The 133,930-nt window shown below is 48.3% G+C and overlaps 48 protein-coding genes and 2 non-coding genes across 50 annotated transcripts in view; 29 read left to right on the top strand and 21 right to left on the bottom strand.

Annotated features, from left to right (window-relative positions):
- The window catches only part of FPOAC1_003303 (uncharacterized protein), a gene marked incomplete at both ends in the record, with an annotated part of 535 nt that extends 96 nt beyond the window's left edge, over positions 1 to 439 (top strand). The window contains 2 exons of the mRNA XM_044847871.1: positions 35 to 99; positions 152 to 439. Of these exons, the coding sequence (XP_044713787.1) occupies positions 35 to 99; positions 152 to 439 (353 nt within the window). The remainder of the gene's footprint in view (positions 1 to 34; positions 100 to 151) is intronic.
- A 730-nt stretch (positions 440 to 1,169) lies between these two features.
- On the top strand, positions 1,170 to 3,224 carry FPOAC1_003302 (uncharacterized protein; the record flags this gene model as incomplete). Its single annotated transcript, XM_044847870.1, has 4 exons — positions 1,170 to 1,266; positions 1,320 to 1,536; positions 1,586 to 3,165; positions 3,217 to 3,224. The coding sequence occupies 4 exons, from the start codon at positions 1,170 to 1,172 to the stop codon at positions 3,222 to 3,224; spliced, it is 1,902 nt and encodes a 633-aa protein (XP_044713786.1).
- A 188-nt stretch (positions 3,225 to 3,412) lies between these two features.
- On the bottom strand, positions 3,413 to 3,901 carry FPOAC1_003301 (uncharacterized protein; the record flags this gene model as incomplete). The annotated part of the gene is made up of 1 exon (XM_044847869.1): positions 3,413 to 3,901. The coding sequence occupies one exon, from the start codon at positions 3,899 to 3,901 to the stop codon at positions 3,413 to 3,415; it is 489 nt and encodes a 162-aa protein (XP_044713785.1).
- A 1,272-nt stretch (positions 3,902 to 5,173) lies between these two features.
- FPOAC1_003300 (uncharacterized protein) lies at positions 5,174 to 6,974 on the top strand (the record flags this gene model as incomplete). The annotated part of the gene is made up of 2 exons (XM_044847868.1): positions 5,174 to 6,003; positions 6,050 to 6,974. The coding sequence occupies 2 exons, from the start codon at positions 5,174 to 5,176 to the stop codon at positions 6,972 to 6,974; spliced, it is 1,755 nt and encodes a 584-aa protein (XP_044713784.1).
- A 670-nt stretch (positions 6,975 to 7,644) lies between these two features.
- On the bottom strand, positions 7,645 to 8,678 carry FPOAC1_003299 (uncharacterized protein; the record flags this gene model as incomplete). Its single annotated transcript, XM_044847867.1, has 3 exons — positions 7,645 to 7,871; positions 7,919 to 8,531; positions 8,574 to 8,678. The coding sequence occupies 3 exons, from the start codon at positions 8,676 to 8,678 to the stop codon at positions 7,645 to 7,647; spliced, it is 945 nt and encodes a 314-aa protein (XP_044713783.1).
- Positions 8,679 to 11,082: 2,404 nt separating this feature from the next.
- Positions 11,083 to 15,263, bottom strand: FPOAC1_003298 (uncharacterized protein; the record flags this gene model as incomplete). Its single annotated transcript, XM_044847866.1, has 3 exons — positions 11,083 to 12,871; positions 12,920 to 14,178; positions 14,229 to 15,263. 3 exons carry the CDS (start codon positions 15,261 to 15,263, stop codon positions 11,083 to 11,085), a joined length of 4,083 nt encoding a protein of 1,360 aa, XP_044713782.1.
- Positions 15,264 to 15,796: 533 nt separating this feature from the next.
- FPOAC1_003297 lies at positions 15,797 to 15,879 on the bottom strand. The gene has a single exon. It is a non-coding gene; the product is annotated as a tRNA-His (tRNA).
- Positions 15,880 to 19,018: 3,139 nt separating this feature from the next.
- On the top strand, positions 19,019 to 19,429 carry FPOAC1_003296 (uncharacterized protein; the record flags this gene model as incomplete). Its single annotated transcript, XM_044847865.1, has 1 exon — positions 19,019 to 19,429. The coding sequence occupies one exon, from the start codon at positions 19,019 to 19,021 to the stop codon at positions 19,427 to 19,429; it is 411 nt and encodes a 136-aa protein (XP_044713781.1).
- A 725-nt stretch (positions 19,430 to 20,154) lies between these two features.
- FPOAC1_003295 (uncharacterized protein) lies at positions 20,155 to 21,404 on the bottom strand (the record flags this gene model as incomplete). The annotated part of the gene is made up of 2 exons (XM_044847864.1): positions 20,155 to 20,653; positions 20,713 to 21,404. 2 exons carry the CDS (start codon positions 21,402 to 21,404, stop codon positions 20,155 to 20,157), a joined length of 1,191 nt encoding a protein of 396 aa, XP_044713780.1.
- Positions 21,405 to 22,313: 909 nt separating this feature from the next.
- Positions 22,314 to 23,770, bottom strand: FDH1 (formate dehydrogenase (NAD+); the record flags this gene model as incomplete). Its single annotated transcript, XM_044847863.1, has 5 exons — positions 22,314 to 22,546; positions 22,603 to 23,240; positions 23,297 to 23,432; positions 23,514 to 23,643; positions 23,753 to 23,770. The coding sequence occupies 5 exons, from the start codon at positions 23,768 to 23,770 to the stop codon at positions 22,314 to 22,316; spliced, it is 1,155 nt and encodes a 384-aa protein (XP_044713779.1).
- Positions 23,771 to 25,150: 1,380 nt separating this feature from the next.
- On the top strand, positions 25,151 to 28,413 carry FPOAC1_003293 (uncharacterized protein; the record flags this gene model as incomplete). The annotated part of the gene is made up of 2 exons (XM_044847862.1): positions 25,151 to 27,472; positions 27,520 to 28,413. The coding sequence occupies 2 exons, from the start codon at positions 25,151 to 25,153 to the stop codon at positions 28,411 to 28,413; spliced, it is 3,216 nt and encodes a 1,071-aa protein (XP_044713778.1).
- Positions 28,414 to 28,831: 418 nt separating this feature from the next.
- On the top strand, positions 28,832 to 31,416 carry FPOAC1_003292 (uncharacterized protein; the record flags this gene model as incomplete). The annotated part of the gene is made up of 3 exons (XM_044847861.1): positions 28,832 to 28,876; positions 28,970 to 29,832; positions 29,889 to 31,416. 3 exons carry the CDS (start codon positions 28,832 to 28,834, stop codon positions 31,414 to 31,416), a joined length of 2,436 nt encoding a protein of 811 aa, XP_044713777.1.
- A 549-nt stretch (positions 31,417 to 31,965) lies between these two features.
- On the bottom strand, positions 31,966 to 33,648 carry FPOAC1_003291 (uncharacterized protein; the record flags this gene model as incomplete). The annotated part of the gene is made up of 1 exon (XM_044847860.1): positions 31,966 to 33,648. One exon carries the CDS (start codon positions 33,646 to 33,648, stop codon positions 31,966 to 31,968), a length of 1,683 nt encoding a protein of 560 aa, XP_044713776.1.
- A 1,557-nt stretch (positions 33,649 to 35,205) lies between these two features.
- Positions 35,206 to 37,815, top strand: FPOAC1_003290 (uncharacterized protein; the record flags this gene model as incomplete). The annotated part of the gene is made up of 7 exons (XM_044847859.1): positions 35,206 to 35,328; positions 35,387 to 35,524; positions 35,579 to 35,689; positions 35,740 to 35,886; positions 35,938 to 36,311; positions 36,362 to 36,656; positions 36,703 to 37,815. 7 exons carry the CDS (start codon positions 35,206 to 35,208, stop codon positions 37,813 to 37,815), a joined length of 2,301 nt encoding a protein of 766 aa, XP_044713775.1.
- A 559-nt stretch (positions 37,816 to 38,374) lies between these two features.
- FPOAC1_003289 (uncharacterized protein) lies at positions 38,375 to 38,653 on the top strand (the record flags this gene model as incomplete). Its single annotated transcript, XM_044847858.1, has 1 exon — positions 38,375 to 38,653. The coding sequence occupies one exon, from the start codon at positions 38,375 to 38,377 to the stop codon at positions 38,651 to 38,653; it is 279 nt and encodes a 92-aa protein (XP_044713774.1).
- A 1,524-nt stretch (positions 38,654 to 40,177) lies between these two features.
- Positions 40,178 to 41,779, bottom strand: FPOAC1_003288 (uncharacterized protein; the record flags this gene model as incomplete). Its single annotated transcript, XM_044847857.1, has 3 exons — positions 40,178 to 40,714; positions 40,768 to 40,889; positions 40,939 to 41,779. 3 exons carry the CDS (start codon positions 41,777 to 41,779, stop codon positions 40,178 to 40,180), a joined length of 1,500 nt encoding a protein of 499 aa, XP_044713773.1.
- Positions 41,780 to 42,320: 541 nt separating this feature from the next.
- Positions 42,321 to 42,625, bottom strand: FPOAC1_003287 (uncharacterized protein; the record flags this gene model as incomplete). The annotated part of the gene is made up of 2 exons (XM_044847856.1): positions 42,321 to 42,478; positions 42,529 to 42,625. The coding sequence occupies 2 exons, from the start codon at positions 42,623 to 42,625 to the stop codon at positions 42,321 to 42,323; spliced, it is 255 nt and encodes an 84-aa protein (XP_044713772.1).
- A 566-nt stretch (positions 42,626 to 43,191) lies between these two features.
- FPOAC1_003286 (uncharacterized protein) lies at positions 43,192 to 44,399 on the bottom strand (the record flags this gene model as incomplete). Its single annotated transcript, XM_044847855.1, has 3 exons — positions 43,192 to 43,335; positions 43,388 to 43,830; positions 43,889 to 44,399. 3 exons carry the CDS (start codon positions 44,397 to 44,399, stop codon positions 43,192 to 43,194), a joined length of 1,098 nt encoding a protein of 365 aa, XP_044713771.1.
- A 1,102-nt stretch (positions 44,400 to 45,501) lies between these two features.
- On the top strand, positions 45,502 to 46,173 carry FPOAC1_003285 (uncharacterized protein; the record flags this gene model as incomplete). The annotated part of the gene is made up of 1 exon (XM_044847854.1): positions 45,502 to 46,173. The coding sequence occupies one exon, from the start codon at positions 45,502 to 45,504 to the stop codon at positions 46,171 to 46,173; it is 672 nt and encodes a 223-aa protein (XP_044713770.1).
- A 449-nt stretch (positions 46,174 to 46,622) lies between these two features.
- Positions 46,623 to 47,962, bottom strand: FPOAC1_003284 (uncharacterized protein; the record flags this gene model as incomplete). Its single annotated transcript, XM_044847853.1, has 6 exons — positions 46,623 to 46,751; positions 46,809 to 47,271; positions 47,333 to 47,600; positions 47,651 to 47,730; positions 47,792 to 47,808; positions 47,867 to 47,962. The coding sequence occupies 6 exons, from the start codon at positions 47,960 to 47,962 to the stop codon at positions 46,623 to 46,625; spliced, it is 1,053 nt and encodes a 350-aa protein (XP_044713769.1).
- Positions 47,963 to 52,497: 4,535 nt separating this feature from the next.
- FPOAC1_003283 (uncharacterized protein) lies at positions 52,498 to 57,747 on the bottom strand (the record flags this gene model as incomplete). Its single annotated transcript, XM_044847852.1, has 1 exon — positions 52,498 to 57,747. One exon carries the CDS (start codon positions 57,745 to 57,747, stop codon positions 52,498 to 52,500), a length of 5,250 nt encoding a protein of 1,749 aa, XP_044713768.1.
- A 2,620-nt stretch (positions 57,748 to 60,367) lies between these two features.
- Positions 60,368 to 60,813, top strand: FPOAC1_003282 (uncharacterized protein; the record flags this gene model as incomplete). The annotated part of the gene is made up of 3 exons (XM_044847851.1): positions 60,368 to 60,487; positions 60,545 to 60,592; positions 60,649 to 60,813. 3 exons carry the CDS (start codon positions 60,368 to 60,370, stop codon positions 60,811 to 60,813), a joined length of 333 nt encoding a protein of 110 aa, XP_044713767.1.
- A 1,980-nt stretch (positions 60,814 to 62,793) lies between these two features.
- On the top strand, positions 62,794 to 63,207 carry FPOAC1_003281 (uncharacterized protein; the record flags this gene model as incomplete). The annotated part of the gene is made up of 2 exons (XM_044847850.1): positions 62,794 to 62,928; positions 62,989 to 63,207. The coding sequence occupies 2 exons, from the start codon at positions 62,794 to 62,796 to the stop codon at positions 63,205 to 63,207; spliced, it is 354 nt and encodes a 117-aa protein (XP_044713766.1).
- A 79-nt stretch (positions 63,208 to 63,286) lies between these two features.
- Positions 63,287 to 65,305, bottom strand: FPOAC1_003280 (uncharacterized protein; the record flags this gene model as incomplete). Its single annotated transcript, XM_044847849.1, has 5 exons — positions 63,287 to 63,664; positions 63,715 to 64,109; positions 64,158 to 64,264; positions 64,316 to 64,451; positions 64,504 to 65,305. 5 exons carry the CDS (start codon positions 65,303 to 65,305, stop codon positions 63,287 to 63,289), a joined length of 1,818 nt encoding a protein of 605 aa, XP_044713765.1.
- Positions 65,306 to 67,925: 2,620 nt separating this feature from the next.
- FPOAC1_003279 (uncharacterized protein) lies at positions 67,926 to 68,237 on the bottom strand (the record flags this gene model as incomplete). The annotated part of the gene is made up of 2 exons (XM_044847848.1): positions 67,926 to 68,084; positions 68,139 to 68,237. 2 exons carry the CDS (start codon positions 68,235 to 68,237, stop codon positions 67,926 to 67,928), a joined length of 258 nt encoding a protein of 85 aa, XP_044713764.1.
- Positions 68,238 to 71,713: 3,476 nt separating this feature from the next.
- FPOAC1_003278 (uncharacterized protein) lies at positions 71,714 to 73,909 on the top strand (the record flags this gene model as incomplete). The annotated part of the gene is made up of 3 exons (XM_044847847.1): positions 71,714 to 71,794; positions 71,861 to 72,167; positions 72,219 to 73,909. The coding sequence occupies 3 exons, from the start codon at positions 71,714 to 71,716 to the stop codon at positions 73,907 to 73,909; spliced, it is 2,079 nt and encodes a 692-aa protein (XP_044713763.1).
- A 1,778-nt stretch (positions 73,910 to 75,687) lies between these two features.
- Positions 75,688 to 78,918, bottom strand: FPOAC1_003277 (uncharacterized protein; the record flags this gene model as incomplete). The annotated part of the gene is made up of 1 exon (XM_044847846.1): positions 75,688 to 78,918. One exon carries the CDS (start codon positions 78,916 to 78,918, stop codon positions 75,688 to 75,690), a length of 3,231 nt encoding a protein of 1,076 aa, XP_044713762.1.
- A 1,067-nt stretch (positions 78,919 to 79,985) lies between these two features.
- On the top strand, positions 79,986 to 80,537 carry FPOAC1_003276 (uncharacterized protein; the record flags this gene model as incomplete). The annotated part of the gene is made up of 3 exons (XM_044847845.1): positions 79,986 to 80,120; positions 80,181 to 80,285; positions 80,337 to 80,537. 3 exons carry the CDS (start codon positions 79,986 to 79,988, stop codon positions 80,535 to 80,537), a joined length of 441 nt encoding a protein of 146 aa, XP_044713761.1.
- Positions 80,538 to 82,514: 1,977 nt separating this feature from the next.
- FPOAC1_003275 (uncharacterized protein) lies at positions 82,515 to 84,315 on the top strand (the record flags this gene model as incomplete). The annotated part of the gene is made up of 2 exons (XM_044847844.1): positions 82,515 to 82,791; positions 82,844 to 84,315. The coding sequence occupies 2 exons, from the start codon at positions 82,515 to 82,517 to the stop codon at positions 84,313 to 84,315; spliced, it is 1,749 nt and encodes a 582-aa protein (XP_044713760.1).
- A 247-nt stretch (positions 84,316 to 84,562) lies between these two features.
- Positions 84,563 to 85,693, bottom strand: FPOAC1_003274 (uncharacterized protein; the record flags this gene model as incomplete). The annotated part of the gene is made up of 2 exons (XM_044847843.1): positions 84,563 to 85,597; positions 85,649 to 85,693. 2 exons carry the CDS (start codon positions 85,691 to 85,693, stop codon positions 84,563 to 84,565), a joined length of 1,080 nt encoding a protein of 359 aa, XP_044713759.1.
- An 893-nt stretch (positions 85,694 to 86,586) lies between these two features.
- On the top strand, positions 86,587 to 87,550 carry FPOAC1_003273 (uncharacterized protein; the record flags this gene model as incomplete). Its single annotated transcript, XM_044847842.1, has 3 exons — positions 86,587 to 87,097; positions 87,146 to 87,438; positions 87,491 to 87,550. The coding sequence occupies 3 exons, from the start codon at positions 86,587 to 86,589 to the stop codon at positions 87,548 to 87,550; spliced, it is 864 nt and encodes a 287-aa protein (XP_044713758.1).
- Positions 87,551 to 87,845: 295 nt separating this feature from the next.
- On the top strand, positions 87,846 to 87,927 carry FPOAC1_003272. The gene has a single exon. It is a non-coding gene; the product is annotated as a tRNA-Gly (tRNA).
- A 934-nt stretch (positions 87,928 to 88,861) lies between these two features.
- Positions 88,862 to 90,444, top strand: FPOAC1_003271 (uncharacterized protein; the record flags this gene model as incomplete). Its single annotated transcript, XM_044847841.1, has 4 exons — positions 88,862 to 88,904; positions 88,988 to 89,799; positions 89,853 to 90,040; positions 90,090 to 90,444. The coding sequence occupies 4 exons, from the start codon at positions 88,862 to 88,864 to the stop codon at positions 90,442 to 90,444; spliced, it is 1,398 nt and encodes a 465-aa protein (XP_044713757.1).
- Positions 90,445 to 90,894: 450 nt separating this feature from the next.
- On the top strand, positions 90,895 to 91,638 carry FPOAC1_003270 (uncharacterized protein; the record flags this gene model as incomplete). Its single annotated transcript, XM_044847840.1, has 1 exon — positions 90,895 to 91,638. The coding sequence occupies one exon, from the start codon at positions 90,895 to 90,897 to the stop codon at positions 91,636 to 91,638; it is 744 nt and encodes a 247-aa protein (XP_044713756.1).
- Positions 91,639 to 92,033: 395 nt separating this feature from the next.
- FPOAC1_003269 (uncharacterized protein) lies at positions 92,034 to 93,102 on the top strand (the record flags this gene model as incomplete). The annotated part of the gene is made up of 3 exons (XM_044847839.1): positions 92,034 to 92,153; positions 92,202 to 92,445; positions 92,495 to 93,102. The coding sequence occupies 3 exons, from the start codon at positions 92,034 to 92,036 to the stop codon at positions 93,100 to 93,102; spliced, it is 972 nt and encodes a 323-aa protein (XP_044713755.1).
- A 230-nt stretch (positions 93,103 to 93,332) lies between these two features.
- FPOAC1_003268 (uncharacterized protein) lies at positions 93,333 to 93,857 on the bottom strand (the record flags this gene model as incomplete). The annotated part of the gene is made up of 1 exon (XM_044847838.1): positions 93,333 to 93,857. One exon carries the CDS (start codon positions 93,855 to 93,857, stop codon positions 93,333 to 93,335), a length of 525 nt encoding a protein of 174 aa, XP_044713754.1.
- Positions 93,858 to 94,571: 714 nt separating this feature from the next.
- FPOAC1_003267 (uncharacterized protein) lies at positions 94,572 to 95,607 on the top strand (the record flags this gene model as incomplete). Its single annotated transcript, XM_044847837.1, has 4 exons — positions 94,572 to 94,965; positions 95,022 to 95,164; positions 95,213 to 95,451; positions 95,499 to 95,607. The coding sequence occupies 4 exons, from the start codon at positions 94,572 to 94,574 to the stop codon at positions 95,605 to 95,607; spliced, it is 885 nt and encodes a 294-aa protein (XP_044713753.1).
- A 701-nt stretch (positions 95,608 to 96,308) lies between these two features.
- MBF1 (multiprotein-bridging factor 1) lies at positions 96,309 to 96,820 on the bottom strand (the record flags this gene model as incomplete). The annotated part of the gene is made up of 2 exons (XM_044847836.1): positions 96,309 to 96,611; positions 96,665 to 96,820. The coding sequence occupies 2 exons, from the start codon at positions 96,818 to 96,820 to the stop codon at positions 96,309 to 96,311; spliced, it is 459 nt and encodes a 152-aa protein (XP_044713752.1).
- Positions 96,821 to 98,073: 1,253 nt separating this feature from the next.
- Positions 98,074 to 99,675, top strand: FPOAC1_003265 (uncharacterized protein; the record flags this gene model as incomplete). Its single annotated transcript, XM_044847835.1, has 2 exons — positions 98,074 to 98,340; positions 98,389 to 99,675. 2 exons carry the CDS (start codon positions 98,074 to 98,076, stop codon positions 99,673 to 99,675), a joined length of 1,554 nt encoding a protein of 517 aa, XP_044713751.1.
- Positions 99,676 to 100,802: 1,127 nt separating this feature from the next.
- Positions 100,803 to 101,324, top strand: FPOAC1_003264 (uncharacterized protein; the record flags this gene model as incomplete). Its single annotated transcript, XM_044847834.1, has 3 exons — positions 100,803 to 100,920; positions 100,981 to 101,192; positions 101,244 to 101,324. The coding sequence occupies 3 exons, from the start codon at positions 100,803 to 100,805 to the stop codon at positions 101,322 to 101,324; spliced, it is 411 nt and encodes a 136-aa protein (XP_044713750.1).
- A 390-nt stretch (positions 101,325 to 101,714) lies between these two features.
- FPOAC1_003263 (uncharacterized protein) lies at positions 101,715 to 103,007 on the bottom strand (the record flags this gene model as incomplete). Its single annotated transcript, XM_044847833.1, has 2 exons — positions 101,715 to 102,379; positions 102,434 to 103,007. The coding sequence occupies 2 exons, from the start codon at positions 103,005 to 103,007 to the stop codon at positions 101,715 to 101,717; spliced, it is 1,239 nt and encodes a 412-aa protein (XP_044713749.1).
- A 766-nt stretch (positions 103,008 to 103,773) lies between these two features.
- Positions 103,774 to 105,399, bottom strand: FPOAC1_003262 (uncharacterized protein; the record flags this gene model as incomplete). The annotated part of the gene is made up of 1 exon (XM_044847832.1): positions 103,774 to 105,399. One exon carries the CDS (start codon positions 105,397 to 105,399, stop codon positions 103,774 to 103,776), a length of 1,626 nt encoding a protein of 541 aa, XP_044713748.1.
- A 907-nt stretch (positions 105,400 to 106,306) lies between these two features.
- Positions 106,307 to 111,638, top strand: FPOAC1_003261 (uncharacterized protein; the record flags this gene model as incomplete). The annotated part of the gene is made up of 5 exons (XM_044847831.1): positions 106,307 to 106,759; positions 107,081 to 109,129; positions 109,185 to 110,798; positions 110,851 to 110,986; positions 111,088 to 111,638. 5 exons carry the CDS (start codon positions 106,307 to 106,309, stop codon positions 111,636 to 111,638), a joined length of 4,803 nt encoding a protein of 1,600 aa, XP_044713747.1.
- Positions 111,639 to 112,553: 915 nt separating this feature from the next.
- FPOAC1_003260 (uncharacterized protein) lies at positions 112,554 to 113,784 on the top strand (the record flags this gene model as incomplete). The annotated part of the gene is made up of 2 exons (XM_044847830.1): positions 112,554 to 113,105; positions 113,257 to 113,784. The coding sequence occupies 2 exons, from the start codon at positions 112,554 to 112,556 to the stop codon at positions 113,782 to 113,784; spliced, it is 1,080 nt and encodes a 359-aa protein (XP_044713746.1).
- Positions 113,785 to 114,765: 981 nt separating this feature from the next.
- Positions 114,766 to 116,348, top strand: FPOAC1_003259 (uncharacterized protein; the record flags this gene model as incomplete). Its single annotated transcript, XM_044847829.1, has 3 exons — positions 114,766 to 114,930; positions 114,981 to 115,190; positions 115,251 to 116,348. 3 exons carry the CDS (start codon positions 114,766 to 114,768, stop codon positions 116,346 to 116,348), a joined length of 1,473 nt encoding a protein of 490 aa, XP_044713745.1.
- Positions 116,349 to 116,912: 564 nt separating this feature from the next.
- On the top strand, positions 116,913 to 117,494 carry FPOAC1_003258 (uncharacterized protein; the record flags this gene model as incomplete). Its single annotated transcript, XM_044847828.1, has 1 exon — positions 116,913 to 117,494. One exon carries the CDS (start codon positions 116,913 to 116,915, stop codon positions 117,492 to 117,494), a length of 582 nt encoding a protein of 193 aa, XP_044713744.1.
- A 687-nt stretch (positions 117,495 to 118,181) lies between these two features.
- On the bottom strand, positions 118,182 to 119,070 carry FPOAC1_003257 (uncharacterized protein; the record flags this gene model as incomplete). The annotated part of the gene is made up of 2 exons (XM_044847827.1): positions 118,182 to 118,752; positions 118,805 to 119,070. The coding sequence occupies 2 exons, from the start codon at positions 119,068 to 119,070 to the stop codon at positions 118,182 to 118,184; spliced, it is 837 nt and encodes a 278-aa protein (XP_044713743.1).
- A 2,179-nt stretch (positions 119,071 to 121,249) lies between these two features.
- FPOAC1_003256 (uncharacterized protein) lies at positions 121,250 to 122,584 on the top strand (the record flags this gene model as incomplete). Its single annotated transcript, XM_044847826.1, has 1 exon — positions 121,250 to 122,584. One exon carries the CDS (start codon positions 121,250 to 121,252, stop codon positions 122,582 to 122,584), a length of 1,335 nt encoding a protein of 444 aa, XP_044713742.1.
- Positions 122,585 to 124,831: 2,247 nt separating this feature from the next.
- On the top strand, positions 124,832 to 127,474 carry FPOAC1_003255 (uncharacterized protein; the record flags this gene model as incomplete). The annotated part of the gene is made up of 1 exon (XM_044847825.1): positions 124,832 to 127,474. One exon carries the CDS (start codon positions 124,832 to 124,834, stop codon positions 127,472 to 127,474), a length of 2,643 nt encoding a protein of 880 aa, XP_044713741.1.
- Positions 127,475 to 131,225: 3,751 nt separating this feature from the next.
- FPOAC1_003254 (uncharacterized protein) lies at positions 131,226 to 133,529 on the top strand (the record flags this gene model as incomplete). The annotated part of the gene is made up of 2 exons (XM_044847824.1): positions 131,226 to 133,441; positions 133,496 to 133,529. 2 exons carry the CDS (start codon positions 131,226 to 131,228, stop codon positions 133,527 to 133,529), a joined length of 2,250 nt encoding a protein of 749 aa, XP_044713740.1.
- Positions 133,530 to 133,930: the final 401 nt, after the last annotated feature.

The following is a 133,930-nucleotide window of genomic DNA, read 5'->3' as shown; positions in this document are numbered from 1 at the left end:
TCCAACAATACAGCTCAAACATAGCTAATAATAGAAGAAGCCGTAAAGAACATTCTCAAAGACTTTGATGAGTGCCAAAAGATGGCGAAAAACATCGAGGTATACTTTCCTGTCCACCATCTGTCAGAATGCCCCTTGGCCCTTCACGCAGGATCTCGTGTCAAGCGTTGGCAACAGCTTGAGAAATTCTATTAGTGCCATCACTTATGGAGTAGACGAAATTCGCAAGCTCAGAGATGAAATGGAATCTTTGAACAACAAGGACGAAGCTTTTCAGAAGCTCCAGAAGCAGGTAGAGATGCTTGAGCGTGCGATTGCCATGAGGGAGGAGATGGAAAAGACGTACCGGAGGCTTTCCGATGCCAGTGGTAGTTTGTCTGTCCTGCAAACTCTAGTGCAGGGAACGTCCTTCGTCTCAAAGAAGACTCTGGCCAGCTGATTCAGCTTACACGGCTCAGATGTCAAGTCTTTATCTCAACCGGGGCTCTTTCGTCATATGTTGATATGATACAGATTCAACAAAGCAATCGAAATGATAGTCCTGCAGGATAACCAAGAACTTAAGACCTAAGGCAACCACAAGGGAGACTCAAAGGCTGAATAATTTAGAGGCAAAGAATAAAACACATCATAACCACCCGAAATAAGAGATAAGCCTCGAGCAGCCAACTTGTTGATATCCTGAGGACTGATCACAACACAAGCGTGAAGTGCCTTGCTAATGTCACCAAATATCGGCAACGGGAGACCATACCTAGCAGTTGATCTGTGGAGTAAAATGATAAAAAGCCTCGGGCCAAGTCGAGATCCTTGTTGAATAACATGCGGAGAGAACATGGCTGGTCGTTTAAAAGAAATGTCACCAACTTTGCATGGCAAATATGGTCCAACATTCCGTCTAAACCACTTTATTTCCGCGATCCATCGGAATTACTTCCGGTTTACCTACCAAAATGGGCGGAACATGGGTCAAGTTGGAGGTGTGACCCCACAAGAGACTGCCCATGGGCATGTAGTTGATGGCTTGTGATTGATGCTTCCTTTAAGCCCGGCCAAAGGAATACCCTAGTATACATAGCACAGTCCATATACCTAACAATGATGTCCCGGCCATTCCAAAGGTCAACATGCCCAGCACTTCCCCTTCTCTCCTCCTCTGATACCCTACCATGGAAGCTTCAGGTGCAGACAAGGGCTTCTTTCAGAAACCGCCCGTTCTGAATAATCAGTTCTACGATGATGTGGCGTTCCAAAGATGTTTCAAGCGTAGGTTCACGCTAATACCAATCTTGTCAACTATCATGTGCTGACTTGATCAGTATTCCTTCCGGAACACATCATCCGCCAAGTTGAAGCTGAAGTGGCTGCTCTTGGAGACGATGTCCTCTCCGACGCCGTCTTTGCTTGGATAACAGATGCAGAGCGAAACAAACCGTATCTAAAAGGTTCAGGTCGTGATGTATTCGGCCAGTGGAAGGGCGATCTAGTTACTGGTGAAGGATGGCGTGGTCTTCAAAACTTTGGTCTGTCTCGAGGGTAAGATCCGAAGTCTTCACACTAAGTTATTGCTACTAACTCATGTCAGCTTCGTCGCAGCCGGATATGATACCGAATACGGTCCATTCGCACGAGCGTACCAGTTCTTGCGTATACAGCTTTGGACACCGTCATGCGCCAATGTCGGCTGTCCTTCTGCTATGCAGGACGGCGCTGCTCGACTACTGCAGACACACCTTAAGAGCCCAGAGCTATCGAAACACTTGACAGATACACAGAGAAGAGTGTTTGAAAATGCATTCCAACATTTGATTTCGAGAGACTCTTCATATGCCTGGACTAGTGGGCAGTGGATGACAGAAAGAACAGGAGGTAGTGATGTTTCACTGACCGAAACTACAGCAGTGCAGTACCCTATATCCCAGATTGAACTGGCTTCTAAGGTCGAAAATATACCTCTAGGACCCTGGAGTATCAGTGGTTTTAAGTGGTTCTCTTCAGCAACCGACTCGAGAATGACTGTCCTTCTCGCCCGCACATCTAAAGGTGGACTCTCAACTTTCATCGCGCCAATGTACAAACACGATCCCCATGCCACTACAACTACCGGACTATGGAAAGGAAACGGAGAGAAACTAAATGGCGTACGCATCCAACGACTAAAGAACAAGTCAGGCACGCAGTCCCTTCCTACCGCTGAACTCGTTCTTGAGGACATGCGGGGCTGGCTTGTAGGCCAGGAAGGTCGCGGCATTCAAGAGATTGCCAACGTCTTGACACTAACTCGAGTTCATTCTTCAATTGCCGCCGTTGGTTATCTAGGAAGAGGACTGGCCATCGCAAGGGCTTATGCTCAGGTGCGAGAAGTGGGTGCAGGAAGGGGTGCTCGGATGAAGCTTACAGAAAGCTCGTTGCATATGAGAACTCTGGCCAAGATATCGTGCGAGTACAGAGGACTCATGCTTCTTTCCATTTTCACATCCTATGTTCTTGGTGTCTCTGAACATGGTGTTTCCTCAACCTCAAGTCTTTCGCCAGCACTTGAGATGCTTACCCCGTCGAAACAGCATGCTGCACCCCTAGTACGAGTTCTCACACAGCTCACGAAAGCCTACGCCTGCAAAGCATCGGTCCAATTGCTCTTCTCATGCATGGAATCGCTCGGTGGTGTCGGGTACCTCGCCAACGAAGAACAAGAATATCTCAACATCGCTCGCCTGCACCGCGACTGTGCCGTGCTGCCCATCTGGGAGGGCACGACAGATGTTCTAAGCACCGATTTTATACGTTCATTAAAGCACACCAAGGGTGGCCAAGAGGCTCTCGATGCTCTCGAAGAATTTGTGAAAAGAGGTATCGTTTTCCAAGGAAAGATATCTCAACCTCAAGGCTGGGACCCATTGGATGCTTGGAAGACATTAAGGCAGCATCTTGAAAGTGATTCCTTGGCGGATTTGATGGGCGACGCCAGAGAAATTCTCTGGGGTGTTGCAGACATATTGGTATCCATCCTGCTTTTTGCCGATGCGGGTAGTGATGGTGACCAAGTCGCACTGGATGTATTTTTACGCTTCCTAGAGGCAAAGAATGTTATTAAGAAGGGAGAAAAGGTATCGGCCAAGGAGCAGCTTATGAGGGATATTGGGGTTGTGTATGGGAGTGCTGAGAGTGACATGTCACCCAAGCTTTGACATCCTCACCATGGCTGATCCCAGTAAGACCCATGAGCGTACATACAGGCATGCATGCGCACAAGTAGTTCACAGCGATCGCAAACACGGGCATTGCAGCAGTCCGAGCTTCTGTACTTGAATTTGTCTATTATGAATACACTGCTAAAGTAGGACTTGGTAGTCAAGAATTGAAATACCGCAACACAAAAAATCCCAGTCAATTAGTCCGTCCTTTCACCAACTCAGAGATTCTTGCATGCCCCCTTCAAGTTCTTCACCTTGAGCGTGGTCTTCTTACACGTCGAAGCACCATCATGCTTATCGCCAAAGAGCACTGTTCCCTTTGAACTTGTTGAAGTCTTGGAGCATGAGTTGAAAGCGGTTGCACCGTCGCGATGGAGAAGAGTGTTGCTGCCACTCTTCTTCAGCGTCCAAGACTCGAAGCCGGGTGTTGGATCGACACATTTGACCTCGCCACTGGGGTTTAGGAAGCAGGCATTGAAAGCGCGGTCCCGTAGGATGTTTTGCGAGTCGGACAGATCAATGCAGAAGAAGCCGTTGGTGGCGCCAGCGTTGAGAAGCAAGTTTCCATTGCTGTTTTCTTGCACTGCTGCACCATTGGCTACGTCATGTAGTGTGAAGCAACAGTGGCCATCAAAGACAGTATCTCGAGGGATAACTGCAGCAGTGGCCAAGGTGCAAAAGAGTGTGATCAGAGAGAAGGACTTCATCTTGAAGTATTTGAATATTGCAGTATGGTGTATACTGTGGGTATTGGGTATCTTGGGTGATTAAATAGAGTAAAGGGCTTGAAGTGATGCGATTGAGGCCAGCTCAAAGTGTTCGAGGGTAGTCGTGGAGGATCTGATTGATATCAATGACTGCGACGAAGGATATAACCTACCTTTTATAATGGCCCAGGACATCAATTCACTCGCTGATCAAGGTGAGACTACTCACGATCAGCACAAATAAGCCCATTCACAGGCATCCAACCGAAGTGTGTGAATGCATGTTGGGCCCGAAGGATTGAGTCACGATATCAAGCCCCAAAGTAAGCGGGGGGAGTAACATTTCTCATGAGTGAAAAAGTGAAGAGTCGGTCTCGAGTTTTCTCAAAGCTGTGATGGGTCGTGCAGTGTGATTCCCAGTGATGGACACGACGATTGCCATTGGGAGTCGTGAGGTTTCGCGCTATAGGGCGAGGAGAGCTAGGGCCCCTTCTAGGGGGATTTGCGGGAGCGAATAGCCTCCCAGGAACAGCCGCGAACGAGTTAGCAGAGTGACATCCAGTGATGCAGTTGGTTGTGATTGCGGTTCATGCTATGGGCTTGATGCTGCAAGGCACAGTCACATGTAGGTGACAGACCAGGGTATCCTTTCTCTGTGTCGTACACCGCAGAATTGGGAGTAGAAAAGGGCGAGGATATAGCTTCATTGAATAAAGCCACTGGCTAAAATGACAGCATGTGCATGATTCTCGAGTACCCAATGAGGGGTTGAGAAAGGGTTCGTCACTACTAATTTGGTGCAGCACCCAACTGATCACGTGAAACGGAGTACGTCGGTTATCGGCGAAGACCTCTAGCTCGAGTCACCGTTTGTTACGCTTACCTCGAAGCGTAACCGTTTTGTTTACTCTCACACTCACCCTCTCTACCGCTACATTCCGTCTATCCAGATATGATGTATTCTTTTTGATCCTTCTTTTTCTTGATGATATTACTACATGTCAATTATTCTGACGTGTGATACTTGGATTGGCCTAAAATCCACGTTAGTACTTTTCATGCTGTCATAAGCAGTCTTATCTGACTTGAACAATTCTCTAGGTCCTTACTCTAGCTCCCCTACGTTTTTCCCCGACCTGCCTATTCAGACTACTGTATATCCACCGTTTTTTACACATCCTACCTAGGTACTCACAAGACCAACACTTTACTATCAACTTTGACTTGACTTTACCATCTTTTGTTCTCTTCAAAAAGCCCAGCAAAGCAAACATGGCTGATGAACAACATACCATGTCTAACGAGGAGTGGGAGGAGGTGTCTCAGGACATCCCATCACTCTCCGACCCTTTCCTGCAGCAATATCTCAAAGGTCGGGCAGGCCTCATAGCCCAGGAGCAAAAGTCTCGCTCCGATGCTTCTTTCAAGGCTTCACTTTCACCTATTGCCAAGCGCGCCAGTGACATTGTTGACCGCATCCGTGATCAAGAGAATGACACTGTCTGGACCCCTCAAGTCGAGGAGGACCTCGCCCAGGCTGGAAATGAATGCATCTTTCCAGGAATGATGTTCATGCTCGCAAAGGACCGAATGGAAAAGACCAATCTGTGGAACATCGTTCGCCGTATGCCAAAAGGTGCTCTGCTGCACGCCCACATGGATGCCATGGTCAACTTTGACTTCCTCTTTGATCAGCTTCTCAAAATGCCAGGCATGCACATAAGCAGTGACCTGCCCCTTAACACTGATGAGTCCAGAGAGGAGGCAACTCCCAGCTTTCGATACAGAAAGCAGGCCGACGCCGAGGTCTCCATTTGGGATGAGAGCTACAAGGCCGGTACCTTTGTGCCATTGACAAAGGCAGCTGATGAGTACCCCCATGGCGGAAGAACAGGTTTCTTCAAGTGGCTTAAGGGAAGATGCACTCTCTCCGTCACCGACAGCCATGAGCAACACCACGGCGTTGATGCCATCTGGGTCAAGTTCGCAAAGTGTTTCATGGTTTGCGCCACCATCATTCACTACGAACCCATGCTCCGAGTCTTCCTTCGCGAACTCATGAAGAACCTCAAAGATGACGGTGTGAACTGGGCCGAGCTTCGGTAAGTTATGAACCAAATGATTCCAAACATCTTCTGACAAGTGTAGCATGACGTGGTCACTTAACTACTGCCGCGACCAGCAAGAGGAGCCTGAGAAGGACTACAACCACCTGTTTGAGGTCATACGCGAGGAAATCGACAACTTCAAGAAGTCGCCTGAAGGAGAGGGCTTTTGGGGTCTCACTACCATCTGGACCTCTCTACGCAGCTGGCCAACTCGCATGATTGTCGAGAACATGGACTTTTGCATCGCTACCAAGATGAGCTTCCCTGATCTCATTGCGGGTTACGATCTCGTGGGCCCCGAAGACTTGGGTCGGCCCCTATCCGATCTTCTACCCGAGCTGTTTTGGTTCCGCAAGCAGTGCTCTGAAGAGGGCGTCAACCTTCCCTTCTTTTTCCACGCCGGAGAGACTCTTGGTGACGGCACAGACACCGATTCCAACATATTTGATGCCATCCTGCTAGGAACTCGACGTATCGGCCACGGATTCAGTCTCTTCAAGCACCCTCTTCTGATCGATATGGTCAAGGAGAAGCGCATCCTCATCGAGTCATGCCCCATCTCCAACGAAGTTCTCCGTCTCTGTGGCTCTGTAACAGCCCATCCCTTGCCAGCCCTCCTGGCCCGTGGTGTTGCTTGCAGTCTGTGTAACGATGACCCCGCTATGCTCGGGCAAGACACAGCCGGCATGTCACACGACTTCTTCCAGGCCGTTCAAGGATGGAAAAACCTTGGCCTCGCAGGCCTCGGCAGTCTCGCCGAGAACAGTGTCAGATGGGCTGCTTTTGAGGATCAGAGCCAGGCCGACTGGATCGAGGGCATTAAGCAAGCCAGTCTAGGCAGCACCCTCAAGTCCGAGCGGATGCAGCAGTGGCAGATTGAGTGGGAGAAGTTCTGTCTCTGGATTGTCGAGGAGTTTGGAGACGAGTTTGGCGACGAGGCAAAGGAAGATGCCAAAGATGCCTAAAGACATGCTTTTTACGACAAGATGATAGACTGAGATTTCGGAAAAGGGGAAAGGGTGCATAAAGGCGTTGCATACTGAGATTTGAGGCATGTTCAACACGGACGGGTTAAAAGGATTCAACCACTCACTGTCTTTGCGATTTCAGAAAAGTGCCTACCTATTTTATAAGGCTACTAGGTTAGAGGTCACTTTGTACTTAATTTTTCCTCAAGGATAAAAACTTTGGTACCAAGGAACATAAATCTAGAAAGGATTTGATGACCCATAATTCTTCTTATTGGAAGATGGCTGATTTATTCTACAGCAACACCTCCAGTGTTTGTATGTGTAACCGCCAGCCATGGCCGTTGATCAGTGAAGCCACAAAGCCAAACACAAAGTCATTATATGATATAACCAAACAGTTGAAAAGAATGGAGTGGATTTTATTTCTATGAATACATATGAACGAAAAAGAAATATCGCGACATGACCCGCATCTGTTGCCTTGTTGTTACCAGCACCAACTCGCGTGAACCCAGCACAGCCGCATAAATACAAACGAACGTACACAGCCCATCTAAATTACAACGAGCGTCCCAGGAAAAGAAGACCAACACTTATTCTGGAGACCTAAGTAAATGACAGGAAAGTCTATCTAAGCCCTGCTTACTCTCAAAAAGTCTTGCTTTCAAAAGTTGGCACTCAACCACTGACGGAAATTTTGGGGCTGAACATTGACTCGCGAACTTGCATTGACGAGATCGTTCAGAGATGTCTGACTAAAATCATATCTTCCTTCGACAGTTGCTTGGAGCTGCCGATAGAATATGTATTTTGCATATTCGCCCTGTTGGTAGGACGAAGTCGCAAGTCGGTCAGGATCTGCAGCCTGCCATTGGGAAAGCTGAAAAGGGGCTGACAAGTTAGCTTAGGATACATAATGAATAATATTCTGGGATTACCATTCAAAGCCCTCGAACATTGTCCAACAACGTCGCGAACCGACAATCGGTCTCCTCGCATGGTCAATTCTCGAGGCCAGCTTGCCGGTCCTAGAACAATAGCTGCTACCACGAATTGAGCCACGTCGTAGACAGATGTCATGCATACCCGAACCGTATGTCCTCGAGCGTTTTTCTCCACACACTCGGCAGTATACAAGCTCGTGTCAAGTAGGTAAGATCCAGCCATGGCCAGCTCGGAACGGTATCCAATAAACAAACTTCCAAGTCCGCCTGGAAGAAATCTCTCCATGAAGATACCGCAGGAGAATACAGTCCACTTCATCTGAGACGATCTTGCCCAGCGTCTCAAAAGTTGTCTCGCTTCGGTCGAATAGGAATAGGGGTAAAGTTGGTCGTTGTCGGGACGTTTTTCAATCGACCCTTCGAATTCGGAAGGGACAAAGAACTGTACACCATTCTGGGCGGCTGCGTTGATGAGGTTGAGTTGTTCATTCCCCGAGAATGTACATATAACAAGATTCACTCCTTGGAGTGCGAATGAGAGGTCATCTTCATTTTCGTAGTCGACAGCTGTGACCTGAATATCAAGTCCTGCATACTCAGGGTGTTGCTATTCTGTTAGAATGATTTGGTCTTCGAGGATGATACTCACAGAACGTGATAGAACGACAACTTGATAAGCGTACGCTGCTTGGGAAAGTTGACTCGCCAGGAGATACCCAAGTCCAGTGCCTCCGGCAATAGCTATACGCATCATACTGTTGGAGTTGCTTGGAATAATAGAATTTGACGAGGGGATACTTTTGGGACACGAGATACTTGTGCGGAAGATGTTTTGAAATAGCGAATATCAAGTGATGGTTGAGTTCCAGGTTGAAGAACTTGACGGCTCCTAAATATCTCTTCAGCAACTGGAACGTATTATCCCTAGAACTTGAACAGAGCCGCAAAGCTTGGACAAACAATCCGTGTTTGGTATGCTTGAAGTCTACGGATAAGTCTAGCCAACCTCAAACTTGGCTCATCGGTGAGGCCTCAGTCACAGGCAGGAAACTCCGGTGAGAATCTCAGGCTAAGAGCCGTAAGTGGCTGTTGATAAGTTGCCGCAAAGTTGTTGTTTAACGAATACATGCACGTAGTCTCACACATGATACCTACGGGCCGACCCTGTTGTTGTGTCGAATCTCCTATTCATCGCAAAGGTGGAATGTAGTGGAGTTTCTGCTTCAGGTAACAGACCCGCCTTAGTGTTCAAGCGCCATGTGAAGCCAAGGATTCTTCGAAGAAGGATGCCTAACAAGGTCAGGGGATAAGGGGTGTGATCAGTGACTAGACATGACATGAACTCCCGCGTCTCAGATTGGCTGGCTGGAGCTGTAGCAACTGGATATCTAGAGCTTCTCGTAGTATGTTTGGTCAAAGCTCAAGATGCACAAAGGCAGTGCAATCTGAATCGCGAACTGGTTTTGATCACATGCAACTAGGTCGAGACGCCTTAATATGTCCTCTAAGGGAACAAATCCGTATGGCAGTTGCAGTAAGGCTGTGCTTTTCATTCTGGTGAATATGAACGACTAGTTCACGAGGAAACTCGATGCATAACCATGGAATTCAACAATACCAAAGTGATATGTCGTTCAAGAGCCAACCACCTGACTTTGGTTCCGACTGTTATCCTTGTTCTCGAACTTTGCGCCACAATTGTGATGCATAACTGGTCGTCAGGCATCCGTCATGATATCGATATGTTGAACCAGTTCTTGAGCTGCCTCTTGACAGATAAAGGTGCTCAAGTATGAGACATTTATTGCGGGACTACTAAGCATGCACCAACACACATAATGCATCGTGAACTCAAAGAAGACGAAGATTCATAGGTGTACAGATGCAAACAGGAAGCCCAGGAGCTCAACCTTGAACTACATTGCATCGGACAAGCCGTCATTGGCCTTTCAAGATGCACAATACTAGGCTCCCCTGTTCCCGACAAGGCAGAAGAGACTGTAGCCTGAATTTGGAAAGGCATTCGAACGAGGCTCTCAATCATTGGGAGGCGATTGTAGAACTGTAGATCATCAACACAAAGGGTCCAGCATGGTGGTTGGGGGCCAAAAGACCTGACCCATCAGTGGTCGAGCTAATGCAGCAACCCATGCTTGAGCTCCGTAGGGCTGACTGGGATTTACATGAGTGGCGAGCAATTGGGCATATTCATTGGTTAGTTTCTTGAGTGTCGATTCGGGAGGTAAATGGTTCTTGTTCCAACGTCTTTTTGACATCGATGTGGCGTATTGACTTGCATATATGGCACAGCACAGCCATTTTCGAGAAGACTGACACATGACTTCTTTTGCAGTGAAAGAACAGCGGCGATCAGGGGAAAATTTGATCGGAATTGACCGCCAATGATTCAGATTGCCGGGATCATTCAAGGCAGTGATCAGCAGTTGATATCAATCAGTCTTGGTGTTGGTGTTGAAGATCAAGTTGTAAGTTGATAAGTAACGTTTGATCAGATTTTTCAAGCACCTCCCTATAGAGGGAGCCAACTCCTTTCTCTTTGCACCCTCAAGGATAGATTTGGGTGCCCCTTCTGAGGGGTTTTCTTCTTTCCTTCCCAACATGGGCATTGTCTCTCATCTAAATGTTCTAGAGGGTAGAGACGGGTCGAACCCTTCCTTTCCTCCCTTGCTTGTTTCAATCATCGAGCAGGGGGGGAACCCCAAGACGGGCTGACTTCCTCAAACGTACCTATACTACAGCGATTTTCTGTAGCTTGTTCTGGATAAGCTCAAACTAAATCATGACAGGCATCAATGAGTATGTGCCTAAACAACAAGACTTCATGTTAGGATCAATAGAAATGTCTTTAGCCTATAGTCATTGTTTCAGGATGACACATTGATAGTGAAACTCACGCTCATGTCTTAACAATGTCTAGACCTGAGTCTATAGGGTTGGTGTTAAGTAAGACACATTTAGGCTTCCATGTCCCATAAGATTATACCAATGCTAGCCAGGCCTTTGAAAGCGGTTTTGTTTAGTATTCATAAGTCTCAAGTCATTGTAAGGGGTTTGAAGAAGAGTCATAGAAACTAAGTTAATCTTAGATAAAATCATTATGTAGTCTTGTAAACAATCTCATCACACTCTGGCCTTGTCTAAGCCTGAAGCGCTGTTTCATCCCTCGCACTACCACTTCCCTTCCTCCACCCTTCAGTGTGGTCAACCTTCTTCTTAGCTACACTCTCAGCTCCCTCAGCCCCCCACGCACCTCCTCCAGGCGTGCAGATGATGATGCGATCTCCAGCCTTCATCGCAGCCGTGTTCTTGGCTCCCATATTGACATGTCTCTCCTCGTACTCTACCTCACCCGCTCCATCCTTTGTGTGAAACTGCTTCAGGGATGCCTCCCAGTTAGCCTTTTCAACCTTTCGAACCCAGAGGTTAAGACCACATTCTCCATCACCTCCGCCGTTCAAACCATAAGGACGATAGACGCGGCGCTCGCTGAGGATGGAGACTTGAAGAGGAATGCGAAACTCGATATCACGGATGACGCCATCACCGCCGCGGTGCTGACCTTGCCCTCCTGATCCAGAGCGGATGGAAAATTCGCGGAGGAGAACAGGGTATCGTCTTTCAAATATCTCTGAATCTGTGATACGAGTGTTGGTCATGTGGCAGTGAACACCGCTTGTACCCTCCCAGTTGGAACCCGCACCGCTTCCACCAGCGATGGTCTCGTAATAGCCAAATCCCTTGACCGCTTCAGCTCCATCTTGGTTGCCACCAAATCCAAAGGTCAAGTTGTTGCAGCAGCCTTGACTGGCAGCGCAAGCCTGGAATGCTTTGAAAATAACGTCCGTGATGCGCTGACTTGTGAGGACGTTTCCTCCAACGACAGCTGCGCCAGGTGACGGTGACAGGATAGACTTAGGGGGGATCTTGACGTGAATCGGCTTCAAACATCCCTGATTTAGAGGAATGTCTTCTGAGATAAGACATCGCAGGCAGTAGATGATAGCACTAAACGTAATAGCTTGTGGCGCGTTAATGTTACCGTAAACCTCTGGGCCGGTGCCAGAGAAATCGAATTCGGCCTCTCCCTTTTCAGCGTCAATTCGAATCTTCAAGCGAATAGGGGATCCATCATCCATGAAGTCGACAGCTGAAAGATCTTTGCCTTCGAATCGCTTGTAAACATCCTTGAGTAGTCGACGCACGCACTGCTCGGCATTATTTTGGATATGGACCATGTAAAACTGCACCGTCTCTTCGCCGTACTCGGCAATCAGGGTCTCGATCAACGAGATTCCCTTTTGGTTGGCCGAAACTTGGGCTCTCAAGTCATTGATGTTGTCAGCTAAACAGCGTGTTCCGCTGCAACCAGGGTATTTGGCAGGTTCTTCATAGAACAGCTCCACCACTCGCTTTTCGTTGAACTTGCCACCGCTTACAAGCTTCTCGCTTCTGATAGAAGCACCTTCTTGGTAAAGCTCTCGCGAGTGAGGAGGCATACTACCTGCGCTGATGCCACCGATATCAGCATGATGGGCTCGCGACGCAGCGTAAAAGAGAATATTCTCCCCCTTCTCGTCAAAAGCTGGCATCAAAAGGGTCACATCAGGAAGATGGGTTCCACCGTAGGAAGGATGGTTAGAGATAATGACATCGCCTTTTTCCAGCTTTCCTTTCCAGATCTCGGCCTGACGGCGCACGCATGTGGACATAGACCCAAGATGCACGGGAAGGTGAGGAGCATTGGCTACGAGACCACCTGTTGCATCAAAGATAGCACAGGAGAAGTCGAGTCTCTCTTTGACGTTTGTGCTAACACTAGTCTTTTGTAGGGCACGACCCATCTGCTCAGCGATGGCCATGAAACGATGACCGAAGATGCTAAGCATGATGGGGTCGACCTCCCGATCCCCGGATGTCTTAGCAGACCTGGGTGCGTGTTAGCTTCAACTTCATCTCAACGACAACAGGACTTACTCGGTCTTTACTCCCTGCTTCTCTAGATTGATAACTACATGAGTCTTGAGGATAATCGCTGTTGCTTTGGGCGTCACGACAATTGTCTGCGTACCGTCTGCAAGCATGGCAGGTCCAGGAATAGAGTCACCTACTTCAAGATCCTCGAGCTTGAAGACGGGAGTTTCCTTCCTACCTCCTTCAAAGTAAACTTGTTGGCTGTTGAGCTTCTTCTTGTCAGAAACTCCTTGTTGCTTCAAGTCTTTCAGCTGCTTGTCCACCGTATCGTCCTGGTGTCGGAAACTCTTGCCGATACCACGAACACGAACATCGTCAATAATAATGTCTCGTTCGTCGAGTGTGAAGCCGAACTCGTATCTGTGCTGCTTTACGAAAGCTTGGCCAAAATCCCATTCTTTGCCGTCGAAATGTTCTTTGGCCTCCTCTGCTGTCGGTCTGACAATCATGAGGGCTGATTCAGTGCCACGATATCTCATGTTGAGATATTCCTCAAAGGCGATTTCGTCCTCTTGGAATCCTTGGTCGTTGAGAGATTTTCGTGACTGATCTTTGAGCTTCTCCATTTTCTTCTTCAATTCGTTAACTGTCTTGTCATCGTCCTTCCATACCAATGAATCGGGCTCCTGTCGCTCGTCGACGACATCTGCAAGAGCCATACCATATGCTGAAAGAACAGACGAATATCGATGGACCAGAATTTGCTGAATGCCTAAAGACTCTGCAATTGCAACGGCGTGCTGACCACCCGCACCTCCGAAGGTAGCGAGGCGATGTTTCGAAGAATCATGGCCCTTGGCTTCGGTAATAGATCGGATAGGCCGAGTCATTGTCTCATTTGCAACAGTCAAAAATCCATACGCTACTTCATCAGCTGTTAGATTCTTGTCGCTTTCCCGGTTGACTTGGTCGGCCAGTTCTTGGAGAACCTTTCTGCTAGCTTCAACATCCAAGCCCTCATCTTCATTTTCTCCAAAGATCTTGGGGAAGAACTCGGGGAGCAGGCGGCCAAGGACCAGGTTAGCATCAGTAACCGTGGCCGGCCCTCCTTTTCGATAACACGCAGGACCTGGGTGAGCGCCTGCAGACTCGGGTCCGACGACGAATAGTCCGTTCCTGAAGAAGAGACGGGATCCACCTCCTGCTGCGACAGTGTTGATGTCCAGTTGGGGGGACTGAATGGTGACACCAGCAGTTGTCGTTTCGAAAACATGCTCGTATCGTCCCTCGCCGTATCTCGAAACATCAGTGCTAGTGCCGCCCTGAAGAAGTCAGTTTCTGGTGTGTTTCTCAGTGTTCTCGTCAAACTTACCATATCGAAGCCAATGACGGGAGTTTTGGTTTCCTCGTCATATGAAGTTATCGCATACCCGACCACACCTCCAGCGGGGCCAGACAAGATTGCCTTTAATCCAGTGAACTTTTCCACATCGACGAGACCACCGTCACTCTGCATAAACTCGCATCTCGCTCCCTTTGCGCCCGTTTCCTCCTTTACGCTGCGAGTTCCAAGTCCACCTTCAAACCCAGCCTGAAAGCCGTCGATGTATTTGCGAATAGCCGGAGTGAGATATGCATCGGCACATACAGATGTAGCTCGAGATACCAACTTGATCATGGGCATAAGTTCGTGGCTAAGAGAGATATGTTGAAAACCGATATCCTTAGCTACACGGCCAATCAAGGCCTCGTGGTCGGGGTAAGTATAGCCATGCATAAGACACACGGCGATACTGCGAATACCTTGATCGTAAACGTCCTTGAGTTTTGATCGAATATCGTCTTTTTCGGCTCTTTTGAGGATTCTCACTGTCTCGCCTGACAAGCCCCGGACCAAAGTCTTGCCTTCTGCTTCTTTAGTACCGACTTGAGCCTCCGCCTCAGTTTGCGCCCTTTCGGGATCCTCGGCGTAGTCTTCGAGAGTGACTCGCTCGTCAATCTCAACCACCTTTTCGTACAACACATCAGGCTTTCGAATGGCAAGATCAAAGATCTTTGGTCTTGACTGGTTCCCGATGGTTAGACAGTCCTTGAAGCCCTTGGTCACAACCATGGCGATTTTCTCGCCTTTTCGTTCAAGTAAAGCATTTGTAGCGACAGTTGTTCCCATCCTGATGGAGTCGATCTTGGAGGTATCCAGAGCTTCACCTCGGGGGATATCTCGGCCAAGGAAGTGGCTCATGATGCGGCGAATGCCTTCAAGCGGGGCATCCTTGTAGTTGGCTGGGTCTTCAGACAAAAGCTTGATAATGATTTCTTTTCCATTATGCTCTCCAACGCAGTCGGTGAAAGTGCCTCCTCTATCAATGGCAATTCTGATGCCTCGTGATTGAGATGTTGCTGCCATGGCGGGGATCTTTCGGGATGTTGGTGATGTGATGAGGGGTTACTATGATAAGAGTCGAGGCGATCACCAAGTTTGATACCTGGTATGAGTGAAAGTGTGGTTTTATTCAGGCAGTACAATGAATGAAAATGAAGTGTTCCGGTATTCAAGAGACTCTAACCCGGAACAATCACACAAAGTGTATGCAAGTTGAGGTCGCTACAGGGTGAGAGAAGCGGCTTTAATGTCGTCACGGCCAACCCCACGTTCCATGATTGGTAATTGATGGCTTCTATCGCTTGAAAGGGAAATTGAGGGGCATTCATATCTTTCATGAGATATCGAGAGATTAGATAATATTCAAAGGAATTATTCAAGTAAGAGAAAGAAAGCTAGGACTTGAGTTATGTGATACCACAATAGTAAAGCCGAATGCCAATGGATGTCAATGTCAATCAGTCACTTACAAGAAAGAAATCATGACATAAACAAGTCCGCATGATAGACTACTTGCCAAATAGAAAATAGCAAAAAATGCAAAAGAATAATTAGTTTGCCGTCAGCAAGACTCGAACTTGCGTTTTCAGTGCTTCGAATGAGCCACAAACTGATGTACTGACCCCTATACGATGACGGCTTTTTAACTTGTTAATAATCTTGGTCACAATTTTGGTCTATAACCTATGTCGCCAACCCACATCGATTTTTCAGAAATCGAACCTCCATCTTTCAATCAATATGCCAAGAAATTGACAACATAAAAAACCCAGGAAAATCAGCATAGACCAAGAAATTGGCCAAAAGATAAACCATATCCGGGTAATAAAAACTTAAAAGAGTCAAGAAATACACTAAAACCCCAGTTATCGGGAGTGGCGGATATCTAGCAGAGATACACTAACAAGATCCAAGATTTCCAAGCTGTCGGGAAGCTCCAGAGACTGGCGGCACAGTATGGCAAATTGCGAGTCTAATAGACAGTTGAGAATGTCTTTTACTAGACTCTGATCGGTATGCAAGAGCGATTCTAGTCGGAGATCCGGGCCCGGCGTTCCCGGAAGATGCACGGGGGCTGTTTTACCTTTTTAATCAACGTTACCGGAGACAAGGGATGCGGACGACGCCGGATGGGCTCGAACATGTCACGGAATGGGAGGAATGTCTGAGACTGAGCATGTAGTGGTGAGTGTCATGATGTCGATCGTTTTATCTGCCGATGAATCGGATAGTTGGCCAACGTTGGCCGAGCTCAACTTGACCGAGACTTTAATTTTATGGTCGTCGTAATAATCAATCTAAGTGCTGCACCTCAAAATCTCTGCATCTAAGTAGTGAACAGTATTGACGTATAGATCCATGACTTTGGCGTCATTCCTTTCAACTCTACATACATACCTAGACATAGGTTAGTAGTCCCCACAATGCGAGATCAGCATAAAGACTTGAAATCTTATTAATTAGTGAGGCTTACTACTGGTCTCATATCATCCCCCAATGTCGCGAGATTAGAATTGCTAGGATGGAAAGTCATGTGTTGTCGTCGTTGTTGGTTCTGGTCGATTAACAAGCAATAGCCTGATGAACACAACTCCTCCTCCCACCGCCTATTCTTGTATCCGCCTGAACCGACTTTATCAGTATGCGCTGTACTGCTGTATCCAGCCGATTCATGGTGCCAGATGCGCCTAGGCTAGACCTGACTCGTCCGTCCCGCCCCCCCAGTTCCAGCTGGGAAGAGGGAAGAGCGTTTTGGCTGCCAATGATGCTGTGGCTAGTGGCTCATGGCTGTAGGTTCAGTTCAGTTCAGTTCGGCTCAGCGCAAACCTCCATGCTCGCTCGGCTCGTGCTTTTGCTTTGCTTCTGCTTGTTGGGGGTGGTCGATCCCCATGCATGAGAGCCATGTTTTTCTGATTCCTCCGCCTCTAAACGATTGGCGATTGAGACACCTGCTGAATGCAGGGTAGCACCCTTATCCCAGTCTCGGTCCATCGCTAAAAAAGAAAAATGTCCTACGACATGGAACCCAGGAATTTCTCGGGTCCCTTTTTACAAGATTCGTCAAAGCAGTGAAGCTCGTAGTTGGGCGGTACTGTAGACGGGCTGTAGGTTGACAGTACGTTACGTAGGCCCGTTGTAGGCCTGGACCTCGTGGATACGAAATTCAGGTTGAGAAAGGCAGGGGACCAGTCATGTTGTAGTTCGTCCCATTAGCCGCTGTGATAAGTGTTTGGACAAGGCTAGGTCGATGGGACGAGCTGAAGTCATGAGCACAGGTAATGTTGGTGTTGATGTTGTTGGCGATAAAGAAGCCATTGACGCTTTGTTAGCATGTCTCAGCTATGTAACAGACCAGCCTGGGCAACAACAATGAATAGCAACAAGAAAGCCCATTGATGAATAATGCACTGAATAACAAGGATGCACAGACTGAAAGAGGTTGATTGATCAACATCCTGCAAGACCATGAGTCTGAATTGTGGACAGCAAGAGACGGACCCTCCATCTGCCGTCATCGTCGGCCTCAATTGTAAATGTAACCATGGACTTCTCTCTGCCTCGGGTTCAGTGGGAAAAAATGCAAGTTTATTCGCCCGTCTGATCTACGTCACGCCCCCGAGACCCTTCTTCCAGTACCCACTACCGTAGTACCTGTAACAGCACTGTACAGCAGCACTTACAGTTGAAGTTACAGGGCCCGCCCCGCCTGTTCAATTCGTAGATTCATTCAGTCACCGCTTTCGGAGCCTCGCGGTGAATGGACCCTTCTTCAAGTTCGCCTCCGCCTCTTTTGTTGATTCCCGGCCTTGAAGCACCATCCATTCCAACTCCCTCTACGGGTAAAAGTGGCCCGTTGGAACCGCCAGGCTCCAGCCATGCCCAAGCCAAAAAGACGGGACAGAGACAGAGACACATGGAAGGGGAGGGGTGTAGACTCCGGTCTTGATTCCACGAGCTTCTGCCATGTTGTTGTTGTCTTTGTCATTCATCATGGATTAGTAGGTAGTCTCTCATGTTGTTCGCCTTGTTGGGAATACGAATTGTGTAAAACATGTCTCTGATGAGACACCATTTATCTGAATACCTCTGAACTGTTCTTGACATGTCAATACGATGATATATCGTACCTTCTTATGCATATGCAGTGCATGTGCATGTGTAAACGGGTGGCTGCTCAACGTTGTTGTAAGCTTGCTCGTGCCTGTATCCGAGCATTGCATTTCTCCCATAATTAAATACACTGTGTGACAATCGCCCCAAACCACGGATACAATGCAATGCAATGCAAGGTAAACATTTTCGCTACACGCCTCCCCCCCTGTCCCATGGCCATGGACCATGGACCATGGTCATGGCTGTGAATGTGGTGAGAGTGAGAACAAGCTGGAGGCGAACCGACCAGGCTCCACCAAGGCATGATTCATTCATCAGCCGCCTTGCTTCGTCTCCTGTATAAAGACCTGTCTCGGTCCCCTTTCCCAACAGCAGTTGCTCTCTTGTTTTGCTTTGAGCAGTTAATCCAATTTCTTGGTTCAGGTCGTTGCGTGAATCCTTTGGTTCCATCTCCTAGATTTCCGCGATTTTCGAAAGACACTGTCACTTGCATTGTTTTACTAAACCAACTCATCATCCACTACTACAACTCGCTTGGTTCAGCCAACTTCTTACCGCTCTCTCGCCTCTCACCGTCATCTCATATTTCGCCGTTCCCTGCGAGCATATAAACCCTTGAGTTTCCATCAACTCTTACTACTTTTACACAACAAACAATCGACATCATGCCTCCTAAGCGAATCCGTTGCACCGCCGCTACTTGCCGCGAGCCTGCACAGCGTATCGTTGGCGACTGTACCTTCTGTCAAGGTCACTTCTGCGGCAAGCACCGTCTACTAGAAGACCACAAGTGCACCGGCCTCGAGGATGTAAGTTGGATGCTTGAGATCTTGTCAACCCTTTCTAACAAAGCTCCCAGTGTAAGAAGCAGTCCCACGAGCGCAACGCTGCACAACTCGAGTCGGAGCGAACCCAGGTTATCCGGGGCGTGTAAACCGACCAACGAGAATCGCACATACTCTCATAACAGATATGTCTCGGAATGGAGATTGGCGTCACTCCTCACGTACACGATGCGCGACTCTGACGGCCACGACATAATGATGGGATTGGGTTTCGACACAGCATCTGCATGAGAAGAGATGCAGGGCGTTATTCGCCATTGTATATTTCTATTTCAACAGTTGAGGGTGCGACGGCGTACTGGATATGTTTTTGAGGGGGGGCATAGTTCCCTATTCTAGCGGGGTCTGCATTAAACCAATTCATCACAAATTATTACTTACCATTCCATCAAATGTGTTCATCATTGATTGAGTCGTGCAATACGAAATCGTCGAATGAATTCGATACAGCGACAGATGCGGAAGCGGTCACATTGCTTGACTCAGAATGGACTGACGATCAGTTGTCTTGGCTCGATTACGTGTTACTCGCGCCTGGCCTTGGATGCGACTTTACATTTGGCGAGTAGCCTTTATTAGACCCTGCTATTATTTTGCCGGCTTATCTCCGATATCGTATCGAGCCCGCATATTTGATCTCGTGAGCACCCGTCTGGACCGCACCTTTGATAGCGCCATCTGGGCTAGACCACGGGAGTGATTCTTGAAAAGACTCATCACTTTAACAATGGGGAATAGGGTATCGATGGGGTATCAACGCACCCCAAAGACGCTCTTTTCAGTTGTCATCTTTCTGCACTAACTTTCACAAGGCCTCATACACGTGGTCAAATCGTCTCCTGCCAGCAACTTATGTAGCCAACTCGATCCTGGGGATTTATTATGGGGTGGCTGGTTCCGGGGGCGGGGCCGAGAATGGGGGTCAATCGTGTCAGTGTCGATGAAAGAACCTCTCATCAGACAATGGCACCCTCTTCCTCTTTCACAATGTCTTGTGAAACGTCCGTCTTGACTACTGCGCCATTTTGAGCCTCCAGCTTTATTTCCTCCGTTTTGAGCTTTCGCCCTGCGGATACCTTGGCTCGATCGGCAGCCTTGCATAGACCTTGGAGACCAAGATCGCACTCGCCGCACTTGCGTCCAACAGGCAGGCATACCGACTGACCCAATCCTACAAGAAGATGATTGATTTCGTGCCATCGGTCCTGTGGCAGCCATGATTGAAGTGTCGTACGAGTCTCTTCTGGGTTCTTGGTTTTGTGCCAACCCCAGAGGTTCGTGATACGGTGTACATGTACATCAACACCAATTCCTTCATGTTTTCCCCATGCCACTGATAAGCATAGGTAACCCATCTTGGGTCCGACGCCTGGTAGTGATACGAGGCCCTCGATCGTGTCGGGAATGTCGCCGTTCCATTGATCGCGGAGTATCTCGGCCGTCTGCTTAATATACCTGAATAAAAGTCAGCCAACTTGGATGTACCCGAGCATACCGATGGCGGTGGCACAAACTTTGTCTTGTTATTGTGAAAGCCAACCGCCCAGATAAACTCATTGAGAATCTTGGGATCGATCGCCAGGACGTTGTTTAGGTTTAGCCCCGGAGGCGCCCCTGGCTCAAACGGTGGCAGCTCAGTTTGGAGTTTTCTCATGACAACGGCGTTCACCGTATCCTTGGTCTGACTCGAAAGCATGAGCGCCACCAATGTATGAAACCTTTGGTCTTTTGGCGATGCCTTTTCATCTGCCAAACGTTCGCACCCCATTGTGTCAACGGCCGCTCCGTGCGCTCGACCGCCTGGCGCCCTCATTTTTCTCACAGTGTCGTAGATGGCCTCCCAATCTGATGGTGGTTCTATCTTTGTTACGCCGGTCGTTGCATCGATAGCTTTGCGAGCGGGCTTGCGAACGCGCCGCGCCTTTGGAGGTGGTGATGGAATCTCATCGAGGGCTTCGTCAAGTATTTCGGTCTTTACGGCTAGGGGTGATGTTGAAGTTTCTGTCTTTATCGTCGCTACCCTTTTTCGCTTTTGTGCTGGCTCCCCAATATCTTCGATGTCGTCCAATGTAGGTTTGGTTTCTTCTGTCGCGGTAAAAGCGAATTTGGCCAAGGCAGATCTTGTTACTCGTCTCGGTGGTGAAGTAGGTTTTTTCACGCGATCGAATAGTTTCGAAGCGTCTTTTGATATCCTCGATGAGCGCATCTTGTCGAAATTCGGGTATTGTGCTGTTAAATTGGGTTATTGCAAATTGAATTCCAGTCGCGACTCGTCATGGAACCCCTTGGGCAAATGACATTGAGTGGATTGCCAAGGCCCCACTCTGTTGAATCGGACACAGGTAGTGGAGATACCCCGGATTTCAAGTAGACTGTGCAGCTGTGCAAGCTATTATGCAAGACTAAGATGCTAGTTAAGTTGATTGGTTAATTATAACATTCTTTGTGTTTGTTATAAGACAGCAGTCAAATACAATAGTTCACTTAACCTCGTGAAGGTTTTCCAAAAAAATACTTGAGAAATCTTTCTGAGTTGTTGAGATAATCATTAGATTGAATAGATCTCAGGTTCCATAGAGAATCATTGGCCAGGTACCGTAGCCATCAAGGTGCAGCACAAAATATTGACACGACCATACACGTATATCTAAGCTACTGTCATATAAACTGGTCATGCCTCGACAGAATTTGAAACATGGTTCTGCGTTCCCTTATCCTTCACATGGTTTGCTCTTACTGGTTCGTTTCCACTTGTATTGTACAGTTCTTTGCAAAGACGACCTGTACAGCCTCAACATTGTAACCTCACAAACGAATAAGGTTGCCTTAAGAGCCCTATCTTTCGTGACGAGGCTGCATCTTTCGATCATTAAACTTTGAGGAACACCCACATCAAGTAACCTCACAAACTCCAATGAAGGCAAGTGGAGTCATACTACGAATTATGTCCATTACTATATCAAGGGTCTAGGGCATTGTGAAAACATGTCTATCAAGGTACTCAGTCATGGCATACATATATTAAGAGCAGCAACCCATCCCAACATCGGGAAATCAGTTTTGTCATTCAACATAAAATTTTGATTATCATTTGTTTATACTACATTTTAGGTCATTAAATCTTGGGCTCGAGCTTTTGCATGTCGACGACAGCACGGATGCAGTCGCCCTGCTTCATTGTGTCGAAAGCGTTGTTGATCTCGCCGAGAGTCTTGCGGTGGGTGATGAATTCGTCAACCTTGAGGTCACCCTTCTTGTAGTCGGCAACGAGGTCGTTCAGCTGAGAACGGCCCTTGACACCACCGAAAGCGCATCCTCGCCACACTCGGCCAGTAACAAGCTGGAATGCTATACGAATAGTCAGTATCTCTGAGTGGTTTGTGAGTTGTTGGGTTTTAACTTACGTCGTGTGGAAATCTCTTGGCCAGCGGCGGCAACACCGATGACGATGGACTCACCCCAACCCTTGTGGCAGGCCTCGAGGGCAGCGCGCATGACACCAACATTGCCAGTGCAGTCAAAGGTGTAGTCGCAACCACCGTCGGTCATCTCGATAAGCTTGTCTTGGATGGACTGGTCTCCGAGTTCGGTGGGGTTCACGAAGTCAGTAGCACCGAACTTCTCACCCCACTCCTTCTTGGACGGGTTGACGTCAACAACGATAATCTTGCCAGCCTTGCGAGCAGCGGCACCCTGGACAACAGAAAGACCGACACAGCCAGCACCGAAGATGGCAACATTGTCGCCGGCCTGGACGTTGGCGGTGATGGTAGCAGCACCGTAACCGGTGGTGATACCGCAGCCGAGCAGACAGGTTCGGTCCATGGGAGCGTCGTGCTCAATGGCAACGACGGAGATATCGGCGACGACGGTGTACTGGGAGAAGGTGGAAGTGCCCATGAAGTGAAGCAGATCCTTGCCCTTGCACTTGAATCGAGAGGTGCCATCGGGCATCAGACCCTTACCCTGGGTGGCTCGGATCTTACCGCAAAGGTTGGTCTTTCCGGACTTGCAGAACTTGCACTCCTTACATTCGGGGGTGCTATTGGGGAAACGATTAGACTGTGTGATAATGAACAGGGTAAGACAAAGACATACTAGAGAGCGACGACGTGGTCACCGGGCTTGACGTTGGTGACGCCCTCGCCAATGGACTCGACGATACCGGCACCCTCGTGTCCAAGGACAATGGGGAAAGCACCCTCGGGATCCTTGCCGGAGAGTGTGTAGGCATCTGGTAAACATCAGCTGTCTGTTGTCTTTCTCGCGTCTGTGGAGCTCTGAGAGCACGATGACGCGAGCAGAAAAAACATACCTGTGTGGCAAACACCAGTGTAGTAGATCTGAATTCGGACCTCGTTGGCCTTGGGAGGAGCAACCTCGATGTCCTCAATGGTGAGAGGCTTGCCGGCCTCCCAGGCGACGGCGGCCTTACAGGTAATGGGCTGGCAATGGCATCAGCATTGCGTTCTCATGAGCTTCCCATCATCAACAGCGGGGCGTCTGTGATGATGAGGGGTAGGTAGAAAGAGGGAGTTTGCCAATGGAACATACCTTGCCAACAGTAGACATTATGTTGGTTTTATGTGATGAGATGGAATGTCGAGGAAGAGAGGAAGTAGTGTGGAAAACAGAAAGACAATCAATTTAAAGGGGATGATGGGGCCTAGATGATTAAATGGCCGTTTCAAGGAAACTGTTTATGTAGGCATAGAATCGGTAGGAAACCGCCCGCATCAAGATCCCGATCACCGAGCAACTCCGGTGCGTACCTACGTTGCGTACCCCGCAATTGGAGCTCAAATCCACACCACACATTGAGATAGGAAATCTAAGGCGGCTTCGGGCATATCATTATCGCTCATTGGACATGACACTCCGTTTGCTTTGTTTACGTGAGGATGTGGTGCGGGGAGCCTGTCTGGGCGTGCCAAGATTATACGCCATTGGTGTCTAGGTCGAGATAATTGGTAAAGATAGCCCAAATAACCTCACTGTCAAGACACTGATCAGAGACAAAAGCGGGGTCTGCCTACACTTCTTTCGGCAGATGAGACCGACTCGGCCGTCGGTGGTACATACGACGCCGGTCAGTGAGTCAAGATGAGAGGCCTTCGTTTCTTCACGGGGTCGGAAGACCTTCCGTATAATGCCGTGCCCACTGCCTCATGTTGTTCGAAATTACTTTAATTATCATCGAGCTGTGGTTAAAGCGGAACTAGAGCCGAATCTTCGAGAGAAGAAGATAAGAGATTCTCGCAAGGCGTTTCCAGAATGTCACAAGAACAACCTAAAGACACAGATCGTCCAACTCCACTGTCTATACAAGTTCCCGCAATACATTCCGACTCAGCTGCTCTCGACTTATACTCAAGCAAGATGACGCCGTTAACTGCGCCAATGGACGAAGAATCAACCCGACTGTTACTCAGTGAATTGTGAAAGCTCACCATCAACAGCTCTTCCTATTAGTTACATGACGATCAAACACAAGCCAAGTCGGCTTCACGTATGCCAACCTTAAATTGCAAAAGTTGGCAGAATTTAGTGAACAAAAAAAGAGAAATGAATTTCAACAACGTCAAGTTAGAAAATGAGAGCAACAATGATTTAAATCGAATGAAAACCCCTGTTTGGAAGACCTCAAATTGTTTGGAGGGAGAAAGAGAGACAAATGTCATAAGACAGGGGTTGCGACGCCGGATAAACCACGGCGCGTGTTACCCATCGCGATAGCTCCAAAAAATATCCCAAGCGCGTTCAGCTGCAGCAAACAGGAGCTGTAACTCAGCATCGCATCCAAATACTATCCATTGCATCGCCAAACACCATCACCGTATGCGAGAATAGCGCAAACCCGTCGTCGATAGTGAAAGACTAGCTGCCTCCAACGCGCCGAGTTGGCCGACCTAAACTGAAGCTTGAAGAGCTCTCGTAACCTAGCTTTGCATCATGGCTTCTAGATTTATCGTGGCAGATAGCAGTCCTCCCAACAGTCCTGGGCCGGCGACACCAAACCATGGGCGCAGCACAGACTTTTCATTCCTCCCCGATCATCATACGACAACCCCTGCTGTACCACCGCCGTCTTCAGTTGCTTCTACCACACCCGCCGGCGCACCGTCTTTTTTGTCCATGGGAAGCTCTATCAACTTTGGGGCTTCAAACAACACTGGATCCGGAAAAAATCTTTTCGGGCGCAACGGCGCATCAGGCAGCCAACTTGGAAGGTCCATAAGAGGACGACAACCTTCAGGATTGAGCCGCCAATTCAGCGTCACCGAAGAGGAAGATGAGGATCAAAACCAAGATGTCGAAGAAGAGATGGAACTCCCACCGCACCGAGGCAGTCTTTTTCGCATGTCTGCTGCACCAGAAGAGCGCCCGCGTCAGGTCGATGCCGAAATCGAACGATTGATCGACCAAGATATTGCTGGTGACGATGGGGAAGATGTAGAATACGAGGAGGAAGAGCGTGTTTTTGAACGAGAAAGCTCTGAAGAAGCCGATATGTTCCTGAATATGAGACATGACGACCGAGCTTACGGCCAACCAATGATTGGAGACGAGTCCGACCTTATGGTGCTCAATACGCCGGCAGCGACAACCCGAGTGCGCAGAGAAGCAGAAAGCATTTTCAGGCAAACCTCAACTCATCTTGGAATGTCCGGTCGTCCGGAGGGCTTCCAATTTGCATCCATCGCCAAGAACTTGTACAATCAGTATGAACCCGCACACATTTCCGAGCCTCCAGACATGATTCTCGATACCGAAGAACTCGTATGCCGACTGTATGAGGAAGGAGTTGGAACGGAAGAAGACTTCGAAAAGATGGACAATTCTCTATCGAACATCACATTCCGTCTCACTCAACTATGGAACAAATGTGTGGACGGTCTTCCCCAACCGGAGGGAGAAGATTTTGCTTCAGTCGGCCCTGGAATGAACGCCGAGATATTCGAGAAGGCCGCCTACATTGCTGAACTAATACTTCGTATGCACCACACTCGATTCGATAACGATACCGACGAAGAGAAGACCCCACCCCTGCCCGAGATCATGTTCGATTGGATGCAAAAGAGCCATAACCTCTATCCCGATCAAGTCCGTGACATCAGCCGCCATAACCCTAGCCCTGCATGCCATAGCCTGTTCTGGCAGACTGTACGATGCTCACTGCTCCGTGGGGATGTTAGAAGTGCGTCGCATTTGTTGAGGGAGGCTGGCTGGGAACATGTTCGACGAGGCCCTCGGGGTGATTATGCATACATCGGCAAATCACTTGAAAATGTCAGACGATTCGCTGCCGCCACTGCCGATGTTCTGGACCAGAGCCCGGCTGCGAGATCAGAATGGGATATCTGGAACAGCAACTGGACCCTTTTCCGAATTCAGGCCCGTGGTGCCCTGAATCGAATGACATTGTTTGCGGAAGGAAAGGAGCCGGATGTGCAAGATCTGATGGATGACCCTCAGCCCCAATCTTTATCTACAATGGCTCGCAAAGCATCAAGCCAGATCCCCTGGGATATATACGAGAACCTGCAGACCGTGTATGGTATCATCTTGGGTAACCATGAAGATATCATGGAAGTGGCCCAGGACTGGTGTGAGGCGACGATAGGCCTTTTTGGATGGTGGGACGACGGAAACCAACGCCACAAAGCGCTTAGATTCTCGCAATTGCGAGTGTCGTCACGCTTCGCTGGCTCCGAAGACTACTTCGACCGACTGGCAACCGCCTTCCATATGGTGACCGCATCAGACCTCAACCCTAATGTCATGAACCCTGTTGAGGTTGCGGTGGCCTCTGCCTTTGAAGGCAACGTTAATGCCGTGCTGGGTTTCTTGAGAATATGGTCGTTGCCTCTGGCATGCACTGTAGCAGAGGTTGCATCTCTTGGTGAATGGCTACCAGCTCCTGAAGTCCCCAGCCTATTCCCCACCGATAGCCTCGATATGGATGACCTCGCGCTGTTAGGAGTAACACAACCAGGACCTGATGAGCTCGAAGGTATCAAAGACACGACTCTTGTCCTGTACGCTAGGGAACTGGCAGGAATAGATCAACTGTCACCAGAGCGCGACGGATGGGAAATGGCCATTCAAGTTTTGGGCCGAATGGACTCGCCCGATAAATCAGAGGAAACCGTCGGCGAACTTCTTCGAGACCTTCTCGATACGCTTGATGAGAACTCCGGTCCTACTGTGGACAAGATTTGGGCGATACTGAACGATCTCGGCATGATCAACTACGCCGAGGAAACAGCAGAGGTAAGAATAATACAATTGCAGCACTGATCCTAGCTAACTTCAAATAGACCTTTGCAGAGATTCTTTCCAAGCAGTCTCATCGATATGGAGAAGCTCTCTGGTACTATGCCCTGTCTCATCGATCAGACAAGGTTCGTGAGGTACTGAACCTTCTCATGTCTTACTCTCTTGTTCAATCTACGGTCTATCCCTCAGAGAAGGAACTCGATCAGGAATTGAAGGACTTGCTACGAAAGCGAACCGAGACTTTGGAGAAGCGAGCCAAGCAAGATTTGGAAGCTGCTCAACTTCTTGGTCGAATGCTTAGTGGTTACGCCACACTACGCAAGTTTTACGAACTGCGAGATGCCGAAGACTTGGATAATATTTCACCCACCAAAGCCCTAAAGTTGAAGAAGCAAGCGGCATCTGCATTGGTAGCTGTCATCTCCAGCTCCGACGACAATATCCGTGGTGGACTTTACGACGACACCAGAGACTCAGTAGTAAGCGAAGACTTTCTACTGGCTCTCCTGGGCGAGGCCACAGTCTTTATCAACCAGTCGCCGGCTGTTATTACACTCGCGCAAATCGACATCCTACTGAAGGCTATTGAAGATATTCAGACAGTCGGTGACAGAGTTTACTCGGCTTGTGATGACTTTTTCAACCTTGTGCTGGAATCTGCACAAGGTTTAAAGGGCTCCACGCCTCAAGACCTGATGGTCAAATCGACGGGCGGCCTTGGCGGAAGTTTTATGATGACCGGAAGTTCTGTGTTGGTAAACCACCTGCACAAGTCCATCTCTGCTGGTGCAAAAGTGAACAGGGGATGGGATTGGAGGAAGGCCTGGCTTGCAACAAGCAAGGGCGAGGACGTCCTACGAAAATTGCGATTAGGATTGGCAAAGGACCTGGGAGCGCTTTGGCTAGAAGATGCAGATGGAGTTGTCTCGTACTAGAAGACATGTATTTGAACAAGAATGATGATCGGTTGTTTTTGGCCGACAACTCTGGTAAGGCGAATGGACGGCGCCTTTTGGTAATGGAAGAATGAGCAAGCTGTACTTAATGTTCTAAAGATGAACACTATATGTGTATGATAGATAATTCATGTTTTTCCTCGGCCTTTCATTGCATTTCATATCCTATCCATTCACTATTGAAGCGGATAACTTAGACGCTTCCCCGCCGGTGTTCGGACCATGATGCCCCACATCCCCCGGATCTAAAATCAATCTCCAATCCGGTCCCGGGAATTTACAATTGTTAAAATTTCCGCCCCGATTTCGCCCCCACTACTTCCAAGGGAACCACAATCTCGACATTGGAAGGAGAACCCGAACAGTTATTCTTCATAGTCACCGTGTATCGCCCATCATGGTTTCAACGGAGGTCGTCAGCCGCTCAGGCGGTGCCATGACGGTAAGTTGTGATCTCAATCCCAGTTCCTACCTCGATTGGACGCTTCTATGTAATAGCCGACGAGGAACCATTATGACTGACTCGACTTTACAGCAACTCTTGCGACGGTCTGGTCCCAACGCTATTCGATCGACTCCTGCTCTCGCTTCCAACAAGAACTCAAGGAGAAACTTCTCTACCGCCAAATCTCTTCCTCCTACCTACGAGAAACTCTACACCAAGTACACTGATGTTCGTCGTGTGCTCGGCAAGCAGCGTCTTACACTTGCTGAGAAGATCCTTTACAGCCATCTCGACAACCCCGAGGAGTCGCTGCTCAGTAACACCAGAAATGGACAAGACATTCGTGGCAAGGCTAACTTGCGTCTCAACCCTGACCGTGTGAACATGCAGGACGCCTCTGCCCAGATGGCTATCCTCCAGTTCATGTCTTGCAACCTCGCCAAGCCTGCTATTCCCGCAAGCATTCACTGTGACCACTTGATTGTCGGATCTAAGGGTGCTGAGGACGATTTATCTGCCGGTATTCAGACTAATAAGGAGGTCTTTGACTTCCTTGAGTCTGCCGCTCGTAAGTACGGAATGGACTTCTGGCCTCCTGGCGCTGGTATTATTCATCAGACTGTCCTCGAGAACTATGCTCTCCCTGGATTGATGATGCTCGGAACCGACTCTCACAGCCCCAACGCCGGTGGTCTTTCTACAATCACTATCGGTGTCGGCGGTGCTGATGCTGTTGAGGCTCTTGTTGGCGCTCCTTGGGAACTCAAGGCCCCCAAGGTTCTCGGTGTGCACCTTATTGGCAAGCTGAGCAACTGGGCTTCTCCTAAGGATGTCATTCTCCGTCTCGCTGGCCACCTTACTGTCCGTGGCGGTACAGGTTCCATCATTGAGTACTTTGGTGAGGGTGTTGAAAGCCTCAGCGCCACTGGTATGGCTACCATCTGTAATATGGGGTAAGTTATACGTTGAAAGTTTTGGGCCGTGTTTCTTATGTTAACTTGTTATTTAGAGCCGAAGTCGGTGCCACTACTTCAATCTTCCCTTACACCAAGGCCTCAGCAAGATACCTTGATTCGACTCGACGATCGCAGGCCAATAAGAACATCGAGGCTCTCGAGAGCTTTGCCGGCAACAGCCTTGACCCTGATGCTCGATGGCAATTCAAGGCCGATGAGGGTGCCGAGTACGACGACCACATCGTCATTGACCTCTCCACTCTCGAGCCTCATATCAACGGACCTTTCACTCCTGATCTGGCCACACCCCTGTCCAAGTTTAAGGAGGTTGTCAAGGAGCAGGAGTGGCCCGAAGTCCTCTCTGCCGGTCTCATTGGTAGCTGCACTAACAGTTCCTATGAGGATATGACCCGAGTCGAGAGTCTGCTGAAGGATGCTCAGAAGGCTGGCCTTAAGCCCGCTGCCGACTTCTACATCACCCCTGGAAGTGAACAGATCCGCGCTACCCTCGAGCGTGACGGCACCCTTGAGACTTTCCAGCAGGCGGGTGGTATTGTTCTTTCCAACGCCTGCGGCCCCTGTATCGGCCAGTGGAAGCGACAGGACGGCGTTGAGAAGGGCACCAGCAACGCTATCTTGACCTCGTACAACCGAAACTTCCGTGGTCGTAACGATGGTAACCCCGATACCATGAACTTCCTCGCCTCCCCCGAGATCGTTACTGCTATGGCCTTCGCTGGATCTACCACCTTCAACCCTGTGACCGACAGCATCAAGACCCCCGATGGAAAGGACTTCAAGTTCTCCCCTCCCCACGGTCTGGAGGGCCCTCAGACCCCCTTTGAGTCTGGCAATGCTGAGTTGGGCGTCCTATCTCAAGAGCCTGACCCTAACACCAAGATTGCCATCTCTCCCACCTCTGAGCGTCTGGCCTTCCTCGACCCTTTCCCCCCTTTCCCCTCATCTGACCTTTCAGGCCTCCGCGTCCTCGTCAAGGTCACTGGCAAGTGTACCACTGACACAATCTCCGCTGCCGGCCCCTGGCTCAAGTACAAGGGTCATCTGCCCAACATTAGCACTAATACTCTTAACACCGCCATCAACAAGGAGACTGGCGAAGTCAACGCCGCTTACGATCTTGATGGCTCCAAGCACACCATCCCCGAGCTTGGCCAGCTGTGGAAGGATCGCGGCCAGGAGTGGCTGGTTGTCGCCGAGCACAACTACGGCGAGGGTTCTGCCCGTGAGCACGCTGCTCTGCAGCCTCGCTACCTCGGCGCCCGTGTTGTCCTGACCAAGTCCTTTGCCCGTATTCACGAGACCAACCTCAAGAAGCAGGGTGTTGTCCCTCTGACTTTCGCGAACGAGGCTGACTACGACAAGATCGCTGCTGGTGACGAGGTCGCCACTGTTGGTCTCTACGAGATGCTTCAGAACGGCGGCAAGGGCGATGTTAAACTCCGTGTCACTAAGTCTTCTGGCGAGGAGGTCCTCATCCCCACCAAGCACGCCGTCACCAAGGACCAGGCTGGTTTCATTCTCGCTGGCAGTGCCCTTAACTTGCTGTCCAAGGGCATCTAAGTTGACCATCGATCATTAAGCTCGGATATGTACACATGCTGTCACTGTACAAAATTCGTTCATATTCTGATTTGACACGTGAAGTATTTAATGGCCTTTAGTTAGGCCAGGGCAAAGAGAAAATAGGGGCGTTTATTGGATGGGTGAAAAATGTCCAAGCGATAGATTGTATATACCAACAAGCAATACCAGTAGTCATTCTTGTCTTCAGCTATTTCGCATATTCAAATGAACTATACGCTTATCCGGCTGTATACGATGTCCGCGGATATTGAGTATTCAAAAAAAAATATTTCATTAATGTTCCTCCCACAAGAAAAGTAGAGGCCCGAAGCTAAAGGCTCGGTATGAATGCGGTCAAATGACCTTCAAATTCATTGCCTCCTCTTGTGAGATTCACGCACAATGTTATCAACTATGGTATCAACAAAGGATGTATATATGCAGTATGGTCATTTCGCGTCTGTTGTACGCCCGAGAAACCCTTCCAGGCTTGGAGGTTTCCGTCGGAATCGACCTTTTATCGTATAAGCTCATCAAGCATTATCATTAACCTGCGTTGCAATTGTTCATAAAGAAGAGCTCGGCTTCCTCTTTAGATTTATCAATTTGACGCTGGTATTGAGCCACTTGTTCCTCGCACATTCGGAACCAAGCGCAGGTCTTTAACCATGCGGGGTTACTGCGAACATGCTCGGGTAGCTCGTCTTCGGGCACATCTCCAAAGTCCAAGATCTGCCTGACAGATCTTGGCTTTGGCGGTTCGAAAGGAGGCATGGTTCCGTCATGCTGAGCTTGTTGGCGGCTTCTTTCCAACTTTTCTTCCTCAGCACGTAACCAACGTTGCCTTGCCTCAACTTTACCGAACCAGGCCTTTCGACTGGGACGTCTTTTGATCTCTTCGGATTTCTCCTTATACCAACGTTGAGACCTCTTATGCATATTGTGGATTGCTGGGTTCACGGGGAGATAGACGTGGTCACCATTACGTGACGTTGAACCGCCCTTGACAATGCGAGTAGACAGGATGACGCCAGGAGGTGGACGCAAGCGAGATTGTCGGTAGATGATCGAGTCAAATGCGACTGAGTCAAAAGTGGCCGACGACTTCTTCCTATCCGTATCTCGTTTGGCTTTTAATGACGACAGTGCTGATTGTATCGACTGAGCCACTGCTCCATCTAAAACATCACTTGTACCACCCATGTTTACTTCATTGTCAAGTTTGGCGTGCATTTTAGGCAGTACTATGTCTGGCGGAGGGTGTTCCTTTTCTGGCGTGGCCTTTCTAGACGATGCCTTTTTTGACGGTGCCTTCTCCAGATGCTTTGATCCTGAAGTGACTTCTCGTGGCCTGCTTGTCCTCGTGGAGACTTTGAACAATTTTCTTGTTGGCGAGCTGAGTTCCTGCGAACGCTTGAGCCCACTGGCGATTGCAGGTTTCAACTCTTTTAGCAGATGCTCCGGTGATTCTTTTTGTGCCGAAATTGAATTTTTAGAAGAGAGTGACAAAGGGACATGTCCACTACTCTTCGTATCCGGCTTTGGTTTCCGTGGAGAGTGCATATGCGGTTCCATATTTGCGGCCGGCGGCCCTGCCTCTTCAGCGACAGCATGTTCGCGTGGTGTGCTGGCTGTTTTTTCTATTGTAGGGCTGGGGGGTGCTGGTGAACTCGAGGCATCTGACAGAATTATTATAGTAGGGGAGGCTTTCTTCGCAGTCCTTGCCGAACTTTCGATTATCCCTGGCTGTAACGCAGCGTTTGTATGTTCTTTCGGGTTACTTTTTTCACTTAATCGGTTACTGTCTGCGTTGCCCACCTTCCGCCCTTGGATGGAATCATCCTTTTCCCGTTTGTCATCCGAGCGTCTTGGCGACAACAACTGCATAGAGGACTTGACGCCATCGGATTGCGTAACGTTTGGCTGTTTAGCTTGGGAGTCGCCTCTGGTACTAGGGGAGTTACGAGAAGTTTCGCGGGAAGGTTCTTGACGTCTGACTGGATTCCGCGAGACATGGCCCCGGAACGGTTGGCGGCCCCTTCTCGCGGTCAAAACCCTGCCCGATGGTCGAGATGTGTCCCATTGACTTGTTTCATTGTGCCCTTTATCAGTCGAAAGCGCCTGTGCAGCCGGTTGATGTTGTGTGCAGAATGTCGTTGAGCTGAATAAGACAGTGTTGTAACAGTCGGGAGCTGCGCAGGTGCCGCCTATAAGGGGAGTAGGATTCATCGAGTATCACTTCGATGGATCAAGGTGTTTTAATGTTTCACCATGCGCAGAGTTTTGCGACTCGGTTGAGTCATGAGATTCATATACTGGTATTTTCCTGTGAGTTGTGCAAGTTAGATTTGTGTATTGTGATGCGCAGGCAAAGCAAGTATTGGATTCAGAGTCGAGTCAGATCTTTTCAGTTTTGAATGGCCGTCAAGCTAGGCCCCCAGCGGCTGCTACTAACTCTTCTCTGAGCCGTTTCATTGCAGGATATCTGCTGTCAGTCGCGGCCTTTGGTCAAGATCCGTGGCAGAGACGAGGAAGAGGACTCCATGTTGCGACTGAAGAAGCTGTGATGTGACCGGCCCCAGCACTCTACGAACAAGGGTGAAATGTAAGAGAGCTTTTGAGCTTGAGGCGCGATATATAATGACAAGGTTGATTGAGACAACAATGTCATGAACGAGTTCAGAGAAGAGGGAGTGCGACCAGAAGGGTTCCGTTCAGTCAGACCTTTTACCATGGGCATCATTCGACATGTGGAAGGGGGAGATGAGAGCATTGGGGAGTGGCTATGACATACCTAAGTCCGTGAGCATCTACTCGGTGCGATCAAGGAAGTTTGTTGCACCCGTGTTAAGAGCTATGCTGTGCGCGCCAACAAGATATACGCGTGTCGTCGCACAGCATGTAGGTAGGTAGCCGATATTAAAGGAGGAGAAACAGTAGAGGTAATCAAAGGCCAAGTTAGTTTGCGAAAAAGTTAGAGTCGAATGTCGAATGAACGCTAGAAAACGCGCTCAGACTACTGATAGGCTCTTGTCCTTTCAGGTCCGCGTCGAACAATGTCCGATTGTCTTTCTGCCTCTATCACCGACTAAGTTGAAAGAGGCATTTCGAAGCTCGACAATGGACAACAGAGGTAGTAATAAAGGTAGGTAGTCTTCAAACGACGGTGATTCAAGGGGACCAACCGCGTTGACATCCATTGAAAGCGGCTGGTCCAAGCGCTCGTGAATGGTGGAATGAGTCCATGTGGGCAGTAACATGAATCCCCCCACGGTCACTGTAACTTATCTTCAGCAACTCGCCTGGAACACTAATTATTCCGCCCCGGAGCCATGGACCACTGTAGCAGATTAACGTGGGTCTCTAGGTAGTATTGTTGATATAGGATATGAGTATGAAACCTTTCTACAAAAGACTAGCCATAGCATGCTAGTTCTTTCCTAGAAGTGTACTGACTACTGCTAAATTGACTACTATTTTAACTTCCATACAAGACGTGAGTGGCTGGATACTATCTTCAATGTCTTAAATGTAATATTAGGTAACGTTGAATGCCCCTCCATTCGGGCTGTTCCACCTGTAGCCAACCCGATACAGCTCCTGAACTTATTAGGCGCTAGCGCGGGGGACGTTAACTCCCTGACGTACAACGCCAATAACCACGTTGCGACTCAAACCCAAGATAATTGTCTACACCTAGCGCTTTTGTTTGTATATAAGCCAATCTGTAACAGGGTTGACCAACTACTCCCCTATATTTCTCTACCTGATACTCGCGATCCTGGGATGAACTTTCTCAAGTCTGCTGTGGCATCAGCCATCGCACAAGGTCCTCCATTCCCCTACAATTTTGGCGACAAGGTCGATATCGACGAGTCCATCTGGACATTGTACAACGGTACCAAGAGAGTAAGCTTGATAGCGCATCCCATTACATGGCATACTCTTACTGACACCCGGTGAACAGGAAGACGGATCAAATTGCAGCATCTTTTCTTTCGATATCACTACCAATCGATCCCAACTCCCCCTAGCCAAGAATGCTCTAAAGAAGCTCCGAACATTGCGACACCCAGGCGTAATCAAAGTCCTAGACGCCGTTGAAGTATACTCATCAACATAATCATACTTGACGCATCGCGCTGATAATTCTTGCTAGACGGAAACATACATCTACATCGCGACCGAACGAGTGGTGCCCCTGCGATGGGACGTTCGAAGAAAGAGTCTTAGCCCTGAGACGATAAAATGGGGTCTTCATAGCGTTGCAGTATGACTGCCCATATGCCGAATCACCAAACGACTGCTAATTATACGCAGCGGACATTGAAATTCATCAACGACGACGCTTCTTCTATTCATGGGAGCATCAAGGTCGGATCGATCTATACGTCAGAAAGTGGCGAGTGGAAATTAGGCGGATTCGACGTTCTCAGCAGCCTCAAGGATGACGAATCCATTATATACGTAATAATGTCACGACACGCAATGCGATACTGGAGCTAATCGATATATTAGACATACGGAAGCTTGGTCCCTGATGCTGCAAGATACACCCCCCCTGAGTTGGCCAAGGGTGGGTGGGACGTTATCAAGAAGAACCCCCATACAGCAGTCGACGCATTCAATCTCGGAACCTTGATATTCGAGGTTTTCAATGGCGAGTTTATCGCAGCCGACCAGGCTGGCCAGACCAAGAATGTCCCTCCTTCGATGCAATCTAGTTATAAGCGCCTTTGCAACGCCAACCCAAAGGCTCGAATCAGCGTGGGCGCTTTCCTTGACCAAGGAAACAGAAGTGGATCTTTCTTTGATAGCTCTCTCATCAAGTTGACAGAAGGTATCGATAACCTGGATATCAAGACACCCGATGAACGAGAAGAGTTTCTGGCGTACGTCCTCGACATATGATTTTCAGTCCAATTACTAACGTGCTCAATAGAGGCCTGGATGAAATCAGCGATGATTTCCCAGAAGAATTCTTCAAACTAAAGGTGATGCCCGAGTTGATGAAGTCGGCCGAGTTTGGCGGCGGCGGACCCAGAGCTGTCTCTGTAGTTCTAAAGATTGCATCCAAGCTTTCTAAGGAAGACTTTGACTCCAAAATAACGCCTTTCATCATCCGCCTATTTGGAAACCCTGATCGAGCTATCCGGGTGTGTTTGCTAGACAGTCTTCCTTTGATGATCGAACAGCTTTCGCAAAAGATTGTCAACGACAAGATCTTCCCACAATTAGTAGGTCCTTCGTCATTGATTTAAGAAGCAAAGCTGACAACTGAAGATTACCGGTTTCACCGACGTAACACCTGTAGTAAGGGAGCAGACTCTCAAGTCGGTGCTTGTTATTATCACAAAACTCTCTGACCGCACAATCAATGGTGACCTCCTCAAACAGCTTGCGAGAACGGCGAATGATGAGCAGCCTGGTATTCGTACCAACACAACTATTTGCTTGGGAAAGATCGCCAAGCACCTCGGTACTTCATCGCGGTCCAAGGTCCTTATAGCTGCTTTCACAAGGTCACTAAGAGATCCCTTTGTACATGCCAGGAATGCTTCCTTGATGGCTTTGGGAGCCACTGCAGAGTACTTTACGGATGAGGATGCGGCTTGCAGAATTTTACCTGTCATCTCTCCTGTATTGATTGACAAGGAGAAAATTATCCGTGATTCGGCAGTCCGTACTATGGAGGTGTATCTTCAGAAGATCAAGAAAGCGGCTTCATCCATGCCTGACACGGTCCTGCCTCCTCCACAGGCTGCCGATGGTGCGGCCCCAAGAATGGGCACGCCCCAACCAAACGAAAACAGCGCGGGTGGCTGGGCAGGGTGGGCGATTTCATCTTTTACAAACAAGATCTCTGCGGCTGCAGGTGAAATTGCAGAGCCAGAATCCCGTACTGCGTCACCAGGACCAGCTCCTTCATCTAGCTCCGAGCCCAAGAAACCAACGACTGGTACTGCCTCGTCACTGCATCGCCAAGCTGTGAAGTCGCCCCCAGCACCTCTATCGCGTAACTCGTCACATACAGCAAGTGTGGTGGCCGATTCTTTCCTACCTGCAGATGACGGCGATGATGCCGGGGATTCTTGGGGCGACATGAACGACGACTTTGACAGTTTCGGTACTCCTGAGCAGTCTTCAAAGCAACCCGCACCCACAACTGCATCTGCCACTCCATTTGAAGACGGAGAACCTGATTTTGCTGGCTGGTTAGCTGCGCAATCGCAAAAGAAGTCAGGTAATGCTAAACCCTTACCAAAGGGCTTGTCAAAGTCTTCGGCGGCTAAAAAGCCTATAACCAAGCCTGCTGCCAAGCCAGTCGTAGCAAAGAAGATTGATATGAAGCCAAAGGAGGCGGATGACGATGATGGTTGGGGCGATGGCTGGTAAGGTGTGGCCCGGGTTGTCAAGCTTTGGAGCTTATAATAATACATATTTTTCCCATGATTCTTCACAAGATGAATTTGAGGAAGATCCAGGATACCACACAAAGGCTTTAATAGCATGTTGATAGAAACTTATATAATTTACTGTCTGTTGGATTCACGAGACGATACGTTTGGTTTCATTTGTAGGTAATCAAGAGATATGAGCGGTTCTGTTAAAAAAAAAAAACACAGCTTAACAATCTAGTTTGCCATACAAGAGAAATGAGAAGATCAACTCAGATACTTGAGTAATGATAAACTAAGCTGTTTCGCATCTTGTCACCAACTATTCTACACTACTTACCACCTACCTATAGAAGGGCCAATCATACATCCACTTAAGGATCTCAGGGTCCTTACCGTGGTCAGGTTCGGTGAACAAAATCTCCGCTAAACTCACCTTGATTTTTATTTTTCCCCACCAACCCTTCCCATCCTAAACTTCACTCCTCCAACCTTTCCTCACCACCCACTACATCCACATCCACATCCACATCCACAATCGACAACTCGTCGCCAAAATGGCCCAAGGCACAGTCAAGAACCTTGGTCGGGCGACCCCCGCCAAAGTCGTACACTCTAAGCGCCAAGCATCCAAGGTGCACAAGCCCAAGCAAACAAAGAAGAATGTCGACAAGGTCCACAGAAAGTTCACAAGCGGCATGACAGCGCAAACCGAAAAGCTCCTCAGTGAGCGCGCGGGACATCTCGAGTTGCTCGGACAGAAGAAGAAGAAGGAAGAAAACAAGAAGAAGGATAAGAGGACGACAACAAAGGGTGGTTCAAAGAAGTTTGGTTAAGAAGACATTGGGGGGATAATGGGGAGCGGACGACGACGATCGATTTTTCCCGGGAGCGCTGGATTTTTTTGTCACTTCACTTGTTCTTCGCCACGAATACACGTCGACCATGGCCCTCGAAGCTAGGGCCTAAATACCGAATTTATTATATTTCCTTTCGATAAGGAGTGGTCGAGTGGGATACGCACCTAACATCCTACAAACCTCTCTAAAATCCGAACCTAAAAAACCCTAAAAAAAACCTCTCCCCGTTCGATCACTCCTTATCTTTTGCAATTTTCGAGTTCGGAACCAGACAACACCGTCCGTCTTTTTTTGCCGCAGCGATCAACTCCGGGCAACGCATTATCATCTGGCAGTGCACGCCCTCTTTGAAAGACAAAGCTGCAGCCATGGCAGTATATTCTCAGCAGTATAAGAGTAATCAGGCAACTTATATCCATGTCAAAGAATTGCTTTTGCACTGCTGGGGATATATCGCCATGGTTGCTGCGTTATCTCTGTTCGAAGTGTTGACAATGCACCACCCGACCTGGCATATATATATCAGAATTACTGTCATATCCTTTAACGAAGAGTGGTCGAGTGGTATCTACCTACAAACCTACAAACCACCTAAAAAAAACCTAAAACCACTCTCCCTCGGCCACTCTTCGTTTTGCCAGTTCGAACCCAGACTTTTGCCTTTTTCTCTTTTTTTCGGCATCAGAACACCTCCCAGCAAAGTATATATATAAGAATTGCTGTCATACCCTTTAACGAAGAGTGGCCGAGTGGTATCTACCTACAAACCTACAAACCTACAAACCACCTAAAAAAAACCTAAAACCACTCTCCCTCGGCCACTCTTCGTTTTGCCAGTTCGAACCCAGACTTTGTCTTTTTCTTTTTTTTTGCATCAGACCACCCCCAGCAAGTATATATACCAAAATTGTTGTATATCCTTTAACGAAGAGTGGTCGAGTGGTATCTACCTACAAACCTACAAACCACTATACAATCTACTCCTAAAAAAAACCTAAAACCACTCTCCCTCGGCCACTCTTCGTTTTTGCAATTTGCAGGTTCGAAAACCAGTGTTGTGACAATCAGGAAGTCGCAGTTTATAGATACCAGTTTTATTCCATCTCTCTCTCTCGATCCGCAGCTTTCAAGTTGGGTTTCGTTCCAACGATCTGTCCTAAATTTTTGACAATCCGATTCTGCCAATTTTCCAAATTGATAATACCTCCTTTTCGTATTTGTCAGGGCTCCCTAGATGTGTTGGCGGGATGAAGGTATTTGCAGAGGATATCAAGTCAAAGATCATATCAGTTGGGCGAATATGCCTCAGGAAGATATTGTGAATTTGACCCGGATATGTATGCTGGACTCAACAAGTAAGGGCCCCTACGAGCTTCACAAGGAGGAAATTTATCTTTTATAACACTGAAACTTGTTGATTTAATTCCGACATGTAGTGTCAGCCCCAACGGGACACTCCGGCTATGCAGTGTAAAATGGCAGTACTTCGCTTACCCCTATCTAACAATCTTCGATGTTGAACTCCTTACCCTCCGCCACGTGAGTCAAGATAGAAGTCACCACCTTAAAGTCATTGTCCACATCAACCATCCAGTTAGATATAGCCACACGCACTGCCTTCTCGCCCTTCCAGCTCGTGCCGCTCACATACATCTGTCTCGTCTCATTGATCTTCTGCACCAAGATTTCGTTTAGTTTATGATCCTTGGCACGGAACAGAACAATCATGAAAACCTCATCCAAGCCGGCTCCATCATTAGGGAGCAGTTCGTAATGTTCTGAATCTCGTAGGAAAGCGGCAACTTGACGCGACAGAGCGATCATGTTGCCAATCAGTTTAGTCATTCCTGGACGGCCTTCGCTGAGGAGAACAGCGTAGGCTGGAAGAGCGCGGAATCGGCGTGAGTTTTCGAGACCGATATTGAGAGGCGAGGGGATGGTGGATGCGCCGCCTGAGAGGTATGCTGCATTGGAGTTCGTGAAAACGGACTGAAGAATGGCGGGTGATCGAGTGAAGAACATGCCACAGTCATAGGGCTACATATCAAGTTAGACTAACAGCGGATACTTCAGGGGTGCAAAGTACTTACAACATTGAGAAGCTTGTGGCCATCAACAGTGATACTGTCAGCCAGCTCAATACCCTCTACACGCTTGTGAAGAGTCTTGTAATCGTCATGCTCGGGAAGAACACGAGCAAAGATGCCAAAAGCTAAGCATATCAGTAGTGACCACATACGAAGCGATTGAAAGAGTCTTACCTCCATCAACATGTATCCAAGCTCCATACTCATCCGCCAATTCTCTCACTCTGCGCATCTCTTCAATACCTGTCAAGGCATAACGCCCCGTGTTGACTTCACCGGCGCTCAGGGCAATTACACTGGCCACGTCGCTCTTCTGAAGCTCCTTCTCCAAAGCATCAAGATCCAGCCTCCATGGCTCTCTCTCGCTAAGTCTCAGCTCCCTTACGGAACTCCGACCGAAACCGACTATACTAGCAGCCTTGGACAAGGAGCTGTGGCCTGCGCTTGTGAGGATCTGGAGCTCCTTAACACCAGCTGAAAGACATGCTGCTAGCAAGCCAACTTCGCCGACGCTTTGCCCTCTCTTTTCCAAGATGGCTTCCCTGCCGCATGCGAGCCCTAGGACATTACTACCGGTAGCTCCGGTTGTGAAAGTCCGGCCCTTCCAATCGCCGAGCTTGAGGAGGGAAACAAGCATCTCAAGCGCCGAATCCTCCAGCGTTGTAGCAATAGTCTGCGCTGGCAGATGGACCTGTACGTTCTGATCCATTCGAGAGACTACGTTGTCTGCCCATTCGGCGATGGGCAGAGTGCCTCCTGTGACGAAGCCATAGTATCGAGATGAGTTGCCTTGGCCATTGCAAGCGGGAACAATATCCTCGGTAATATGGCGCACAACGTCTTCCTGTGAGATGCCTTCAAGATAACCTTCCGAGTCTGGACGCGGGAGCTTGGCTTCAGCTGTTTGAATGGCAGAAGCCTTTGGTAGAGTGGGAGCTGGAGCGGAACCAGGCTCGGGACCCTGGCGACGGGACAGACGGGCCTTTTGAATTTCGAGATTGAATAAGTCACTCATTTTTGCTTGGACGATAGTTGCAATGTAGTTGAGACTATCCTTTTTATATATGTTCCTGGCAATACTGACTCCCATCTAATCTCAGAATCCCCTTATAACTCCCCGCTTGAAATTGCCGCTTAAGCCGCAAATCGCGGCGTCCTAACGTTAGTCGATGTAGTTGGGAGCGAAGGATTTAATAGTGCTGATTTGTCACAATCGTATCCATCTCCAAAGGTACTGTTTTGGAAGGTGTCCACGGAGCGATAAGAACCTTGAGATAAATGTATATTTTATATATATATTTGTAATCTGTGATTTCAATATTTCTTTGTCAAGATTCGGTCTATAGAAATTGTATCGAGTCACCCAACACTACGGATAGCTCCAGGTCAAGATGCTCTTCAAATCCATTGCAAATCCGCCTATCGAGTTCCCCATCCAATATATGGTATACGCCATGCCGGTCAAACAAATGAGAATAAATACAGTCAGAAGTAGAAAAGCATCGCAGTCGATTCGGGTCTCAAATGAAACCTAAGAGGTTGGCAGAAAACAGCGTTTATAGCTTGGCGCTCTCGCCAACAGCACCAATCTTGAGGTCCTTGCCATACTTCTTCAGCACGCCCTCGTTGTGATACTTCCAGAAAGCCTTTGTGGCATTCTTTCCAGACCAACGCTTCAGAATCTTGGCGCCACCGGGGTGCTCATCGATGAAGCCTACAGATGAAGGTCAGTATGATATAACTCTCAGCTAAAGAGCATCCTACTTGTAACGTCGTAAACGTCATTCTCAACAATGAGCCAGAAGCCGTTGGCCTCGTCCTTGTGCTTTTGGACCTCAGCGGTAGTGTATGTCTCGCCCATAGTGATAATTAGATGAGATCAGGTTTAAGGCTGTAGCTTCAAAGTTGAGAAAAAAGATAAAGATATCGTGTCGTGAATGAGTTTGATGAATCTGAAAAGATAAAGACAAGGAAAGCTGGGAAAGAAAACAAGGAGTTCTTCCCGGGGACGCTCCCCGGCAGGTGGGGGGGAACTTTCCATGCCTCGGTTCACGGTCACGAGCAGCACTTTTCCCTATTACAGAAGGCTTGGGGCTGGGGGAGAGCCTGGGGAAATCCACTAGAGAGCCGCTAGGCGGGGGGAACTCAAGCCTATCAAATCAAGGTAATTGTAAGAACCTCGGCGTCATGAGGAACACATTAATGTACGAGTATCTGTTACTGGGTAACTATAAGTTATAGTATAAACCAGGAAATCATATATACTCATAAAAAATAATGAGATGCTTGCTTATACCAAAACAAACTCTTTCGAATGACGCCATCTTCATCCTCTACCCAAATCGTGCAGTTCTTATGATGCCGAGCTAGGTTCTATATGCTTTCACTGGAAGTTTAGTTTACTTTATACGTGACCACGATATTTCATTACACCACGACCGTAGTAGATCTTCTTCGAATCGCATCACGGAAACGATCCGCAAATGCTGCTGTTCCTCGGCAATCGCTTTCTTCCCGCTTCTCAAGGGCCTGTGGCAACCACTCGCTAATCTTTGTGATGCGGTTCTCATTCTATCTTCCGTCAGTTTGATTGATCTTCCCGTCATCATGAGGGGATGCTTACAGAAGGGTGAGTGCTCAACATCTCCGGCGCCTCTTGTCCACTAGCGTGCTGAAGAGCATCCATACGTTGCCAGAAGCCCAGAGCGGCCCTGGGATCATAGCATGCTTCAGCCATCATCATCAGTCCGATGTAGTCAGCCTCGCTCTCCTGCTTGCGTCCCATGGGGAGGTAGAAGAGAAGGTCTTGCAAGTAGTACCCTCCTACAACATTCCATAATCCAAATAGTGCAAGACCGGGAAGTGCTCCGGCAAGAAAGAATAGACTCCCTGCTGTCAAGTTTCCAACCCATGCAGCTGAAAGGCGTTCTGAAGCGTGGGATGCTGTGTTGTGTGCTATCTCATGACCGAGCACCGCAGCAAGGGCATCCTCACTTCGGCAGACGTTAATGATGCCACTATGCACAAAGACCTTACCTCCCGGAAGGACAAAAGCATTAGCTGTCCCTAATCCCAAAACTGTCAGCATTTTGTCTTTGGTCAGTCATGGTGAAGGACAGCATACGACTATCGGCTATCACGAAAATCTCCCAATTGAGATCCGTCATGCCGCTCACAGGAATCAGCCTCTTCATAACCCTCTTGACCAAAATCGTCCTCGGATCCCAATCTGACAAGAAATGCCCACCTTGCGCCCTAACCTGCTCAATGATCTGCGCAGCTGCCTTTGAATGCGCACGAGCAACCATAGCATCGGAAAGAAAATTGAACCGTCGTCGCCCCGTCACAGGCACCGTCTGAGAATTGTAAAAGTAAAAGCCAATGGCTGCGACGACTGTGGCGATGACTGTGATACGTGAATTGCGACTACTGCCTGCTTGTGTAAACCTGCGCGCAGCATTGTGAGAGACGAGCGGTCGCGCAGCTTGTAGACGCTCTTCTATATCCCCTCGTCCAGAATTCTGCTGAAGACGAGATCGGCATTGCGACAAGAGCCTTTGACGAGGGATAGAGAGTGTAGCAGTGCATGGTTGGAGGAGAATGGCGGGACGTCGGAACAGGCGAGGGGCAGACATTATCTGTGTCGGCGATCAGAACGATTTCAGTCGGTTTTCCTGGAAACCTGGTTGCTTCGCAGGCCTTCTGAAAAGCAAACAGGGCCAAAAGATCGGCGATTGAGCAGTTGCTTATGTCTGGTGATACTTTTTGGTGTTTTGGTTAGAATGGAACTAAAGCTCCATCGTTTGCGTCATGCTCGGGGCTTCTCCCCCGCTACCGGAAACTGTCAGGGACCGCGCTGAGACGGGTTTGCCCACTAAGGTTTAGGGCAACAGCAGTGGACAGATACGTACCTGTACGTAGTACAGACTCTACGAATTCAACCTCGATTACTTCTTATTCAGTCAACAATGAGAACTGTTTCAGGCCTGTTTACTCATGATCGAAATGGCTGGCTGTTGGATTCTCAGTTGCCTTTAGAATATCGCATGATTTATCGCCGAGATGTGTCACTGGTTCTTTCGGTTGATTCCGTGATAGTATCACCAACTTGACTTCTTCACGTGCTGTTTTCCCATTACGAGATCCAACAGTTGGCTATGGATGAACTGCTTGCTCATCACGCGATATCATCTTTTCACTGTTATTATATTCTGTATGACTCGGAATCTACAGACCTGGCCTGACCACCAAGCGATGGATCGATCACCTTCGACATCGGCAGCTCGCCCTAGAGCAAATCTTACATCATCTAATGGTCGTTGTCGTAATCAGAATCGGATAATATCATCATATTTAATTCTTCATCCTCTTTTCATTCGACTATCGCCAAGCTGGAGGTCAGACTCTAGCTTACACTATCCTTGCTTGTCAAACACAATACTAGCTTCTTTGAGCACCCTAAGACCCTTCATCACCAAAAGGGTATCGTTTCATGAGAATTCTTATCAAACACTTCACTTAATCACTCTTCCCGCAAGAGAATTGTATCATTCACTGTACGTCCTCAAATGTGTAAGCTCATGTTAGTGCTGCGCTTATCAATCACTCCTAGTCACATCCATCCAGGGGTATATAAGCATCTCGCACCATCTTCATCCGTCTCAAGCTTGGATAACCCTCTCCTCTCGCTGGCATCTCAAAGGCTTCTCATCCGGTAGCAAGACGATCAAAGTCAATATGGGTGACTTTATCGACAGCACGCTCGATTTGAGCACTATAAAACCCTCATTCTCACCATCATCCGAGCCCGAGAATCCTCGTTCCAGATCTCTTATCGAAGCACTTTCACTAGAGCTTCACATTGAAGGCGGCTACTTTCGCCAGACGGATGCAAACCCAGCAACCATCCCCTCAACCTACTCATCCGAGCCTCTTTCAGATCAGACAGTTGCTCTTACTGGCGGTACTCGTGAGGGATATAGTACCAATACACGACGTCTCTCAACCACAATCTTCTACCTTCTCACACCACGTCAGTCAAAGGGAAACTTCCATCGCAACCGTAGCCGAGTCATTCACACTCTGCATCGTGGAAGGGGCCGCTATGTTCTCGTTCATCCCGACGGCCGTATCGAGTCGTTTATTGTTGGAAACGCAGTTGAGCGAGGTGAGCGCCTGCAATGGATTGTCGAGGGTGACGTCTGGAAGGCAAGCTATCTGCTGCCCAATGAATCGAGCCCAAGCCATGAAACAAATGGACAAGAGACCGATGGTCTTCTAATATCAGAGACGGTGGTCCCTGGCTTCGAGTACGAAGACCACGCGTTTCTGACCCATCAAGGTATCAAGGAGTTACTGAAAGAGGAACAAGTCCGGGAACTAGAGTGGCTCGTGAGAAAATCCGAGTGAAATCAGCTATGGACTAGCCATCATGTCCACGGCATCTCCCTGACGAAATACTGATAGATTGCACGACATCTGAACACTCTGTGAAACGGCGAACACTTGCTGGTTGTGGTTACTAGTCCAAGCAGAGACCTGAGGTTCATTGTAACATGACCAACAGAATTCACAACAGCGAGAGTCATCGGTTAGCTTCCAGCTGGGTTCATGTAAATAAATGCGAACACAATATATTATTCTAGTCATATGCATCGTTTCCACATTATATTTGGGTATCATGGGTATGTAATCGCCAAGCCAAACTCCAATACCCGTTGGGACACTCTTCGCATCCCATTGTTTCGGCCGGGTTGATGATGAGCTTGATATGCCCCAATTGTCGATTGGTCCCGCTTCCTTGACATTATAGTTTTATCCAAGCGAGAAGCATGTATGATTCCGAACTCCTTTTTCCTTCATGTGAACGGCACTGTTGGGGCGTATATTTCCCCGGGGAAAGGCTTTCGTCCGATTACAACGTGTATTGGTATATAGGCGTGGATTCGGGTGTCAATGATTTCTCGCCTGACATCAACCAGCGAAACCTGAGAGACAGCTTGTAAGTTGTGGGTATGGACCGGGATGCACCGTTAAGAACTTACCTCGATCTGCGCTGGTGTCCTCTCATAGACACGATTGAACAGAGCAAAAGAGAAACCACTGAGTCCCATTAGGAAATTTCTTTCCCACATTCGACCGAGCTCTTTCAGACGCTCATCCTTGGGCCAGCCGTTCATGGGCATTTTGAAAATGCGCACTTGGACATCAACAAAACCCGCCTTGACATATGCATCACGAAGATTCGCAGCTACATTTGTCGGTCTACCCATCAATCCCGCAGCTTCGTTGAGTTCTCGAAACCATGTTGCAAAGTGGCCGTCTGGGTTGAGAGTTCCGTCATCACACATGACACCAGCATCATACTCTTGTGACTCGAACCAACCACCTGGTCTCAGAGTTTCAAAAGCCTGGTCCGCAATCTGCTCCTTAAAGTTAGACCAGCAACCAGAGGTAACTCGTGTATGGATGTAATCGAAAGGCTGCGAGTAGTCCCAGGGCTCAGAGCTGGAAGGTAAATAGTCAGTTATGATACCGGGAGTGGTAGTTTAGAGTGTAAAGCACATACGAGTCTTCAACGAAAAAGTTGACATTTGGTGGTACGTTTCGAGGCTGTATTGGCGAAAGGTCGGTGGCAATAACTTCTGAATGCGGAAATAAGTCTCCCATCTTGATGGCCCAGTCGCCGGTTCCAGTCGCTATATCCAGTATATTCATGGGCGGGGTTCTTTCTGACAGCGGCGCAAAGAAGAGACGTCCACCGAACAGCTTCACCAGGGCCTCATTTTGTAATTCTAGACGTTCGCGTTCAAGTTCATCATTGGGAAATGCGTATGCTGTAAAGTATCAGTGCACTGATACTGAAGTATGGGTTGCTCGAGCTTACAACCAGCCCGGTAGGCATGATAGGTGCGACCGAATTCTTCGGGAAAATTCTGCACGCTGTCTGTCAGAGACTCTGAGTCTCTTATTATTCTTATTAGCTGGATTTGATGCGATAATCGCCAAGCAGAAGTCTATAACCTACATGTTCTGTGCATCAGGCTACGAGAACTGTTAGCAAGTCTTCCTTAAAAAAAACAGTGAAAACAGCGTAACATACATCTGGTTCAATGAAACTATTTCCTCCGGAATTGGAAGCCGAACAGTTGAAAGTGAACTGGAAGTGGTTGAGGCTGGGAGGTGATGAGGCCGGCATGCTCTCTTTGTTATGTGACTGGGTAGGTTGTCTACTCATAATGGCATGAGCCATGAGACGGTTGTTGTTATAAGCGTAGACGGAAACGATGTGATAAAAAGGACTGAAGCATCCGACAACCGCAGGAAGCAGTTCTGCGCCGGAATTATTTGAAGAAGTAACACAATCTCACACTGGAGCGAGTAATGGTACCTGTCGAACTAAGACCAGAGAGAGAATGCTGAGACGATGATGGTGGCGAACGACCCACACGCTGACTTGAGTATCGAAGAAGTACCAGTCGAAAGGAACTCGAGAGACTTTGTAAATTATAATGAGAGTCTAGGATCAAAAGGATTTGTTTGTTATACAAAAGTAAGATCCAGGTATAACGGAGTTGGGTGTAGTGTTGGGTAGTGAACAGAACAGACGGAATAAAAGAAGGCGCTGCTGTCGACTGTGTTGCTGCGAATGCAAATACAATGAGGGGAATATGGAGATTTAAACGTCTTTGGCAGGATCGCCTAAAGCGGCATCCAGGATAGTTTAGTAGTCGCGAGGTAGAGAGTAAAACAGAAGCTAGAATGGAAGACGGGAAAATACAAGCTAGATATGAAAATGGAGAAGGGCGAGAAGCTTGAATAGAATCCCCGCTCTCTTTTGGAAACACCACCAGAAAGGGAGGCAGACCCAGAATACCGCAGGAAGGGAAAGGAAAGGAAAGGGACCCAGACACTTGGTGCGACCAGGCTCGAGAAGTGGATGCGGTCAGGATTGGGGACCAAGGGCAGGACGAGAGCAGCAGCAGCTTGGCTAGCCCAAAGCAAAGCGACGAGGAGCAAAGGGACCCAGCAGCTTGGGACGGGTATCTAGCTCTCGGGTTGCTTGGCAAAGCCACAAAGCCCTACCAAAAGAGAACTGCAAGTGGAACAGGCGCTTGTTGGTGAGTGATGTGGCATTAGATTGGTACGGGAGGGTATTGGGTGTGTCGACTACCCCAGTCTAGAGCGGCCGGAACAAGAGGCGACCCATTCAGTCGGGAATAGCTGTGATGCTGGGACCCTAGAGTAGCACGACGACACCAAATTAGCAATAAGGGTTTCACACCCCCACCATAAAAAGGAATTCCGGGAGTCTGTGCCTCGACATCAAAGCACTTGTCAACAGGTGTAGGTACATACTGCACGTACAGTAGCATACTATGTATGTATGTTGAGCTGCGAGGTGGAAATAGATGTCGAGGTCGGGGTACTAGGGAGATGTTGTGGCTTTCCACTAGCCAGAGACAAACACGCATACACGATTTCCTGGATAGAGCCCGACTAAGTAGATAGCCCGTCTCGCTTGACGATTTGTAGCAATGAGGAAGCAAGTCTGAGCAAACAAAAACAACGTCTGGCGGTTACTATAGCTTTCTTTGTGTTGGTGCTGTATCGAATTATGCAAACTGGCAGGTCATTGGACACGGCAGTTCTTTTTGAGCTGCATAGGGAATCCATCCGCAGTCAAGGGGTTGGAGATAATTCCCGTTCATTCAACGGGGGGGCCTTTGAATGGTCCCGGTTGCGTGGGTGGGCTAAAGAACCAAACCTGACAACTGGGATCAAAAACCGGTGGCCTGGGTCGGACAAAGTTCAAGCGCGTGCAACCAACTGGTGCCAATCCAATCCAACCCAACCGACTTTCCGACGGCTTGGGAATGATGATCCGTGCTCTTGGGAAAGTGTGTGAATATCCCGGCACTTGGCCTCTCTTCCCTGGAAGAACTTTTGTTGGTCGTTTTGTTATTTCGGTCGTGTCGTAAGCGGAATTGACAAAACAAAGCAAAGACGGTTTGGAAGCACTATCCTTGATAACCGGCGGCTAACGTGGTGGCTCCCGGGAGATTGCGCCGTGAGGCTTTGGCCACGTCAACGCCGAAGAATTGACTTGCATTTGCAGGCACCATGTGACGTTATTAGAACCGGACATGACATGACAGCGCGTTGATGGGGTTGAGGATGTAAGGGAGAGAGAGAGGTGGTGAATAGGAGGAGATTAGTAATGGGGATGCAAGCCTTCTTTCAACCTGTATCAGAGGGAAGGTACAACACGACACGGTGAATCCACCAACTGAGGTAGGTACCGAGACAAACAGACAGGCAGTCAAACAAGCATACACCTTGACATTATTTGCTTGTAATATCCGACATACGGTAAAATCCAAACAATACCTAGGTATTCAGTTCCTAAAAATACTAAAGTATAACTAAAAGAAAAATTTTTAAAAAAAAGGTCAAGATGACAACTTGTTGTAACGATAATGATGGTGATCAGTCAGAGACACCAAGAAAGAGAGTCTATAGACAGGCTACTAGGTATGCTCTGAAACACGCCTAGTTAAAGTCTCTTCTTACTATCATTCTAACTAAAGAGTAAAACATTTGTAATTGTTATCCTCATCCATCTGGACTAAAATGTTACGTACAGACAATACAATTCCTCAGCCCTTCTTGAGTCTTGTCTAGCTCTCACGCCCCCGAGTCATGTAATTAAAGTTGTCTTCAAATCTGAAACAAAGACAAACTCAATCTTTCTCTGCCATAGTAATACATATATACATATGTGTAGACTAACGTTAAATCCATTAGCAATGCAAATAACGATAAGAAACTACTGACGCACCTCAGTCTTCTAGGGCTTCAGCTACAGATACTATAATCGCCACGTTTCATATCAACTCTAGGTAGCTGCAGGACTTGACGTAAAGCCTATAAGCCTCAAAGGCTCAAAGCAAACTCAATGCATGTTTCGACGTAATTTCACAGGTCACTGAACTGCCCTTCACCGCATCCGTCAGTCACTTACCGTAGTTTAAATTAGTCCCCCTCCATTCCTGTCATGCCAAACCTTCCTGGTCCTTGACAGGTAGACTAGCACGGGAGATGCGCTTCTGCCGATCCCTCGGGGCCTGCTTTCTATAGTATCCGTAGGTCTATGCCCTCTGTTGACCGAACCGGCAGAGTCCCCCGGGTCTGTATGTCCCACTGTGCTGGGCCTCATTGTAACGGCACTAGAAAATGGACGACGGTGAACAGGCTGTATGTTAATTCGTGCGCTTTGCAACTTTGATTTACCCGGGCGAGACTCCAGAGTGGAAACTCAAAAAGAGTAGGCCGATAAAGGGAATAGTATGATGTATCAACCGGTCTAGTTGGATCTTAAATACTCGGTCCCATCGTAGCAGTCAACTAAACTTCCATGGCGTTGATCGGTTCCGGGAATTCGGTCTGTCACTCTGCGTTATCCTCAACAACACCAATGATCAGGCAAGCATGTCCGAACCGCCACATTGGGCTTGTTATTAGCTGCTACTAGCGAGGTCTTGATCAAAAAGCAAAAACTGGCAAGTCGGCAAGCCTTTGAAACTTGACCGAAGCCAAGGGACACGTCACATTCATCTCTCACCGTGAACAAGATTTCGGATCTGCAGTATCCGTATTCGTGCCTCTTCACCTGCACTTCAATCACAAGACATGTCTCCATATTCTACGGATCCGAGTGCTCGGAGACAAGTGAAAACTCGATGTTGGTGAAGCACTGAGGCAGCTGGCAAGTCACAACGAACGAAGCCCCAGTCCTTGCTGCTGCTGCAGCTTCATACGTCAACTGACAAACATGAGATTCATCTGGTCAAACAGAAACCCCTCATTTGCTACATCCATTCTTTCCAGGTGATTTGAATTGCTCCCAGTCTTAGCATCTAAACCCCATTCTGCAAAACCTGGTACACAACCTGACATTGTCTGACCTCAAAAGTTCCCCCGTCTCCAGGGCGTACGAGCCAAAAAAGACTTCACAAAAGTAACCTAACATTTCCGTGCTTTTTCCATCCCTGGGCATCATGCCAAGTCCAAGACCTTCGTAGAGCCTTATTGGATGCAGGGGGCTCGGCTGATATGTTCTGTTCCAATTCATGCGAGACACTTGGGCCAGTTTATGCAGCGCTGCGACTGAGTGACCAACAAACAGTAGCAGCTGCAGCAGTGTTACTGAAAAAAGGCATCTCTGTCCCCAAAAAACAACATCGCTTGCGCAGCTCTGAACTTTTGTGATATGCATGTTTCACTACATGCTACGCGGTGCTATCATGCTGTGCTGCAGTGTCACACAAGCTCTGCGACTTGCAGCTGAGAAGCATGTGCTTGTGACCCAACCGAGTACTTGTTCTTTGGAGTAAGGAACAACATATCCGTAGACTCTCCAAAATAATTGTTAAGCGATATAGTCTCGGAAAAGAACCCTGCTTTGCTTGACCTATACTGAGGGGAAAGAGTACGCACAAATACTATCATGCATACTTTGCACAAATGCTCCATTGATTCTCATTGACTCTTTTATCTAAGATATATCCAAACTTCAAACTAAGCAAATCTACATAGTCGATGTGCCCTCTTACTCCTGTAGGGGGTATAAGTCATCTCATCTAATTCACCATTAAATAGTTACAAAGAAAATCATATTCCCCAAAGAGAGGAAATCGCAAGTCATTACTCTCATAACAGGCCCATCCTCCTCTAGAAATCGCTACCCGGATACGGGCTGGCTATCCCGCTTCCAGGGATACTGTCGTTGCCTGAGAGATAGGTCTGGTCGATTCGGAAGATCCAGTCCATCTTATCCCGTTCGCTCCTTGCCGCGAAGAGCCAGGTATTGTCTGTTCCGTAAATGGCAAATACTGCCGATTGCATACGGTCTGGAAGACGCTGAAGGCCAGAGCCTCCTGCCGAGGCATTACCTCCACTGCCTGTCCAAATGGTAGATATGACGCGACCCGATCCAGTTCGTCGATGTCCTGGTGTAAAGTCGGGTCCTTCCTGACCGTTCTGAGCCCCAGAGTCAGCAGGCCCTTGGAGCAAGCCCATCACCCCGGGTTGACTATCAATGCGAGAGTTTCGCAGACTTATCAGTCCAACCTCATCGCCATCGGTAGCAGAATGCAGATGAAGATATGGTCGTCTTAACTCGACAAATCGCTTGACCCATCGGGTTGAGTCACTGTTGGGAATCATCAAATATCCGCCTTTCAGAACCTTGGGGTTCTTGGGTACTCTAATGACTGTTGCGACAAGTGTAGGCTGCGCGGGGGCATCAGTCGTCAGTCCATCTTCGGGCGGTGCCATATTTGTCAAGCTAAGAATCTTGTCCGAAGGATCGGGGTACTTCTTCCAAAGCTTGAGGCACTTTGTCAAAAGATCTGTTTGTTCTTCGTCATATTCCGGCTTTGGTGGTGGTGACGGCAGTTCCTCAACCTGAACGGTTTCATCCTCTTCTGCATTTGTAGCATCTGATTTCTCTGATGCCACTTCTTCTGCATCATTTTCCTGAAATTGTCCCTCCAGTCCTTCCGTCTCTGGCACATCTGACTCTTCCTGCTCAGCAGCATCGATTTCAGGTTGTGCTTCTTCCTGTTGCTCTGTTTCTGTTTCTGTTTCAGACCCACCTGCCTCGAGCTCTAGCGTTTCCTCAGAGTGCTGAGCTTGAGGCGCGTCTGTAGGCTGTTCCTCGTCGTCAAGCAAAGTTTGCGAGTTTTCTGGCGTGTCATTGAGCAGATCGTCATCACTGGGAATAATTGGCTTCAGCTCTGGGGAAGGTTCGGGAGAAGATTCCTTCTTTTCTGACGTCGTACTGGCTGCATCCAAGCCCAGTTTGGCCAGAACAGCTTCGGTGACTTCCATGGCCGCAGCACGCTTTTTCTTCTTGCGGGCCATGAGAAAGTCGCTAACCAAAGATACGCCGCGTGGTGTCCAACTTGTCAGGTTCTCTTCTCCCTTCACATAATCGTGCTGACTATTCAGCCGCCACAAGTCCCCAACCTTCTTGACAGGAGCTGGGCGCATGGCGAGAGTAAAAATACCAGTTGAAGAACGCACAAAACGGACGTTTTGCCACAATGCCGAGAACATCGAGGTCTGGCGCACATATGATCTTGATAAAATTTGCACGCAAACCTTTTGCGAGAACTTCATTGGCTCGGCCAATTTCTCAGAGCTAATCTCCCAGGAGATAGTCATTTGGACTCGATACTTGTCCTGCGTCACTCGGTCAAGGAGTAGCGAGTTGTGTAAACTAGAGTCCCACTGGGCATATATCGTCAGGCTTTTGGTGCCGTTGGCATTATCACGGAAAATTGGGCTTTGTGACAGCTTCAAAGAGATATCAGGCTCAGTAGCTCCCATGTCAGGTGTTTTGCCCGCAGAGTCAACAAGTCGGACCTTGCCTACGCGAACGGCAGTAACGCCATCCCATGGAAGAGCATCGCCAGAGCTGTGAGAAATATTGATACCAATCCTTCTTTGCAGGCCTTGGTGAAGCTGGTAGGTCCCAGTATCAAGCTCGCTAGTCTGTGTTACCTCCACCGGGCCGTACTCGCCATTCTCATTCAGCTCCATGATCTGGATCCGAGAAAGCAAATCGTGTTTTTCTTGGGTGAAGAACTGCGATTCATTGATCCGTGACGCTTTGGCTTTGTCTTCCCTGATAGGCACAGCATCTCTCATATCGTCCCAACTAAGCAACTTATCGAGATGCATTGTTGATACCTTTGCGAAGATGGCGACTCTCAATGTGACGTCTTTGGGAGCAAACAAAGGAATGCTCATACTATGAACACTCTCAAATCGTATTGGCCCCTCGTCAAAGTCTTTGATCATTTGAGTTGTGGTGATGCCATCTTCTTCAGAAATGCCAGGAATGAAGAGTTGTGCGTGGACTTCAGTCCCTTCTCGTTCAGCGAAACCCACAAGTTCGTGCATGACAACATTGAACTTGACGGTGTTGGTCGGTGCCCGAGCATGCGATGGCTCAAGTGAAAGCTTGATGATGCCAACGACATGGGATGTATAAGGTGAGAGTACATCTAACGTGGAATCCTGAACCCGACACTCAAAGACAGCCTTCAGCGGCACGTCGACCTCACCCACTAGCGTATAGGATGGCATGCAGTTCTCGATGAACGGGTTATCGAGACTAAGGTGCTGTGCGTATTCTGGTTGATCGAGATATTGGTGCATTTGCCGCATCTGCCGCACGCGGTCGTGTAGTTTTTCCAAACTCCATAGATGAACCACGCTATGCTTGAAATCGACGACTCGCACGCCAATACACGGCTTATGGGCTTCCTCCAAAGCAACATCATCACCCTCGCCTGTAAGACCGTTGAGTACCATATCATAGGAGGAGCACAAGATGTGGCCAACATCTACAGCTGCGAACTGGAAAACGACGTGCTCGTCAAGTTCGTGACTCATCACCTGGGCTTCCTTGAGAATGGATGCGTTTTGTAGTACCGCTTCAGCCATCTTGACAAAGTGCCGACCTCTCCAGGCCTTGATGATCCTCTTGGCCGTCTCAATTTCTTCATCAGAAAGAGTTGGGCTCTTCTTGGGCATTTTCAAAGGATCCATCTTCTCCATCTTTTCCTCGAATTGCTTCCGCTGCTGGTTAAGCTGTTTCTGCATATCCTCTTTCAACTCTTGCAACGCAGCCTCCATTTTAACCTTTTCTTGTTTAATCTCTTCGATCTCAACGTTGGCAGCCTCGGCACTCTTGAGTTGTTCTTGATATTCCTCTTTCTGCTTCTCCAACTTGTTTTGAAGCTCTTCTCGAACCTCTCTTAGCCTGTCATCCGGCTCGCCTTGTTTCGGAGTTGAGGGCATGGTCAAGGCTGTGTCCAACGAGAAGTTGTCCATTGTTCCGTTTGATAGATACTTTTCCCTTATCGGATAAGAGGAGTCTGAGTCGTCTCCGTCTTCACGTACGTTGACTCGTTCAGCTCTAGCCTTTTGCACATCCTCAAACAGAGCATTCAGCTCTTCATCGCTCAGACTGGTCAAGTTCTGGTCAGAGCCCAAGATTGCTCCAGCTGCCTCACGTCTTGCAAGCGACCAATCCGACTCACGGCCGTTACGTTGGAATATCGAAGGCGTTTCTGGTCTAGAGATGTCGCCAAATTCGGATACTCTGCTGAACGATCTTTCGTGGCCTGGACGAGGGCTCGGTGAAGGTGAGCCCCGGTCAAGCGCTTGGAGTTGGCTGGCAGTTATTGAGTGGCGAAGCAAGCTCTGTGGTCTCTCTGGTACCTCAGCCCGTTCTGCCCTTGCTTCCATAGGATGGTTGAATCGGAAGATATGGAAATCACCAAGAATAACACGGTAACCAGAGTGTAGTTGCGATGGTTCAGTGATGCGCTTTCCGTTGATCATGACTGAAGCGCCCTCGCTTGGTGTAAGGGTTACCGTTCCATCCGGTGCATTTTCAAAAGAACAATGATCGTGCAGGATTCTGGAACCGTTGAGTCGGATGTTCGCTTGATGATCGGCGTTTGTGTCAACGTTGCCAACTGTCGTGGTACCAGGCTTGAGGTTGTAGACCAAACATTCTGCGAGAAGCGGATCGTCTGACAAGTTGACCAAATGGGGCATTTTCTTTGGAGTGTGCAACCCCACGAAACCCTTCTCAATACTGACACCAAGTTCCTCAAGGGCTGCTTCACGTTCCTTGTGGATTTCTTCAGTTTTCAACAGCTTCTCTTCCCACGTCTGGTTCAAATCCGTCAACAGCTTCTCACTCTGGCTCAACTGCTCTGCGATCTCTGCCTTCGAAACCTTCTTCAGAACGCCGTCGGGGCCAGTGATGCTGACCATCTGTTGATCCAGAGGCGTGCCTTCGGCGTAGGTCTCTCCTGCGACCACAGCTCCTCCGCCTCCTCCAAGTTTTCCTCGTAATAACGATAGCTCCTCCTTCAACTCTCTGATCATACGGGCGTTGGCATCTTCGTTGACCACGGCGTGGTTCTTGATTCGCTTCGCAGAATCGGCATATCGAAGAGTACTGAGTGTTTCGTCAAAATTGATATCGGCAGGACTGACAGCAGCAATCATTGCCGTCATACTGTTACCACCCAAGGAGTCCTTTAGCAACCACGTCAAGACACTGTCTCGGTACGGGACTTGTCCAGAGCCTTTTTTCTTCTTGCCAGGTGTAGACAGATCGGCCAATGCTGCAATAACACGACCCAATGTTGACAGCGATCGGTTAATTTCAGCACCTTCTTTCAATCGTGCACCAGTCGCACCAGTAGAGTTCGCTCGTTCAGAACCTGCCAAATCGACCAGGCTGATTTTCGCGACCTTTTCCAATGCCATTTTCGTGTCGGTGTCGATCTTCTTCTGGGTCAACATGAGGGTGAAGACAGCGTGACTTCGACTCGAGGTCTGGTTCATGTTGGTCGCGGCAACGGTTCGGGCCTTGTTTCCTTCATCCATGAGATGTTCAATCTCATTGAATCCATTGACTGCAAGCTTGGCGAGATCTTCGACGTAGGGACCAGTAGAAGGATGCTCTCGGACCTTGAGGTTGCCTTTGGTCGATGGGTTGAGCAGATCGCGTACACGTTCATTATAGATTTCCAGGTAGGACACTTCAACCGTGCACTTGGTTTTGCCATCCTTTTGAATATCATCAATCCTCTTGAAAATTTCCTGACAAATCATAGGAACAATACCAATTTCCTTTCCATAACCCATCATAGAGTAAGACTTTCCGGAACCTGTCTGACCATAGGCAAAGATACAGTTGTTGTATCCTTCAAAGGCATTGTCGAGAAGAGGTTGTCCCAGATCGTCGAATAGGTTGGATTGGCCGGCATAATTCGGATCGTCTTTATTGAATGACCAGTAGGAGCGATCAAAGGCAAAAGCCTTTGGTCCTGAATCTTTCACTCCTTTTCCTTCGGGTGCGGTAATCACCGTCTGGTTCCCTTTCATTTCGACAATACATTGTGCATTTCTTTCGATTTCTGCGCTACTTCAGTACCGCTCTTCATCGTCGCTTTTAATCATGCGCAGAACGCTTACCTCTGCTGTTAAAGGGTCGACATCTCACCACCACCTTAATATTTCCTCCACCGGCGGGCGGCATGATTGCAGATTTGTCCAGGGGACCCGAGCCGGTCCCCTCTAGACAAGAGCTTGTTTGTTGAAGATGCGCGGGGTTCGGAGGGGATCGGAGCTACTCTCAATGGAGAGACAGATATATCGGAAGCGTATATTTTATAGAAACGGCATGCGTATCCACGACGTAGTCTCCGTCCGGAGGCTCAGCGCATTGTCTCGTCGCTCGTTGGGATCGCTTTTGTAAGGGGGGTTGACCGACCGACCGGCCCTTGGAGCACGGCTCAAGGTACGTATCCAGAAATGACGACACAGTGTCGGTCTCGCGTAAGTATCGTTAGGTGATCAAGGGTTCCGACAAAGGTTCGCGTTGGAGGTATTTGACAGTGAAGTCGCCGTATCAAAGATGAGCTACGAGAATCCTCAACGATTGTCCGAATGGTTGCTTGTCAACAAATTTGGTGGGCGCGATCGCGCATCCTCCTTCCTGCAGTTGGCTTGAGTCCCGTGCTTTGATTGGCAGGTGATTCTGGAGCAGGGGATCTGGGGTCGACGGGAAGCCTGGAGTAGAGTTCACGTGCAAATAACCGTTAATTAACTCGTTGCCGAACATTAACCGCAATCCTACCATTCATGCCATTAACTTCAAAGCAAATTAATGTCTAAAACAACGTATCGGCGTGAGCCAACTTCTCACAAACTCGACAAAACCCAAATGTCAACGGCTAACGGTTAAATTAACACGACCGCCATTCTATGGCATTGCCTCCCCGTTTCTATCCCTGTGCAACAGTTTCAACAAGTCGTTAAAATATTAAAAAAACTCAAGCTTCCAATGATCAGAACCATTAGCTTTACACTGACTGCTTATAACCACAGATTTGTTTAAATCATGCCACCTATTGTTTACAAATAATGTGCAGCGTCTGGTATAGTGAGAAAAGTATTGAGTATTGCAGAGTCGTGCCTGCAGGGCACTAAAGCAAGACTGGATCCTTTACACGTGCCCCTGTACTATTCGAACGATCTACCCGAGCGAAGGGTTTGAACTTATGTCTCGCAGCTGTCTTATTAGCTGGCATGTGGCTCCAGATATTCCAAGTTGTGAAACCTGCCCGCGTCGTTTAACTTTTCGAGACTGCAGTCCACGGGTTAGGGATGAAAGTTAGGATCTGCCTCACTTACAAGATTCCACAAACCTCTCTAGCTGTCTTGAGCTACTTACTCAATACGCTCACCGAGACGAACTCGCAATCTGTATGACGAGGTTGGAGGGAATAAACTCGAGACATACGGGCCAGTGCAACCACAATTGTTCTTCACTTGCTCTTCCGAAACAGGGCGTGCCGTTCACAAAACCTGCCTCAACAGTACTCCCGCTTTCGACAATCATTCTCTGATGAGGCTGCACTGTGGGCTGTTGGCTCTACGAGCGTATCCTGTAACGTGAATCGTCGCCAATCCTTCAAGCTCCAAAGGTTCATGGCTGTAACTGCGCCCAAAGACGGACAAATCAGCATATAGTCACACAGTTCGTGGGTACAACGGCCTAGATTTGTCGCACTCCTACCGGCCTTTGGTGGCCCTGGGTTCGCCTCGGAGTAAGTCATTCCCACCCGACAAATAGGGCATGCTGGTATGAACTAGCTAGAAGAATAGAATCGCTTGGCTTTCGACATCGTGGAGAAAGCGAAGGGATCCCTGTGTCGCTTACAAGATCGGCAACCCGCAGACCTTATCGTCAGAGTGACTTTACGTGCCGAGACTAGGTCAAGAGATGCAATGCACATGGCGCTTGGCCCGCCCAATGAAGCTCTCCAATTATGAAAGCTTGAGCGGGTGATAAGCGCAGATCTGGGTTCGTCCAAGGGAAAAAACGACCTTAGGGTTGTTGGGAGAGACAGCCTTGTCGATATGCGCGCGCAACCCCCACATTACGTGCTAAAACGCTCAGATATTTGAGCGGGAGCAATAATTGAGTCTCAAACCAGCTAAACATTCTGTCGATTTAGCTTTCTCGCGATATTACTGGCATCAGATGCACCCGTTCGATATTTGCCACGCTGGCAGGGCGGATGCTGGACACCGCCCACCAATGACCAACCACACCTGATTCGCCTCACTTTCAACTCTCACGGCGTATGGCAGGGGTTTCCTGCGATATTAATTTTGTCAACAAGGAATGGTCGAAATAAATGCAGCGAATGAAATTTAGCTACCCCTTGAGCAGTTCCAGATTCGTGTTGAGATACCAGCCTGTAAAGCGGTGAGCATAAGTCACACGCAATAGACCAACATACTTTGGGTTTGCATACATTAGCATGAAATGCACCCTCTTTCCATCAGGCACATCGTAACTATATCTTGTGGCAGGTTGTACTGTACCGTACCGTACCTTATATAAATAAATACCTCCCCTTGACTCAATATCTCTTCACTTTTCTTGTCTATCTTGAATAATTGTAGATTCCCCAGGAGAATCGACTGTGCGACCATGTCCTCTTCAATGAACAAATACTGGATTCCTCATCAAGACATCCACAGAAAGGTCATAACCCAGGAGCTCCAGTACTATCTGGGACCTCAGGCAACAGTTCGACCATATACGTTGGAGGTATCTCTTCGTCAAGCCAGCCCAGCGGCTATCCTGTGCTCATGTGTTCAAACGTAGGGAGAGGATGGTTTCCTCATCAGCACTCCAGGCTCCTGCCTCACAGACGTTGGTCACTGCGGTCTTGTGAAAGAGCTTCCCAGTTTGATTGACACAATTGACAGGAACAAATCGATGATATCTGCCGAAAGTCGAAAGATCTTTGGGATCGACAGGCCGCAGCCAAGGTCCAACAAAATCCCGAGAAACTGTTGAAACGACCGTTACACCAACCTGTCATTGTTTCTAGAGGGTCGTCCAGGGAACCTCATCGACGTTACTATGATTGACCCCGGCATGATGACTATTGAGCTCCGATATGACTCAGCAGTCATGATCATGCTACCTCGTGGTGGATGCCAAGACTCTGGTAGGCAATTGTAGGGGGTCGTCTGCATGTCAAACGTCGTGACCATCAGCCGTCACCCCAGGTATTGAGGCTCGTAAGGCGTTTTGAGAGCAAGGATTCTGGGGTGCGGTGAAGCAAAAGGCCGTGAGGTGAGAGGCCAATGGTGGAGCAAATGATGTATTGTGCCCAAGATAGATGTGGAGGAAAAGATACCCAGCTGTTCCAAATTAAGCAAGTGCTTTGAAGGGTGCCATGTCTATCCAAAGACACGGCGCCATCTGGCATAATTCCGACCCAACATACCCAGACGAGTATCAATACTGCCCAAAATACATTCGGTTTAGGCATGCAGTGCAGACAGAGTTGCCTGATTGCACGAAAGTCCAGCTGTGAAGTTGATACATTCGGTTCCCGGCAGCACTAGTGATCCAATCGGAATTTGCATTGTGTTTCGTGTCGATTTTGCCTAGTGCAGGTCTGCCGGTTCGATCATGTCCTGTCAGTCATTATCACCGCCTTCTGGAAATACATGACGAAGAATCGGGTTTTAATCTGATGCTTCTATGATCTGTCGACTGCAGCTTTAGTGACCATCTTTTGGGGACTAAGAAGCTTTTCGTATTTTTGAAGGTCCATCGGACCAGTTGACCAGAGTACTATCGCTTGAACGCCCACCTGCCTCGACTCTTGGTACGGTGGCTTCTTATGACGGGTAGTATTGTGTTCTGTAATGTACCCTATTACATTGACGTACTCGCCAATACGTGTTTTCTCATCTGTGAGTGATTGTAGGAGTAGGCTTACATCCACTGAGGCAGTCACAGTACTATCTTTCGGATAAAGGTGACCAAGAGCCAAGCGGGCTGAAGAGGTCGAGTAAGAGGTGACGCTGAAAGCTATTAGCCAACAGTCTCTACCGTGTGTGAAAGTACAAGCAAGCGGTCAAGCACATCGCAACACATGTAGGATTGTAAAGGGGCTCACTGGTCCTACCATCCCAGAAACCTGACCTTGTCACCGACCGGTATGGCGGGTAGATCAGACAGCAAGTAAAGCTGAGAGGGAACTGGGCCCCGCGACATGCCAGCTCTGTCACTGTCAGGAAATTTTGAGGCCCGAAAGGTGTGATTATGCTGCAGCTTTAGAAGAAATCCCGCAATATTAGGTGTGCCAGTAGCATAGAATATCTAGAGGCTGAAGAGTTGAATGGAGGTTGAAGAATGCTGAGCTTCACGTGAAACGTTACTGAAGCACAGTGCGACCGTCAGTGATTGCTAATTTGTTATGATATCTATCGCGTCTACAGTATGAGCTCGCACTCAGGGTAGGTACCACAAACTACCATCTTCTTTCCCATCTCGATGTTTGTTAGGTAGGCAGTGCTCAGTCTTCTTCTTTCTGCCACTAAATCAATATGATTCCTTAAAATGACGCTTGTCTAAGTAGATGTTCTTTGATTTCATTGCAAGAGCATAAAACCTACAACCTCTTCATTACTATGGTAATTTGGGATCTGTTACGCCAACGGTGCATATAAGAGTTTCCAAAGACATCGCAAATGTTACAAAAGTAGTTCCTAATTTAGTATATAATAAGTGATTATTTAACAGGTCACATTAGGGCAGTCGATTAATACAAATACAATACCACTAATTAATTACATATCAGCCTCAAGCCGGGAGAGGGTATAGGGTGAGTAAACGACTACATACAAAACTACTGTGTACCGATTGAGAGCACGAGAGACGAAATAAGTAAGCCAGCCAATACTATAATTTAGGTTATTTATTTCCTGCATTCTAACACTAAGAGGTCAACTTTTTCAGCCCCGTAATTCTATAAACATCACCACTTCGTCTACCTCAATTGGTGGGGTTCAGTCTTTCACTTGCACAGTTCACATCTCAATTAGTTATTCACAATGTCTTCTGAATCCCCTCCAAAGTACATTTACAAAATCATCCCTTCGGCACCTGAGGATCCATTTCCAAAGGAACATCCCTTGTCCGAACTTGACCGCAATGATGGCTTCGTTCATTTGAGCACATCATCTCAGGTGAAACTATTGCTTTGGATGAGATGAGGGATATACCATGGCACTAACATGATTAATCAGGTACCTAAGACTGCAGACTTGTTCTTCACCAAGACATCTTCACTCTGGGTTATCAAGCTGGAATACGCCCAGTTTGCTGAGTCTATGAAATGGGAGGGTGGTTTCCCCCACTTGTATGGCAACTTTGGTGCGGATAATGTCGATTCTGTTAAGAAGTTTGTTCGCGAACAAGATCAAACATGGGGTCAGGTTATGGAAGCATCAAGCTGGCTAGAGTAAATGTGTCTTTATTGTTCTTCTTATTTTTTAGAATAGGCCCATCTACATGCCGTTTTGTCGTTCTTGTGCAACTCAAGCTTTAAAGACCTAGATCCTTCTCAACCATACCCTTGCAAATGGGATGATAGAAGTCCTTGTTCTTCTCAAAGGTGTCCAGAGCCAGCTGTCTGTCCACTTTGTTGAGGGCGCGGAAAAGAGGTCGCACAAACTTCATACGACCAACGCGTCCGAGCAGAGTGGCAGCATCCTGGTAAATGGCGGAATCCTTTGCCTGGAGAGCAATCAGGTAGTACGCCGAGAGGATCTCCACATTCTGCGACGACAGGAAATCGTACGTCTTGCCCATGAGCTGAGCTCGGTCTGCAGTTAGATCACCGGACTGCTGAACTTCAGCCAGGAAAACAAGCTTTTGGTTCGCAGTAAAGTCCTCAAGATCCTTGGCACTGGGCTCAAATTTCTATTTACACGTTAGCGAGCACATACAACATTCCAAGAAATTGAACTTACAGCATCCTTCCACTTGTTTGCAAGGTCGTAGCACTGATTTGCCAAAGTAGTGTCAAACTTGGGCTTGGGAGGGAGACCGGGTGTGTAGAACTTTTCGTCCCAATCGATCTCGGTGATCTTCTTGGCAACTTCCTCGTTGCCGAGGCCGTTGAAGAAGTCAAGGAAGGTCTGCTTGAATTCAAACGAGTCAAGAGACTTTCCGGACCACTTGGTGAAGTAAAAAGGGATGAACTTGTCAAAATTCTCCCGGCCCACAACGCCCTCCAAATAGTAGAGGAAATGGAAACCCTTCTCGTAAGCAACGGTGCTGTAGACGTCCTCAGGATCAACACCTTCATGCTTGATGATGAGCTTGGTGTACTCGTGGTCCTTGCCAAAGAGCTCCACGGCGTCCTCTATAAAATGATTAATCAAAGTTTTGACGGCTATGTGGTGTTACGTACCAAGGGCCGTCCATCCGATGATGGCAGAAAAGTCAAACTCGGCATCACCGTGGATGGCAGCTTGAATACGACGCTCAAGATACATAGTCCAGCCTTCGTTCAACCAGCTAAAGATCATTAATATCACAATCTCCATGTTCCAATGGCTGTGGACTCACAAGTGCTCCCAGCTGGCGTTAGAAACCAAGTTACCACTCCAGCTGTGACTCAGCTCGTGGGCGATAACGTCCACATTTTGGCGGTCACCACTGATGATTGTGGGTGTAGCGAAGGTGTAGATGGGGTTCTCCATACCTATAGATATGTAAGCAATTTGCAGAATGATTAGCAAGAAAACAAACTTTACCTCCGTAGGGGAAACTCGGGGGCAAGACAAGAACGTTGTAAGCTCCCCATTTGTAGGGGAAGACAAGCTTCTCTGCCACCTCCATGAACTTCTCCATATCACGCTCAAGCTCCCACTTGCATCCTTCCAGCTCGTTAGGGCCCGTGGCGACAACGCTTCGAGGACCGATGGGAGCAGTTGCAATATCACCAGAGGCCACAGCAAAAAGGTAAGAGGGAATGGGAACCTTTTGCTCGAACTCGTAGAGCTTCTCCTTACCGGGAGTTGCCTCGTGGTCTCCAACAGGAACACCGCTGGCAACTACAGGGAGAGATGAAGTCAGCTTGAAAGTGAAAGTAGACTTGACATCAGGAGTGTCCTGGCAAGGGAAGATGGAACGAGCGTTGATGGCCTGACATTGAGAAAACATGTACGGGTGCTTCTTGTTGGAAGTCTGAGCAGGAGTGAGCCATTGGAGAGCAGTGCATTTGCTCGTTGTCTGGAGGTTAATGGCAAGGTCAATTAACTCGCCTTTGGCAACACCATCAGGCACAGCAATGTGAAGAGGGGCACCGAGAGGGGCATTGAAGCTCTTTAGCTCCCACTTGGACTCTTTGGAGTTGATACTGATGCTAGAAATGTCAACATAACGAGTATCGAGGATGATCTCGTTGCTCTCTTTGTCAGTTTGTGACTCGAGCTGCAAAACAACAGAGCCCTTGAGCGCCTTCTCGTCAAAGTCGATCTTGAAGTTGGCGGTGGTATGGCGGGTGCGCCAAGCGCTATAGTTTGAGAGAGTGCTGGGATCCCGATTGGCCGTCATGGTTGGGTTGACAGTAGCAAATGTGCGTCTAAGGTTGTGTGTGATTGTGACTTGACAGGTTCGCAGAATGGAGGGTTTCTTGAGTGATGAAAACAACGACATTGAGGGTCGTCCAGTAAGAGCTCACAGCAAAATACAGCACACACGACACGACACGACACGACACAACCTGCATCTGCCCGCATTGTAACTGGGCTACATCCATTGAGATTCTTTACAATGACATCACGTGAGGGGGCCCGTCCGTACAGTTTCACCACCTTCCAAAGCCGTATTAAACATGAAAATAGCGGCATATTAAACAGGAACTTTTGTTATCGACGGCATATGACATGAAATCGAAACAAATCTGAGATGATCTTTGAATCAATCTTGCCAAGTAGTTTATGCTGCATTTGCATTGCATTTGCGTCCATATTTGGTCACGTGTAGTTGTATTTGCTACTAAATCGCAAGCTTGCATGAAGTTGTATTGCATTGCGTCGTAAGGAAAACTCCATTCAATCAACAAGACGTGTCACTATTGGGAGATAGATAGTCTAATAAGGCTTGTAGATGAAGAAATTACAACAGAGCACATGACTCTTCGGTCATATGTGCACTTTTCATCAAACTTACAGGTTAGTTAAATGGAGTACATATGCACGCATACCAAAACTGATTGAACATGGGAATTGCAGATAGTCCTATCGAGTATCTTAGATGTCCACAATAGTTGGCGATATTTTCACGTCATATCGGGGGAGTAAAAAATGATAGAAAAATCTCAGGGGCGATCATGGCTCATTGTTCAGTTCCGTCGCTTAGTCGGTGGTTTAATTTCACATTTCCACGATGGTATTCACTTCCCGCTCCATGATCATATGCTGTCACTGTTTATTATCTTTACTTCAGGGTATCTGCCGGTATAGCTCTTCCCAGTCCTGGGCTAAATACTCAGCAACGGCATAAGGGTCCAATTTGGACTCGGCGATGTCCTTGGCGCTAACGGCCGGAGCAGGGCTCCAAGGGGGATGCGCACAGAAGCAATTACTGAGAACCAAGCGTGAGTGAGGATCGTCTTTGCTGCCCATGGGCTATTGCTAGCTCAACAAACTAGATCGGAATGTCAGTTCGTTTCCCCTGAACCGAGTGATCAATGCAACTTGAATGGCCAATGGGGTTAGACCACTCACTGACAGGAACTACATACTACTATGACTACGGAACGCAAATATTATCTAGTACGGTAGACGAGGCCATAGTTGATTCAGATATTGTCATCTCCGAGGGCTGATTAGTTTTCTTCCTCGCTTTCTACTACCATGAAAGAGTAAAACTGAGGCTTTTCGGATCTTCTCACAGCCGTGTAATCGAAATAGACGGAACGTGATCACCCCAGCAGCAGTTACATTCTGTATGGCTTCTGTATCGCTTCTGTCTTGAGAAACAGATGTAGAGAAACTAAACTGACCCTTGGTATCTCTTCTTTGAGAACTTCGAGTCACGCAAACGCATTGTTGTTTCAGCAAGATTGGGCAAAACTGAAAGGCTCTCCTCGATCGCGGACTTTCCGCGTACAACCCATCATGAACGAGGCTTAAGTGCGGATGTATTCCCGTAGATGCATTGACTAATTAGCACTCGCTCGCTGGCAGTGAAGAAACCATCCCGTAATGCTCCTTGTTAGAGATCTTGGCGTTGCTGCAGGAGGCTTGATGGTGAGGGAGCAAATATCACCCCACGAAACCACCAGAGCGCAAGCGAGCCTGGACCAGGCCTGCGGTGACAACGGTAGAACATACATTTTGGGTGCAAGGGGGAGATCCCAGCCGTTGATTTAATGCAGGGGCCATCCGGTGGAGGCTTGCAGACAATCCCTGGTCTTAGCACGCCAACGTTATCGAAACGTCTTCCACGTTCCAGCTCTGTCAGACCCGAAACCGGCCTCTTCGTGAAGCGGTGTTAGAAGGAGTATGAGAGAGAGAGAGAGGCAGGGTAGGGTCGTAGGGTCGCCACGCCGCCAAGCATTTCTGTATGTGTTGCAATGTCAATGTTGTTGTTTTATCAAGGTAGATCTCGACTAAAGCGCAGCATCAAAGCCTCATGTTTCGTTTGAAACACTCTGTGCTATCTTGAGGATCACTTTCCTGTTATTGGCCATGTTTGTTCTCGAGGAAGTGATGTGCATCGTTTGCGTGATCACACAGGACAGTTGCAGGTGCGTGTTTCGGTAATCTCTCCATCATCTTCTCTCCTCACGATGTTTGCGCTCGGCCATGTCAGATCAAATGCCGTATTAGCTAAGTCGTCTAGAGTGCACTGGCCACCATATCTGCAACCGAGGCCTTAGACAGAAAAAATGAAACTCACTATCTACGGGCTAGATAGTCTCTAACTACAATACGGTTAATGATCCGCATTATCTAGGCTAGCATGTAGGGCTGCACCGCATGTATATTCCACGTGTTTGTAGCTCCCAACCAAACCTAGATACTATGCATCCAATACACCAATGTACCAAGTTAGGCATCTACACATATATGGACAACGCCACAGAGTAACATCCCCAGAGTATTTCCTCTCATTTGAGGTCCAAACCAGTGGGAAAAAGAAAGTGGCGTTCTTCTGAACCAACGCTTCAAGGTATATGTATCGTCCGGACGTCATATTCCCTGCATCCGGTTGTCAAAATTCCCAATCCTTTGGGTTCTCCATTCCCCATACTATGCCATTTGAACCTTTGTTTCATGTAGAGGGTCTGGCCGGCTCTTGTTTTCTCATTTGCCTCTTTGCTTGGCTTAAATCATTAGCAAGCCGGGTGAGACATGCAGGATCTCGCAGATTTTATTACCAAGGGTGAATTAATTCCAAGGGCGAATGTAACAAGGACTTGGGCTACGTCGTTGAGCTGTTCTCTGGGCATCGATAACACAAACTGTTGGTTCTTCATATGAGAACTATGCTGATCAGTTCCAAGTAGTATTTCGATCTGCAGCTTTGGGTATCCGAGCGAGACAAAAATTCAAGATCTTGACTAGACTAGTTATTTCCATCATAACGTGATGGCAAGTCATTGCCGGCATGCGATAACTGAAACCCATGCACGAGTTTGCGCTCTGACCAATCTTGATTATGTGTCATGTCGAAAAGCATCATTGAATTTGTATCGATAACAGGTAGGTAGTAGTATAGTGGGCAAAATTCACATCTACAGTAGCATGTGCCTTCACTGGAAACGCTGGCGTCGAGGAGATGTCAGTCTAGATCTGAGACTTCCTAAAACCACACATTCTAAATGATCCTTGGCCGGGTGCACAACCCGGACCGACAGCAAGCGTGGGATAGTGCAAGGCCCCCCCTGTACGTGTTCTCACACAAGCGAGCTGAGCTACACAGACTGAAAAAGGGACAGTCTTGTAGATCCAGTGGAGGACGTGCTGTCGCCATTCTGTTCTTCATCGTGATGGTGATAGTGAAGAGACGATGTTACTGCAGCAGCATGTTACAGCGTAGTGGATATAATTCCGCGGTATACTCAGGTCACAGGACTTGTCAAGAACGACGAGCTTGCCCATAATGGCAATTATCTGGCCAAAAAAGGCATGCTGAAGATGCAGTTCGGAAATGATGAGTTGTTTCTAGATCAATCTTGAGTGGGATGGGAAGCTATACTATCAAACAGCCAAGAAATAGTTGTAACGTCCCTACTGTCCGGTATGGTTAGCTGCTCGCTGGGTAGCAGGTAGGTTATTAGCAGTACGACTGTGTTTGGTTTGATCAACAAACCGTCGAGAAAACAACGGATACGAGAAAAAACCCCGACTAGCACTGGGTACGCTTCTGTTTCAAACGGAAAGGGAAGTATAGCCATATTATAGGTAAGGTTATTTGCCTATTCTATTGTCACCGACTGGGGTTGTATGTAAAGTTCAGGTGGGATGGGAAACGAGACGGTAGAAGCAAATAAAAAAACGGTTGTGATTCGAATGACGTCGGAGAAACATCCATGCCTAGGTAGGTACAGCCTGTAAGAGTCCATTGTTTCGAAGACTTGTCGGGGAAATTTCCAACATTAGATCCCTATAATACAGGTGATAAGTATGAAGAGTTCTAGACTAGTTAGACATTCAGCGTATTACTGCAAGCCACTGAGGCCCTTCTACCAACTGCATGTGGCAGTCTTATTCTTGTATACAAAGTCTTGCAGATCAACGTTTCCTAGTTTCGTAGATCAAGCGTAAACTTTTTAGTTACTTTTCTCTTCTATTCTTTCTTTTTTTTGGTCATGAGTGTACGTTGCCTTGAGTTGCGTTGCACTCGGGTTTCCCCTGAAGCTGATCAGCGATAGTGGGCGTCTCCCGACGGGGATAAAATAAACCGCCGTTAGCAGCCCTTGTTAAAACAAAAAAGAAGTAAGGAGAAAAACGGTACGACGGAGGAAAAAAGCAAATAACAAATTTCTCATGTCGAGCTAACAATGGGATTGTGATATCCGGTACAGCAAACCTCGTCAAGTCAATATGACAGATAACGGTCCCTTGGCTATACCTAACGTTATACTTGGAGTTAGTCAGAGGCGCAGATAACTAACCAGGCCCTTCAATACGAGTGGTAGTAGTGTATGTAGTAGTACTAGAGACAAATAGGTGGTTAATAGAGTGGCAGTGGCAGTACTTTGGCATGAGTTCTTGGCGAGAACGCGAGTCACTGCAAAACTCTCACTGTAGTATTCGTTCTAATCTCACGTATCTATCTGTAGATATGGTTGATCTATACCAGATGCTCTATAACACACATTGCACGTGAGGCATAGATTATGGAGCTTGAGTTGCAGTCGAGGGTATTTAGAGTTGTACTTAAGCATGGAGGCATTACTATTGGTCAATATTTTGTCTACTCTGCGAGATTAAGAAAAACTCTATCAAGGTTGTTGAATACCTACCAGGTAGGTACTCTGTAGATTGCTACTCTAAAATACTCAATCTGCAGGACCTGCCTCAATCACTTTGCTTTCCTGCAATGCAGTCTCCCTTCTGATACTGACTGAGGTAACCCACTGGAACTGATAGGTTTGGTTTGTTGGTGTGGCGCGCCTCCCTCCTGCGTTATGTTCTCTCCTTCCCGAATTTGATACGTCTTGGGAACTGAAACATGGCTTTCACAAGGGAGAGGCTCTGTTTGTCAACGATACATCCCAATTCGGAAGGCCTGGGGTGCATTGTTCTCCCCTTCCACTTTTCATCCATCACCTGTGTATCCTACCCGTACTACCTAACAGTTACTGCAGTAAGTCGGCCGGTCGGTACCTGCCCATTATCTCTGTACCTATTATTATCCCCTTTTCTGTCTTGAATTCTTTTCTTCTCCATCCTCCACCGTCGGTAATTTTTTCGCCGTTCTGGAAAACATCACCAGTCATGGCACGAGCCACATCCCTAACGACCATGATTGATGGGAAAGTTCGACATGCTCTAGAAGCGGTTCGCCAAGTATTACCCACGGCTCACCTATAGTCGCGGGTCTGTCTAGGGTCCCTCATCTCTGTGTCCGTCATGGTGGAGATGCTTCCGTACATAGCTCACTCCCCTGTCCCTGTCCCGGCTCTGCTAACGTCGAAGCCGAGGTTGGGTCCAGGGGCAGCTTCACCAAGTTCGCGAGCTTCGATGCCAAGGGTTCGTCAACAAGGGGAAACCAAGAAGGATGGCAACCAAGAGCAAAACCCCCCGATGAGGCGTCGACCGAAAAACGTTTTCAGACACACCAGTTGTGGTTTGCTACACAAAACGTCCACTAGCTTGCACAGGCCAGGGTGATCTATCCTCCTTTTTGATCCCACCCCGACCTTCGACCCCGGTGCACGACGTTTGGACCGTCTGTTCCTCGCATGGAGCTTGGACCACGAGCCGCACGTATGTGCACTTTGACTTATCATCAACCTCGCCTTGACATCCGTGCCGTGCCTGAGAACTCTTCGTGACTACGCTTATCTCGCGTCTATGGCAAAGTTCTCCATGATTTTAAGTCTTGGGGCGTGACTACTTACCGTTCAAGCGGGGCGTCGAGGCCTGTTTTTTACTAGGATGCGAGGCCAGGGCTCAGGGCCTGACATTCCGTCATGGGTCATAGACAAGGGGGCCCGACTGAGGCTGTCCGGTAGCCATGTCCAACTATGTACAAACGGGTAGAGCTAACCGGAGAGCTCACATCTTGGCGCAAAAAGCAACGACGGGGATCCCCTTCACAGCTAATAGTTATATACCATCGATCCCAGGAATCCGAAACACTTAAACCGGTCCAATATTCGTTAGATTTCATGCTATTCCGCTTCGATTTTGACGTTGGTGGTATCTTCAGCCGTGGCAATCAATCTCTGACACCAACCTATTTCCCTTTAAAGCTGCCTGGCTGCAGTATTGTTTCGAACCAATGGCCCATATTGCCAAGTGCCTCGTCGATATCGACACCACCTATATAACCAACAAGACCTCGCATCTATTCAGTGATTTGGTATGTATATATTCTTTTCAATTTCAATAACTTGTTTCAAGAAACTTACCAAAGCTGTTTTCTCAGAAAACATCCCCAAATCCCCAGAACGAGAAGCCATTCACCTGGAGAATGCAACAATCCGATTCTTCGAAGAAGTATCAGCTTTTTCCAAAGGAGAAGAGACTGCCAGTTCTCAACAGCAACAAAGGCGTAGACGCCGAGAAAGCTACCATGGCACCTTCAACATCGTCAAACGAAAAGACGGACTTCCAAACAGGACTCAATGGCTTGAAGAAGCGACTCAATCAACATAGTCTGGCTCGACGACGCAAGATCAGTGTGCCTGAAGTTGGGCCCATGACGACCGTTCAGGAAATGCCCATGGACTCTCGTGAGTATCATTGATTCGCTTGATTGCCTGTATCGAATTAACAATTTGCAGCAACAATTCCTGGCCGCCCACCTTTCCACGAGCGTTCAATCAGCGCGCCTGGTAACTCCTGCAGAGACTACAGCTTCACAGACACGTTTCTTTTTGCTTCTAGTGACGATGAAGGCCCTGATCCCCAATTGTCCAAGAAGGTGAAGGCTGGGCCAATTTCACGAACCGCAACTCCTACTTCACCAAGGCACCTGGCTCCCCTGGTCATCCCTAGACATGGAGGACAGTCGCCTTTACTTCGCCGCCAACAGTCTCTCAACTGCTTCCCAGTAGGAAACGAGCCTATTCGGCAGGGTCGCAGTAACGGATCTTCACCTCAAAGCCGCAGCGCGTTCACCCCAACTTCCTCTATGCCCGACCTTACCACGCCCAGGTCAGCAACCACAGGTTCCATAACACCCACTCCAGTCTCTGCACCACTCATCGAGACTCGGACCGAATCCCCACAACTTTCTGATGGACGTTATACGCCTCCCATTGCTTCCAACGAATCCGTTCGTGGGGGTCATCGAAGGGGTGGCTCTGAATCATCAGTCATGATGGATAGGGGCCGCCCTCGCAAGAGGCGTGACCCCCGTACTACAAACGGACAGATTATTCAAAGACCTGAGTCGAAGAGGGGTCAGAGCACAGAGAAGAAGGCTTTTGAGCAGCTTCCTGTCGGTGTAAAACACGCTGACGCTTCGAAGGAGCTTCGACAGCCCGAGCTTGCTTTACTCCAGAAGCAGGCATATGAACAAGTGAGTAGGTTCGAGGTCCTGAGGGTTGAGGATGTCGAGGCGCTCTCCAAAGAGCTTCGCCATCTGGATGAGAAGACCGAATACCTCCGCCGAACTTATACAGCTCTTCGATCAGGCCGCAAGAACCTCCACTCTCGTATCTGCCAGTACCTGCGTTCACCACGCGTTGCCAAGTTCAGCAACGAGTCAATGTTGAAGCAAGAAGAGGCACTCACTGAACTGGATGCTTCGATCGACGACTGGGTGAACAAGCTGGAACAAGCCGAGAACCGACGTACTCGCGTTCGACAGAAGCTGCTCGAACATCTTGCTGCAGCTGCTTGCCTTCCTATCTGGGGATCAACTCTGACGCAGGAGCCTCAGATGACTGGGACATCTGCTTCTGGCATCAATTACATTTCGACACCTCCTCGAAGCCCTTCTAAGGAGTCACCCATCTCGCCTCACAACACAAGCAGCTCGCCTTCCCCCCATCGCGCTATGGCTCAAGTACCTAGCACCATTGAAGAGCAGCCCATCATTGAAGAACAGGCTATGAAGGAGAGTGACGATCGGGCTATGAGCCCTACATCTTTGAAGCGAAGCGATGTGGAGAGCATCCGTATCTATGCTGGCGACGATGTGTACTCTCTTTTGGCTGATGTCGAAGACGAAATCACCAAGATGAGCAAGCAAGTGGTGCACGAACCCACGCCTCCCACTGATGCCAAAGAAACGAATCGCATCGCAGTCCACCGTCAGAGGAGTCACGAGCTTCTGAATGGATTGTCTACAGAAAATCATTCCACGAAAAGGCGGGACGTCTCTGAGGGCAGAGCAGTATCTCCCCTTGCACCTACACCCATGCCTGTAACGACGACGAACACGACTACCACTACTACCAACGCCGGGCAGAATGTGCCACCAGCAGGTGGCCTGCCTCTGCTCGCAAACGTTGTCTATCGCCCCTGATGAATTTTAGCTTATCTCATAATTGTTACAACGAGCCCGCCAAAACTGTATCGCATTTCCAACGATTCACGGCCAATACTTTACAATCTCTTGATACCCACATGGCATTTTCTATCTGCATCTGCATATTTGCGCTCTTCAGTGTCTACTCATGACAGTCACGGCTGCCACAGCATATTTAACATTTCCTTATTATATCATGTATCATCATTTGGGAGGTCCTTTTGTCAATTTTTATTTGTTCTTTTTTCTCCTGACTGGATTCACTACTGCATCTGCATACTCTTCTTCGTCTTCAGCATCTAGATGATAGCCATCATTTGTTACTTAGCCTAGAGCTTTTTCTCTATAATAATATCCATCTTGGTATGCTTTCGGTCAACCAAGCTACAATTTCAAAAGCGCACTATTCCAACATCAATTTGTCTTGCATATCGTGACGTTTCAAATTGCTTGGGTTACCACAAGGCATGTAACGTCTTGGCGAGTAATCAAGTTGGCGATGCCACTGGATGGAGGTACGGACCAGGGCTCAAAACTTGAGGGGTCACGCCCATGTCTGCAGACTCATATTCTCCTGTCATGTGTCATTGATGCTCTCCTTGCTCGCAAAGTGCCGAGTTTAGGGCCCCAACCTGCAGGATCGCATACTCTTTCAAAATGAGATGTGATAATGAACATGTCAAACATGACCAACTGGTGAGATTCGTATAAGTTCCAAAAGCAATGAATATGACAAAGTAAAATTAACCACACCTAGTATGTCGGAACGCAAACGATTTAGTTTTGAGATATCCTGTCATCTCGGATCCTGCCATCTCGGATCAATGGCTTGCATTTCATCTTCTAATCGTAGTCCCCGCCAGAGCGTTACAATCTTGTGTCACAAGACGTTGAAGACTACTTTTGCTGTCAATGCATTATTGTTACATCGCCCCTCTCCCGTGCATGTCGTTCATCCGAACCCTAATTCCCTGTTGACATCCCCTCTCTTTTCCCACGTGCAGCCAAAGGTAGTAGTCAAGTGTTCAGAATAGTCGTACGATACTGCTGATCCTGCCACCTACCCTTTTCATCATATGTATGCATGCGCCAAATCGTTCAATACTACGTGACTATTCATCTGTACTCTGCATTACCTCAACTGAATGCCCTCGTCGTTCTCGCGTTCAGGATTGCTTGCAGTGGAGAAATGCATTTCGGAAATTAGAAAAGGACCACTATGTATGCACGTATGCGAGGCCAGAAAAACAAGGACTTTGGTCTATCGTGTAGGTAATGTGGACCATGGTAGTAGTTGATGTGATTCCAGGAAGACGAATTCTCCGCGGGAAGTTACCTTTTTTTTTCTTCAGTTTTTCTTTTTTGAATGCTTTGACAACAATTTGAGGAGGGGGGGCCTGATTTTACCCCAGCCTTGCAGTTGCTCGGCGTTGAGATGGGACGAAATGACAGATCGTGCGCGACCCAAAGTTGGCCCGGCATGCTTGCTTCTTCGTCTGTTATGGTGTTCAATATTAATTAATGATAATGACAGAGACCATCGAGGTCTTCTTGACGTATCGTATCCATCTACTATACATGATATACCACCAAACCACGGCTGCACCTTGAAAAATCCTTTTGCTCCAGTCCGTTGGCATTGCCATAGGTCGTTTTCTTCAAAAAAGACATTCGTACCAGAAATTCTCTTGCGCTTCGTGAGATAAGCCAGCCTCCGCGAATACACCAAACACCAAGTTCATACCATCACATTATGTATAATCGTACGGATTCTTCTAGTGTGTCACGATTCGGACAACTTGAAGAATCAGACCAAAGAGGAGTCCTCTTGCGACTTCCTCGATTTGAAGACAATCAAAAACTCTGCCAAGTGCTTCACCTGTCGCGGCTTGGCCCATCACACCCATCAAAGCAGCTGGGAGACCGCTCTGGATGAGGAGTCGACGAGCCTTGATGCGAAGCTGTTCCTTCTCATCGGCAGTTGGCTCGGCTGGCCAGGCAGCAAGCTCCTGCTCTGTCGGCATCATGTTCTCGCGGACCTTGCGCAGTTGCTCCGCAATGCCCGAATCGGACGTATTGGCGTCGATGACGGACTTTTGGATGAGTGACTGCACTGTCAAAAGTGACGGGTTACCTGGACGGAGGAGAAATGATTTGGCAGCAGTCAACAGAGTACGACGAATGTTCCACGCCGAAGACAACGTGTACATCTCGTTGATCACAGCAAACAGAAGCTCTACTGCCACACGGGTTTCAGGCTCCGAAAGTGCGGTGAATTGCTTAGCAGGCTTTAGAGACGCCCTCTTGCCGCTTGTGACCGAAGGAGGAGGCGTGGGAATCTCTTGAGATGTTTTACGCTCCTGCGGCTGACCCTTGGCACTACTACACTGCATGTCGGTGTGGTTTTCGGGCAGACCGTAGTCGTCGGCGATCTGATCGGGTGGAGGCGGGAGCTTACTAAAATCGAGGCTCAATGCGGAAGGAGATCGCAGTTGCGCAAGGCTGGGCGCACGACTGTGTTCCCGACTAGGAAGAGCACTCGCCGATGCTGAGCCCGACTCCTTACGTTCAGAGCGACTTGTTCGACCGTCTGCATCTGACTCGCCCTGCGACTGGTAGCTTGGGCGACGTTCCATAGGAGGCATCTTCCCTGGCTGTAGGGATACAATAGACGAGCGCTGGCTGTCCATGCTATCTCGAGTTGAGCGAACGGGAGATCGCGCGCCGCTAAGCTGAGCAGGAGGGGTTGAGATAGAAAGCCGACTAGAGTTGGCCGTCAGATCTACTGACTGAGTAGACTTCCTGCTGAGGCCAGAAAATGTGTTGCCAAAGACTCCTGTAACACCTCCAACGAAACTCTTGCCGCCCTCTACAGCACCCTTGGGCGCTGTGGTAAGCGCGTCCAGCATGCCTTTACCCATTGACTCCCAACCAAAGCCTGCTTTAGATTCACTATGCGTGTGTCCCTTTGACTTTTCCAAGAATCGCTTCATTCCCTCGCTTTCGGCCAAGCTCTGATACCAACAAGCGTCCCGAAGATACCTCTCTAGCTCACCGCGAAGAGACTCACGAGTGTGAAGCTTCCAGTCGGGCAAGTCCTTGTGAAGTTCAGTGAAAGCAGTTGCGCCGGAGATCGTGGCAATCCGCCTAAGAATCTCATGTAGTGTCTCAAAATCAGCATATCGCCTCACAATCATCCACCCAGGATAGGCAGTCACAGAAGGCTCGACCTGTACCCAGTAGTCCCAGTTAGGCTTGTTGCGAATGCGGGTTGCTTCACCAGGAGTATCATCGTGAAGGGTGAGGGTCGCGTTGTGGAGAGTCAGGGGTGATTTCTTAGGTGCCTCCTCATCTCCGTCATCTGCCACTTGCCCAGGAGGTACAATTTGGTCGAAACTAGTGAAGCGAGTGCCATCCGACCGGCGGGGAGACGACTCGGGACTTGAAGAGTCCATTGGTGATCGAGGAGTGAGGGGAGTCTGGGAAGAGAACCCTTCCGGGGATGCAACTTCTGAGGCACCTGACAATCTCTTCTCGTCTTTGGCGATATGTGCGCTCGGTTCTTGCATGGAAGCCATTGAGGCGCGCTTTCGTCGGACTTCTTCTTGAGCAATCAATTCGTTCATGCGCTTCATTTCTTGCATCGCTTCGTCCATCTCTTCCTCTGCCTTGCTCAATTTCTTCTTGTGACCAAGGGGTTCTTTGCGCCGGGCCCGTTCATTTTCTAGTGAACTGCGCCCAGGCTTAGCAATACCAATATTTCCGACGTTGCCATCCAGGTCAGCAAAAACATTGGTTGCTGCCATACTCGGCTCAGGTGCGCGTTTCATGCCGACATCAATTGCCTGGTTGAGGTCAGGCTCGCCGGCCTCCAGCAGATATACAATCCATCCGTTGATCCAATCGGCTTGACTGCAAGTGTGCAGTGTTTGCTCAAGAACCGAGTTTGCGAGGATTTCCCGTAGGAAGACACGGGCAGGGTCGCAATTATACGAGTTTCGGTCCAGAAACCCGAGAAGGTCTTCGGCAACCATTTTGAATTTCGAGGCCTGTTGACGTTGGTTTACGAGATTGGCCAAGTGGCAGTCGGGGTTCGCTGCCAGATAATTATAGACGGCATCTGCAGCGGTCATATTACTGTCTGGAGGGAGTTCAGAAAAGGCGGACGCTAGCTCAGACATAAAGACAATTATAATGGAGGATGAGTTGGTAAGAAGATCGAGAAAGGTATCGGCGGGGCGCTTTCGGCCGAGGTGATTCGAGACGGACAGGACGTAAGATGTGAGCGTCTTACGGCAAGCCAAAGGAAAAGAATGGTCCGCAGGAACAATCGGGTTGTACCACCATTTCACATAATCTTTGATGACGGCATCAACGAGTCCTCCGAGGGCCTCGCGAGTCTCGGGTCGGAATTCGTCAAAGTTTTTCATGGTAGGCTCATCATCATCACTGCTGTCCTCTCGCTTCTCAGCAACTCGGTTGTTCTTAGCCTCCAATAGTCGGTCTATAACGTCGATGCCTCGCTCTCCTCGTACCATCTTGGCAAGTTCGGGATTCCTAGCTTCCCATGATATGAACCCGGCTACTCCGCCGAATGCGCCAATGAGTACGAGTCCTAAACGTCCCATGGTGATATATGTAAAGGCAGCGAACCCGACAGCGACTCCAGCAAGGGAGCCAGGGGTCGCCGTAGCGAAGAAATGGATGACTTTTGTGATTGGGGTTTCATCTTCGACCGTCGTCTTCGTCTTGGCCGTGTGGTTATTTGTAGAATTCGTAAGGGGTCTATCGAGTGTCATATTGTCGTTTGCAGTTGTCGTGGCGGAGCTGTCAGCAGGACCAGTTGTATTCAGCAGCGTTTCTGTTGAAGGCGGCTCCTGGTCTTGTGGGTTTGAAAGTGTAGGTATCGGAGCGCCATTGAGCTCTATAGCCTTTGGTTTGGGCGGTGTCGCAAGGGAGACACCTGACTGAGGCGCATCTTGGTGTTGGAATGCTGTTGAACTCATCGGGAATGACGAGCTTTCTCAGTTGGTTTGTCCCTGGTACGCAAACCAAATAATAATCAACGGCCGGAGCTGACTCCCTAACGAATGAAGGAAGCGGAAGCGAAGAGGATTCTCGTAAGCATAGCAAAGTGGAAATGAGGAAAAAAGACAAGAACAAGGTTGCGGGTGAGAGGGGACAAAGAGAATGAATATAAGAGAAATGAGGCGGGCTGGAAAAACAATTAAATGCAGAAACCGTGGAAGGTTTGAAATTTGTCTGGAACGCTGGTGGGAAATAGATGTCGCCGAACAGCCGCAGGTGCAAGTACAGGTATTACACTTGGTGTCGCGTGTGTCGTCCATGGGACTTGGCTCTAAATTAGCGACCGCTGGAATTGCTTGTCTGTCGACTTTCAGGGGTGCGGCCCCTAAACCCCAGAGGTCAACGAGGCCAACTGCCCCAGGCTTTTTCATGCTGGCGCAGTCCGCGTCACAAATAGTGGGCTTCAACTGCCATGATGGACTAAAAACGGCATCGATATCGTTGTTAGCCCCTAATTAAACCCCACCGAGAAACACGGCATCCAATCCTTATTGCTGGTTGTCTTGTTTCGTTTGATTAGCCCTGCCAGGTTTAAATACCCTAGGTAGCCTTGACGCGATCGTTCGATCTCCATAAAGTCTGTTGAGAAGTCAAGATGTAGACCCGCTGAGTGAAACAAATCTGCAAATGAAGTAGTAGGTACTAGGTCTAGTACTCCGTAGTGAACTGTACATGTAACAAGGGAACGATAAATTAGTACAAGATCTATTTATTGATGGAATGAAACATGAAACTATTCGTGTAGAGGGACTCAAAGTCATTCCATTGGCTGAATACGGATTCGAGGTGCATCTGACGTGATGTATCACGTGCCTTGGTGTCACTCGTTCCCGCGTACTTTCCCTATCACACGCGTCTCACTACAGCAGGGTTTAGTGGCTGTCAACTTGAACTTCAATTGAATAAGCGAATTTCGATAACTGTTTTATTCCTATTCAATCTGTACATATATTCTTTCTCATCGGTCAATTCTTGATTCACTATCATGGCCAGATACGCTTCCGCCAAGAAACGCGCGGCCGACTCTGATAGTGAGTCTGAGGTCGCGACTAAGAGAGTCAAAAATGCGGCGCCCGTCGCATCCGATGGTAAAGATGACGATGGCAACCCCTTCTGGGAGGTACGCGACTGAGATTAACTACCTAGCCATCTGGCCCGCGTGCTAAGTTGTGTTTATTAGCTATCCAACAAGCGTCGTGTTGGAGTGTCAGAATTCAGTAACAAGACGTTTGTCAACATCAGAGAGTACTATGAGAAGGATGGCAAGGCTTTGCCCGGTAAAAAGGTACGTCGGTATCTTGATCATATGGCACATCTTATTGACGATTCCAAACAGGGTATCTCGCTCAGCATTGAGCAGTACAACGCTTTTCTAAAGGCCGTGCCACGTATCAATGCCGCTTTGCGCGCCAAGGGTCTCGTTGTTGAAGGCGATGAGGAACTTGACACTGTTATGGAGGTCGACTCCAAGGTCAAGAGGGATCAAAAGAAGTCACCAAAGGCCAACATTGAGACTACCAGTGAGGAGGAGGACTAAATATGCATGCGTTATTCTTTCATCGCACGCTCGACGGTTTTGAGCATTACGCCGAGCATGGAGTCAGGGAGTCACGGGTTAAAACCCCTGGAAAATGTTGAATTCGGTCAATGGTATTATCTTTGAGATGAATATCAAGATTCTAGATGTACTATCTCTGGGATCAATTAATGGGAAAATACGAAATAGATTTTATCATGAGATTTGGCGGTGGTTAATGATAAGTGTGTCGAAGTTGTGGGCCAGAGGTTCAAAAATGCGGTGATAAACAGTATACCATAATAAATAAGAAACAAACAACACCATTTCGGAATCCAGTCTATTTTAACTTTATTTCATCAATTTAGAAACCCGGTGCACGGAACTGAGCGTAATGAGGTTATATTCATGACACCGGGGATAGTAATGGGCCTCTTTATCTGCAGCACTGTTTTAACGACCTGAAACATGCCTGTGAAGGACAATTCGAAGACATTTATAGATCAGCAAAGCAATAGTCAATGCGTACAACCGCGACACACAAGTCGAATTCTTATTTATACTAACAGAGGCCACAGAATTGTAGACTTTACCATCCTTTTCCAACGACGTGACGTCCTGATCCATCCGTGTTTCGCTGTGCTTCATCATTCACCTGTCCTGTTATTCGAATTGCCAGACCAATTGTTTTCTTTCCTCAAGCCTAGAAGGGTATATGGTATTGAGAAAGAGCCTCGGATATATAACGTTATGAGAGAATCGGACAAACTATAAAGTAAAGGCTTACGGATACTGGTTAAAGAACCAACTAGGCGGTTGTGAAAGCTTGGCAAGATTTAACAGTTTGTAGATCAAACACCTTTCATCTGCAACGTCGTAACTTGAGTTTCACATCTCCGCCAAGGGGCGGGTAGACGCGCAAGCCTTATTCCCGATAAGCTAGGACTTGACCAGAACTCACTATCATAGTCTATTGATTCTGTACATACTATTGCTAACTTACTTATCTGCTGCCATTCCAGACTAAGACTCTAGTCTCGAACAATTCCATTAATCTCATTCGGTTAATAAACATCATGTTTGTCGATCTTGGGGAATTCGCTTTGTCCCCACTTCACTTATCCAGCCCTTGAGATTTGGTGTAATTCGAAGATCATGAACTTGATCAGCAACTTTGGAGCATGGCAATATCGGCTGCGGACTGCCGGTAGTGATCTAGTCGCCAGCCACTTTTGAACAAGACTATTGCCATTGGTCTCCCTCGGCGTTTGCGTGCATTGGATTGGATCTATTATCAGTTATAGCCCCTGGATAGAGGCTGAGTTGCGTTGACAGGCAGCAGTTATCTCAAATGCCTTATAATCAGGAAGATCATCTTTGCCGCCCAAGATATAGTAGTTAGTACTCTTACAATTTGTAGTAGTAATAGCGGTAAAGCAGTCATCAAAAAGAAGCCAAGCCTCCAATGATAGGAGATGATGGATGGAGGGATGATGAATTCCCGGCTTTGGCGCCTTCCAAGCCCCTGGACCCAGCAAAAAATTGGATACGGGGTCTCCTATTCTGGGATGGATATTATTATTACTGGTTCTTTCCAGCACCTTAACTTCTGACTTGTCCTCTCAATGCCTTGTTTCACCTCTCACATCTTACAATTGAAATCACTTGTTTTCTTTTATTGATTCTCGCTTCATACTCTCGTCACTCATTAACTGTTGTATTCGTTGCACGCATAGTTTCTTTTTCGCTGCGTTATCTCGTTCGTGTCGGGATTCACCATCGGCTCTTCCGTCCAGTGACGCAGTCTCGCCAAGAGCATCCCATAATCCTTTCCAGTCAGGCTCATTCAACCATCAATCTCGATCTCATTCTGAAGGAACTTCTCACAAACTTGAACGGCAATATCACGTGCACCTAGCATCTCTTATCTTTTATTTGATGTTCATATTATCATTGTCAAAAACATAACAAATTCACATTTCGTCATTAACCTTGGAAATGCGCATCTCATGGCGTCTGGGCTCGGGGTACGTCGAGTCAGTGGATGACTATATCGGCGTGTTAGTGCCTCTAGAGGAGGCACATCATTACAGCCAAGCGGCAAAAGCTAAGCGTGCGAGCCATGGAGAGAAACGGGAAGAAGGCGAATTGGATGATCTGGAAATGAAGGAAGAGCGCGAGGGTATGCTTGGAGGTGATGCGGCTGAGTACACCATCGAAGGACTGCGAAAAGAGATGAGAGAAGGGCGACGAGGGCAATGGACAACGTATGAGAGTGAGTCGGGAATTGAAAACGCACTACGAAACGGAAACTGACAAAATTATAGTCAAATCAAAGCTCATGAACAAAGCAGTTGGAGATATCGGTATGGGCAGTTACAACTGGCAACTCTTCGTCCTCTGTGGCTGTGGATGGTTCGCCGATAACCTCTGGATGCAGGGAGTATCACTCTGTCTCCCGTCATTATCAGGTGAATTTGGTGTCGATGAAAAAACAGTTCGATATACAACCAGTGCCCTCTTCATCGGTCTATCTATCGGAAGTTTCTTCTGGGGCATCGGCTCGGATTTCCTAGGTCGTCGCATCGCCTTCAACATGACCCTACTCATCACCAGTGTTTTCGGCATCATGTCCGCCTATGCCCAGAGCTGGGGCAGCGTCTGTTTCTTCTTCGCTGCCCTTGGCTTCGGAGTGGGTGGTAATCTCCCTGTTGATGGAGCTCTGTTCCTTGAGTTTCTTCCCGATGCTTCCAGCGCTCTGCTCACTCTCTTGTCCGTCTGGTGGCCCTTTGGACAACTCGTCTCGTCTCTCATCGCTTGGTTCTTCATTGGTAACTGGCCTGTCGAGCAGGGTTGGAGGTACTTTATCGTCACTATTGGCATCGTCACCTTTGCCATGTTTGTCGTCCGATTTTTCATTTTCCACCTTTTCGAGTCTCCCAAATTCCTCCTCAACAAGGGTCGCCAACACGAGGCAGTTGCTGTCATTCACGGACTGGCATACCGCAACGGCACAAGGACTTGGCTTACTTCAGAACTGCTCGACATGGTTGCATGTGAGGACGGCGAGGACATGGCTCATGTTGCCGAAAAGAAGATCCCGGCCCTATCGACCATGGCTGTTATCCAGGAGAAGCTCAGGTCCTTCTCCGGAGAACGCCTGCGACCTCTTTTCCAGAACAAGACTCTCGGCATGGCTACGGGTCTCGTCTGGTTCTGCTGGGCTACCATCGGCATGGGTTACCCTCTCTTCAACGCCTTCCTCCCCCAATACTTTGCGCGTGCGCAAAACGAGGCTTCAGACAGCATACAGTCCGAAACAGACACCATTTCTTCAGATACATACCGCAACTATGCCATCGCCTCCGTCATGGGTGTTCCTGGCTCTCTGTTGGCTGCTTATCTGGTCGACCACCCATCCCCCTTCCTTGGTCGTCGCGGAACCCTAGCTAGCTCTACGCTCCTTTCCGCCATATTCCTTTTCCTCTTCGTCTTTTACGGCACAACCTCAACAGCCCAGCTTCTCATGTCTTGTGTTGAAGCTTTTGCCCAGAACATCATGTACGGTGTTCTCTACGCTTTCACACCCGAGATCTTCCCTGCGCCTGTTCGAGGTGCTGGCACTGGTGTAGCCAGCTTCCTCAACCGAATTACTGGTCTCATGGCGCCCATCATTGCCGCCACTGTTCCCGGTGATGGCGCTACTACTCCCATCATCATGTCTGCCGTTCTCATTCTTTCGGCATTTGTTGGCATTTGTCTCATTCCTATCGAAACAAGAGGTGCTTCGCGCCTATAAGTCCGCGACATTTCATTTAATCATCAAGCGCGGCTCCTGGCAAAGTCCAAGGCGCCGCATGAAATCAACATGCGCATACTAACGACCTGGAGTCAAAGAGTGGTCTTGGGTGTGGCTTGCATTTTATCGTGTCATTTACAAATGGGGGTTTGGCCGTGCATTCAACTTTGGTGTTATTCATATAGGTGCCTGTTTGGAGCAGTCTAGGTCTATTTAAATTGTACAATAACGAATTGATAAGCATTGCCTATCGGTTTCCTTTGGCGCCTGCTGGTGCATCAACTCTCCTCTTCCTCAGCGATGTTCCCATGGCATCTCTTACCATAGGGTCCGCTCTAATGGTGTTTTGCACAAGCCACTCTCTCATCTTGCCTTGCAAGTTGGACGTTGCTTCAGTATCACCCTTGAAAGGAGCCATTTCCATATCCAATAATCGTAAAGCATCACTGTCCAGCTGCTTGGCCAACATCTCAAGTCGACCCAAGCTCTGGCGAAGTGCCTTTTCATCCTGCTCCTCGGACTTTTCCGGTCCAGTTATCATCACTGCCACAAGCGGGCCTATCTGGTTCAGAGCAATATAGAAAGTGATTGTCAGTCTTCTGGCAAGAGAGATAACTTGGAATGGGAGGTATGGCGGTAAAGAGGTAACTCGAGCGAGGACAGCGTTGACAGCGTTGACGAACGGCGGAAAGTCGGGGCGCGTTACTGCTTGGAGCTCGAAAACACACAGAGCGATAAGAACAAGCCATCGGTAGTATTTGCCAAAATCCATATAGCCAAACAGGCCTAGAACATAGATGGATGCAGCAGCGACGGCGTAGTGAGGCAAAATACCCGAGATAACACCACGACTAACAAAGTCCCTGATAGTAACACACTTTTGCCAGCGCGCAATTTCAGGTCCAAAGCGCTCGTAGGCAAATCTCTTGGCGGAATCCTGCAGTGTATCACTGGCAACCTTCAGGTGCATAAAGAAGGCGGCCGAGTCGCCAGCATCCTTGCCTGCCTTGTCGGGATGGTGCATAGCAGCCAGTCGACGGAAGCGCGTCTTGATCTCGCGGTCGGCTGCATCGAGAGGCACGCCGAGGTCAGCATAGTAGGACGATATGCGACGCTGTTCGTAGTCGGCTTCGAAGATGGTGTAGCAGAGGTAGGCAGCGACGACGAGGATGTGGATGTTGCGTCGATGCGAATTATAACGGGCTGAGCCAGGAGCGGGCTTGGGATCGCCGGCGCGAATGGTAAGGCCGTAGTAAATAGTCTGAAGCCATCCTGTTGCAAGCTGTGAGGCCGTTAGTAAATAGACATTAAAGGAATCATTCAAAGTGCATACGCCTGGGAGAAAGGTCCAGCCTATCATGGACAGATAGCCAGACATGATGGGCGTGAGGAGCACTTATTGATGCTCTATGTTTTTGCGAAAATGCGTGTACATGTATTAGAGAAAACAAAGAATAGTGTGTCGAGTCGGGTGTGTAATACAAGTTGGCCTTTGTGAAGTGGCCAGGTTGTAGTTCGTACTAAGTCTAAAGATTGCGCTGGCAATTAACTAAAGCCCAGGTGTTCGTTGATGTTTTGTTAGAGCTCCAGTGCGTCAGAGTGGGTCTCGACTTTTACATCCTTACAACTCCCATCACTCTATCAAATGTCTGAATGACTACCTTCGAATGCAACATCAGTCAGGATTTTATACAGGATTGATGAAGAATTCCGCATAGCTCCCATAAAACAAGACCAACTCCGTTATCCAGTTCAATACTCGACTCAACCTGAGTTGCTAATACAAAAGTATACCTACCATATTCAAGGCACAACAAATCATATGCCAGAACTCCATCATGGCAATTATGCTTATCGCGGTCACACCATTATTCCCGGATCCCTGACTTTGGGTCGCTTTCTAGATCACAAGTTATAATTGTAACAAACAGGTGACGGGGATCATGGGCCAACCATTCAGTTGTTGCATTCAAACACCACCACTTACAAAGCCCTGTTGCATGAGAAACATGCTGAATTGGGATGTTTTCACCGGCGCACCATTGACCTATTGCTATAAGTTGTGGTGATATATACAAACATGATTCGTTGTTGCAACCGCTTGAAACATATTGTTGGCAGATGAGTTTATCATGTTGACCATAGAGCATGTAGTCAACTCAAGGTTCAATACAGGTAGGCTCTATCTTAGTTTTGAGTTCATCTCGACAGTTTTACTTTGTCGTTACCATCTTCCCCTCTTCAAAATCTTGTATCTTCTCGCCCGTTGTAATGTTTCCGTTGCACTTTATCGTCTTTTCGTTCTTTGCTGCGGCAGTGTGGGCTGCATGCAACGGTCACGATGAGCTGTGCAAGCGCAAGTACTCGGAAATCACCTTCATCGGAGCTCACAACAGTGCCTTTGTCGGTAAACAGCCGTCTCAAAACCAACACCTTTCAGTGACAGAGCAACTCAATTTCGGCGTACGGTTCTTGCAAGCTCAGACGCAAGAGAAGAATGGTGACATACAGATGTGCCATACCCACTGTTGGTTGTTGGACGAAGGTCCCATAGAAGACTACTTGGAAGACATATCAAGCTGGATGGCGAATAACCCGGACCAGGTTGTGACATTGCTCTTGACCAACCATGACGCTTTGCCCATCGAGAAGTTTGATGCTGCGTTCAACAGTACGGGACTCGAAGAGTTTGTTTTTCGGCCAGAGAAGAAACTGGCTCTGAATGAGTGGCCAACTCTTCAGGAACTTATTGATGCTGGAACACGTCTCCTTGTATTCATGGGTATGTATGCGCAGTATTGGTCATATGGGATCCTGCTAATCGGTTTAGACTATAACATGGACGAGAGCAAGGTTGACTACATTGTCAATCAATTCGAATACTTTTGGGAAACACCTTTTGGTGAACTTGACCCATCATTCCCTACTTGCGAAGTTGATCGGCCTGAGAATGGAGATCCTGCAAAGCTTATGGGAATCATGAATCACATGCTCAATGATGATATCCTTGGTATCATCATTCCGAGTCGGCTTCGTGCAAAACAGACGAATTCTGTAAAGTCAATTCAAGGTCAGGTAGACCTCTGCAAAAACGAGTGGAGTACAAAGCCAAATGTTATACTTGTGAGTATTTTGTCAATCTTATTATAGTAGAGTTACAAACTAACTTTGACAGTTGGACTGGGTGGACGTTGGAGATGCCATGAAGGTTCAGCTCTCGTTGAACGGGTTGTGAATAACATTCCGCTAGCAGTCGTTATGAATACTTGATCAAACAATCCCATCGTTCACTGTGATTCAGTAATACACCAGCCTCTGACACTGGAAAGCTTGTGCCAACAGCATGACGGTCAAACTCCCGAGTCATTACATCAACGTTTAGAGTATCTTTATGCTCATTTACCTTTGCGGTCCTAAGCTTAGGGCTGGGTTTACCTAACTGCCTGCGTATCTTAATCTCGATTTCAACTTCTTGATGTAATTCAGCGCTTCGATTTTCAACAATCCGAGTAGCATCAAATACTCAATCAGCGTAATTGGTTTAGTGGTAAAATTCTCCGTTGCCATCCAAGTAACATCGGGGAGCCCTGGGTTCGATTCCCAGATTACGCAGCCTATTCTTTTGCCTCTTGAAGCCATGAGGATCATTTTGTTGCGTGTTGGTGATATTTTTGTTTATTGACATCTGTGGTGGTGTGTTGGTGTTGTGATGCCATGTTGTGCGGTATGTAAATGGTGGTTTTTGATTGGCTGTGACGTAAATCCAAAAGTTGATCAGGGGGAAGGTGCCTGGCTACTGCAGGGTCATCCACTAAATAGATCCCCTGCGCAGTAACAAGAGGCGCTAAACAAACTCTATTCAGATACCGACATGTTATTGATCACTCACTGCTTATGGATTAATCGCAAATTAACATTGACGACAAAGACAGAGAATACGAGCAATCGATTATTTCTCGGTATCACTAACACATCAATCATCTAACCAACTTCCACGTGAATCAATGCCAATAACGGTACAGGTCTGTTTGAGACCTGCCAAGTTTCCTCCAAGAACCCCCTTTCTTTAATTGGAATGAAAGTATGGTCAATCACTGAAGTTTTCCTTGTGATGCTCAATAACCAAGCTCTTGGCTAGACAATTTGCAACAAATATGAACTGCCCCATTGAGCCTGCAATGTGGCACATGCATTTACGCTTTTATTGGAGCATGACCCTCTTGTGACATTTATCCAAATTGGATTCAATGGGTTGCATATGTATACATGTAGAATGAGGCCGCCATCACCAATTGCCGTCCCATCTCTTCTCAACCACACTTCAAACAACTGACTAGCGGCGCGCCTCCTTTTTCGGCTTTGTCTCCCTGATTTCCTCGTAAATAAACCACGGAGCATATTCTCAATTGAGCAGCTTCTCTCATTTGCCGTTGCCTTTTTCCCTAGTTTCCACTCTTGTTTTCTTCTCCTACTTCTCTTTTCTTAACCTGGGTCATCTCTTCTCCATCATCTAATTCCCCCACATTCTCCAGACCGATCCCCAGAAATGTTGCTTCGAAAGCTCGGGCAAGCCTTGGCAGTGACAGCAGGTGAGTTGAACAAACCAATTCTCATCAGAAGCATCTCAATGCTTAATATCATCACTGTTACTAATCATTCATTGCTCTCATAGCTATCCTCCCGTTCACCTTCGCCAAAGACAAAGATGATGGCGGACAATCAACATTTGTCTCCCCTGATGGCGATGTAGCTTTCGCCATTGACATTGGCGAGAATCGCGACACAGAAGTCTACTTCAGTCTTCGTGTCAAGAAGAGCCGATCATGGGGTGCTGTTGGTCTCGGAAGCGACGATATGCCCGGAGCTCTGTATCTCATGGTATACAAAAGTGGCGACAGCGGCGAGGTTATATTTTCCCCACGACTTGCCTACGGTCATTACGAACCATATTTCTGGGACGGGATGGATGTCGAAATCCTCAACAACAATACCGGAATAATCGACGATCATATGGTGGTGACAGGCCGTTGCAAGAGCGGATGTCGCAGCTGGCCTTCACATGGTGGAAATAGAGGATATCTTGATGTTTACTCAGACGACAGCAAGGCCATCTTTGCTTTTGGTCCAAAAGAAGATTTCTACAGCAAAAGCAAAGAAGCGTCTCTGAAATACCATGCAGGATACGGTAGCTTCTCCATCAACATCGACAGAACGCATGGCAAGTCTGAGCTGCCATATATCAGCGATTCAACAAAGGATGTCGGTACCAAGTTTATATACGGTAAAAAAGCCAAGCCAAACTGGGCATCGCCGCTTCACGGAGTTTTCATGGTCCTGTCGATTGTGTTCCTCATGCCAGTTGGTGTTGTTCTGCTGAGATCTGGCGGCTGGGTGAAGTGGCATGCTCTCAACCAGGTCATTGCGACTCTTGGCGTTTTCGCGGGTTTTGGAATTGGTGTTGCAAACAGTTTCTACTATCAAAGGGTATGTTATGTCCTCTGCGCGTTTAGATGTATCTCTGACTAACATGAATTTAGTCTCGAAGCTTTGATGATCCTCACCAAATAATTGGCTTCGTCGTCACTGGTTTGTTGCTTGGGCAATTTGGCCTAGGAGTGATGCACCACACTCAGTACAAAAAGACTCAGAGCCCTACTCGGTATGGTAAGATCCATCTCTGGGTAGGCCGCATCATCCTGTTCTTCGGTACACTGGACGCATTCATGTGAGTATGATGATCCACTTCTTTAGACGTATCACTAATAAATCGGCAGGGGCTTCACATTCGCTCTGAACCGAAGATTCGGCATGCTTCTCGCCCTTCTCATCATCTTCATCTGCATTACCAGCCTCATCTTGATTTACGGTCGTCGATATCTGGACAAACGTCGTCTGGGTCCTCGAGGTCCTGGTCTGGCAGGTCCTCAGCAATACGCTCCGCCGCCATGGAGACAACCTCCTCAGAACACAGGTTATCCATCCGATCCTCCGCCAGGGTATCAGCCACCATCAAACCAAGGTCTTGGTGAGGTGTCTCCCGCGATGCGATCACCGTCACCATGGCAGTCGCACAAAGACGATGATGATATGAATCTGGGACGTGAGCAGAGACCGAGGGAGTTTTCTTAGATGGGTTTTGTTTGGGAGCAGTTTTGGCGTTAGGCCCCGTATGACATGAACATGAGAAATTGGCTTTTTTTTGTCTCCTCGTTATACCTAAAGAAAAAGCAAGCGATATCCCAATATATTTTGACTGATGCTTGGTGCTATGAAATAAAGGCCAGTGTCGATGGTTCAGGGTAGGCGATAGGCATTTCTCTTGAATACTGGCATTGATTTATAATAGTTATGAATTTATCTAGTCTCTGTCAAATGATAATTCGGTTGTTTTATATGTTTTTCAGGTGTATCTGATGTCTTTGTCAAGTAGTTGCAACGTTGTGTTGCTTTCGGAATTGACAGCCGACGTCGGATATCGATGTACCAAAAATTGGCTCAACTATAAGTGCCTTGCCTTCGACTCCCCTCACAACATTCATCAGTCACATTACACAAAAGAGGGAATTTCAAATCACAACCATGTCAGTCAAAGTTAACGTCGGAAATCTAAGCCTCAGGATTAAAACCATTCCACTCACGCAAGAGGAATTCGCACATTTTGGAGATGTGGTCTACAACCCTCGACCTAGACTTCTTCCTTCTAAATACGCATCTCAAGGCGGACATCTCCCATACAGCGGCACGTCGGCCAACCAAGGAACAGCAATTCGTTATGCCGATGTCAGCAAGCCTCAGGATCTTCTCTCACAGGCTCCCAGCAAAGATGGCCGATTGATCATGAGCCAATTTGTCTGTGAAGCACGAAGCTTGGCACCTGCGAAGGATGACCCAACCCAGGATGAGTTCGCCGTCAACATTCTCGAGCGCCACCCTTTCACTTCTCAAACGTTTGCTCCGCTGGCTTCCACCGCTTCGAGCTACCTGGTCATCGTGGCTCCCACTCTGCCCCCGTCTTCCCAAGATGAGGGTCTCCCCGTCCCAAGCGGTGAGGGCCTACCTGGCAGAGGCCTGCCTGACCTCAAGGGTCTGCGCGCTTTCATAGCAACGGATAAACAGGCTGTAACCTATGCTGCTGGAACATGGCATGCCCCCATGGTGGCTTTGGGAAGAAAGGAAACCACATTGGATTTCTTGGTCGTTCAATTCTCCAGTGGAGTTGACATTCAGGATTGTCAAATTGTCACTTTCGAGGACCATGATTCCAAGGATGCTGATATCAAGGTGCGCCTTCCGCGAAGCGGAAATATTGTCGCGAAGCTATAGCTGAAAGAAGACTGGCGATATTCGAGGACTAGCAACTGCGTAATTTAATGGTGGCTGAGTACAAATATTCGACATGTAATTTAAAACATAGACTACATTTACTAACAACTGACTTGCCTCCGATATTGATGCCCTGTCAAGACTGTTTCACCAATCTCGAAATAATCGAGCTGAAATTTAGGCGTGACTCTATGATAGGATACGAGGGAATAAGAATAGTTCTCTCATTATTAGGTAGGCAAAGATGTGCTTAGTCATCGTGCATTCCAGACATGCCACGATAGACAAGAAACTGTTCTTATAGCTGCTGGTTGGCCCTTTGAGATTCGGTTCAGAAACCTAAACCAGAATTGATAACAAGAAAGGTCATCAACAGTCTCTAACCTAGAGCCAAGATGGTAGCTCAATTCGAATTGGTCGAGGCCCGCAACAAGCTGGAGGACCTCTCTGGAATCCAGCTCAAGTCAGGCGAGAATCCATACAATGCACTTATAAAGGCATGCAACGACGAGGTTGTAAGTGGTATTCTCTATTGAATGACAGTCATGAACTTACCATATCAGGCTGAGATTCAAACCCTCTATTCGGTGCACAGGACCAAGCGAAATGCTCAACAGGCGGAGAAGTTCTTGGCTACTGACTTTGAGGAGCTCATCATTGATCAAACCCTCCTCAGGCTTGAAGACCCAACAGTAGAGCCAGGGTTCCTTGATAATAGGAATTGCTTGGTATTCTGGGCCCGCCCCCCGGATCATATCATTCGATTGGCCACCAAGGTGAACGAGATGTTGAAGAAGGCCGCACCAAGTAAGAGCATTTCAAGTTAAACTGATTGTATGGTGCTAACAATTGAAAGGCGTCTGGCTTATGCCTTCACATAGAATGCACTTGACAGCTCTTGAAGTTGCTTTCTCAAAGACTCCCCAGGAAATCGCTGCCTATGTTCATACACTGAGGCCGTCTATCCCTGACATCGTCAACTACCCTTACTCACACAGATCTCGTCTCGTCAAGCCTATGGTGTCCTATGATTTGTCTGCTTTTGCTCTCTCATTCCTCCCTGCCTCAGGCGAACCATCGCTCTCGCCACCTCTTACTGAGCCTGTCGAAACAGAAGGTATCACACAGGGAGACAGCTACACTTACCACCACCTCCGTCGGGATGTGTACGACAAGGTCCAGGAGGGCGGTGTCGTTGTTGCTTCAAGGTATCAAGTTCCTAGTGCACACATCACGCTTGGACGATACTTGAACCATGATGATCATGACACGCCAGAGAAGAGAGCGAACTGGGTCAAAGCCATCGACGAGGTCAATGCATGGCTCGAGAAGGAAGTCTGGGACAACCCGGACTCCGAATACAATGGCGAATGGCTTGTCGGTCATGAGCGAGGACTTGATGCGCGAAACGGCACGCTGTGGTACGGAGGCGGCAAGACCATCTTGCTGGGAGAGGGATTTTAGAGTATATCGCGTATTAGACCTATAGACCTATACACCGTTGTTGTTGTGAAGCTTGCTGAACCATAACCATGACTCATAAGTCGCCCCCTCCCCTCACCCATCGTGAGCGATGCTGAGGGGTAATGACTCAACGAATAAATCTTGCTCATCACCGGGTACGCATATTCTTGCGTTGTGCTTTTGAAAGTTGTGTCGGTGCAACACAGAGATTTTTTCTTTTCATTCATTCCCTATGAAACATGCCTCAAACCGAGAGCGTGTACCTCCTTTCGCCTGTGTCCATCCATGATGCCCAAATGCCGCCGAGGTAAGCATAGAAATGGTGACCCTGAGACCCCAAACACAAAGCACTTAGAAAACGAGAGCAGCACCCTTTGTCTTCTTGTCACCACTGTAGTCATTGTTAGTATTGTCGCAATTTGGAAGTACCAGTAGTTCACGTACCCAAGCTCGAAGTGCTTGCATCGCTTCAGCGCCAACTGGAGCTTGGTCTTGCACTTGACACACTCCAATCGAAGGACAACCTTCTTGGTGGTCTTGGCCTTCTTGTGGAAGACGGGCTTGGTCTGACCACCGTAACCGGACTGCTTGCGGTCATATCGACGCTTACCCTGGGCGAACAGGGAGGCCTTTCCAGCCTTGTACTGGGTGACCTTGTGCTGGGTGTGCTTGCGGCACTCCTTGCCCTTGCAGTAGGTGTTACGGGTCTTGGGAATGTTGACCTGTGGGATCCAGAGTGTTAGCCATCTGGTCATGCTCGAGTGTCAAGACCTCTATTAGATCTCGCCATGCCGAGTCGTCCATCGCCCGAGACAGTTTTTAGAGAAAGGGTTGAATCGTCGGAAATGTTTCGAAATAGCGCAATAGAATGACAGTCGAGTTGTCGTCGGCGGTCGAAGATGAAGCGTTGCTTGTGTTTTCGAAAGTCGTGTCCCCTCGCTTTTCAAAATTTCATCCCACTTTCTCCAATAATACTGTCATCGCGTGGGCGGTCGACGGGCGCATGGCGGGAGACAATGGCATTGCATCTTTTGACAAGAGTGCTGATGCTATTGCCGACTCTGATCAAAGGCTTTAGACTGATGCGACGTACCATTTTGACGACGATGTGCGGTGCCGTTCGTTGGGTGTGTTTGGTGATGCAAGTTCCAAAGACTGACTAAAATTGGGGGGTTTTGGTTATTTCGAAGTTTGTGGGCAGTCGACCCTACCTGCCCCATTCGGGCGGTGTGGCACTCGCTTGCAACAGCCACATTCTGGCCTGATATTTAGGGCTGCCATGATCGACGCCTCACCTTGGTGAGGCTAAGGGGAAGTACGTACTTTTGGAGCTCACCCCACGAAAGGACAGACAACGGCCCCACCTTGGATTGAATCTCAGGCGCATCACCAAGGTGTTCTCAAGGGACGTTTTCAGGGACAACACTTATACGCAATTGTAAAGAACCATACAAGCAATATCCGTCAAAATGGACCCTTACTCTACCGAAGGCGAATTGATCAACATTCACAGCCACTTCCATCAGGGCCAGTACCAGGAAGTTGTCGACTTCGATACCTCGTCCTTCTCCCCTGATAACGCCCTGCCCGTTCGCGTTCTAGTCCTCCGAGCTCGACTGGCCCTTGGTCAAGCAGAAGATGTCCTCGACGAATTGAAGGGTGAATCCGAGCCCGAGCTTCAGGCTCTTGGTGCTCTTGCTGAGTTGAACTTGGGCAAGACCGATTCTGCAGTCGAGACGATCGAGAAGCTTGCGTCTTCGGCTGCCGACAACACAACGGTGCAGGTGATTGGAGGAACAGTTCTTCAAGCTGCTGGAAAGTCCGAAGAGGCCCTTGCTCTCCTTACCCAACATCAGGGAAGCCGTATGGAAACCTCAAGCTTTGCTATACTCGGGATTATGCTGACCGCTATTATCTAGTTGACGCAGTCTCCCTTATCGTTCAGATTCACTTGCAACAAAACCGAACCGACCTTGCCCTGAAGGAAGTATCTGCTGCGCGACGATGGGCCCAAGACAGTCTCTTGGTCAACTTGGCCGAGTCTTGGGTTGGATTGAGAGTGGTAAGCATGGCACAACTGCGAGTGACGCCTTTCACTAAGACGATATAGGGTGGTGAGAAGTACCAGCAGGCTTTCTACGTCTATGAGGAGCTTGCCCAAGCTCCCTCCACTTCATCAGTACGCAGTCTTGTCTCACAAGCTGTCTGTGAATTGCACCTCGGCCGAACAGAAGAGGCACAAGCTGCTCTGGAGCAGGCTTTGGAGAAGGATGCCAACAGCGCCGATGCCATCGCCAACTTGCTTGTCCTCAATGTCATTAATGGCAGCAAGTCCGATGAGTTTACACAGTAAGTTCTCCTCTAATGTGTAGTGATTTGATACTCACGCCCTGCAGGAAACTCCAGAGCGTCAAGCCTGACCACCAGTTCCTGGCCGACTTGGAAGAGAAGAGCGCCCTGTTTGACAGAGCCGCTACGAAGTACAGCCCCAAGGTTTCAGCATAATTTTGAACTTTGGTGTATGAATTGCTAGATTTAATGATGGGCACATGGTTGATAGAAGAATTGTATCCCTTAGCGACGAGTATCGAGATCTTGTGTATGTGTTGCGTCGTAACAGCTGGCAGATGGCGTATGTAGTACATCTACCTTTATGAGAAGTCGGGGAATGGTCACAATGATGAAAGTAGAACAAAAAGTCTTTTTACTACCAGAATGGCTTCTCGCAATCTAATACTGTGAGCGTATTTCGTGGTTTGACTCTATTTGTGGCTCTAACTATCTGCGCCTCCACTTGTTCGAGCTTTCAACAACTGCGTATGATATCATTAGTATGGCAAAATGACCCGAGGTTGTAAGACCTATGAATGCGCGCACCGAGATGGACACGCGAATAAGAACGAAAGAGGCCGTAAGGTCATGATGCATGAGGATATTTTATTCGGTTGAGCGGGCTTATTCATCTCGCTCATGAGTTAAGAAACCAGAACACCCATAATTTGAGGAGTCCATTCTTTCTATCGCCGTGAATCCTGAAGACCCATCATAAAAAAGAGAAGAAACTCATGTACCCATTGTCACAAACGCATCGTGACGGCCCACACGAAACTCCCATATTTCCCAGCCAAGATATCATCATTCGCTAACGCTCGACTCGGCTCTGAAGCCTTGTTACAAATCTTTCCCTCTAATCAGACATGGATTGATCATTTCTTCTTGTTAGGGAACTTGGGAGCGCCAATGTCGCTGCCTCGCAGCTTGACATTGAGCACGCGCTCCATGGCGCCGAGCACCTTCTGGTCGGGGGCGGCGCTGCCTCGCTCAAAATCGGCGACGATAGCCTGTGTGGTGTTGCAGCGGGTAGCGAGATCCTTCTGGGTCATCTTAGGCTCGATCTGCTGTCGGGTCTTTGCGATAACGTCGCCAACAGTCTTGCCGATAGTGTTAGGCTTGATGATGTCGTCGGATCGGTCAACCTTGGTCATACGCTGACCCTCTGGTGCGGAGCCCTGTGAAAAGTGTTAGTTGATGCGTGCAGTATACGAAAATTCGTTGTACATACAGCGTTGGCAGAAGAGTACTTCTTTTCAGTGCTGAGACCACCAGCTCGTTGGGCAGCGTTGAGAGCAGCCTTTCCTCGGACGACGGTCTCTCGCTCAGAGTTACCGGGGCCACGAGCGCGGCTGCCGATCTTGGTTTGGGTGTCCCAGTCATCCATTTTGAAGATTGTGTTGTGGTTTAGAAAATAAGGATATGTGGTTGGAAGTGTTTCGAAAGTCGAAGGGATTGAGGTTAAATGAAGAACTGTTGTTTGTTGTGTGAGTGAGAATGTAATATCGATCGAGCTGGATTCCGGGCGACAAAGAATTTATGGAGAAGGTGATGGAATGGATGGAGGGGCTCGAGGGGGTACTGAGTCAATCGGCGGGGGGTTATAATTGGCACCGTGCATCGGTGGCCTCTTCTCCTGGGCTTACTACATGCTGCGCCCATCGCGACACGACGATAAGGCTGCTTTGCCCTGGAAATGACAGTGCGACAGCGGCAGACTCAGGTAGGTGTGAACTTTGTTTCGCACCGCCACTGGTGGCTTATTCGCTCGCCTCTTCCCAGTCCATGGAAGGTGCTAGACTTCTGTCGGGACGGGACCCTTCCATTCTTCTGCAGGGTTTGATCTTAAAGACGGCTTGTCCGGGCTGGGCTGGGCTGGGCTGGGAGTCTAGGATCTGCTCAGGCCGGTATGACTGTTGAAAAGAAAGATTTAATCAATGACGACAAAGCGGGACTATCAGAAAGTGACGCACTCATACATAGTACTCAATATGATGCGCATTTTCTGTCCATAATTTTATGCATAGATATTTGTGCTGTTGATTCCATGATGACTAACCAGCTTTTTCGATATCGCAGCTGAGACGCTCACTGGCTGTATTGTAGATTCAGTGTCCATTACAGGCAATCTACCTTGATGGACAACACCAGAACCTCGGCATATCCTATGTAGGTAATTAGGACTGGAACTACTTTAGATATTCAAATCTTTATCCCCCTCTTCTCTCTCTTGGATATATCTCGCTTTTGCGGGCTGGGGTTTTCCCTACACTTCGCCAATACATATATGCCCTACCCTTGACCTTGTTTATGGACGGCTTGTCTGAGGATTCGACTCTTCTGTCGGTCATCCTTATCGCTGATTTCATTGACCGACTTGTCGAAAGATGGTTGTATTTCTTAACTGTTGCCTCGATCGCATGGCTATACTATTCCCTGACGGGCAAACCTGATGTTTGGCTTACCCTAGGCTTCCTAGCTTGGAAGCACTCGGCAGTCACCGTCATCTCACGATATATTGGCCTGAATCGACTATCTCTAATCACAATCATCGCTGCAGCAACATGCTTCTTTGGATATAGTATTCTGCAATGGCTGGTACTCGGGACCAGCAGTGGCCGAACTGGCGATCCTCGACCAATGCTAATACCTAGTCGAATAACACACTCTCGGCTATTTCCCAAACAGCATTCGTTTTCTTACCCATACCTTACTATTGGCGTTCCAGTAGACTCTACGGGAAATGTTAATGGTATGATATCGGTCGATACGTCCAGTTCATCAACCTGGTTGCCGGGTTTACTCAGACCAAAAGTTTGGTTCAGTATAGATGCAGGTGACCATTTTCAACGACAATCTTCACCTACAGGACTGCGTGGCAAGCTGGACTCTTATCTGGAATCCGAGGTTCGTAGCTCTATGGCAACTCGACTGGCTTCTGGCTGACATTAATAGCATGTTGACCCATCGCAATATCATCATGCCTACCTCGTAACCTCGCCGCGGCTCCTGGGTTTTGGCTACAGCCCAGTATCATTTTGGTTCTTGTACTCTCAAGACAAGGTGCTTTCGGCAATTATTGTTGAGATGCACAGCATTTTTGGGGAAAGACATTCCTATCTCGCCGTTCGAAACTTCGAGGCCGAGGCCAAGCATATCCAGGATGGAAACTTGGATAATCAGGAGCTTATACGTGCCCAAGTAAAGGCAACAGTACAAAAGGAATTCCATGTCTCGCCTTTCAATTCTCGTAATGGCTCTTACACCCTACTTGCGAGCAACCCTCTTGGATCAGATATGTGCGGGTTTCGTGGTCTCGACATCACCCTTCATCTCTTCTCATCCAAAGACCACCCGAAGCTTGTGGCAAAGTTGGTTTCCGATAATCAGGCAATCGATTCACGCATGATGAATATTGTCCAGAAGGCCGGCTTCATCTTGACTTGGTTTTGGTCAGCAGTTGCTACCCTTCCTCGATTCATCAAGGAGTCTGCTGTTCTCTTCTACAGACATAATCTTCACTTTTGGTACCGACCCGAACCTCGCAAAAATAGCATAGGGCGGTCAAGCAGCGATGTAGAGAAGATTCTTGAAAGAATATTTCGCGCATATCTCCGGAGTCTCGTTGAGCAATCGTCTGCTCCTGTCGCTGTTCGATACACACCTAGCGGGGATGCTGAAGTCTCTGAAGAGGTCTTGAGATCACCTTCAGCAACCGATTCAAGTGAATCCGCAGACGAGATCACGATCAAAATTCTGACACCAGCCTTTTATTCACGGTTTGTTCATTATGCGCATGATTCAGAGGCTGTTTTCTGTGAGCTCGCTGAAAGCTGCACATTTTGGACTGACAAGCCCGAGCAATTGACAATGATATTTTTGAAGAAAGGATCGCCATCTCTTCACGCCTCGAGCCTCGTCGAATATGTTTGGTTTCAGCTTATCAAGACTATGAGACGCCGACCACGAAAGATTGAAAGACCTTTGACGTCTGTAGACAAATCGTTATCCTCGACTACCGGCATTGATATTCGGGGCTTTCGCATTTCATCTATGGATGCCTTTGTACTTGGGCAAGAAGATGCCAGAGTGAAGAAAGCGTACAGGATGGCAGTCCTTCGATTGTTTGTGGCCGATCGAATCACTCTTGGTAGTACGACCTTGCTTGGCATGATGGAGCTTCTGGGAAGAGCGGGCATCTCATGGGCTCTAGCGTCTCTTATTGCTCATGGTATCTCATGATGAACGTGCAGTTGTTGCTGAAGGCCCCCGGGGACTCAAGGCTTCACAATGGGAGAAAAGAGAAACATATGCTTCATCAGCACTGATACATATTCATCTTTTATTACCTGCAAAAAACTGCGCTTTGACCGATGCTGGATACGCTTAATACGACCATAGGAACAGGCTAAACTGGCGTTTCGAGATCCTTCAAGTCAGCCAATCAGCACAACGAACCTTGAAGCCCCAGTGTTGAGCTCTCCACTGCCCCGCGACTTTCATCATCATTTCGACTAAGCTGTGAGAGAGCTTGGTCAAGCTTGTGTCTTTTATCTGAACAGAAGACAAGAGCTACTTCAGGAATCCTTCTAGTAATTGTCAGAATGGGTCTTACTGCAAGTCTGCAACCGAACGATACTACGACACTCCTGGGAAAGCTCAATCCGCGCATATCAAATTCTCCTAATTCCAAATACTATCCGCATAAGCCCCGCTTCGTCAACCTGCAGGCTGGTCCCCGAAGAATTACAAATTCCTCAGTCAACGTCACACGGCACTCTGTTTACAAGGGGCGTCCAACGAGCTAAGGCTGACGATTTGAGATAATGATACGCATATACGCCAATGGGAGAACGTTACATGTCGATAATGTTCCGACGGTCCGAGTATCTGGAATTAATTGATGCTTTTGCTTTGATGGCTTGTCAAGCACTTCGTGATATCGTCAAGGGAGTTTAGGCTATGTGGACTTTTGGTTAAGCTCTACTCTGTTCCCGTCAACGCATGACATATCCATACAGGCATTGTAAACAAATACTGTCTCGTACAGTCGTACTCAAAATATGCAGCTCCAGTTTAGAACGACAACACACCCCTAAAAGCTGAATATCTTGTCCAACGTCATCCAATCACCGCCCCACCAACAAAAGGCTTTCCCTGTTCATCATACCGTCACCCTCAACATTTGCCAGCAGGAGTTCGGGACTTGCCTTTACCCCGCTACGACCCCTCATAGAGCTTTCGAGAGCTCCTCATAAGCTTTAAAAGGCCCGTCCTCTCCCAGATTCGAAAGTGGTGTTAGTCCAGACATTCATCGCCGACTTTGAACAACACACCAGCTTATCACTCTATATTCCAATTTTTTCACAATGCCTCTCTCCGGACACTGCCTCTGCAAAGCCGTCACCTACAAGGTCGACGATGAGCCTCTCGTTGTTGGCTACGACCACTGCGACGACTGTCAGCGCCAGAGCGGTTCCACCTACTGTAAGACTCCTTTTATCTGGAGCGACCAGAACAATTGAACAAAGCTCACATTGTCTTCAGCTCTCGTTGCTGTTGTCAAGAAGGACAAGCTCACCATCAACGGCCCCGTCAAGACCTACTCCGGCACCAAGGGATCTTCTGGCAACATTGTCCACCGTCTTTTCTGCTCCGAGTGCGGTTCTCCCATTGCCCACGACCCCGATGCCGCCCCTGAGATCATCGCTCTGAAGGCTGGTACCCTTGACACCGAGATCAAGAAGAACCTCAAGCCTGTGAGTATCACCAATGCATGACCAATTCACTATAACTAACATCCACAACAGGATACCGAGATCTGGACCGTTGGAAAGCTGCCTTTCTGCCAGGAGCACCTCGCCAAGCCCTTCAAGCACATGCCTGAGTAAAGAATACAACGTCAGGATATGATGATGATAATAATGATACAACGAGCTGTTAAGAGGAGGTCAGGTGCCTGGAAATAATAGTAAAAAAGGACAATTATCTCGCAAACATTCCATACTTGCCATTGATCCTCGATAAGTGACTTGAAACCACAATCTTAGATACCTGTTGTATGAGCGAAGCATTTGCACAGTACACCGTCATATTTGCATCCGTTCATGTCTTGCTATAATAACGAGAAGTCATATAGGCAATATAATTTTGCCGCTGTATTACAAGGGTATCTAACTAGTGTATCTTGCTATCATGAAAACATTCAATCTATCTCTCATCAGACTCATACTCTTTCCTTTTCCCAGACTCCATTTCAATTCCAACCGTAACCACCAAGCTTATGCAAGCACAATACCCACGAACATCATGGCAGCTGTAGCCATCATGACTGCGGGCTTCACATGCCCAGCGGTAGCAGCTTCAGGGAATGCCTTCTGTAAGCGACCAGTTTGACTGGCAACCGCTGTAAAACAACTTGCCGTCCCACACTCGTAACCGTCAGGGCAGCACCCAGCGATAGGACCGGCGTCTCTACCACATAGAAACCACCCATCTGCACATGTTGATGCGGGACCAGGAACAGGTGGCGCATCGGTTGCGAGAACGACGATTGTCGCGCCGTCAGTGACGATGGTCGTTGAAGGAGCTGGGCAATTGTGCGTATCGCAGTTTCGATCGGTGCGGCAGCAACCACCGCCGTGAGTTGCAAGACAGCCATAGAAGCCTGTAGGACATCCTGTTTGTGTATCTTCATCTTCAGATGAGGTGGTTACAGAAGTGCCGGTAGGACGATAAGGTGGAATGCCAGTGATGGAGCCCGTAGCTGTCGTAGGCGCAGTTGTGCCTTCCGTCTCCGTTTCTGTCTCAGCCTCGGAGACAGTCGTAGGCTCTTCCTCTGCCGTTGTCTCAGCTTCTGTCTCGGTAGTTGGTTCCACTGTAGGCTCTTCGGTTGTAGTTGGCGCTTGGGTTGTGCTTGTCGGTGTCGCAGCAGCACTTGGAACACCTGTTTGCTGTCAGTACCGGCCTATGAAAAAAGCGCGAGCTTATGTTCACTTACATCCAAGTCCTTGACATACATATCCTGGGATACAGCATCCGCCGCCGAGCTCTTCTGGGCAACTCGCGGCTTCAGATGGACATGACCCAACGCCTCCATCACACGAAGCCCCGTCAGGACAGCATGCGACGCCTCCAGCTACACTGTCTCCAACATCCACACAGTATGTTCCTTCTTGACAGCATTTGACCTCTGGGTCGATGTTAGAACAGATGTTCATCCCCTTAGGACAAGACGATCTTCTCTGCAACAACGCCAATGCCTCTGCGGCACGCCGTAACATGCTATCCCGGGATTCTTCACTGTGAGGGGCAAATGCTGGACGATAGAACCGTTCCGTGCCGTTAAGTTTCAAGAATTCCTCATCCTGGTTATCTAGGAACGATATCGCAGCGGCAGCAGCATCGCGGGGAGAGAGAATTTGCAACGGCGCAAATGCGAGATGCTCACGCAGGAGTTTATCGTTGGAACCAGGAGTGAGCTTCTTGATAGCTGTTGGTGAACTCGATTCGGCGACAGCTTGTGGAGGCAACAAAGCAGCGAGAGAAAACAATACTGTTGATATGGGCCGCATTTTCGTATAGTAAGTGACTGAAGTTGGAAGATAATCCAAGGACTCAGTGAGTTGTCACAGTTGTGACTTGGCTGAAGTGTTGGCGGTGAAATATGAAGTATGAGGCTCTTACACCGCCACACAATACCGAATGACCCGTTGTTAGGCGAAATGTCGCCTATACAGAGATAACGATACAGAGTGAATGCTGAATGAGTTGGCAAGTTAAAAGTGTGAGGGGAAGACAGGAAGTGAGGCCGCTATCCAGGCTTACCTGGGGTATGACAGCTTGGACTTATTCCTAGTTGGGTAACTTGTAAACAAATTCGGTGGCTGGGAGACGGCTAAGTGAAGATATGACGAGCTAAAGATGGCTGTCAAATTAAGAGGCAAACCTTGGAAATTGCATTGAAACTTGGGTAATATTATATAAATTATGCTATAGCAATGAACTAGTAGTCATGAAAGCCTGGAAGAACCGCCGACGATTAAAGTTGAAGTCATGATGGCTGGGCGGGATGGCGTGTAACGTCATGCAGGGACTTTCTTACATGGAGGCTAATGTACCAACGTTAGAACGCCCAAACTCCACAACCTCGGAATAATTGTTGTCTAAGAATGTTGAAATAAACAGGTATTTCTTTTTGTCTCGATTATTTTCAGCCCTTTTTAAAATCGTAATCGTACATATTTTACATACTTCGTCCTCTATCCAAAGCGCCGGCCAAATGCATCGTGGTATACATAAGTTGTTACAATAACAGGTGCCCCATGACTGTGAAGCTTCTTAAAACATCGTTTCGTTAGATTGCTCAACCTTCTTGTCATTTCCTTCAGAATCTGCCTCTTTCTCCTCAGTGTTAACTTCGGCCTCTTCTGTTTTCGTCTCAGTTTGTTCTGAGATAGTAACAGACTCAACCTGGCCTTGTTCAGCGGGCTGCGTGTTGGTCTCTGCAGCAGCGGCTGTGCTCTCCACTTCAGTAGACTCGACAATCTGAGCCTCAGTCTTTTGCTCGATCGGCTCATACTTGACCTCGGCCACTGGTTCCTTGACAAAAGCATGGCACAAGAGCCCAGCAGCGACACTAACGTTCAAACTGTCGACACAGCTTCCCTGAACAAATCGAGGAACCGATAGTTCGTAGTCAGAAGCGACCTTGACAGGCTTTGATAGACCGTGGCCCTCATTACCAAGAACCAACAAGCAGGGGTGTTCGTTCAGAGGACTGCTGGACTCAATGGAATCCAAAGAGATAAACTTGTCGCCATGTCTTCGAACCAACTTTCGGTCAGGTGGTGCCACTGCGGCATAAGTCTTCCAACCAGCTTTGCTAGATTCCTCAACGAATTTCACGGGGTCGTCAACGGTAAATAACGAAATTTCCTCCACTGCACCGACAGCAGATTTGAGAACCACTGGGGTGAGTGTAGACGAACCTCGATTAGTGATGCAGACAGCGTCCACACCAAGATAACTAGCAGTGCGGATGATGCCTCCCAAGTTGCCCGGGTCCATAATCTCATTAAGTAAAAGGACGAATGGCTTAGGTGTTACATCGTTGGATCGTCGGATGAACGGATCTGTACCGTTGACTGCTGACTCTTCTCTGGTTTGGTAGTCTAGGTTGACGTGGAACCCAAGACGTCCAGGGCTCTCCTCTAACTTGCCGAGCGACTTGATAGGCAACTGAGGTAGAGGGGAAGCTTCAAGAACGAAACCGTTATGAGGTCGTCCCATGCTCATCTTATCCATAATTCGTTGCTCGTGAGTGGGCACAATCGTGATAGGCACTCCATACTTCTCTGCCATTCGGGTCATGATTGTGTTGTCCTTGTTGTCTATCCTGTTTTCGCCACCGTAGATGTACAGGTTGTATAGTTTTCGTCGGTTCTGCTCCAAGGCTGCTTTGACGACCGATCGACCATAAAGAAACTGAGAAGCGGCTGTCGTGTATTTGACAGTCATGGCCATCATTCCATTTCTCTGTGCACGCTCAACAGCATATACATCGCTGGAATCTTCGTCCTGGCTATTCCATCGATCGTTCCGGACATTATCCCGACGAGGGGCGCTGCGGTCCGAGTTATCGAACCTTTGGGGCGGGTTGTCGAACCGTCGGTCAGGTCGTCTATCTGAACGGTCAAATTGGCGATCTGGACGGTTAAATTGGCGATCTGAACGGTCAGACTGACGATCTGAACGGTCAAATTGACGCTCGGAACGGTCAAACTGGCGGACTGGGCGATCGAACTGCTGCTGTGATCGCTCAGGTCGTTGTTCGTTTCGTGAAGTTTCGTCCCGGGCCCCAAACTCGAGGGCACGATCTCTCCCAGCTTGCCTGAAAGAACGTGGTTGAACGGGTTGTTTCACTTGCAGACTATTGGCCACCTCTTTGAGGTCGCCATACTTCATTCGATGTACCAAACTTTGATTCCCAAATTCAGTTTCAGGATCCGCAAATCGCTTCCTCCTCGTTCGACGGGCGGTACCATTTGCTTCTCTCTCCTCCTGCTCCCTCTCTTTCTCTTTTGCCTTTCTCATTTTCTTCCTCATATTTTGGTTTGTGCGCCAATCTCTGTCTGGCTTGTTACCACCGCCATCATCGTGGGCTCTTGCCTTGAATTTCTCTGCAAAGGGATCTGGACGGAGAGACCGCTCTGCACGTTTGGACAATGGAGAGACGGATACACCAGATTCTGTTCTGCCAAATTCCATACGAATACCCCGGTGAATGGCTGAGAGTCCTTTCCCACGAACAAAAACGGGAGCAAAACTTTTTTGGGCAATATGAAGCCTTGCCAATGGCTGAGAAAGAGCGGAAGCTCTTAATTGAGTAGGATATATCATTGCATAACGTGGTTGCAGTTTGATTGATAGAGACGTGAGAAGATACTCTATTTCGACTCGGGACTTGAAGAGATTGCCCCACTAAATCTTTTTTTTCTGCCGAGTACCTCACAAGGGTTCAGCGGGCGGTGAGATGAATTTGATGTGCCATTTTTAGCGCATTTTCATGGTGCCCGGGCTTGTGCTTAATTGACTGTAACTTAACGCGTGTGAATGCGACAGTCGCGTTTCCTGATGAGCGAACCTTATACCTTGTAGGCTCAACAACAAAACTCCCACTATGGCGCTCTAGTCGCATCAACTACCCGCCCACTTTCTTCTTCACTCAAGATTGTAATAATTTGTATCTCTAGTTTTGTTGGTGGTATTTTACAGTATACTCACGAGTGTAGCAAACCCCGCCAAATCATCCCTCTACGACGATATCTACGCTACCTTTACGAACATATGTACGACTGAACCGAGTACCGATATGATGGAGATTGATAGCATGGACCACGATCCCCTCGAGGGCCTTATGGACCAAGATGAAAACGCTATTGAGCGATCTCTGGAGTTATTACGAGCAGACCTGCTCGAATCAGAACAACAACCTCCTGTTGACACAGCCATGGATCTGGAAGTGGAATACCCGTCACCGAATCAAGGCAGCCATGCACGAGAGGAGGATCAACCAGACGAAAACGAGGAGGATATACTTCGGATCGAAGGAGATATAGTGGACGATGTCAATCCCAAACCCATGTCCAAACCTCGTGTAACAACAAGCTACCGAGTCCAGGTTGTGGTTCCAGAGATCTCTTGGGAAGAGCGCGCCCAATACTCGTTTGTGCACAGCGAAATTGTTGAATCTATTTTGGGCGAAGTTCACGATAAGAAAACTGTCGATTATCGGGTCGAGTTCACAGATGGAAGAAAAGAGCTGGTAGGTGGATATTCTTTTATTCATAGAGCAGTTTTATTTGCTCATGGGCGGCTCTCTCGAGCCTCTATTGTGATTTTACCTAATAGTCACTGGTTCCTATTGTCTTGCAGTGTCAGGTTTCGTTGCGGAGGGTTGAATACCGCAGCTATTGTCTACAGCCTGCCTTATTCACTGCAGAGCTCACAAATATATACTCCTCTATTTATCAGCCCCGCACCGCTTCTCTTTATATCACGGCCTTCTCCTGCACATGTCGCCTTTTCTTTTGATTCCTTACACACGCACTTGATATTAGCTACAGACCACTGACCTCCCTTCAAGAAATCTTTCACACAACTTGTCACTCTCGAAAACGGAAGAGCTGCCCTCGCCCGGTTTAACCAAGGCCTAGGGCCGCTAGATATCGAGAACATGGCCAGCACACGGAAGCGAAAGTATGAACCCGAGGACGAATGGGATTCTGAACACGAGTCTATCATCTCAGATCACATGGATATCGACGATGAAGAAGATGAAGAACCCGTTCAAACAAAGCGCATGCGCAGCTCACGTCTTCGCTCGAGAGAAACCACAAAGCAGCTCTCTCGCAGTCCTTCTAGGATGTCTGACGAGGATGAGCTCGATGATCTTCAACCAGAGCCATCACGGCCCACTAGATCACTCAGAGTTCGTCAGCCCAGACAGTCGAGTAACACATCTTTTAAGAACGGATTTGGTAGTCAAGACCAGGATGAGCTGCATGGAGACATTGCCCCTGCATCGGAGGAAGAGGATGATGATTTCATGCCGATTGTTGTCTCCGACATTAATCCGAAAAAGGGGCGACCGAGCAAGGCACGTCAACGGATGAAACGCCTGCAAACAATGAGTATGCGACAGAAGGCTCTATCGCAGAGACCCTCGCGCCACAAGTCTGATGACTCTGACATTGAATTCGAAGCTCCTCGGCGTTCTTCTAGAGCGACGCGGAATACTTTGAACATGCAAGACGACGCTTTGATGGACGACGAATCCTTCTATGTTGCCGATGACAGAACTCCCGGCGCCCCAAAGATCATTTCCGTGAGAGAAATCTTTCAACCGCTGCCTACAGAATCGGAGTTCGCTACGATGCACATGGACACTTGTCATACCTGCGGTGGCTCACGCCAACGGGGACAAATAGTCTACTGTCAAGGCTGCACACTGTCCTACCACAAGTCCTGCATCGGCTACCGCAGTGGTCGTGAACATATGGTGACAAAGGTTGACGAGGATAGCTTTGTCTTCCAATGCAGATTTTGCATTGGCGTCCCCGGTAAAAAGGACGGCAAGGCTCCCAAGCACGACATGTGCCAAGTATGTAAAGCTCCTGGTGGCAGCTGCACTTCCTTTTCCGAGAAGAAGACATCCCGACAGGAAGAAAAGCTTCGCGAGGAGAATGGTGGTGTTGACCCGATCACTCCTGTCTCCCCGGAGCTTATCAACAACGCTGGCAACGTCCTTTTTCGATGTGTTGCATGCCACAGAGGATGGCACGTTGAGCATCTCCCTGGCGCTAGAAGCGGTACTGTTGGGACAGATCTCAAGTCTGAGCGCCTCAAAGATCATTCGGTTGACTGGCATTGTAAAGAATGCGCTACTACCCGCCACAAGATACATCGGCTTGTCGCATGGCGACCCACACGAAAGGATCTTGCGAAACAGGTTCCTCGACCTACTTGTGCTGAGGTTCGAGAGGACGACAAGGAGTACTTGATCAAATGGGATAGCCGATCGTATGCTCACTGTGTTTGGAAACCTGGAGCTTGGGTATATGGCGTGGCAGCTTCTGCGATGCGCGTATCATTCGGCAAGAGAGACGCTACCGAAGACCTCCTGAAGCTAGACGAGCAAGATGCCATTCCAGACGAGTTTCTTATGGCTGACATTATATTCAACGTCAAAACGGATTCATCTGTACGAAAGTCAACAAGAGAACAGGAGATGAGCAATCTGGCACACGTCACAAAGATCTTTGTCAAGTTCCAGGGTCTAGGTTACGATGATGTTGTGTGGGACTCACCACCAACTGAAGACGACGGCGAAATATATGCTTCTTTTGCTGAAGCATACTACGAATATGTCGAGGGCAAGTACTTCAAGAGTGAAAGTCAACCCAAGATCAAAGAACGAGTCAAGACTTACAAGGCTGCACCGTTCGAGGAGATTAACTCCCAGCCTGCTGGTCTGACTCGGGGAAAGCTCATGGGCTATCAGATTGAGGGAGTCAATTGGCTGCTCGGTAACTACCACTCAGGGCGCAGCGTTGTTCTCGCCGACGAAATGGGACTTGGAAAGACGGTTCAAGTGGTAGGTCTTGTGACTTCACTTGTCCAAGACAGCCCAAAGGTAAGTTACGGATCATCTGGGGGCCATGATGATTAATATACTGACATGACGATAGTGCTGGCCTTTCCTCATCGTCGTCCCTAACGCCACATGCCCCAACTGGCGCCGAGAGTTCAAGCAATGGGTACCAGAGCTTCGAGTTGTTGCCTATCATGGTGGACGAGAGCCACAGGCATTGGCCTACAAGTATGAGCTATTTCCCAACGGGTCCACAGATATGAAGGCTCATGTCGTGATCATGTCCTACGATTCGGCCCAAGACCCCGCAACCAAAAACCTATTCAAGTCTATCAACTGGGCAGGTCTTGTGGTTGATGAGGGCCAACGCCTAAAGAACGACGAAAATCTTCTATACGGTGCTTTGCGCTCCATGCGCATCCCCTTCAGACTCCTTCTCACTGGAACACCATTGCAGAACAATAAGCGAGAGCTGTTCAATCTGCTACAGTTTATCGATGACAAGCAAAATGCCGCGGAGCTTGATCAGGAGTATGAAGTACTCGACAAGGAGACGCTTCCCAAACTACACAACAAGATTCGACCTTATTTCCTGCGCCGAACCAAAGCTGGCGTGCTAAAGTTCTTGCCACCCATGACTCAGATCATCTTGCCAGTCACAATGACTGTCATTCAGGAGAAGCTCTCCAAGAGCATCATGGCCAAGAACCCAGAGCTGATCAAGGCCATGTTCTCCAACAGCAAGATGAACAAAAAAGAGCGTGGGTCTCTTAACAATATCTTGATGCAATTGAGAAAGTGTCTTTGTCATCCTTTCATGTACTCCGAGGCTATTGAGGAGCGTCACCATGATCCCACGGTGCTCCAACGAAATCTTGTGGAAGCGTCCGCCAAGCTCCTTCTCTTGCAAGTCATGCTTCCGAAACTTCAGGAAAGAGGTCACCGTGTTTTGATCTTCAGCCAGTTCCTACAGCAGCTAGATATTATTGAGGATTTCCTCGGCGGCCTGGGCTATGATTACCGTCGTCTTGATGGCAGTATCAGCAGTCTGGAGAAGCAACGACGAATTGATGCCTTTAATGCCCCTGATTCACCTATTTTTGCATTTCTGCTATCTACAAGAGCCGGTGGTGTCGGTATTAACCTTGCTACTGCAGACACAGTCATCATCCTTGATCCTGACTTCAACCCACACCAAGATATCCAGGCCTTGTCCCGTGCGCATCGTATCGGACAGAAGAAAAAGGTTCTATGCTTCCAGCTCATGACAACAGATTCAGTGGAGGAAAGAATCATGCAGATTGGTAAGAAGAAGATGGCTTTGGATCATGCTCTGATTGAGAGTATGGACGACGACGATCTGGCTGGCGATGATCTCGAGTCGATCCTGAAACACGGCGCTCAGGCGCTCTTCAATGATGATTATGAGAAGAAATCTATTCATTATGACTCTGCTGCTGTTGATGCACTTCTAGACCGAACTGACGAACCCGAAACCAAAGCCGACGACGGGACCTCATTTTCTTATGCCAAGGTATGGTCCAACGACAAGTCCGGCTTCGAGGCTGGTCTTGCTACAGAAGAGATGGCCGAACCAGAGGCCATCAACTCGAGCGTATGGGATCGTATTCTGGCTCAACGAGAGGCAGAGGCAATGCGGCAGGCCGAAGCGAATCGGGAGGTCCTCGGTCGCGGTGGAAGGCGTCGTCAAGTAAGTCATCAAAAGGCAATTTGTTTGATATCATTAACTAACAATAGGACAGGCTATCAACTACAAGACCGAAGCCGTAAATAACCCCGTGCCTGGTGACCCCGAAGCGGACTCTGCAGATTCGTCCGACGACTTTGCCGGAGGTGACTCTGGGGACGAATCTGAGGACGATCCATCAGTGCCAAAAGGTAAACGCCAGAAGAGTTCCTCTGTTCAGCAGGCAACTCCGTCTACAACACCAGTCAAGAACTCAACCTCGAAAGACAGAATTAACAAAAATGCAACACAGGCGCCGAAGCGGACGCTATCCTCGAACTCCAAAACCCCAAAGCCCGCGACAAAAAAGGGCAGCAACTCTACAGGCAGCAAGTCGAAAACGGCAGCCAGCCCCGTCAAAAACCGACAGTCAAACAGCAACAGCAAAAGTACTGGCAAACGTGGGAAAACGGCGGTTCCCAAAACACCAACCAGCAAGGCCGCGGCCAAGAAACCGGCATTGCCATCCCCACGCCAAACCCCTACCAAAAAGCAGGTGGCCAAGTGATTCCCGGAGGCTCGATCGATTTGGCGAGATACACAGTGGGTAACCACATTTATCAGGGCAACAATGCACCTCCTGTGCCACATCAACGCGTGCTTGTCACGCAAAGTCATCACCCCCCTCTTAACCAAATAATCAGCTTTAGAAGTGACGGCCTTAAGTCCGAGGCTGAAGTCAGGCTAGCGCTTGACTTCGTTCATCATTCGAATTCAGATATGGGCACTAAAGAAACACAAAAGGCCCTCCTTATGAACCGACTGAAGTCATTAACCCCAGAGAAGGCATCGCAGCATACATAATTATGATTTTGGAGATAGAGAAACCTGGACCGCCCTGCGCAAGCAGCCGACGGATGAAAACCGGACAAATCCTTTGCTTTTCCGATATTTGATCTATGATCATTTGCATGCCAGAAGGCAACATGCACATGGATGAAACCCGTGGTAGTGGAGGTAGATCACGAGCAGCTCACCTCCCTGTCAGAGGATAAGGGAGCGCAAATGATAGTCATCATACCACAACACAGGTTATTTGCTAAATACTTTGAAATAAAACATAAGCAAATAAAATGAGCTCAAATCTTGATTTCGTGATTCAGATAGGCAAAATGCCTGAATTTGTAGGTGGCGTAAAGAAACAAACACCAGCTGCAAGTAACCGTAGATAGTAAGTTTGTATGTGCCTTTCAAAAAGCAAGCCTTAAAGCAAAAATAAACCTACCATGTCCGTGATTTCAAGTACAGAACATTGTCATAGATCAGATGACCCAGAATTGCTTTCTTGCGTACAGCCACTTCCAACCTTTCCAGTATATACTTTCCGATGTTATACACTCGAGTAGGTTCTGGAGTCCTCACCGAGTGTTTAAAAGCACATGCTGTCCTTCGTTTGTTGTTTGCCAACGCACGTCTCGAAGCTATATCCCGTCTTCCGTTACCCGTGTCCAAGCTACTATCCGCATGATGGATCTGAAACGGAACGAGTAGTAATTCTTATACTTATTATATCCTGCCTTTCTTTGTTCATTTTTACGCTGTTTCTCTTGCCTTGGTAGCTCGACAGCACGAGGCAATAGCAAGCCCAAAGACAGACCTTCACCAGTACATCAGGACAGCGGCAACCTTTCTCCTCATTACCCTTCGAAGGCTCTAAGGGTTTATCGCTGGACTCATTCTCCAACCAAGTAACCCCATAGTCCAACATCTATTAACACCATGAATCGTCCAAATCAGACTCAGTTTCCAAACCAGCCGCCCAATAATTCAACATCCTTTGACGCTATGAATCGTCCAAGCCAGACTCAGTTTCCACCTACATCCTCCATCAGCTATCCGCAGGGGGTTATCACGAGCGGGCATCCTGTTCAAGCAGGTTATGGTGGTTGGCAACAGAATCGCTCATATCAACCTCCGGCGCCACGAAACATAACATCAGGCAACTGGCGAGACTCTCAGCCGCCTGTCGAGATGATGAATCCCCATCGTTCCGGAAACAACACCTACCCCATCATGACATATCCAGCTCCTCCTCCCGCACTCAGCAACGACGGTGGGCCAGTCAGCATCTCCGACTGCCTCAATGGCTTTGCCTATTGCTTGAAGCGACCTAATGGTCGATACACTAGACTTGTCCCAGCAGATATGCTTCCGGGTCTCAACGAGCTCCCAGCAACTCAATCCAGTGCTCAGGGCATGGTCCTTCTGCCAGACCTGAACATGAAGCCGCCTCAGGGGGTATTTGGTATGAACCAACCTGTAACTGTCAAGGTACGTAAGTCAAGCACAACCAACACAGACCAAGAAAGCTGAGTGTGTAGGCTCGAGCAACTGATGTCCAGGTAATCAGACATTTCTTGTCCCATATCATATCACTCCCAACTGTTGTTTATGCCCCGGAAGTGCTAACTTATCTGCCTAGAATAAAATCGATCGTATCGTCGCGACAACGCCTACCCAGCAGCGCAAAGCCAAGATATATTGCGACAAATGGGTTCACGAGGGAACGTGCGCTTTTACACAGCAAGGATGCAAGTACAAGCACGAGATGCCGTTTGACACGCCTACCCAGCAGTCTCTCGGGCTCTTCCACGGGTTTCCCAAGTGGTGGAGAGATCATCAGGAAGAGCTGCAGAAGCAGCACAAGAAGAACCCGTCGACTCCGCGCAACCAAGCTGCCCCCCAAGTGGATTGGCGTGGTGGCAGTAACGAGGATACCGCCAAAGCCGCCATGGTTCAAGCTCCTATCGGCGCGGAGAGGCTCCAGCCACCTTTCAAGGTCAGCCATTTCCCTCAAATCCGTGAGGATACGGCCATCGCTATTACAAACCGCCCGCGAACCGGGTCGGAGACAGACTGGGCCGTGAGTCCTTCGACGGTCCAAGGCTGGCCCGGATCGTCGCGTCAGTCCTCTACTGGCTCATTTGACCAGGGTTATAGTCGTCAGTGAACTTGATGTCCAAATTATACGAGAGGGGTATCAAAATTAGATGGCTTGTCAAGTCATCAGACAAGCATAACAAACTGTTGCTGTCTGTTCAATGTATGTGGTCATCTTGTCCTATAGCTAGTCAAAGGACTTGTCTACTGTCTTTCTTATGGCATAAACTAGATATCATTCACTTTTTCGTTTTGGGTAGGGCCCTATTAGATACGAAACCCACATCGATGGATTGCAACTCATTGGTCGAGGTTTATAGTGTTTGGGGGTTACTTGCTTTGTCACGCTTTCCGATTAGGCAGCGAAAAGTCACTCTTTAGGTTTGGGGTTATATGAGCTTTAAATAGTAGCGAATTGACCACACGATTCCACGGGCAGGACATTTGTGTAACTCGAAGTGACTTGCATGCTTTGTTGTTGAGATGGGCTCAGATAATGTTGTACGTTGGTACTGGTCAGTTGGTGTTTGAGTATGATAGAAATTCAAAGTTTGGTAAAAACGAGCTTAAATAAGATGTTCCTACTGAGTATGGTGGTTTTGAAGAAATGTTTGTTCTACCTACTATGTATGAGTGTCATGAGGTTTAGTCATATCATAGATGGAGGTTAAAGAGGTAGTCTTTAGTGGGGCAGCTCCTCAGTTACTTATCGATAAGCCAAGTGTCTACGGCTAATTCGCGGCTCTTTCTCCAAACGTCACCACCCCACCAACCGGGAAGCTATGCTCATGAGTGTTGCCTTGAGGTCGACGAGTAACAACAAAGCTCACCTTTCTGAGCTTTAATTTTTGTATCTCAAAGTTTGAAAAGAGCAGAAGGTCTCCGATCGGTGGCTCTTATTATCTCATAGAGCATGAGCTGGACATTTCCACTGTAAATCCATCATCAATATCAGCCTCACTTCCACAACGCATCACTCACCTCACTCATTCTCAACATCCGCAATCGCCAACCAAAAAAATAAACTGAACGATCTACGATTTGTTTCAGAATGGACTCTGTAGCGGCAGTTTTGGCTGCCTTCTCACCAACTCAGGCTGCGACAGAATCTGTCAAAAAGTACGACTCGGTCATAAAGGATCACATCGGGGCTGTGAAGTCGCTATTATCGAACCAACGCCAGCCCATCGATGAGAATACAAGCCAAATTCTACAGGTATATTTTACGTTTCCGCAGTCGTTATACTGTCTAATTAACTTCTCCAGGGCATCGATCCGTCAATCGACTCCATCGCATTTCTAGCCATCCTCCATTCTGCACTCACAGGCCCAACTCCGCCGCCAGGCATCGACCGACGCACGCTTCTTGACGAGACCTTGCGATTTCTTCTTAATTTCAACCCCCTCCAGGTTCGATATGTTGGAGTGTCATTCCGAAAGCTTCTCGAACATGTTGCCGAAGGAAAGCTGTTTACAGTATGTGCCCTATATTTCCCTGACTTTATAACATGACAGATAGCTAACTTGCTGGGTCAGCCGGCAGTTTCTGTTGAAGCTGTAGCTAGTGCATTGTTGCGACTCGATCCCACTGGAAGTATGTTCACATCTACTCACTTGGCATTGGTGAAGTCTGCCTACCAGTCCGCCTGGATCGAGCCTGTGTTAAAGGTTCTGGATTGCGATACCACCTTCTTCCCTGGCATGGCCGGCCAAAAAGACTCGAAGCTTCTTTGCGATAGTAGCCTGCATCCCGCCGCCTTTATCTCGGTCGAAACGGGTCTCACCGAGTCAGTAAAAAGCTCTACTGTCTTGGAGTACTACCATCTGAGCGCGCTTTGTTATATGTCGCAACGAGATTGGACGAAAGCCCATCGAGCCCTCGAGAGTGTGATCACGTACCCTTCTAAAGATAAGGGGGTCGCTAAGATCATGGATGAAGCGTACAAGCGATGGTTACTAGTTGGTCTGCTCAAGGATGGAAAGGAGCCAAGTTTGCCATCATATATTTCCGCTCAGGCCAAGAGTACCTACTCCACGCTGGGAACACCATACAAGAACATTGCCACTCAGTTCGCGACTACAAACGCCGGTCAGCTCAAGTCTGATGCTGATGCTAATAGCCATGTATGGGAGGATGACGGCACCTCGTCTCTGATTGCTGAGGTCATTGCATCGTACCAAAAGTGGCAGATCATCAACCTTCGGGACATCTACAAGCGAGTATCCATCTCACAATTGCGCCAGTCCACCCTCTCTGCAGAGACAGGCGAGATTCTTCCGACAGATGACATAGCGATACACATAGTACGAGAAATGATCGATTCTGGCTTGTTGAAGGGCGACCTAGAGTCGTCTGACGACGGAAACGAGCTCTTCCTACATTTCCACAACGATAGCGAGACGATGACGGAGGCGGAGTTTGCTCAGGAGATTGCTCAGCGGTATCAGAACATTGAGAGCCTAGGAAAACAATACCAGGCAGCCAATGAACGACTAAGCAGCAGCAAGGAATACGTTAAGCACGTTGTCAAAGAGCAGAAGCGGGCCGACAAGGACTCAGCTGACCCCGGAGTTGGCTTCGATTCCCAGATAGAAGAAGAAGACCTCATGACAGGTATCATGGCACATGGCTAGAAAGCCCATTTGCCATTTCGTTTCAAACCTTACACTCCACGTTATATGTGAGAAGTTTACTATGGGAATCAGTGGAGGAACAGTATCCGCTTCTAAGCAGATCCACTGTAGTTGCTCTGCAGTACATGACCTCCCATCGTGAAAGGGTTCTTGGTGCTACTTCACATATGAATAATGAAAGCAAAGTTGCGTCGTGTTGCTATAGAAGCATCATATTTAATCAAAACTTGATTCAGTTAAGTTCAAGTATAGCCCCTGAGGTGAAGCTTTGAGATATAAAAATTGACACATGCAAGCTGAAGTTGAGTGCGCACATTTGCTCGTAGGGTTATTAGCCGTGATGATACTTATACTTCCAGATGAAAGTCAATACTGAGAATCGCCGCCGTAAGAACCGTATATAAGAGAGTGATGCCACAGTGGAACAGTCCTGCCCCCCATTTCTCCCAACACTTTTCTTCTTTGTAGTTCATCTCAATTCTACGTCTCCCATCTCGAGCTTATCAAACCAGGCTCACGCAACACATAGCATCTACGCATCTCGACAGCATCTCACTCGATAAAATGGTAGCGACACATGCGCCCAAGGCTTTGGCCTTGATGGCCGTCACACTTCCCTTCGTCATCCAAGCCGTACCAGCCATCCCCATCGGCAAGAGCAAGGAAGTCAAGTCGGAAAACCGCATCCCCGCCGCAGACTATCTCCTCGAACCTTCTATCCCCAGCACGGATGGTATCGACCAGATCATCCATGTCATTGGGAAAGAAAAGGAGGAGAAACCCTCAGTATCTCGAGAGGAAATCACGGCGTCTAACCTCAACTACTTCCCCTGGGGCCGAGTCAACCTCGACAGTGAAAAAACACACATTCCGGATGACGATGACGAGTTGGAGGAAAACGAGAACAAGTCTGACGATAAAGCCAAACGCAGTATGGACGACGGTGTTGTGGTGGATGAAACAGCATCCAATAGTGCATACGAAACTATCCACCACAAGATTTTAGACACGAACGAGACGGCTACTGCCAATGAGCCTCGATATAACAGAATGGAACTGTATTCCAACCGTCCTACGCTTCTCCACGAGGACAAGTCACACAAGAATGTACCTCAAATAGAGAAGGCCAAGACGAAACAAGATTAGGCACAACAGGTCGATGGAGTATCAAAGAGGGAGGTCGGGTGTGGATACATGTATGTTTACTACAAAGACCGGATGAAAAGGAATGGGAAATAAAAGACGGAATAACGAAGTCAATTGATGACAGCCTCTACCAGCAACGGTTCCTGCTTGAAGGAACCATGTTTTCTTGGGAAAGCCGGCTCTCGTGCGAGCTTACGGGTATCACAATGCAATAATTCAATGAATAACGGTAGCCATAGGCATATATTTTATCCGTGACAGTTGATATACATGTTAACATCACAAGCCAGCGGTTCGATAGACTGGGTACATTTCTTCCCCTTGACCTTCGGCGCCGGAGACATGTCTTCAAACTAGGGGTTGCAGAATTTGCGGCAATGGAATATGACATTTCGGATCTCTATTTGTATCTTCTATAGAAAAATTAAGTTTCATACCCAATAATCAAAGCGCTCTTCCAAACTCCGGTATTGGCAGAATTAGCAGACCTCTAGATAGGACTGGCAATTCCACCGACAATGCTCCTTTATCCAGATCTTATTTTTGGCTTAACTTTAACTTTTAGTTTTGACCAGTTGCCGCGCCATTCCGTCTTGATATATATGATAAGACTTGAAGTCAATCCTGCAAGCCCCCTTGCGAGGTCCAATCTTATATCTCCGTAGAATCATACAAGATTTGGTGAACCTATGACGAGGACGTGTGGCTCTTTCTATGGCGGACGAATCCTGGCAAGGACACCCTGTTGCTCTTGGTTTCGGACATGGACTGCTGTGGTGAACTCTGCGCTTGACGGTCTGGCCTGCAGCAACAGCCCATGGCAGCATGCAAGAGAAAAGCCAAATCAGTAAAAATGGCGGCGATCCACATAAAGGCAAACATCTTTACACCAATGTTTGCCCTGATGTTCAATTGATCTTGCGCTGTGAGTGCGACCTTTGCCGCGATGCTGATGACTGTTGCAATGACTGCAGCAAGAGTAACGAGGACTGCTGTGATGGCGGAGAGAAATGAGAGCAGCAGACTCCACCAGCGAGTGCGAATGACAAGTAAGCTCAGGGGAATGAGGACAAAGTTGACGACAATGCCAGCCATGAAGCAACCATACATGATCCTAGAACCAATCTTGAGGAGGTTGAGGACGGTGACAGCCTCTGCAGGGAGAGCGATCTGGGCTCCCGCAAGCAGTTCGCTGACGAGGATTTCGACGGGGTTGAACCAGTACCACTGCTTAGGGTCGGAGCAGTATGTAACACCTCTGAAAGATTCAATTAGCGACAATACGCGGTATATGGAACAGAGGAACGTACTCATCATTGTAACCCTCGCAGAAATTCCATAGTCCAACTTGGTAGAAATCGTGAAGACCTAGACTTCGGGCAACGGAGTTGAGGAGTCTCGAATTCTCGACCGATATGGGAATGACTTGTGACACATCGAGTTGGAAGAAGTAGATGTCGTTTAGGGTTGAGTTGATGTGTGTGTTTCCGATAATGACAAGGATGAGAAAAGGAATCGTTAGGAAGTAGAAGATACTGGCAGCGATGGCCGTGTTACGGCGGTGGACGTTGACCATGATTAAAGCTGAGAAAAGATATCGAACGGCGGATCAGAGGCGATTCGAGTCGGTTATGTTGTCCGTCGACGGGTTGATGAGGCGGACGAGGAGCCTGGGGGCTCGTTCGTTTTTGGTGATAGCTTCCAGCTTTGCGCGCCGTTTATTTGGAGACCGAATACGAATGGAAGAGAATTAATGAAACAAAGCGATAGAGTCAAACAAAGAAGAGGGTGAACAAGAATTACTGCAGATGATAGGATTGAAGAGCCGTCAATACAATCAATCAATACAGACAAAAAGAGAAACAAATACAGAGGCGAAACCGAAAGTTTCAGTCTCTCAAGACAAGACAAGGCTAAAGTGAAGTGAACCAAGAAAACGAGTGACAAAGTGCATATGAGAAGTGTTATTGCGTTGCGTGTTCTGGGTGGGCCAGCCTAAAAGATCAACGACGCCAACAACACAAATCGTCATGATAAAAGGGAACATCCCAATTCCAAGGATCGAGCTTTCCTTTTCCAAGCCACCCAGCAAAGACGCGAGGCAGGCACAAGCGAAAAAGGAAAGGGTCGTGGGTCCTTGCCGAAGCCGCTGAGCATGATGATGCTAAGCCGAAAGAAGATTGTATCAGTGGGGTCCCCTGTACCAGACCCCTGGGCTTTAGCGGTAAAAGGGCAAGGCTTATGCTTGCTTGTGGGTAGTTGTTAAGGGGGCATCAGATGAGCTGAACGAATGGATTTTCTAGGTTCTCTCCATTCAGCTGTTAACGCTGGCGAGAATAGCGAGCCGCCCGTATTCTGACACTGTTGTTGGGCCATCTAACAAGGTATCTAGGTCTACTGCAATTCTTAAAAATACCTGTAAGAAAACCCAAGACATGCGCGGCTAAGAAAGTGGCTAGCATAGTCAAGATATTTCAACCAAAACATCCAATGCCTCCGCCACGCCATACCATGTACCATCAAAAAGTATTGGCGCTTGTCTCTTGGCTTCTTGTCGTGTCGTATTCCAAGTTTATATACAATTCCTGATTCGTCCAATCAATCCCTTAGAAGCTCCAGGCTTGGAGTACCGAGCTTCAGGTAGCTACAGAGCAAAGGGTAAGATAAAATAAAAATGGATGCCGATAGTACCGGACTGGGTCTTGGCTGCAGCCCAATATATGATGACGCGTTTCAACACCACAAAGCAAAGAGACATGAGAGGATCAACAAGCGCTGCTGTCTCCAGATGCTTTTTGCAGTTCCTGGGTAAGTTGTTGGTTGTTACAATTACTGATTCTAGACTTTGTTAGCGCTGTCCGGAATAATCAATCAATGACTTTTGTATCTATTTGCGGCTCAACACAACTCAACCAATTGTTTCGGTCAATTCTTGCCGTTATTACCGCTTTGACAAAGCCTATTCCTTAGCAACAGCCATTAACGATAGCCACATGTCATTATGTCATGGCGGGTGAGGCCGCATCATCAAATGCAGAGCTAACAGACAAGCCAAGTTTTTTTTTTACTATAGTTTCTTTTTTATTCCTCGTTGGTTTTTGAACATTATCCAGAATCAAAGCCAAAAGCGGTAGATCGCTATCCCCCCTTTATTCGTTCTTGATCCCTTGTGTCGGTCTGTCTCCTCACTTCTTTTATTTTCATTGCCTTAATCTCGTCTGGGGCCATCAAACTCTTGACTAAAAAGCCAAGCCAGGCTGTGCATAAGGAAGGTTTTCCTTGCTTGTCTCACGACTCATTTCATTCCACCGTTCCATCCTCATACGTCTCTACGGTGACTTTGACATTGCCGTCTTTTACTTTACCCACTTCCATCTTGTCGATCTGTCGATAGCTACAAAAGGTGGCTCCTCAACATTGGTCTGTTGTTTCTGCAGCAGGGATCACAAGCAGGGCGACCATCCACCGCAGATCGCACTAGATCTTGTATTGCGTTTCACCCATACTCGATTTTAGCTTGTCTTCTAATTACTTTTTCTCCGTCTCTGATCTGATCAGACCTTCGCTTTGGTCCTGTACCACTTATACCAAACGAGGGCCTGCTTCACGAGGTGGAACCCAATCGGTGCGCGGACCTTGAGTTGCGAAAGCTTGTTCATACTAAGCGACTCGACTCCTATCGCTTTGTCGACCCAATACTTTACTTTACCAGAAACTTCGTCCTTCACCAACTCGCACGGGACCACATACCCGTCATGAAGTTCTACACCTCAGTCTTTGCCGTTCTGGCACTGACTTCTGGTCGCGTGGCAGCCCAGACAGTTGAAATATCAGCTACTTCAGAGCTCACATTCTTTGAAGGTACAAGGACACAGAAGATAACCCGCCAAACCGGTCCTCCCACAGGCGCCTATTCCTCATACGCTTCCAAAATTACACTATCGCTCTCCAGTGATACCGAGTCGGACGAGCTTACAAGCACCCTCACGGGTCTCTTCCCCACCGACTACACAGACAGCACCACTATCACAAGCAACCTCACCGAGAGTGCTACCGCTACGGGGACGACAAATGGCACTTCAACCACTGCAACCAAGGCGAAGCCCACAAACACTCAGCCATGCAACAACTATGTCGAGCTGTGCAAGCGCAAGTACGGCAACATTACTATGGTTGGCTGCCACAACTCCCCCTTCGTGAGACCTGGTAACTCGGGCTCCAACCAGGAGCTCGAGGTTGAGACACAGCTTAACGACGGTGTCCGTTTCCTCCAGGCTCAGATCCAATTCCCCGCCAACTCATCTGTTCCACACTTCTGCCATTCAACCTGCGATCTCCTCGACGCTGGTCCCATCACCGACTGGCTCACCAGGGTGCGAAAATGGGTCGACAGCCATCCATATGATGTTGTCACCATTCTCCTTGGAAATGGAAACTACTCCCACCCTGACCTTTACGTCCCCTACATTCAGGAGAGTGGTATTCTTAAGTACGTTTACCAAGCTCCATACCTTCCCATGTCCCTGGAAGACTGGCCTACTCTGGAAAGCATGATCGTCCGCGGCAAGCGAGTCATCATGTTCATCGACTACGTGTCAGACCAGAAGAAGTACCCATGGCTCCTGGACGAGTTCACCCAGATGTGGGAGACTCCCTTCGACCCTCTGGACCGCGATTTCCCCTGCACTGTGCAGCGACCTCCGGACCTGAGCGAAAAGTCGGCCAAAAACCGCCTGTACTTGATGAACCACAACCTGAACGCCGAATTCAATGTGTTCGGTGCTGAGATCTTGGTCCCGGCTGTTGCGCTGCTCAACGAGACTAATAACGACACGGGCTACGGCAGCTTGGGTCTTGCGGCCAACAACTGCCGCTCTGATTGGGGACGGGCTCCCAACATTCTCAACGTGGACTACTACAACTACGGCGGCTTCCCAGGCTCTGTCTTTGAAGTTGCCGCTCAGATGAACAACGTCACATACGATCGCAAGTGCTGTGGCTTGGTTGCAAGCTTAGCTCCCCGAACGTATCAGGCTGCGTCCATGACAGTTCTTTTCACTGTATTGATGTCAGCATACCTCCTGTTTTAGACATGTGCTCCGTGGGTACGCGGCAGCAATTGCTACTTACATGGTTCACAAACAAAACGAGCGAATTGATTTTTTTAAGTTTCAGGCATAGACTGGAGGGTTCAATCCAATGCATTAGATGGATAGATTGAGCATTTGGCATAGAAATGCTCACTCTGGCAATTGATCACGGTGTTGTTGTTTATGGATTTAATCATGTGTAGTTTTGCATATAGATACATAATATTATAGCAATGCTGTCTTTCAGTCAATGTTTCATCTTCTGTGTGCGTATATGAGTTCTACTCAGCTGGAGGAATTGCTCGCCCCCCAATCTTCCAAATCAAACATCAACAACAATGTGGGATTGGTGGATTTGAACATATTATTAAACATCGGACATGACATTACGGGCGATGTCACTACAAGCTTAGGTAAACAGATTCCCCGTGTTATAGATATATATATAGTGACTTGCTGGCCCATCATGCGTTGAATCCTGCATATCGTGATGCAGGAATCTGCAGGGTAGGCGGCGTACGAGAAAATACAATAATTCATGGACAGAATCATGTGGATGATAAGAAACATACAATCTCAGAATTCTCAGAATTGGTCAAATTGGTGTGTAAACCATAATTTATTCCTGACTCCAGAGTATTCTTATGGAGCCAGCCAAGTCGGGTTGTTCAATGAAACTGTCTCCGTAGAGGTAACTTGACGGCAACGTCTCGCACTACATCGCACAACCATGATCTGTCACTGTTTGCTTGATCGACAGGGCATACAATCGAAATTTTAATTGGTCTGGCGTACATGATACAAGTTTAGTACCCGTGTCCGTAAGATGTATGTATCTAAATTCAGTAACACAAATAAGTGTAAGCTTTGATTATAAACCACCCACAGCCACCAGGACTTTATGCATGCACTTTGAAATCCTGCCATTTTCAGCTCATGGCAGGAAAAAAGACAGAAAAAATCCAGGGCAGGCCTCAACCGGATGTGAGTGTGGTTGCGTGCCGTTCCAGTTTACCACAGCAGTGGGAGTGTTTGGTTCCCATGGGGTATGATGTTGTAGGGTTGCACTGCAGCAATAACCCATCTCTGCAGGATTCACTGCACATGACCGTGAAAGGCACCGTGCCCCCTTTCGCCTGTTCCCGTCTTCAGCAAGGGACACAAAGGGAAAGTAAAAAAACTAACAAGTGTTTGAGTTTTGTTGAAAAGGACAGACCTTTTGTGGAGTTCTCCAGTGGCTAAGGATAAGGCGTTCCTCTAGACTCGGTCCCAACATGCGAGGCTTGAAGCTGACGCCCCAGCTGTCCTTACATGTCTTTCGTATACAGTGTCCATACCAAATCGTTGACCAGACTATTTGGGGAGAGTGAGTCAAGGAGGCCGCCTGTGGAGGCTGATTGGATGAGTGTCCTGGAACCTTGGCTCTCGCATGCAAACCAGAGTGCAGCTGCAGCTGGATCAAAGAAAGACATCGTCGCAATGGTATCTCAAAGAAGATAGCCGCTAGGCGTTTGAGGCGCTTCAAGTGGGAGTTTAATACTCTTTGTATGACATATCATTTGTTACCAGATTGCATGAGAGTGTGAATCCTGTATTGAGAAGCGTGAAGACGGTAGTTGAACAAAGTCTAAGTCTAAACTTGCGATGCACGGCATGGGGGAAGACCCCAGTTTCCTAGGAACAGACCAGGCCCAGCCCTATGAAGATACATTAAATGATCCGCCATCGGGTTAGTCTAGGTAGGCATTTGGCCCCTCCGAGCTGGAGCCTAGCGAGTGTTAGCTCATGCTTACCTTCCATGGTAGGTTGTTATCGGAAGCATTCGCTGTTGTTTATGGCTGAACGGCTGAAGCTTTCTTTCCATCCCATTTCTCTCTCAAGGGAGTCATCTGCTTTCTTCCATTCCTTCTCTCTTTTCATCTTGTCTGTCTGCCTTGCATCTCTTTTTAACATTCGCTCGCATCGATATATCGCTCTTTTATTCTCGCTCGATAACCGAAATCCTTTCTCAATCCTTCGATCGACCATCCCTAGGACACTTCGCCTCGGCCCGCCTGCAGCGTATCTAATTCGGTGCCCCAGGCGCCCACTACCCGTTACTACTACCGGGCAACACCTACCTCCTACCCTCTTATGAACAATCCACCTCGGCAGCGTTGAAACGGTTATCTTGCGCTTACCCAGAGCCCAATCTATTTTGAATAACACCATACAACTGCTTGACAATGTTAAGGGTTGCGCAATAACATGGCATATCGAGATGACCGGGCTGAAGAGCCCTTCCACCCTTATGAGCCGTATCATCCCTCTGGCTCTGCTGCTGTGTCGCAAAGACCCGCGACGAGCCAGGCGCCTTTGAGCCATCGCGTCTCTGCAATGTCACTTTATCCCGACGACAATCCCTACGATCCTGCGGTACACCCTCCACTTCACGGTCGCGAATCCATGGTCTCGCTCGCCTCTCATGCCGGTTACCAAAGTCCGCCCCAAACCGAAAACGATGGGCATGCATATTCTCCTGGTTCTGGCTGGTCTGCGTCGTTTGGCTACAATGGTGCTGGAGGATCATACGCGCCTGTATCGGCAGCAGGACCACCACCTTCACGCCTTCCATCCAGGGCTAAGCGCATGTCTGCATATGGTTCCTCACTTGGACGAACAATTCCCGAGGAGGGTGATGATGAAGAAGCATACGACCTGTCGTTGCTCGGAGGCGCAGTCTCAATGGGTTACTCCAGTAGCTACAACCGGATAAAAGAGGATGATGACGAGGACGACGATGTTTCTCCTGGTTTCGATCTTACTGCTGCACTGGGACCAATGACCTCCCACGATGAGGATTTTATCAAGAAGCTACAAGAAAAGGAGGCCAATGGGATGTTAACAGGAGGATTGGGTCAGGGCTTCCATGCAGATGTTAAGATGAGAGATGGCGAGCTTCTATCAGCAAACCCCGTAACCGTTCAGCGAAGTCTTTCGCGATCCTTCTCCCGGCGCAACCAGCCCTCGCGCATGGGCCGAGCCGAGACAATTCGACAGAGGGGCCAGGACGAAGCTAACCGGAAGGGAGAAGTGATTGAAGTGATTTTAGAAGAGAATCCAGGCGCAGACTTGAGCAGTATCGAAGGACTCAGCACTGTCGCATCCAATGATTTCCGCCGATCAACCTTTCCAGTCAAGGAGGGCAAGACAGAGATATTCTACCCTCAACCGAATTGGAAACCGCCTACAATGCGATGGCCATACTTGACGCTGTTGATCATCATATCCGTTGTTCTGGCTGCTGTACAGGAATACTTGTTCCAAAGATTCCACAAGAAGCCTATTATCTCATTTACGGAGCCCAAAGACATAGACGCGTTTGTTTACTTTGCAGTCAAGTTTCTGCCAACGGTTGTTGCAGTCACCTTTGGTGTTTTCTGGCAGTTCACCGATTTCGAAGTCCGCCGCTTGGAAGCATTCTACCAACTATCCAAGCAACAAGGCGCATTGGCCTCAAAGTCTATCAACGCCGACTATGTTACAAGCTTCAGCTTCTGGCGACCTTTCCGCGCAATCAAGCTGGGCCACTATGCTGTGGCTTTGTCTTCGTTTGCATCGATTATGGCTGTCTCGCTCGTGCCTACATGTGCAGCTGCGTCTATTATCTTGACCCCGACTCGCAAGGAGCGTATGGAAAGGCCCGACGACGTGAAGGAAATATTTGTGGCAGCGATGTGGTCCCGACTTTTGACTGTGGTCCTATCATTCTGCGCGCTCATGGGCTGTGGTCTCCTCTACGTGCTGCAGACACGACGGTCTGGTCTGCTTGCCGATGTGAGAGGCATCGCTGGCCTGGCAAGTATGGCTGTTGTAAGCCATGTTTTGATGGATTTCAAAGATATGGATACGGCCAAACATAAGGATATTCACCAGAAGCTGAAGCGTCGGCGGTATATGCTGCGAAACTCTTCTCTCGCACCCTACGAGGGCACAAGTGCCAAAGTCGAAACAGATAAAGAGCAGGACGACGCAGCTCATCTCTCAGAGCACCCACATCCCCTGATGCTGCGACCGATGGGATGCATCCCCTTCATAATCGGATTGCTTCTTTTCGCAGCCTTGATTCCGGTCTTCCTCTTCACACCCGCCCAAGTTATTACAGATAAGGCTGCTTGGGTTGTTACGGCGTTAGCTGTTATTCTCAAGTTGTGTTGGGGAGCCATGGAGACATCGGTGCGCATGATGGAACCTTACTATATCCTTTCCAAGCGACACGCGCATTCGAAGACTCTTACCCTTGATTATACAGCGTTGCCTTTCGCTTATATGCCTTTACGGGCGCTTTTAAACGGGCATTTTGTGGTGTTTCTGGTGGGATTCGGCTCTGTCATGGCTGAGTTCCTTACAATCCTCGTGACCAGTCTTGCCACAGTAGACGGACAAGACTTTATAGTGGGATATGGTCTGCATCTTGGCAAGGGATGGAAAGACAAAGACGATGAAGACAAGAAGCTGTTTAATTCTGGACAAGAGACGGTACGCTCATTCTATATCACCCTCGGCTCGACGCTGTTCATATTGTTATACATGTTTGTCGTTGCAAACATGGTTTTCTTTCGACGACGGCACCCTTTTCTGCCGCGACAACCCAACACGATTGCGTCGATTTTGGCCTTTATTCACCAGAGCAAAATGTTGTATAATTTCGTGGGCACCTCGAAGCTCAGCAATGCCGATATGGCAAAGAAGTTGGATGATGGCAAGACATACGGATTGGGTTGGTTTACAGGAAGAGATGGACAGACACATTGCGGAGTGGATCAAGAGGAGTTGACGAGTTCATACAAACACGGTGTTGATTATACGACGATGAACAATCCGTGGAACGCGCAATGGGACGTGCTGTAGTCCAGACGTTGCGCAATGCATCGGTCGGCACTTGTATGATTTTTTAATGATTATGGGTAACAGATCTGCGCATGACGATCTATAGGCAGATTTTGACATCAGGCAGCATTCGAATGGGTTTAGGATTGGCGTTCAGTAAATTAGATGTCTAGCATTGACAAGGAAATTTTATGCTTTAGTTTTGATGCTTCTGGAATTTCTTTGCAGTTATAGAGATACGATTCTGAAACGTGAGGGCTGAGACAAGGGAGTTTGCCTCTTGTGAGGTATGCGACAAGCGAAACATGAAATGAGACTCGGAAGATGATGAACCGGAATGGTGACATTTCAAACAGTTCGCTTGCTCTCGTCTCTGACACGTGCTGAGCAACAAAATACATACATACATGAATGTGGATGGAGAAGGGACCCGTCGATCATACTCTGTAAAGTTTCTACTTGGTGGGTTTCGAGTTGACGCGTCCATACTCCGCTCGATGGCACTCGACGCTTATGTTTGAGATGTGTATCAATTGTCCAGTCATAATGCCTCTGACATTTTTCTCTAGTGGACTCTATCCGCCTTTTTTCACCTCTAGAGTTGAGATCAGCCCCCCCTTGACGTGCTTTAATCTCTCTGTGTGCGTGTGTTCTTGCGCGCTTACGATGCAAAGTGCAGTGCTATTGGCTGTTGGAATGCGTGCCCCTGAATATCGAGGCTGTGAGGGGTCGGGATGTTGGAGATCAGGAATGTCAAGAGATCGAGAGAGATGTCCAATGGGAAGAGGAGGATGAAGATTGTTTGTGAAACTTCCTACGACGGGTTAGTTAATAAGAGTTGGTCGATGTGTGCGGCGGTGCGGTGACGGTTGGAGTTGAAACTCAATTGTTGTTTTGGAGCTAGAAATAGAACGGGAGTCGCGGCAGCTTTACTTTTTTCGAGGTATATTCCGGTAAAAATCAAGCCATAGTTGTAGTATAATATTGTTCGAAGCGAATTATTGTAATGAGAGCAATTCCTTTCCCTTGTGCTGCACTTATTCATTCCAGTCCAGGGATGTTGGCTGTCAATGTCGAATCACCGCTGCAAGTAAGCTTGGGTACTCCATAGTAGCGGAGTGTGAAGTGGACGAAGACAAGAACGCGAGTCTTGGCATCATCATGGAGATTAGATCTCTCAAAGTCTATCGACAACTCAAAATGCTGGACTTGGCTTGTGTTGATGATTGATTCATCTTGAGCGTTGCTAAGACAGCCTTGAGTTTGGTAGTGAGCGATTCATGCAAAACAAACCAAGCACAACAACTCTTTTCTGTTTCAGAGCGTCTATTGATAACATTCCCCATTGTGCTATAGTGAGCACATTACTAGATTCATGCAGGATTTTTCGTCTTGTCGGGCCTGGCGGGCATGCCGAGAGTAGCACAGCCGGTGACTTCGTATTGCGTTTGGAGATACTAAGGACGTCCAAGAAATTGTCCAAGAATAACCAAGACAAGATGTGAGAGTACTTTGGTAACATGGCCTCTTTTCTTTGCCTATCGCAATTCATTCCTACGTGCTGATGCTTTGAGAGAATCCATCGTCGTCTCGTCTTTTGGTGGATGTACCCAGGTAGTCTAATAAACTCGACAGACCTGAAATGGATGGGCCTGAGCAAGGGCCACCCCTTTTGAATTCGGACTTCGGCAGCGTTACAGAGTCAGCAGTCAAATAAAGTCCAAGTGTGATAACTAAACTAAACTACCTGAAGGGGGGGTCAGAACGAGAAGGGGGCAGTGCAAGCCTCGATTAATTAAATTAAACAAGTCGCGACCTGTGACGTGACAATGCGAGATGGCGACAGGAGGTAACATCCGGACAGTATCGTGATGCACAACACAACACTTGTCTGTCTTTTGTTGTAAACAGAGTTTGTTATTTGTTTCCCTTGATGTTGTTGCAATATAACCAAAGTACTAACTAACTGTTACTGTTGTCTTTTGTTGCCCAGGTCTTGGCTTTTGGCCGGTTTGATTGGCGCCATCATGCAAATACTGTATGGACCAACCACGCGACCTCTTTATTGAGTCGTTGACATAAAGTCTGGCAACACTACTGCAGGTTAAACCACCAAAAACTGGGAATCTTGTTGTTTCCCAATGCCAAAACCGTCTGTTTGTGCCTCAGATCAATCAATGTGTGAGCAATGCCTTGAAATGCCCCGACCTTCCTTGTTTTTTTTTGTACGTCGCTGTCACTCTGCAGACTTGCTAGCAACCAGCCTTTTTGTTGATCTGCATCGGCACTCCAAAACTGTTATACAAGCTTGTGCCAAGATCTACAGTAACAATGGGACTCTTGCAACGTAAAATCGTAATCCTCGGATTTCGACTCACTCGATGATGTGTGCTGGTGGACAGCCCGAGACATCCTTTCCCATGTCCCATCCTTCCAGGCCTTCGTACTCTGTATGTGATATACACGGAAGGGTAACAAGATTAGGACATCGTCTTCCAGGGGTTGTGGCCGCTGAGGTGCCCACAAAGTACATGCTGTTATAGTCGATACGAGATCGTCACCCCATGTCTAGCCAAGCATCCGTGTCATTGACTTGCACTTGGCCCAGAACTTGGCTACATTCCAAGTACCTGCACAGCCTCCAGGTTTTAATCTACGGAAGCACAGGCTATCCACGGTACATCCATCATATACGAAATAGCGAATTGTTGTAGGCGACAAAACCCCATCGGCGCCGTATTTGTGCTTACTGTGCCTCGCATTGCATCGAATTGTACTCTTGTGGTTGCAGCACTCTGTACTCACTAGAACTCTCTCTGTCTCTCAGAAATATTAGAAAAAAATGTCTTGAAAGACAAAAGACAAAGCACGTTCGCATAATTCATGACTCCCCTATCACACGCAACCCCCAAGACCAAACTAAACCTATTATTGTCACTCCAGTCCCCGCTTCACCGCGTTCGCACTCGTGAGAGCGACCACCCGCCCCCTTGTTTCCCTCCAAGTTCAGTGAGTGGACAGCGACAAACCCACCGTAGGCTTGGGCTGGGCTGGGCTGGTACCGAACCGCGCGTGCATTGGATCAATTTACTACTCACCCAGGTACTTGCCGTTAATATGGCCCCTCCACCATTTTGGGTTGTACCTGCTTCCTCCACTACTACTACCAGGTTCAGGTTCCCCATCCCTCCCTTTGGCTCCTTCCCTTGCCTTCCCTTCTAACCTTCCCCTACCTTAGACTTCTTTCCACTCCTTCCCTCCCTTAGTCTGCTGCCGCTGGTCTTCCTTTTCCCTCCCGACTCCCCCCCACACAACAAACCCATTTCATTCATCATCCGCGACAACGGCAGAAGCCAAACTCATTTGACGACGACGAGACGACCAAAGCTGCTCATACCAGCCACGCCTCGTCTCTGAGACGATTCTCGCCTCGACCTTTCGCTATTAAACATTTTTTACTTCTTTCTTTGTCTCTTTCCTTCGCCTTATTCCGTTCGTAATTCGCCAATTTCCGCGGCCTCACTCGCTTGCCAATAAACCCAAAGTCTATTCAAAGAATAACCTCACGCACTCTAAAAGCCAACGGCTACCGCTTTCGCCGACTGTTAATCGATTAACCGCCTTCGGATTCGCATAGCTTCGATCGTGTAAAGAACTAAATAGTTCGCACAAACAACGACAACCATCTCCCGACCGAACCATCCGACTCGATCGCTGGCCATAAGAATCGCAACTCCTGGACATAGTGGTCATCACGATGTGGTCTTGCATCATGAAGCCATTGGCGGTCATCGCCTCTGTGGCTGCTCTGGCCTCGCCTGTTTCGGGTGAGAAGATTCTCTACTCCAACTCACTCAACAGTTGTCAGAAAGACAACGGATTCAAAGCCACACTTTTCAACGTCGCCTTGACACCAAACAACGGTTCCGCCTACGTCAAGGCCGTGGCAACGTCGTCTATTCAAGGCAAAGTCAAATTCGACATTCGACTCTCGGCTTATGGGTACCAGTTCCTCCAGCAGACTGTCGATCCATGCTCAATTAACCTTGCTGGTCTATGTCCTATGGTTTCTGGAAAGATTCCCTTCAAATTCAACCTGCCCGTAGGCAAAGAGAATCTTGCTCAAGTGCCCGGAATCGCCTACAACATTCCTGATCTTGATGCTACTGTTCGTGTTTACGTCAACATGTCGGATACTGGCGAGAGTGTTGCATGTGTCGAGGCCGATTTCTCCAACGGAAAGACAGTTGATCTCAAGGGTGTCAAGTGGGCCACTGCCATCATTGCTGGTCTTGGCCTGATCTCTTCTGCCATTGTTTCCGGCGTTGGTCATGCCAACACGGCTGCCCATGTTGCTTCTAACTCGCTCTCCCTGTTTGGTTACTTCCAGGCTCAAGCTATTCTTGGACTCACCAGTGTCGGACTTCCCCCCATTGTCTCATCGTGGACACAGGATTTCCAGTGGTCTATGGGTATTATTCGCGTTGGCTTTATGCAGGACATTTTCACCTGGTACCAGCGAGCAACTGGTGGTACACCTGAGTCAATTCTTTACAACGTCCGCCAGGTCTCAGTGCAAGTACAGAAGCGAAGCTTGGATCTTGCTTCAACTAGCATCGACCTTTTCAAGCGCAGTGCTGCAATGATGCCTCGAGGTATCACCGAGCCAATCGGTAACGCCGCAGGTGCTCTTGCCAAGCGTGCCAACATCCAGACCGAGGACGGAACTTATGTTGTGTACGGTATCCAGCGAGTTGCCTTCAAGTCCAGAATCGAAACCACCAACTTGTTCATGACAGGTCTTACTTTCTTCTGCATTTTTGTGGTCATCACCTGCTTAGCCATTGCCGTATTCAAGGGAATTTGCGAGCTCTGCGCCCGTCAGAGGTGGATGGCCCAGGACAAGTTCCTCGAGTTCCGCAACGGCTGGCTTACCGTCCTTAAGGGTATCCTCTTCCGTTTGACCCTCATCGGTTTCCCTCAGATGGCCATTCTTTGCTTGTGGGAGTTTACTCAGCAGGACTCACCCGCCGAGGTTGTACTCGCTGTTTTCTTCCTCCTCGGAATGGCATTCACCCTCGGATGGGGCGCCAGCAAGGTCATCCGCATCGCTCGCCGTTCTGTTACCATGCACCGAAACCCTGCTTACATTCTGTTCTCTGATCCCCAAGCTCTTAACAAGTGGGGTTTCCTCTACGTTCAGTTCCGAGCCTCTGCCTACTACTTCATCGTTCCTGTCCTTATCTACACTTTGGTCAAGGCCATGTTTGTAGGTTTGTCTCAGAAGAGCGACATCACCCAGGCTGTCGGCTTTATCATTATCGAAGTCGGTTTCTTGATCGCCGCTTCTGTTCTCCGACCCTGGATGGACAAGCCCACCAACTCATTCAACATCGCCATTGCTGCCATCAACTTCATTAACGCTATTTTCCTTCTCATCTTCTCTAATGTCTTTGGCCTACCTAAGATTGTTGTTGGTGTTGTCGGTGTGGTTCTGTTCGTGTTGAACGCCTCGTTTGCTCTGATCCTGCTTCTCATGCTTATTGTCTCGACCGCTTTGGTGTTCTTCCGCAAGAACCCCGATGCTCGATACCAATTTATGGCCGACGACCGTGCCTCCTTCATGAAGTCGCAGACCCAAGTCAACGCTACCACCGAGCTCGACGCTCTTGCAGCCACTGCTCGAGGCGACAAGTCTGGCTACAACAAGCATCTCGATCTGGACGAAGAGGACTCAGTTTCATCCGAGAGTCTGGCGAGACGGGCTGAGACTAACAACCAGTCTCAAGCATCGTTCCAGAGAGGCGACGCACCTCCTCGCTCTCCTGTGAACCCGGCCATGCCACTCTTCCCCGCTGATGGGCGACCATCAAGCCCCTTCCGCACCGCGTCACCAAACCCTTACCAGCAGTCAAACTCAAACCTGTCTCAACAAAGGTCTGCAGACAACAATAGCCCTGGCGGTTACAGGTCACAGAACAATGCCAGGTAAGCTTTTGCAAATCATTCTACACTATTTGACTCCGACTAACTCTTCTTCAGTCCTTGGCAGCGCGGTGCTGGTTACGAGCACTAGTTGATTTAACTCTAGAGGAATTTACCTTTTTATTTTATCTCATGAGAGCTTATACCTAGACTATTCTTAAGGGGGTAGACTTTGCATTTCACGCAGCTTAGTCTATGCGAGGCTGGCCCAGCAGACAAAGCCTTCAGGATTTCTGCTGTGGATGACGCGAGTGAGCTTCGGGCTCGCAGCCAGTAATTAACATTACCCACGCTAAGATCGTGCTTTATTTCTTTGTTTGTTTTCCCTTTTTTTCTTGGATGGTTCTTTTGTCGGAAGCATGACGATGGCGTCTGCAACGAGACACTTGGCGTTGGCGATTATCGAAACCCTAGTACTCTTACGAGTGTTTGCTTTGTATATATAAACAGTATCGGGAAGGGATGAGGAATGTGCTTTTTAACTGAACTGAG

Source organism: Fusarium poae, chromosome 1 (genome assembly GCF_019609905.1).
Source record: "Fusarium poae strain DAOMC 252244 chromosome 1, whole genome shotgun sequence".
Lineage (NCBI taxonomy): Eukaryota > Fungi > Ascomycota > Sordariomycetes > Hypocreales > Nectriaceae > Fusarium > Fusarium poae.
The sequence above is the reverse complement of the archived record's forward strand: the minus strand, read 5'-3'. Positions and strand labels throughout refer to the sequence as shown.